General features: G+C 42.6%; 2 protein-coding genes across 2 annotated transcripts in view; both read right to left on the reverse strand.

The window, feature by feature from the left end:
- Positions 1-1,646: 1,646 nt before the first annotated feature.
- LOC111973418 (solute carrier family 35 member F1) lies at positions 1,647-120,142 on the reverse strand. Its single transcript, XM_024000783.1, has 8 exons — positions 119,704-120,142; positions 68,864-69,039; positions 38,697-38,824; positions 34,668-34,827; positions 27,580-27,736; positions 24,640-24,692; positions 21,008-21,162; positions 1,647-3,703 (listed from the first exon to the last, which is right to left on the reverse strand). Exons 1-8 carry the CDS (start codon positions 119,826-119,828, stop codon positions 3,479-3,481), a joined length of 1,179 nt encoding a protein of 392 aa, XP_023856551.1. The 5' UTR covers positions 119,829-120,142; the 3' UTR covers positions 1,647-3,478.
- Positions 120,143-132,013: 11,871 nt separating this feature from the next.
- Positions 132,014-144,179, reverse strand: part of nus1 (NUS1 dehydrodolichyl diphosphate synthase subunit) — an 18,696-nt gene continuing 6,530 nt past the window's right edge. Inside the window, exons 3-5 of the mRNA XM_024000651.2 lie at positions 140,852-141,004; positions 138,407-138,506; positions 132,014-137,398 (exon numbers count right to left, since the gene is read on the reverse strand). Of these exons, the coding sequence (XP_023856419.1) occupies positions 137,308-137,398; positions 138,407-138,506; positions 140,852-141,004 (344 nt within the window). The 3' untranslated portion in view covers positions 132,014-137,307. The remainder of the gene's footprint in view (positions 137,399-138,406; positions 138,507-140,851; positions 141,005-144,179) is intronic.

Consider the following 144,179-nt stretch of genomic DNA (forward strand, 5'->3'; position numbering starts at 1 on the left):
GTGAATTCTGGCCAGAAACATGGCTGTTCCCAATGGATAAAGAAAATAAGTTGAGTTATTTTTCAGTAGTTTGACACCACACCTGTAAGCAATGAGTTGATTTAATCCTCAAAGCAGAGACCTCATCTGACTCATCATACCCAATCTTTAGAATGCTGTACTGGGAAGCTCGACATTGGCATTTTACTCTGGAGAACCTTTTGAGCTGTATCCCCTTGCAGGATTTTGGTTTATTACAGGCAGTCTGTCTATGATTGAAGCCGTAGAGGAAAAAAAGGTTATCCAATTTTTTGCACTGCTGAGTCGCTTCAAAGTGTTTTTATCAGCTGGTGATATGGGGAGCGGAAACTAGTCACAAATGGTTTCAGTCTCCGAGCTGTCTCCCTCCGGATTATTATGTTATACTGTACCCTCCGAACTGGAGGACTAGTCCTACCCTTCATACACCATCTGAAATCAACTGCATTGGCTATATGTGTGGCAGCAGGGGCGTAGGCCTCTGGAGAGGCAAGCCCAGACAATCGGATTGGTCTTTACTTGTCAGTGTTCCAAACAGGACATTAGACTTTTTACCTAAACATGCAAACACCATCAGATATAATTCATAGCAAACAGTGCACTGTTTTAATCAGATTAGATTAAATATAACAGAACAGATTAAAGGGAATGTCGTTCACTCTCACGGGATGGGTTGCCAAAAATATCTAACTGAAAGCCACATATGTCACTGTCCTTCAATGGCTATATGCACCATGCCACTGCTTATTTCATTTGTTCATTTAGCAAGCAAGATAGCTCATAAACCAGTGCATTTTATCACAGTCAACACACCTGTATTTTAGCTTTAAAAATGTCTAATTTTCTCTTAGCCCATGGCAAAATGTGTAGAATAGTGTGAGATAAGATATAAAACTACAGATTTTCCTCTGCCCCATGACAAAATGTTTAGTATTGCAGGAAATAAGCTATAAAACTGCAAATTGTTCTCTTTGCCCATGACAAAATATTATGGGTAACAATGGGTCACAATGGGTAAATTAAAGTTGGGTTTTGATTTGAGGATGTACATTTTGCCCACCAACATGGGTGAACAGATACTTAACTAGTCTAAAGAAGGCCAGTTGTATTGCTTCTTTAATCAGGACAACAGTTTTCAGCTGTGCTAACACAATTGCAAAAGGGTTTTCTAATGATCAATTAGCCTTTTAAAAGTATAAATTTGGATGAGCTAACACAATGTGCCATTGGATCACAGGAGTGATGGTTGCTGATAATGGGCCTCTGTACGCCTATGTAGATATTCCATAGAAAATCTGCCGTTTCCAGCTACAATAGTCATTTACAACATTAACAATGTCTACACTGTATTTCTGATCAATTTGATGTTATTTTAATGGACAAAAAAATGCCTTTCTTTCAAAAACAAGGACATTTCTAAGTGACCCCAAACTTTTGAACGGTAGTGTATAGTGTACCAAAAGATGAATAGGCTATTCTAAAAATGCTAACTGAACCGAGCCGATCTAAATCAAGAGCAGCTGTTCGGGTTGTACCATTTCGCTACATTAGTTAAAACAATCTTCAACAAATTGCGTGGTGATCATCATCAGGATGACGTTTGTATAAATCACACAATTCTCTCAATCTCTGTTTGACAAAGTATTTTATTTGAAAACAATTTACAGTTAATAGACATTACCACAGCCAATCCACCTAGAACATGCAAATATCAAAATGGTAAATTACTGCAGATTCTTCTCTGTTTACATCATATGCCACTGCTATATGAGGTCTTAAGTTTCAGTTGAAGGTTTAGGCTTACCCATTGGGTACAATATGTAATCAGTATGCTACTATTTTAATTAATCTAGGTGATTTAAGCAAATTACAGCCTAAGTACCAACACATCTAAAGAATATTGATAGCACATTTAGGCCTTACACAAGACAGCAACCTTTCCTTTAAACTTTTGGCAATGTTAAGGTTGTGACTTGTATTTGAAGTGCAATGCGGTATGCAAAGTAAGAGATCCATGTTTTCCCTCTGATATTCCATATAAATTGATTTTGGCATAACATCCTGCTGCATACTGTATGTGCAGACCCACTTTACCATATCATATAAAGTTTAGGAAAAACCCTATGATATAAGATATTGCAATCTGGTCCCTATGACCAAATTACATTTGCTGAGTCTGGCAAAATGAACGTTACACATGTTCCAGAATATAATGAAAATGAACAAGTAACTGTTTCAACATGACCTGCTCTTTCAGTGTTGTAGGTGTGGACCTGCACTCAGTAATGAATTGTGGATGTGGTTCTGACCCAGTGATAGCATATGAATCTGCACAACCACTCTACCAATCTTCAGTGGTAAATATTGTTTCTGTGTGTTTATTTGCTACAAATCTTCACCATGTTTTGAGTGGTGTGATATTTCCGTTTCTCTGCGTTTCAGACCAAGATACTTTATTTTAAGCAACACTTCTGACAGCAAGGGCTCCAATACACCAACATCAAATAGAATACAAAAAACAGAGGATAATATTACTTTGAAAGAAATATGTTCCAAATCATTCCATTAATGTGCTTTGGATAAAATCCAGCAGGGAATAAAAAGCAACACAATTAAAATACAATCCAACAGCTGGACAATCAGTTAAACAGAACATCACAATTCTGGAATGACATGTGCATTGTAATCATCACATTTTTTTTCTATCCACGCGAGTTCAGTGTACGTATGAACAATGAAACAAATGTACAATAATCACTTTGCTTCATTAGGAATCCTGATATATTTGTCTTTATACCCATTGGCCTCAGGAGATAATGTCTCCAACATGGAAAGTTGGATATATGTGTGGTTTAGTAAGTAGTTGTAAGGGCAGACTAAATGTAATGCAGAGAAGCAATCCACAGTGCTCTAAATAGAGTTTATTAATATAAATTGAGGGGCCACATCAGTATCCAATGTCTTCAGACAATTCTGGGCTCACAAGGAAGGGGCCATTTATAATGTGCAGCTCTAACACACAACAGTAATACATTGTAAGGCACTGACTCATGGTAAGTCTGTGTATTACTTTATCTTATCTCTGAGGGAACAATACAACACTGGAATAAAGTATATGGGAGAGCTAGACCCACAGCTCAAATTCAAATCTTAAAATCCAATAAAGTTCTGTGCTGATGTYAAAAAGAAACAGTCACCATTTACACAAGCCTTTAACACAAAACCTTTTTAAACATGTCAAATGTACAGTAAGAGGGAATGTGATGGGGGAACAGTATATTTCTATACATGAAACAAATCCTCAATCTGAAATAGTCACTGCTATCTATTCACAGTTTGTGATCACAGTGTACTTTTGCTTGTTTGCTACATGATTATATCTTTATCATTCAGTGATCATTATCATTCTCTCTGTACAGAATCTGGGAGGCGGTGCAGTGGATGATTAGGCTCCACCCCCTCAGGCCACCCTGATGCGAGGTTCCTCCTCTATCTCCTGCCTCAGGCTGGTATAGGTCACCGAGGGTTCCAGGGGCCCCAGAGTGGGCGTGTCCGTAATGGGGTGGCCGGCGTTGCGGAACTGCTTGTAGATGCGCGGGTCCTGAGCCACGTAGGTAGAGGAAGAGGTGTAGAGGACCAGACCCAGCACGATGATGACGAAGGACAGGAGGTAGAGCCCTGAGAACTGGAGCAGACACATACACTCAGTCAACTGAGAAATTGCTTATATTGGTCCTATTTCAGAACTGTGTACTAATACACACATCTAAATTGGAAATGTATTTTTTTGCATATCCAACTCCCCCTGAGAGTGGGGTCGTGGCCAGGGTCGACCATGATTAACAGCAACTCTTGAGCAATTAGGGTTAAGTGCCTTGCTCAAGGGAACATTGTGTAGGCTCAGGGATTCGAACTAGATACATTTCAGTTACTGACCCAACGCTCTAACCGCTAGGCTACCTGCTGCCTCCAACAAACAAACCTAAATAATCTCTGTCTGATAAGATGAAACACATTGAGGGCATTGTAATAGCAGTGTTCTGAGTTCCCAACAGGCTGCCTTGAGGGCTGCTCATGATCTACTGACAGATCTCATGGTACAAAAGCAAAAGCACATATTCCCCCAAGATGTACACTGAACAAAAATATAAACATGTAAAGTGTTGGTCCCATGTTTCATGAGCTGAAATAAAAGATCCCAGAAATGTTCCATATGCACAAAAAGCTTATTTCTCTCAAATTGTGTGCACAAATTTGTTTACTTCCCTGATAATCTATCCACCTGACAGGTATGGCATATCAAGAAGCTGATTAAACAGCATGATCATTACACAGGTGCACCTTGTGCTGGGGACAATAAAAGGCCCCTCTAAAATGTGCAGTTTTGTCATACAACGCAATACCACAGATGTCTCATGTTTTGAGGGAGCGTGCAATTGGCATGTTGACTGCAGGAATGTCCACCAGAGCTGTTGCCAGATAATTTTATGTTCATTTCTCTACCATAAGCCGCCTCCAACGTCGTTTTAGAGAATTTGGGAGTACGTCAAACCGGCCTCACAACCGCAGACCTCGTGTATGGTGTTGTGTGGGCGAGCGGTTTGCTGATGTCAACGTTGTGAACAGAGTGCTCCATAGTGGGGTTATGGTATGGGCAGGCATAAGCTACGGACATCACACACAATTGCATTTTATCGATGCCAATTTGAATGCACAGAGATGATGAGATCTTGAGGCCCATTTTCGTAAAATGCATCTGCTGTCATCACTTCATGTTTTAGCATGATAATGCACAGCCCCATGTCGCAAGGATCTGTACACAATTTCTGGAAGCTGAAAATGTCCCAGTTCTTCCATGGCCTGCATACTCACCAGATATGTCACCCATTGAGCATGTTAGGGATACTCTGGATAGACGTGTACGACAGGGTTCCAATTCCCGCCAATATCCAGCAATTTCGCACACTAATTGAAGAGTGGGACAAAATTCCACAGCCCACAATCAACAGCCTGATCAACTCTATACAAAGGAGATGTGTCACGCTGCATGATGCAAATGGTGGTCACACCAGATACTGACTGGTTTTCTGACCCACACCCCTCCTTTTTTTTAAAAAGGTATCTGTGACCAACAGATGCATATCTGTATTCCCAGTCATGTGAAATCCATAGATTAGGGCCTAATGAATTTATTTCAATTGACTGATTTCCTTATATGACCTGTAACTCAGTCAAATCTTAGAAATTGTTGCATTTATATTTTTGTTAAGTATAAATGGAGCATTGAGTGATACAGTGATAACTACATTATGTCTAGAAACTCAAGTTAAGAATGAGGAAAATAATTAAATGCATTTTGCAGAGGATGAGGTAATGAGCATTTGAAAGCAGAAAGTCTACTGTCTATTTCTATTCTTGGTGAACATCTATTAAGAGTCACATCCTAGAAACAGCGGTAACCTGCCATGTGACAATCAAAAAATATCATCTTAAAAGACAGGGTGGTAATACCATTTTGTGATTGAGTTGACTGAACGAGGTCAAACAACCATATTTCAACCAGCCATGTTTTCTACATTTGAGAGATACACAGCAAAAACTTATTACTAGACCAGTTGTGGGATAAAACAAACATGCAGAACTGTTTTTCTGTACTACGTATGTGACATAAACAGACATTCTGGGATAATCTCTGTTTTGATACATACAAAACCAACCAAGGGGCTGCAGACATGGATTTACAGACATGGATTTACAGACATGCATGGCTACTGACCCTAATTAGAAGTTGTGAGAGACAGAAAGTGACACTGAAGTACAAACCAGTCAGTTGTGTTTACACAGCAGTACACAGTGAATACTAAAATAGGCCAAATGCACACGGTGCATCGAAAAATGTAAAGGCCAGAAGCTCCAATGAGAATGTTACATTACACAGTCTGCATGTCAATGGAGTTTTATGCAATTTATACATCATTCATATTACAACACACATACACTGAGCATACCAAACATTACAAACACCTTCCTTATATTGAGTTGCCCCCAACAAGTGACATCAATAAGGGATCATAGCTTTCACCTGGATTCACCTGGTCAGTCTATGTCAAGGAAATAGCAGGTGTTCTTAATGTTTTGTATATTCAGTGTATGTCAACATGACACATACAGTGAGCTCCAAAAGTATTGGGGCAGTGACAACTTTTGTTGTTTTGGCTCTGTACTCCAGTACTTTGGATTTGAAATGATGAGGTTAAAGTGCAGACTGTCAGCTTTAATTTGAGGGTATCAAGCTTGTGACTCAAAACATTTGTTGGAATCATTTTCTGTTTCTTATGGTTGTGTTACAGATTATGTTGTGCCCAATATAAATGAATGGTAAATAACGTATTGTGTCATTTTGGAGGCACATTAATTGTAAATAACAATAAAATATGTTTCTGAACACTTCTACATTCATGTGGATGCTACCATGATTACAGATAATCCTGAATGAATCGTGTCTAATGACGAGTGAAAAAGTTATAGACACACAAATATCATACCCCCAAGACATGTTAACCCCTCACCATTACAATAACAGGGGAAGTTAGCATTTTTGGGGGGGTATGATATTTGTGCGTCATTATTCGCGATTCATTCAGGATTATCCATAACATTCTATTCTTCTTTACAATAAAAGGGGCTCCAAAACGGCACAATACGTTATTTACCATTCATTTCTATCGGGCACAAATAATCTGAAACACAACCAAAACAAACACCAAATGCATCCAACAAGTTTGTAGAGTCACAAGCTTGATGTAATCATTGTGTTCTAGGAATATGGGACCAAATACTCAATTTGTATTAATTTAATACATAAGTGAATTTGTCCCAATACTTTTGGTCCCCTATAATGGGGGGACTATGTATGTAACTGTCCCAAAACTTTCGGAGCTCTCTGTAGGTCATAGTCTATAGTATAGTGTTCCAACAAGGGTTTGATAGAGTCAAATAAGGCCACTGACTGTTTGATTTGATTGCTATATTGAAGGGGGCTATTGATGCAATCATCAAACAACTCTACTGAAACTGTAAATGGGAAGTGTTCTGTAATAATGAGACATTGGGTGTTTCTGGTCTAGTCGTCTCCTTGATTACATGCCACTTACTCTGTGGACTGATAGGTCTATCGCAATGGTTCCCAAATCGGAGCCTTGTCTGTACAGCAGTACTGCTGGTTTTCTTTTCTCCCTGGTAGGTAATGGATTGATTTAGCGGTAATGTCGCTGATTGACCAGACATTCCACTGATCTGTTGTCCCAGGTCGGACTCTGAATCAGTCTCTGATTAGAGATAACCTAGAGTTACAGCTAAGACTGCTGCAGTGCAATAATGAACATTAGCAGGAGGCAACATTATACATTAAAACTTCCCCACTGTAAACATTCTTTGAAAATCCTAAGAGGAACCTGCTAACATCAAAATGTAAGACACTAGTTTACAATGCAATGCCTCTGGGATAATTTATGAGTGTGTTTTGATGCAATTTTGGCTCCGTTTTATGTTCGGCTCCAGGGGGTGAATATGGGGCCTTCTTAAACATGCTAAGAGGCTGGGCGTCATGGGAGTAGCAGAAATAACATCTCAAGTCCCTCTGGTCATAACAGCCTTGTTATCACGATCAGTCTTCTGATCTCAAAACAAACACAGATATTATGTATTAATAAACGTCTGTTTAAGATTTACATTCAGACCGCTCAATAGATACAGAGCAGAGATACGGTAGATTCCTTTCCTCTCAGGGCAGCCCCTCAGGATGCCGAAGCACCATGTCAGTCGCCAGAGTATGGGCATTCATAATGTTGGTCCCCCTCTCTGGGCAGCCTGCAGTGGGCAGCAGCCCCTTCCCTGGGTGAACACGATTACACACCATACAGTGCATTCAGAATGTATTCAGACCCCTTGACTTCTTCCACACTTTGTACGTTACAGCAATATTCTAAAATGTATTTTTTTTTTTATCCCATCAATCAACACACAATACCCCATAATGACAAAGTGAAAACAGGTTAAAAAATGTTTGCGAATGTATTAAAAGTAGAAATACCTTATTTACATAAGTACTCAGACCCTTTGCTATGAGACTCAAAACTGAGCTCAGCTGCATCCTGTTGCAATTGATCATCCTTGAGATGTTTCTACAACTTGATTGGAGTCCACCTGTGGTAAATTTAATTGATTGGACATTATTTGGAAAGGCACACACATGTCTATATAAGGACCCAAAGTTGACAGTGCATGTAAGAGCAAAAAGCAAGCCATGAGCTCGAAGGAATTGTCCGTGGAGCTCCGAGACAGGATTGTGTCAAGGCACAGATCTGGGGAAGGGTACCAAAACATTTATGCAGCATTGAAGGTCCCCAAGAACACAGTGGTATCCACCAAGACTCTTCCTAGAGCTGGCCCGCCCGGTCAATCTGAGCAGCCGGGGGAGAAGGGCCTTGGTCAGGGAGTTGACCAAGAACCCGATGATCACTCTGACAGAGCTCCAGAGTTCCTCTGTGTAGATGGGAGAACATTCCAGAAGGACAACCATCTCTGCAGAAGTACAACCACCAATCAGGCCTTTATTGTAGTGTGGCCAGACGGAAGCCACTCCTCAGTAAAAGGCACATAAAAGCCCGCTTGGAGTTTGCCAAAAGGCACCTAAAGGACTACTCTCAGACCATGAGAAACACGATTCTCTGGTGTGATGAAACCAAGATTGAACTCTTTGGAAACCTGGCACCATCCCTACGGTGAAGCATGGTGGTGGCAGCATCAGGCTGTGGGGATGTTTTTCAGCGGCAGGGACTGGAAGACTAGTCAGGATCGAGGGAAAGATGAACGGAGCAAAGTACAGAGAGATCCTTCATGAAAACCTGGATCACCTTCTAGCAGGACAACAACCCTAACCACACAGCCAAGACAATGTAGGAGTGGCTTCAGGATAAGTCTCTGAATGTCCTTGAGTAGCCTAGCCAGAGCCCGGACTTGAACCCGATCGGACATCTCTGGAGAGTCTTGAAAATAGATGTGTAGCGACGCTCCCCATCCAACCGAACAGAGCTTGAGAGGATCTGCAGAGAAGAATGGGAGAAACTCCCCAAGTACAAGTGTGCCAAGCTTGTAGCGTCATACCCAAGAAGACTCAAGGCTGTAATCGCTGCCAAAGGTGCTTCAACAAAGTACTTAGTAAAGGGTCTGAATACTTATGTAAAAATGTATTTAAAAAAATATTTGCTTTGTCATTATGGGGTATTGTGTTTCGATTGAGGGGGGGGGGGACAATTTATTCCATTTTAGAATAAGGCTGTAACCTAACAAAATGTGGAAAAAGTCAAGGGGTCTGAATACTTTCTGAACGCACTGTACACAATTATACGACCCCTGGGTGTTGGAGCTGGCAGTGAGAGAGAGGTAGAGTGAGAGAAGCATAGAGTGTGGAAGAGAGAAGCACACACACACACCACCATTACCATGTGTTCTAAGCTTTTGAGAAATAGGGATTAATTAGTAAAGTCCAGGCTTTTATTTAGCCCCTCGATTGCCTTTGGCCTGAGATAGTGTCTAGATGTGCCTTATGCTGCAGCAATATGGAGCAATCCTCTAGAAACCAAACAAACTAGACAAGACAAACAACCAAGGAACAAAACAGATGAATAACATACAATGAATAGAATACTGTCTCGGAACAATAACAGCCATACACAGAACAGAGCAGATATAAAAACATTTTGGCCATACATTCACAGAAACAACACCAAATACATGACGCATGAACGTCACTGTCACAGAAGCAGGCAGAGGGAGTCATCACAAATACCGACATAATTAATCCTTCCCATTTCGTGCCACTGAAATATGAATCATTACCCTGACAACCAGGAATTATCTCTCTCTGGAGGCACTAACCCCCCCCCAATTGCTGCGCAGCAATACCCCCTCTGCAGGGTTTCAATTTAGCATTTGCTAAAGTAAACGGTCCTGAGAACAATATCAATGTAGACCACGGGAAACAAATCATGCAAATGGCTCTGTCAAGACTATGGCAGTGACGAAATGTCGTCAGCCGGTGATTGTCAAGCAAACAACTGTCGGTCTCACGGTAATTGATCGATCATTAATTAACATAAACACATTTAGCATCTCCTGGCTTCCACACAATAAATCCATGTAATATAGCCTATACTTTCACAATAAATCCATTTATTTTAGGCAGGTCTAAAGAAGCATGATATGAATAGTCCCCCCCAAAAAATTGTAGTCTATTTCAGAAGAACAGAAGAGCATACTGAGTTGTCCTGATGTGGCTATGCCAAATGGCTGTGGGCTACACTAGTTCATTTAGCAGACAATATTTGCTTATAATTCCGGATAATTATTTTATATTATTTTATAGTATGAGGAATACAACTTGAACAAAGCTGAATAAAGTAGAAATTTAGAATTATGTAAATCCAGTTCTACAAACGTTGGGCTACATGTTTTGGCTTTTAACACATTGTAAGGCCGCATGATGAGATTCTAATGATGATTTGGAAAAAGTCGCTTGAAAGGCATGAGCTCTGCTTGTTTTTTTTTGCACAGGCTGTGCACACTCCAATAGTCTCTCATTCACAAATTGACAAGCACTTGATAATGCCTCGAAATTCACGCCGGCATTCCCTTTGTGGCCTTACTGCACCCTAAATGTTTTTGGGCATTTTGCGGCCCGGAGTGCTGCGTTGTGCCCTTCTCCCTGAGCGTGCTGCGCTATCGGAAGCCCTCTCACTCACATGGCTCTCCGTCACGTGATCAGGTCTTTCTCAGGCTACAAATGAAGACAGACACATCCGGGACGCAACTGCGCACGTCCTTATCCAATTCCGAGGTGCATATTGGAAGAACTGTCCACATTTACATTTCGTCAGCCAACAAGATGAGTAGGCCTAACGAACAGCAAAAGCACTAGCCTATGTCAATCTACTATCCCCCATAGTACAAAAGTTGACCTAATTCTATTCTGTGCGAGAAATAAATATTCCAAACATAGTCTTGGACAGTTGTTGGATGCAATAGATCACAAATGAATACAACCACTAGCATCAAAACACCTTCATATGCAATGTGGCTGACGCAACAGGTCAGAACATTTACCTTAAAATGTTGATAAACTATTAGGCTATTTCTTCACATTATACTTGCAGCAATGCACACAATGTAGAAGGCTATACGCGTGAATGTGCCATTAGCGGAAACCACCATTATCAAAAGTGACCGCAAATGAAATTGTGCATGTAATGTTTTTATTATTATTTATTTATTATTATAAAGGTAAATTTTTATGGTGAAAATGTTCTTGCCCAAACGTGAAACTCACGAGCTGCTTATGTATGACAGTTAGGCGCTACACCCCTTAATTAATGTGCTTCATTTAAAAAAAGTTATTTGGCCACTTTAGTTGTGATATTAACCTTATTAAAACATATAGGCCTATGGGCTAGGCTACATGAGGTGATTCTAAAAATTCACAAAAATAAGGCTTTGTTTCTTTGTTTCTCATCATTCACAAGTGATAACATACAATTGACAAGTGATAGGCTAATATTGTCACTAGGGTTGCACATTTTGGGGAATATTCAGAGATGGAAACTTTCCGTGGAAATTAACGGGAATATATGGGAATTAGAGGGAATACGCAAATTTATAGTAATACCATTAAATGTAGATGTTTTTTGCATTGGATATATTTACCATATCATATGGATACAGAAACATAAACCTTTTACCTTTTTATAAGTAGACATAATTGCAAATTATTAAATCCTTCCAATAGAAAATGTAAAAAACAATTTAGTTACGAATTGAACTTTAATTAAATGAGTTGACTCTTCACATGGGATGATTTCACTGAACAACAAAAGGGAATATTGAATGATCCCCAATGATCCATCACATCTCCCAAAAACACGTACAATGATAGTCTAAAAACTAAAGCTTTGGTTGTCTTTCTCTCAGGCTTCCATGTCTTCTCCCTGGACCTCCTCAATGTCCACCTCTTGAACATCAGACTCTGAGGCCTCATCTTCACTGTCACTTTCCAACCTTGTTGAGGATGGCTCGTTGTCAGGCTCAAAAAGCCTCAAATTTGCCCAGATGGCCACCAGTTTTTCAACCCTTGTATTGGTCAGCCTGTTGTGTGTTTTGGTGTGTATGTTCCCAAACAAGGACCAATTGCACTCTGAGGCGGCTGATGTTGGTAGGATTTGGAGGATGATGGAGGCAACAGAGGAAAGAGCCTCAGATCCACAAAGTCCCTTCCACCAGGTGGCGGATGAGATATTTTGGCACGACTGACATTTGGATCTCCATCCCAAAGCCCTTGCTTGGAAGTGTACTTCGCCAGACTGCCAATAACCTTGCCCTCATCCAGGCCAAGGTGGCAAGACACGGTAGTAATGACACCATAGGCCTTGTTGATCTCTGCACCAGACAGGATGCTCTTGCCAGCATACTTGAGGTCCAACATGTACGCTGCGGCTTGTATGGGCTTCAGGCAGAAGTCTTTACGTTTTTTGATGTATTTCAGAACTGCAGTTTCCTCTGCTTGGAGTAACAGTGAAGTGGGCAGGGCAGTACAGATTTCTTCTCTTAAATCTGCAAGCAGAGTCTGAACATCAGACAGGATAGCATTGTCTCCCTCAATCTGTGCAATGGCTACTGCTATAGATTTCATGAGTTTCAGGCTGCTTATCACTCTCTCCCAAAATACATAATCCAGGAGGATCCTCTTGATGGGGCTGTCCATATCGGCAGACTGTGATATGGCCATTTCTTGGAGAGACTCCTTCCCCTCCAGGAGACTGTCAAACATGATGACAACACCACCCCAACGGGTGTTGCTGAGCAGCTTCAATGTGGAGCTCTTATTCTTCTCACTTTGCTTGGTGAAGTAGATTGCTGCTATAACTTGATGACCCTTCATATACCTAACCATTTTCCTTGGCTCTCTTCTAGAGTGTATCCATTGTTTTCAGTGCCATGATGTCCTTGAGGAGAATATTCAATGCATGAGAAGCACAGCCAATGGGTGTGATGTTAATTTTTTATTTTTTTCACCTTTATTTAACCAGGTAGGCTAGTTGAGAACAAGTTCTCATTTGCAACTGCGACCTGGCCAAGATAAAGCATAGCAGTGTGAACAGACAACAACACAGAGTTACACATGGAGTAAACAATAAACAAGTCAATAACATGGTAGAAAAAAGAGAATCTATATACAATGTGTGCAAAAGGCATGAGGAGGTAGGCAATAAATCGAATAATTACAATTTAGCAGATTAACACTGGAGTGATAAATCATCAGATGATCATGTGCAAGTAGAGATACTGGTGTGCCATAGAGCAAAAAAGTAAATAAATAAAAGCAGTATGGGCTGTCTCTTATACACATCTAGATGTGTATAAAATCTCTTCCGATACACATTGCCTGTGTGCATCAGAGGTGAACCAGTTGTATACACAGCTCGAGCAAGACATTCATCAGCATTTCTCTGACTACGTTCCTCCATTGAGTCAAATAAACATCAGATTCCAGGAGGACCATGAGCTGTTGCTATCAATAAGGTGTCTGATTCATCATTTTCACCTTGAATAGAAGTAGAAGGACTTTTGTCAGAGGTTGCTTGTTGTGAGCGCTGAGGGAACTTTATGCACTTGGCCAGATGATTCTGCATCTTTGTTGCATTCTTCACATATGATTTGGCACATTATTTGCAAATGTAGACAGCTTTTCCTTCTACATAAGCTGCAGTGAAATGTCTCCACACATCAGATAGTGCCCATGGCATTTTCCTGTAAAGATTAGGGGGGAAATGAGTAAAAAAAAAAAAATACAATTCTATATACAGATAAATAGTTAAGCAGTTAGATTAAACAACTCCTTTGTAAGATAACTGTTTTAAAATGAAACATGTATGGAAACAGGTGAATTAACACTCCTCAGTTAGCAGGCTCAAGCAAGCTAAAACCCACATAGTAGCAAAAACGAACTAGTAGAAATTGTTAACAAGTTAGAAATGATTTAAACACACTTTGCTGTAGGCTACTATTTACTAGTTAACAAAAAATAATGCATGTCATATAAAATATTCACCCCACCCAGTATTGTAATCAAAACTTACCAGAAAGCATGTAGTCCTTGGCTCAGACAGTGTAGTAGTGTGGGCTCAATAGCATCTCATTAGTGTGCAAGATCTTGAGAATCAGCTGTACATATGATGGCAGAATGCACTGTGCATGCAGAGGGTTGCAATGCCATTGAATTGGGGATAGTTTAACCAAAATATGCCACAAGGCCTTATGTGTATTCCACAAAAAAAGGTTCACTGTTATAAGCTAACTTTTTTGATGAATTTAAGCAAACTTCCCAAAATTCCCGGTAACTTCCCATGGAAAGTTTCCCGGAAAGTTTCCGACCCTTTGCAACCCTAATTGTCACCCACCAGACTTTTCTTGATTTCATCTTGTCTTTACATATACTAAATAATATATGTGTGACATTTGTTTCGATTTAGAATGTACCATTATCATGCACCTGAATCAAAACAGAGGCAGCGGGAAAAAATACATGTAATCTATGCACTTAAATAGCGAATGGAGGACGCTTTTCCTGTGGTTCATTTTCATGTCAGCCAGGTAGGCTGTACTCCTGTCGTAAAGAGAAGCAATGTGCTTAATATTAGGAAAGTTGAGAAATAAATATAGTAGCTATAGCCTATAGAAAGCTGATGGGATCCTCATGTTTTTATTAGCGGCCATCACTCTGTTTTCTCACGCAATTGCATAGCCTATAGAAATGTTGTGCAACATGAGCTCATGGGCTCTCATGAAGTGTTTGATCAGATTTTCAAACACATTTGCATTGATATCAGAGTAATTACAGGGACAATGGAATGCTGAGTACCAGGCAGTTAGCAAGTTTGATAGGCTACTAATGACCAGCAGCAGCATCAGAGCATAGAGAAGCCTAATTACAGTGACTAAACGGTCATGTAGAATTTGACTGCCTTTATGACTCTTGACCGCCGGTGTGGCGGTAATACGGTCACCGCAACAGCCCTAGTCAAGACTTTTATTAACATGTGGAGTAACAGGCACGGAGACAGTGCTTTTGCAGGGAAGGAGAATATATGAGAGGAGAAAGCCATAACTGGAAACTGAGAGGAATACATTCTACTTAGCATGGTGACATCTCCACATACTCTAATTGACATGAACCTACTGGAGACACGGCTACAGCCCTGCATACCGTGATAGAAACTCAGAAGCGAGTGGAAAAGGAGAAAGACTTTCACCACCACTGTTCATCATCTAATGTAGTAAAATCTTCGGGGAGAATTCAAATATAGCTGTTTTCATTTAAGCAGATGGTGTGTTATTGTTGGTTGCCCTTTGCCTGTACCTTTCCCTTGTTGCTCTGTTCTGGGATTATGATTTGTGATTTGCATGAGAGTTTAGAGATTAGATTCCCATCAGGCCATGGTCTCCTCCTACCGTGGTCACAGCAGGTAGAGATAGCATTACATTACATCAGCCACAGCTCATTTGAATGCATCCCAGCTTCGTTATACTGTGAGGACATGAGACATTTAGAGAATATGAATCAAATATGACTGTCTGAGGATAGAGGTAGAGGATCTTGCTTTTCTGCTCCTGCTGCTCACAGCACAGTTCAACCAAACCATTAGCACTGCATGCTAAGTATTAGGACATCTTCATGATTGACGATTTCCACCCAAGGACAAACATGTATTTTTGAAAGGTAATTCCGGATACCACCATCATTTCAACATTGGACAGCATGCTCTCCTGAGAATTGTACTGTACCATAAAGCACATATTGTGAACCGCTGACACAAGCATTCCATCACGCCGATGTGTTCATTCCTCATAGTCTGGTTAGAGGCAAAGATTACAGTTGTGGTCAAAGTGGTCAGTGGGCTGAGACAGAGTCCAAAGCCAAATCAATAAATGCTGCCTCAACAACTTCCCTATTCCCTCATCTTTCCCTGCAGRCGATTTACAGTACAGCACTAATAAACCAACCATTACATACAATATTGTTGTTGCTAATTTCTGGAGAGAAGGATAGGGCATATTTATTCAAACTGGCTAAGCTAAATGCTGGAAATGTCTTAGCCAAAATACCAGTGTCTATCTATCACAGCCAAGGCATTGTGTCAGATCTTAATTCAGAATATTCCATCAATACTGAAACAAATTAGAGACCTTTGCATTCTCCACTACCCTCCCGATGCTCTACAGTATAATGCTATTAATATTAATTCATCCTCCACTGTCAATAATAGCACACAATTCCCTGCATCTCCCCTTAGGAGTTCAAAAGCAATTAGTTCTGGCGAGGAACATGGATGCTTGTGTTGTTCCTAGGCAATTTGATTTGAACAAGATTTAATGTTTACTTTACGTTGACTGTAGGTGCAATAAGGGCATCAGACGACTAACAAAATGAGAAAATAAAGAAATAAAGAAACTGAATCATTCAAAGATGAATCATAGCAATCAGACACAGTAGCATGGTCCTATAGTAGAAACTCCAAAGGACAGATATGTCTCAGGTGTTGAATGGAATGCTTTCTTCTCTGCCAAGACTGGCAATTTGAATGACTTTGGTACCTTAAGATATGTACTCTTTCAGTGCTTAAAAGACAGACATATTATCCAAAGTACAACTCAATCACTTTCTGGTTCTTTGTGGATTGCTCCTCTCTGAGTCTGGTCAGTAATAGCTCTTGCCTTCAAAGCAGCACAGACGCTGTAGAAATGCATCCAGAAGCCATGACAATATTGAGTTCACTTCTCTTTTACTTCCCACACTGACTGCCTGCAATGGCCTCCAATGGATTACAGGTGTAGAATAAGTCATTCATATTCCACACAGTGGGTAGGGGAACATGCATTATAGAGAGGGATCAGCAGAGGACTGATTGGGGTGGTCTGCAGTAGACGTGGCTATTTGTCAATGCAAGACCACCTTGAGGAAGCTTACAGGGACAGAGAGAGAGAGATAGAGAGAAGAAGGAGCGAGAGAGAGAAACAAAAGAGGGAGAGATTTTGTAAAAATATTGTTTATCTGTTCTCTTGCTCTGCATGGATCCACAAAGGTAAAGAACAAGTGGCCTGTGTACTGCGTGTACTTATCCCCTCTCCATGTACTGCGTGTACTTATCCCCTCTCCATTGCACTGGCTGCTGCTGGCCCAACATAACAAATGAGACAAGGTAGAGAAGGTCTAATATTATTAGGAAATGTTAATTTCATGGAGAGACCGCAATGGATACTTCCTGAATTCTGCTACCGCTCGTAGCATTTGTAATAATCTCTCTAGCCTTTCTGAGCACGGAACAATGAAGTTGTTTTCCCCCAAACAAGGACAAGAATATAATGAATTATTCTCATGGTCGGTAATACCCCAGAGAATCTGGCATGTGGGCGAGCTAATACAAATGAACTGACAACAGAATAGACTAGAGGTTTATGCTCCAGTTGTACAATTAAAATGATTGGAGTGAATGATTTAGTGATGTATACCACAGAACGTTCCATTGAATGTTCTAATGTTATCCTCTTGGATTTGTGACCTACACTAGACCGTACAACAATACCGGAAAATACCAGTTTTATTACAATTTCCCAATAAATTGCTAAAACAAAAAAGCCTCTCTCTGCCCTGTGATTTTATTGTGCTTGTATTACAATACTGCAAGGTCGACTCACTCTTGTTTTACCACCTCCAGACTGCTGATGCAAGGATCAGTTATTATCAGAAGCTACCCTGCTCGTACTCAAGTGAGTGGGCCACCTTATCAACAGACAGCATCTCTGGACTGTGAATGGGGCGAAGTGATTGTGGTGAGGAAACGATGCCCCTTAGTGACAGCTCCAGGGCCTGATTACAACAGTCAGAGAGATGGAAGGAACAGCCTTGAGCTGATGGGAGTGTGGTAGCTACTAGCTAGACCCTTCGCTCCACTTCACGCTCTCCAATCACAGGGCAGGTTGGAGACAGTGACACAGACCTCAGGACTTAATGGCATTTCTGGGCTGAAGGAGGCTGTCGCACACTTTGTACTGTATTTATTAAGGGGCCTGCCAACCCAAGAAGCACGGTTAAAACAAGTGGTGGGTCTTCATTGATAAAGAGAAAGCACTCTATTCAGAGTGGTATCTGACTCACTTCCAGGTTACATACAGTACTTACATGTACAGTACCAGTCAAAAGTTTGGACACCTACTCATTCAAGGGTTTATTTTTTACTATGTTCTAGTATTTTTACTATTCGCTGGCAGAGAGAAACATTGTATAAACTCTCTGAGAAGACCTGACAAATATTGTACAGACATTCAACCTTTTTCTGACCCAACAACCGAAAACATTCTTACAGAGCTTTGTTTCTCAAGGCAAGTAAAGGTTCTATCACCAAGGTATATAATCACAAACAAGAAACAATAAAGACATACAGTACCAGTCAAAAGTTTGGACACACCCACTCATTCAAAGGTTTTTCTTTATTTTTACTGTTTTCTACATTGTAGAATAATAGTGAAAACACCAAAAGCATGAAATAACACATGGAATCATGTAGTAAATAAAAAAGTGTTTTAACAAATCAAGATGTATTTTATATTCTTCAAAGTAGCCACCCTTTGTCTTGATGACAGCTTTGCACACTCTTGGCATTCTCTCAACCAGCTTCACCTGGAATGCTTTCCCAACAGTTTTGAAAGAGTTCCCACATATACTGAGCACTTGTTGGCTGCTTTTCCTTCACTCTGCGGTCCAACTCATCCCAAACCATCTCAATTGGGTTGAGGTCAGGTGATTGTGGAGGCCAGGTCATCTGATGCAGCACTCCTTCATTCTCATCTTGGTCAAATAGCCCTTACACAGCCTGGAGGTGTGTTGGGTCATTGTCCTGTTGAAAAACAAATGATAGTCCCACTAAGCGCAAACCAGATGGGATGGTGTATCGCTGCAGAATGCTGTGGTAGCCATGCTGGTTAAGTGTGCCTTGAATTCTAAATAACTCACAGACAGTGTCAGCAGTAAAGCACCCCCACACCATCACACCTCCTCCATGCTCACGGTGGGAACCACACATGCGGAGATCATCCGTTCACCTACTCTGCGTCTCACAAAGAAATGGCGGATGGAACCAAAAATCTCAAATTTGGACTCATCAGACCAAAGGATAGATTTCCACCAGTCTGTCTATTGCTCATGTTTCTTGACTCGAGCAAGTCTCTTCTTCTTATTGGTGTCCTTTAGTAGTGGTTTCTTTGCAGCAATTCGACCAGGAAGGCCTGATTCACACAGTCTCCTCTGAACAGTTGATGTTGTCTGTTATTTTAACTCTGTGAATCATTTATTTGGGATGCAATTTCTGAGGCTGGTAACGCTAATGAACTTATCCTCTGCAGCAGAGGTAAATCTGGGTCTTCCTTTCCTGTGGCGGTCCTCATGAGAGCCAGTTTCATTATAGCGCTTCATGGTTTTTGCAACTGCACTTGAAGAAACTTACAAAGTTCTTGAAATTTTCCTCATTGACTGACCTTCATGTCTTAAAGTAAAGACTTACTGTCATTTCTATTTGCTTATTTGAGCTGTTCTTGACTTCATATGGACTTGTTCTTTCACCAAATAGGGCTATCTTCTGTATACCACCCCTATCTTGTCACAACACCACTGATTAAGAAAGAATTCCACAAATGTACTTTTAACAAGGCACACCTGTTAATTGAAATGCATTCCAGGTGACTACCTCATGAAGCTGGTTGAGAGAATGCCAACAGTGTGCAAAGCTGTCATCAAGGCAAAGGGTGGCTACTTTGAAGAATCTCAAATATAAAACATATTTTGATTTGCTTAAGACTTTTTTGGTTACTACATGGTTTTGATGTCTTCACTATTATTCTACAATGTAGAAAATAGTGAAAAATAAAGCAAAACCCTAGAATGAGTAGGTGTGTCCAAACTTTTGACTGGTACTGTATATACGTACAGTAGTATACACAATAAAGTGCAATCTGCCAGACATTGTTGACTGCAATCTGCCAGACATTGTTGATGCTTTTATTGGCCATGATTGACTTTGAAAAAGCTGCATTTTAAAGGTAACATAAAGAGACGGATAACTAAGAAATACAAGTAAAATATTAGCCATGTCCCTAGCCACTTTTAGAGTTAACACAGCAAAGGATTGCTGGGGTGGAAGAGAGAGTGCAGAGACAGGTTTACACGGCATAAAGCCACCCATTTTAATCTCGCTTTCTTTCTCTCTCACTTTTGCAGTGGGCGGTAATCTGCACTACATGAGTCAGAGCTGGGAAAGCGATTAMAGGGCTTTATTTATTTGTAAGGCGTGACTAATGGGCAGTGTTTGGTGGTCTAGCTGCTTTAACAGTAATGATGGCCATCAGCCCACCCGGGACGGAGGAAGATGAAGGCCCACATTGTAGCCCAACCACCCTGGCATGCTGCCCTCACTGACTCTCATCGCCCTCCTTTTCATCTTCCCAAACGACAAGGCTTCGATGCCCTGCAGAAATACACGCTGGTCCTCTCTGATTTACTGAATAGCAAAGGCAAACCAAAAATGTTCCCAAACAATTGGTGTAAAACCGAAGAAAATATGTGGAATAGGATTGTTTCAGATGATAGCGGTACACACAGCAGTACACAATCCCTCAAAATCGGAATAATTATGATAGATGAAAGACTTGAAAGACCACACAATTAAAAGAGAGAAGGCTTACTTAACATTCTCTCACACTAAACTGCGCTTGATCTAAATTTCATTTTATCAGAGCTGCAGCAGTAAGAGAAGAAAATCTGTACAGGAGAATGGATGCTGGAGGCTTGTGGAAAGTGTGTGTGTGTGTGTGTGTGTGTAGCACTCACCTTGTACTGGAACAGTAAGAGACCACAGAACAGGCTGTAGAGGTCAGCGGTCAGCAGAGAGAGATTGACCGACGTGGCGCTGGTTCTTCTAATGACCACGGGCATGAAGCTGTACAGGCCAAACATGCAGGCACTGAAGCCGATGTAGAGCAACCCTGGGGAAGGACACACACACACACAGACACACAGAACATGATGAGTGACAGATCCGCAGGGACAGAGACTGGACTATAATAATTAACTGCACAGTGCTCTCTAGAATACCAACTAGCCAGCTAGATATCATTCACCTGTCTGTCTATCAAGGGTTTGCATAGATGGGTTTTCTCCTTGTGGTCATGCAAGAACAGAAAGGCCTTCATGACAGAGTAGAGAGGGGCTCATCTTCCCCATTCGTCAACACATTTCCATATTACACGTGCAGTGATTTGTCCAATTATCTAACATTTTGTTGGATCCTGTGACATTCTTCCTGCATACCAAACAGATGAATCTCTCGTGGGCAGATTCAGCTTGTAGACCGAAGAATCTGTTGTGATTGAATGGGATGCACGAGATAACGAGCAGGATTAGTTCAGTTTTGGGGGTTTTCGTCGCTGGTTATTTGAACGTATCAGGATTGGGCGAAGGCGGTGCTTAAACTGCTTCGCCTCGAGTTCTTTGTGCGTGTGCCAACAAAGGTCAGATGGGGGGGGGCTTTGGCACGAGGGTGGAGACTTTGTTTTTGCCGGAACTCCCCGTTCCTAACACGTATAGACCCAGATGTTAATCACACAATATTTTACTGCTGTTTTAACCAAGATTACCAACTGATATAAATGGGAAAGTAATCATGTCAGCATTTCCTAATTTACCAATCTTTCACCAAAAAACATTTAATTTTTTTTGGGGGGGAAGGAGAATACCGTTAAATATATATATGTCAGGTCACTGTGAAGGTCAATAACAGTGAAAAGACAGACATTGAGGAAGAAGTGGGAATCTGAGACAGAAGATGTTGACACAATGACCGAGATATCAGAGAGAAGGTGGTCATATAGCGACGAGAGACATTCTGATAATCTTTTGTCCTGCAGAAACACGGTAATGGATTTAGTGTTGAAATAAAATGACATGCTCATCTAGTTTCAGGTTTGACTTTTTGAAATGCATTTATGAAAGACAACTTTTACTGGCTCAGATGAAAAGACAACACAGACAGGCAACGGTAATTTGTGTCAAAACTAAACGTAAATAGCATTTATCTGTCAGATTCTGCTCTCAGGCCTTTMCAGCTGTTATGAATGCTGCAAAGGCCATTTCCGACAAGCTCATTCCACTAAAAGAAATCAGGATTCCATTCAATCGCTTTTCATTTTTATAGTCATTACATATCAGGAGTTTTGTCCTCAGCAGAGACAACAAAAATATCCACTTGTTTATCTGTAGAGAGAAGGTACTGAAGGACAGCTGTCTACTGATCAGGTGGGAATAGGATACATTTAAACACTGAAGAGTTCTAGTCCTAATCTGCATGCTCTGGTTTAGTGCATGAATTCATGACATGCCCAAGCTACTGCATGTAACAGGATGAGACTGTTTTGACCAAAACAAAGGTCTCCATTGAAGACCAGGAAGTCTCACTGTATTCAGCATTATTTGTATTCCGATCCACTCAAGATGTATGCCATTTTCTGTAAGGCCAAGCACAGAGACTTCCTAACCCTTTTTCTCCAGGCGCTGTTGGTAGTTGGTGGAATAGCTGAACAGAAGGCCTCATGAGTTATTCAAATGCCTTGTTTACTTTGTCTGGCAGCATACCAGAGAGCAATATGGCCAACACCTGCTTTTCTTAACTAAGTTGAAGTGTATCTCTGGGCTAAGTTTTAATGGTGTAGTAGTATGAGACTCTGCTTTTAGAAGCACATCTAAATCCCATGAATATTCAAATCCCTGTTATTAGGAAAGATGAGCTACTGTATTTGTATGAGAATTCATGACTACCACCCGAAGAGAATCTAAAATAAACAATTCTATTTCACGGCAGTGTATGGGCCTTTGTTTTCATCTTTCTTATGATCAATATCTGGTTATTAAGAGTAGGGAAAAAACACACAACTGTGGTAAGCTTGAGGAGGGAAGAAACAACAATTGATCTCACCAAGTATTTGGAAGACGCTCACAATCCTACATTTTACATGACCGAGTCCTCATTATTTTTCTAGGGCAAAGCAATCTTGGCTGAGGAGATCTTTCCTTCTGGTGCCCGCTATGTTGTCCGCCATGGCAGTGACAGATAATAGCGTGCCCCTCAAGCCACCGCTGACTGGCTAATGCCTGTGACAAGCCAGCATCTCCTGGGACGCTACCCAAACGCTGCTATTGGCACCACACATCCTCGCTCGCTCAATCAAAAGAAAGTGGGTAAATCCAAGTGGATTAAGGACCTAGTCACTTGCTTTGGCTTTGGAGAGCGGCGAATTGCACGTCACACATTGAGCTCCTGTATCAGTGTAAATTAAAATCGGGCATCTTCATGGGCTACTATATAACATGCTGTCTTGATAATTTTTTGTATTTTAAATATTCAGTGGCCAGTTAATTGAAACTCAGTCAACATTAATGGGATACTATATACTGTACTGTAGCACCCTGTTTGGCTTGTTTGTTTAAAATGAAATATTAAGTGAACAGTCACTGTTATAAGCAAATAAAGTGCATCCATATATCAGTTAGTGGTGATGGGTTCTGACTTCTAAACTTGAAATATGAAATATCCTTGTTCATGGTACTGAGGGAGAGAGGGGAATGCAGAACATTTACGTTCTGTCTGACCATGTTGTTGTTAGACATCAGGCATCCTATGGAAAGGAGAAGGGCCACAGTCTGGTTTCTACACCAGAAGCTAATGGTTATCTGTAGGAGGAATGTATAGGGTGGGGTCAATTAAGGTTGGATATAAGCCAGGGGCTTGGAATGTTACTCAGTAAGGAAAAGGCAATCATATGGTTGTGGTCACTGATAAGGGTGGAGAGCTGTGGATTAGTGACGAACGGGGCCCAAGGTCAGGTCACATTAAGGGAGAAGGAACAGTTTTCTACCGACATAAAGATGTAACGTTCAGAGAAGAGGAGGAGACTTCACCTAAAGTGGGGTATCTATACTTGTGCTGGTGGGAACATGTCTTTGTCTGTTCAGCTGTCTGACCCATTGGGTGAATAAACTTGGTTTGAGCTTTTCATAGTTGTCCGTTAGGTTCTAAATAACAGAGTAAAAACTAACAGTGGACACCATCTCCTACCAGTAACTCATGCGGCACAACAAAATGTCCGTAAAGGTTGACACCATCCCACCATACATTTTGACTATACAGCGGCGGCCCATCCATCTTAGCTCAGGGCCCCCCCCCCCCTTCCCCCTACTTAATTTGCAGAGTGATCTTCCAGTGACACCCCTTACAGCCTAACTGATTGCGTGAGCTGGATCTGACACAAGCGGGGGGGGGGGGGGGGGCGCATCCCCTCTAGACAGGGCAATCAATTCCCACTCTGCAAATGTTTAATCATCCCTGTATCCCCCCCACCCCCCACAACGGGCTGCTAACCAACGCTGCAAGAGAGAGCAGCATCTAAATCCCAGTAACAGTAACTTACCTATCTGCCAGTCCCAGGGCACCCTTAACAGCTCCTTATGCTCCATGATGGCCCTGGAACAGAAAGAAAAACTATTCCCGTCAGCCAGAGGTAAGCTTTGTGAGATAAGGAATACAACAGAGTTACTGATGGAGGGAGGAAAGTAAGACAGGAGGATCATAAACAAGTCTCTTGACAGAAAAGTTTTGACAGCTGAGCACCTGTGGTTCTGATGAGTCAGTGACAAATCAATCCTATCAGAGCGAGGCGGGGTTCAACTATCTGACCCTACAGAATAGATCCTGGGAATTCTATTGGCGGAATCCTCTGACTCCAGAGGGGCACTAACAATAGAAACAACATGGTAGACCATTTTCCCTCCCTCACCCCCCCTCTGTTCCAGACAAGAGGAATGGAAAACAATCCACCCAGGTCTCGCTCTGTGACATCTCTGTGAAAAAGCGTAATTGACGAGGCGGTGCTGACGTGTTACCAAGGTTACGGTCTCGTCTGGTGCTCCCGTGTCTAAAATTAACATCAGCGAGAGACAGAAACAGAGACAGGTCCCCATGCTCCCACTGTCTTCCCCAATAGGAATCATTTCATACATAACAAGTGGATAAATAAGTGGAGGGAAGACAGGCAATGTCTCATAACTAGTTTTTTTTTTTTTTATCATTCCTCTTTAAGCCTAAGAATGAGCTCATTAAAAAGTAGTAAAACTGAACAAAAATATAAACGCAATCGGCAACAATTTCTAATATTATTATTGAGTTACAGTTTATATTAGGAAATCAGTCAATTTAAATACATTCATTAGCCCTAATCTATGAATTTCACATAACTCGGAATACAGATATGCATCTGTTGGGAACAAATACCTTAAAAATGTAAGGGTATGGATCAGAAAACAGGTCAGTATCTGGTGTGAACACCATTGCACCATCTCCTTCGCATGGGGTTGATCAGGCTTGTGGCCTGTGGAACGTTGTCCCACTCCCCTTCAATGGCTGTGCAAAATTGCTGGATATTGGCGGGAACTGGAATACACTGTGCTACATGTCAATCCAGAGCATCCCAAACATGCTCAATGGGTGACATGTCTGGTGAGTATGCAGGCCATGAAAGAACTGGGACATTTTCAGCTCCCAGGAATTGGGTACTGATCCTTGTGACACGGGGCTGTGAATTGTCATGCTGAAACATTAGGTGATGCGGCAGATAAATGGCACGACAATGGGCTTCTTGATCCCGTCACAGTTTCTCTGTGCATTCAAATTGCCATCGATAAAATGCAATTGTGTTTGTTTGTGCTTATGCCTGCCAATACCATAACCCCACCTCCACCATGGTGCACTCTGTTGTCACAACGTTGACATCAACAAACCCCCCTGCCCACATGACACCTTACATGCTGTCTGCCATCTGCCTGGTACAGTTGAAACCGAGATTCATCCGTGAAGAGCACACTTCTCCAGTGTGCCTGTTGCCATCGAAGCTGAGCATTTGCCCACTAAAGTTGGTTAGGAAGCCGAACTGTATAGTATTTATTAGGTCCCTACTCTTCCTGCGGTCCTAACATGAATAAAGTAATTACATAACAACAAAACAACAGCCTACATCAGAAATAGCATTATACATCATACAAGACATTATTGCATTATTACTCTAGTATTACAAATGTACAATATAACATTTACAATACTACAATGTGTGTGTGTAGAGTGTTTGTATTAGAGTGTGTGTGTGCGTATACGTGTGTGTTTTATCTGATTGTTTTTATATCTGATTGTACTGCTCGCTTGAGTTACTTGATGTGGAAGAGAGTTCTGTGTAATCATGGCTCTATGTAGTACTGTTTGTTTCCCAGGGCCGGTTTTGGACTTAGGGGCTGTGAAGAGACCCCTGGTGGCATGTCTTGTGGGGTATGTATGGGTGTCTGAGCTGAGTGTTCGCTGTTTGAACAGACAGTTCAAGTGCTTTCAACACGTCAATACCTCCCACAAAGACAAGTAGTGATGCAGTCAATCTCTCCTCTAGTTTGAGCCAGGAGAGACTGATATGCATGTTACTGATATCAGCCCTCCGTGTACCTTTAAGGGCCTGGCTGCTCTGTTCTGGGCCAACTGTATTGCAGCACTAATTGCCTATGTCCTTCTTAGTGGCACTAGAAGCATCGTAGAAAGAAAAGGAGATTATATGACAGCATGGGGCTGCTAGCGAAGCCATCATCTGATCTGGAGAGAGAGAAAGACTGAATACTATAGAGCCGGTGTAAATAGTCCGGGTGGCCATTTGATTACTTGTTCAGCAGTCTTATGGCMTGAGGGTAGAAGCTGTTAAGGAGTCTTTTGGACCTAGACTAAGTGCTCCGGTGGTACCGTGCGGTAGCAGAGAGAACAGTATGACTTGGGTGACTGGAGTCTTTGAATTTTTTTGGGGCCTTCCTCTGACAACGCCCAGTATATAGGACCTGGGTGGCAGGAAGCTCGGCCCCAGTGATGTACTGGGCTGTACGCACTACGGTCGGATGCCGAGCAGTTGCCATACCTACCAGTGATGCAACCAGTCAGGATGCTCTTGATGGTGCAGCTGTAGAACTTTTTGAGGATCTGGGGACCCATGCCAAATCTTTTCAGTCTCCTGAGGGGGAAAAGGCATTGTCGTGCCCTCTTTGCAACTTTCTTGGTGTGTTTAGACCATGATAGTTTGTTGGTGATGAGGACACTAAGGAACTTGAAACTCACGACCCGCTCCACTACAGTCCCGTCYATGTGAATGGGGGCGTGTTCAGCTCTCTTTTTCCTGTATTTGCTTTAGCCTGCCTGGAGTGCCTGATTGGCTAGGTATGACATTATGGGACTATTATATTGGTTTGATTTTACCAGACAAGCTCAATGAAGCACAGTTGAAGTATTTGAAATCATTTCCAATAGGTCTGACACACACACAAACACTCACAGCTGAATGCCGCTGAAGAAAGAGCCGAACAGTCCCATCATGCCCAGGAACTCCACCCTGCTCAGGTTCTTAACGATGAACTCCTCACACACGTTAGAGATTCCATAGAGCATGGCCCCTCCCAGAACCAGCAGGTCCCCCAGGAGCTTATGGTCCCCTAGAGAGAGAGAGAGAGAGAGAGAGAGAGAGAGAGAGAGAGAGAGAGAGAGAGAGACTGTCAAACTGTATGAAAGAGCCATTAGTTATTCATGACAAATAGGTTATCCTATGAAACCCTCACCAGTAATATCTGACTAAGTGTCTATCCTATGAGAAAAAAAATTATGACAATGAGGCAGTGAAAGACATTGGGTGTTTAAAAGGTACAGAAAGCAACTGTGCTTGAGTTCATACATTGAGTAAATGTAGGATTTTAACAGAAGAAGGAGTTTCATTGGTTAATTAATCTTCTTACCGTTCACTTTACTGTGTTTAAAATATCTATTTTCACTATTTTAAGCAACATTACTGTGTAGCTGGTAAAACAAATAGGCATTATTGATTGGAAGCTGACACCAAACAATTGCATTGTTCCTTTATTCCTACATGCTTAGTGCATACGGTATGCTGCAATGGGTTTCAGTAAGGTATGGATAAACTGTACCCAATCAAACAAAGATCTTACAGATGCTTAGCACATGCTAGAAGATTTTTAAATAATCCCACTATAACGTAACGATTCTGTCAATCACGAGACAGAAATGAAACTACAGCCGTGTGTTTTCAATGAAACTCTAAACTCTTCGGATCCAGAACACGTAATATGATTTGGATCGTAACATGTATTATTCATATCGAACCAAAATGCAATCTATCTATCTGAATCTTGTTGAGCTGGGGAAATCAAGGAGTACTTAATGCAATAGTGAGAGGGGGAGGCTCTCCATGGGTGTGAAAGGCAAACCACACCAGAGACTAACACTGGGGATCTGACTCAGTTATTGCTGAAGGTACTGTGAGGTTTGAACACAATGAGACAGCGATGGTGAACTGCACAGTGAGAACACTGTCTGTGTGTTGGAGGAGATGAGGGTGTTTGTGTGAAGGACACAGCAGATTCCACAATAGCAATCAAAGTATGTTTAAAGCTCTTTGCTACATATACATACATTTTACAGATCCATTTTACATACAGTTGGAGTCAGAAGTTTACATACACATAGGTTGGAGTCATTAAAACTCATTTTTCAACGACTCCACAAATTTCATGACACAAGTAATTTTTCCAACAACTGTTTACAGACAGATTATTTCACTTATAATTCACTGTATCACAATTCCAGTGGGTCAGAAGTTTACATACACTAAGTTGACTGTGCCTTTAAACAGCTTGGAAAATTCCATAAAATGAGGTCATGGCTTTAGAAGCTTCTGATTGACACCATTTGCGTCAATTGGAGGTGTACCTMTGGATGTATTTCAAGGCCTACCTTCAAACGCAGTGCCTCTTTGCCTGACATCATGGGAAAATCAAAAGAAATCAGACAAGAAATCAGACCTCCACAAGTTTGGCTCATCCTTTTGAGCATTTTCCAAATGCCTGAAGGTACCACGCTCATCTGTACAAACAATAGTACGTAAGTATAAACAACATGGGACCACGCAGCCGTCTCTGCTCAGGAAGGAGATGCGTTGTACCATGCTACCAAATACTAATTGAGTGTATGTAAACTTCTGACCCACTGGGAATGTGATGAAAGAAATAAAAGCTGAAATTAATAATTCTCTCTACTATTATTCTGACATTTCACATTCTTAAAATAAAGTGGTGATCCTAACTGACCTAAGACAGGGAATRTTTTACTAGGATTAAATGTCAGGAATTGTGAAAAACTGAGATTAAATGTATTTGGCAAAGGTGTATGTAAACTTACGACTTCAACTGTACACATTTTGGATACATACTTTTACTGTTATATAAAGCAGTCACATAACAATAATACTTTACAAAACATAAACTCTTTAATCCCAACCCTCAGCCACTCTCAGCCCATCCCACCTATCACCATAGACCGCCCTTGTTTGGTTTCCATGTGTCATATATTTTTCAATTGTGCTGTGATGTTTTACATAATTTTTCTAATCGTACATTATCCACAGATTGTGAGCTAAAGATGAAAACCTTTCCTACAAGTATTATTATATTATTGACTGACTATGGCTTTCCAAATCGCCCAACACAGCTATTTGTAAGGTTCATTTTAAGTGCATGTTGTGATTTTTGAACCATTCCTGAACCTGTGACCAGAAACAAGCTACATAGAGGCAATACCAGAATAAATTATCTATTGATTCTGTCTATTCCCAACAAAATCTACAGAGCTGAGATTGTTGTATGCCCCATATATATAGCATTCTGTTGGTGGCAAGAATTGTATATAATAATTTAAATGGAAAAACTCTAAGTGTTGAATCAAGTGTAGTTTTTTGTACCAGTTCATAAACCATGTGCCATGGAATTCGTACATCAGATCTCCTCCCATTTATTTTGCAACTTGTATGGCGAAGCTGTCAACATTTTTGTCCTCAGATGAAACGGGTCTATTTTTCTATTTATGCCAGTTCCTTACAGCCAATTTGTATCTTTAATATATGGCAGGCAAACAAGTTCCCTACCTTCTCCCTTTCCTCCTCCATTTTTGTGGTAGTGCTGCAATCAGTTGGTTGTAAATTTGGATTGAGCAGATACTCCCGTATATTTTCCATAACTGCATATGTGACATAACTCCTCCGTTTCTATTCATAATTTCATTCATAAATCTAAAACATTTTTTTTTTTTAAATGTTCCATAAAGAAATATTTTCTGGGGAACAAAACAGAAATTGTAACCAGCTATATACGGCTTGTTTAAGAAAGGGCAATTAAAAAAACAAAAACATTTTCAATTCGTCGGAAATGAGAAGTTGTATAAAGGCAATTTTTGAAAAAAGGATGAGCTTTTCTTAATATTCTACTGGAGAACCAATTTGGGTTTAAGTATAACTTATGTATGAGTGTGTCACAGTTTCTGTTTCTTTTGGAGTGCGTTTCCTTAGGTTACTGCTGGAGGGCACCCTTACCTCGCTTCTAGTTCCCAGGTTACCCTGATTGTTTCTTATTGGTTTCACCTGTGTTTGATTGCCCTCTCTGTTCACCTGGTTGCCTGGCTATTTAGGTTCCTCTGTTGGTCTGGAACCTTGCTTAGGTCTTATGTTTTGTTTAGTGCACTCTTGTGCTGTTGCCTTGTTTCTGTGAAGACTTTAAGTAAAGTTCTGGATTTAAACTTACCCACTGTTTGCTGTGTTTCTCTGCGACTGGGTTCGAGTTCATTCAAGCATCATTGTAACAAAGTGAAGCTTTTAGTGAGATGTTTTAATATTGAATAATTTTTGCCGKCCAAACTCATATTCATTATATAAATAGGCACGTTTAATTTTGTCTGGCTTAGCATTCCAAATAAAATGTTTGTTTTTTTTGCTCATATGATTAAAAAAAATTGTCATCTGGAGTAGGCAGTGCCATTAGTAAGTAAATAAACTGTGAAAGGAGCAAAGAGTTAATCAATGTCTATTTATGGAAGAATCACAAGTATTTACCTCTCCATGGTTGCAGAATCGTATCTATTTTTTCTGACTTTCTATAGAAATTAATTGTGATAAGTAAATTTATTGATCATTAGAAAACCCTTTTGCAATTATGTTAGCACAGCTGAAAATGGTTGTTCTGATTAAAGAAGCAATAAAACTGTCCTTCTTTAGACTAGTTGAGTATCTGGAGCATCAGCATTTGTGGGTTCAATTACAGGCTCAAAATGGACCAAAACAAAGTACTTTCTTCTGAAACTCATCAGTCTATTCTTCTGACAAATGAAGGCTATTCCATGCGAGAAATTGCCAAGAAACTGAAGATCTCGTACAATGCTGTGTACTACTCCCTTCACAGAACAGAGCAAACTGGCTTTAACCAGAATAGAAAGAGGAGTGGGATGCCCCGGTTTTCTAATGATCAATTAGCCTCTTAAAATGATAAATTTGGATTAGCTAACACAATGTGCCATTGGAACACAGGAGTGATGGTTGCTGATAACGGGCCTCTGTACACCTATGTAGATATTCCATTAAATATCAGCCTTTTCCAGCTACAATAGTCATTTACAAAATTATGTCAAATCAAAGTTTATTTGTCACGTGCGCCGAATACAACAGGTGTAGACCTCACAGTAAAATGCTTACTTACAGGCTCTAACCAATAGTGCAAAAAAAGTATTAGGTGAACTGTACAGTCTACACTGTATTTCTGATCAATTTGATGTTATTTTAATGGACAAAAATGTTGCTTTTCTTTCAAAAACAAGGACATTTCTAAATGATCCCAAACGGTAGTGTACCTGCGCTGTTACTTCCTTTATTAGTGTGATCTCTTTTTACCTACTGTAAACTGCTTTAGTTTTAATGATGAGTATTGAATGGCCTCTAAAAGTACATTTAAAAGTGCCCCATACAATAAGGGGATCTGCTGTACCTATGTTGTGCAAAAAAGTCAATTACGAATTATTTTGTTTTAGTTAAGAACAAATTGTCATCCAATAAGCTTTGATTCAATTTCCAATATCCCTGTCCACGTGGAAATTCTGTAATAGTTATATGGAGGCCAATTAGATGGTGGTCCGATCGCAATCGGTCTCCTATTAATACTTAAAAAAAAACTTTTGATGCCAATAAGAACGAGACTAGGAAGTAATCAAGACGGATAGCTCCTCCATGTATATCTTACTCGATCAGGGTCGTTCAAATCAAATTTTATTGGTCACATACACATGGTTAGCAGATGTTATTGCGAGTGTAGTGAAATGCTTCTAGACCCGACAGTGCACCAGTATCTAACAAGTAATATCTAAAAATTCCACAACAAAACCTAATATCTAACAAATTCCACGATAAAACCTAATACACACAATCTAGTAAAGCAATGGGATGAGAATATATAAGTATAAAATATATGGATGAGCAGTGACAGAGTGGCCAAGATGCAATAGATAGTAAAGAATAGATAGTGAAGGATACAGTATATACATACGAGATGAGTAATGCGAGATATGTAAACATTCTTAAAGTGGCATTATTAAAGTGACTACTGTTCCATTTATTAAAGTGGCCAATGATATCAAGTCTGTAGGTAGGCAGCCGCCTCTCTGTGCTAGTGGTGGCTGTTTAACAATCTGATGGCCTTGAAATAGAAGCTGTTTTTCAATCTCTCGGTCCCAGCTTTGATGCACCTGTACTGACCTCGCCTTCTGGATGGAAGCGGGGTGAACAGGTAGTGGCTCGGGTGGTTATTGTCCTTGATGATCTTTTTTGGCTTCCTGTGACATCGGGTGCTGTAGGTGTCCTGGAGGGCAGGTAGTTTGCCCCCGGTGATGCATAGTGCAGACCGCACCACCCTCTAGAGAGTCTTGCGGTTGTGGGCGGTCCAGTTGCCGTACCAGGCGGTGATATAGCTCGACAGGATGATCTCAATTGTGCACCTGTAAAAGTTAGTGAGGGTTTTCGGTGACAAGCCACATTTTTTCAGCCTCCTGAGGTTGAAGAGGTGCTGTTGTGCCTTCACCACACTGTCTGTGTGCGTGGATCATTTCAGTTTGTCGGTGATATGAACACAGAGGAACTTCAAACTTTCCACCTTCTCCACTGCTGTCCCTTCGATGTGGATAGGGGGCTGCTCCCTCTGGTGTTTCCTGAACTCCACGATCATCTCCTTTGTTTTGTTGACGTTGAGTGAGAGGTTGTTTTCCTGACACCACACTCCGAGGGCCCTCACCTCCTCCCTGTAGGCTGTCTCGTCGTTGTGGGTAATCAAGTCTACCACTGTTGTGTCGTCCATATATCCACTAGTTCTAATGTATTCATGATCTTCGTGATCTCCTTCAGTTCTTGAGGGTGATAGTTTGTAGAGTGATTTTCTTTACGATCCATTGAGGTACTTAAAACCATATTATAATTTCCCACCATAATAATATATTATTTTGTTGCTTGCAAGCTCCATAGATTATTATATATATTTTCGAAGAAGTGTGGATCATCATTATTTGGCCCATATAGATTAATTAGCCAGATCTGTTTTTGGTCCAATAGCATATTTAAAAGAATCCATCTTCCTTGCGGATCTGTTTGCACAGTTTGCACAATCAGATCATAATTTAACGAGCCCACACACACTAGAGACAACAACCCTGTTGACAATACCTAATCAATTTGCCAGTGTGTATCGGGAACAATAATCATCCTTTACATATTTTATATATAGATGTATTTTTTAAATGTAAAAGTGTAATAACCAATTATTTTAGGATCGTATAGGCCTATTCCAATCGAGAAGCTAGGCAGGTTTTTAATTATATAATCCTTTATCCTAGCCCTATAATAAATAATTTCATATTTATTACGTTTTATCTTTGTCACCCCCTGACCTTAGAGATCCTTTTTATGTCTCTATTTTGGTTTGGTCAGGGCGTGAGTTGGGGTGGGCTTTCTATGTTTTGTGTTCTATGTTTTGTATTTCTTTGTTGTTTGGCCGGGTGTGGTTCTCAATCAGAGGCAGCTGTCTATCGTTGTCTCTGATTGAGAACCATACTTAGGTAGCTCTTGCCCACATGGGTTTTGTGGGTAGTTATTTTCTGTTTTGTGTGTCTGCACCAGACAGAACTGTTTCGTTTGTTCCGCTTTGTTATTTTTTGTTCTAGTGTTCAGCTTTATTAAAAATCATGAACACGTACCACGCTGCACTTTGGTCCTCTTCTTCAAACAGCCGTTACAATCTTAAAAGCTATTCGTTCCGATTCACAGCTTTTAAGTCATAATATACCCGACCTCTACAATTAGGTTATATCATATCAAACTAAAAAAACAACCTTTGTACATTAGAAATATCATCTTCAAATTAAATAAATAAACAATCATAAAGAAAAAAGGGCTACGCTTACCCATCCTCGCCTTCCCCTAAATCAAAACCTGATATTACGCCCATATAGTCCAAAGTTGTGTGTGTTTGTGTGTGAGCATGTGTGTGTTACCTAGGCCCTGTTGTCTTCCCACCAGGACGTCTGTCCCCACCATTAAGCCGATGCCCAGCAGACACACCCCGACGCCCACAAAGTGCACGGCTTTGTACCTCACCAGCAGGAAGAACCAGGACAGCAGCAGCACCACGGGGATGGTGAAACAGTCTAAGAGCTAACAGACAGAGCGGAGAGATACAGGGTTAGAATGGACACACTGAACTCTAGTTCATAGACACACACAGAGAAAATGGTTTCAATGGAGTTCCAAGATACTGTACACCACATAGACAAAATACACACCTAAACACCAGAGATGGTATCACAGCAGAGCTAAAACCACCCACCACAAAGTCCAGGGGTGACACATAGGACAGCGGGGACACACAGTACTATAGAGGACAAGGTCAGAGGACAGTCCAACACTAATGGTGATGAGAGAAAATAAGGATGGCGAATTAGGGGTGATGGAGGATGGCGTGTCAGGGAGGAGAAGGGGCCATGCAGGAGGGAGGAGAGGAAGGTTTATGATCGCCTAGGGGTCCATCAGGCCTCCATTCTGGGAAGCCTCTCTGGCACTTAGTGGTAGCACTATGGGCTCACCCTCTGGGAAAGGTAGTGCACAGGAGAACGAGGGGTTAACCGCAGGACAGCAAAATGGCCCCCCCCATTACTGCTCATCACAGGTTGAGTACACAGAGGAGAAGAGGTGGTGCGGTGGCTCTCCTGGCAGCTCACAACATCGATGTGTGCAATGAATGTTCTGACACCTAAGACAACCCTGGCATAATAACGTGTGGTTTATCGATGTGTAAACGACAGCCCAGTATGTCTCACTCTCTCATCAGGCCAGTGTGTTTCTGCCTAATGGAAGGCTTTTTCACTGCTTGGTTATATAAACCTGTCTGTTACTGTAGTGAAGCGTGCCCTTGAGCGAGAGAGAGTGGAGAGAGAAAGTGGAGGGAGGAAATGAGAGGGACAATCACAGAGAGCAGGAGAGAGAAAAAGAATGACAGAAGGATGACAGAAGGATGAGGATGACAGAAGGATGACAGAAGGATGAGAGGAAAAGGAGCAAGAGAGAGAGAGAGAGCGAGCAAGAGAGAGAGAAAAAGGGAAGTGGAGCAAGATAAATAAACAGTGTAGGGATAACGATAAACATGAGAGAACCCTGAAAGTGAGTGAGTGAGTGATTGAGGTTGAGTTCTGTGTTTACTCTCACCTGTTCTCTCAGGGCTATCTGGGGAACAGCTCTGGCATTAACCCGACAACTTTTACAGTGAATTACTAGCAAAATAATAGACCTGACATTGTCAATGACATTCTCTGCTCCTTTTTACGAATACCAGCAAACTAATGAAACCGATACAATTATCACAGGTCCTATGAGACTTAGCCAAGTGAGGAGAGAGAATGATGCGATTTAGTCAGTCCTAAGACTTTCCGCTTAACTCTGCCTAAATAAATCTTAAACTAATTCCTCTGTTTTACAGTGATTTGTCACCAGGACCACGGCTGGCTACCTGCATATCTTGAAGTGGAGGCCTGAGAAGCATTCAGATGTAGGATCTTAATTTGATCACTCTTTTGCCTAGCAGGAAATGCAAACTGGTAGTGTATTTGAGGTTTAAAAAGGCTTCTAAAGTTGTTGATTTCCCTAACGAGGAATGCATCAACCCCTACAAAAAATTGTCCACATAATAATTCACATTTCCTGTTGCTGCAGGATTATTTTCCTGCTGCAGCAAACTGGCTCAAATAAAGATCCTACATCTGTGGCTGCCTGTTTTAACGAGTTGATGAAGAGGAGCTTTCCCCAGATGTGTCCACTGATCTCCTCATACTGGAGCCTAGCCAGACACCATGACCATTCATAACAACTAATAATTTCCCCTTAATGGGAAAGTATTTTATAGCACCGTCTTATGCCCAGTTCTCTTCATGCCTGCATATTAATATTGATGAGGCATTGTCTAACCTTGTTATAGTTTACATAAGACTGTTGAGAATTGTTATGGCTATTTCTCTCCTCCACCCTCCCAAAGGAATCAGTTAGTGAAAGCCAATCAAACTAAATAGCAAATGACCCTGCACAGAGTAACAAGAGGAGAGTATAACTTGGCCTTATAGTGAGAGAGTCCATTGATAAAGTCTCCAACTAACAACCAAACTTACTTCATTTGACTTCACTTGACCTGAGCTGTTCTCTAAATATCAAACAAACTTGCACAGCAGACCTCGAAAAACAAAAATACTGAGGAGTCCCAGATTGAGTTSTAGCTGTTTACGGAGTCAATATTTACAGTGATTCCATGAGCACCCCTTCCTCTGAATGTTTAATCACCTTCGCCATATGCTCAGGCTGGGTTTACTTTGGAGAGAGAGAGCTGCTGCTGTGCAATGCTACTCTCAAATATCTCTGTCTCTACACTGTGGAAGAGAGTCACCCTATCACTCTCGTCACCGCCCGACCTAATCATTCAGTGACAGTCAGATCCATCGCTGTGTAAACAGTAGCTGCAGGCCATTCGTGTGCTTGTCACATCAGTGCGTTGTGCTGACTTTGGGTCAGCAGGGCATGGAGGTACTGATCAACTCGTCACTGCGTCATCCCGTCTGTCTGTCTGTCTGTCTGTCTGTCTGTCTGTCTGTATGTCTGTCTGTCTGTCTGTCTGTCTGTCACAGGGCCAGATCACAGGGGAATGAGGTCTGTCTGTCTGTCTGTCTGTCTGTCACAGGGCCAGACCCAAGGGGAATGAGGGGATTCTGGTATCTTTTACACTTCCCCTACTTTACTTCAACAGAACAGTCAGCCCTCCACACCACTGGCCCTGCCACTCCCACTCCCGCTGCTCCAGCCCAGAGCAGGACTCAGGCCCAGGCCACGGATTATCTCTCTCTGTCGTGAGACAGCGGTGCCGTGCCGGTCATCGATTCCACTTCCCGAAATAACGGCGAGGCGGAGCGGTCTCGAGTGGCGGTCGGGGGACAATGTGAGCTGAGCGTTATCTGACGGATATAGACCCTGACACTCCATCTGTTTTCTGTCTGGCTGAGTAGAGGCAGAGGCAGAGACCCACAAGCTGACAGAAGACACATTTACAGATGTTATTCTGCCAACTTGTTTCCACATGGTTCCCTCCCACTTCTTGCAAATGGAAAATTACACATCTCCACTATGATCTGAAGAGGGAATTGATCTATTTCTTCCGATTGTTGCTGATACCTCACATTTTCAGGCTACCATAGACTTGACGAATGAAAATGACACTAGACTACAGTGAAACTACTCAACTAATATGGTTTCAGTACAGCATGTACACCACAAGAGCTATCAATACCCATTATCACAACTTTGCAGTTGGCACGGATCTCATTTCTCCTCTCTCATTCTCTCTGAGTGTGAGAGGCCTGTATGCTGGAGGAACTAGAAGAGTCCTGGTTAGCCGGTGGAGTGTTAATGGTATCGTCTGTTCCCGTTCAGCCCTAACTGACTACACTGAGAGGAGAGAGTTTAGAGGCCTGATTCATTACTAGAGAGGGGATACCGACACACTCCTCACTATCTGTTTCCCCAAATCTCTGCAGCCACCGGGCCACTGGAATTGATCCTGAGTCCTACCTGGGCTCTGGAGGAGTGGAGGAAAATGTCAGATTCAGGTGAGATTAGAGGAAAGAAATCTATTGTGCTCTCACCAAGACTCTCCTATAATCATTTAAACCTCCCTCCTTCCATCCCTCCAGCCCTGCGCCAAGGAACTGAGGCCTCTCGGATGGATCTGAGTAAGGCTCCTCTGGCACTAACTGCAATTTACTGAAGATGAACTGACACACGGGGTGAGAGTCAGCCAGCGTACCTTTAATTAGTCATCTTATTATGTAGACTCAACAAAGGTCACTGCCGTATTACTGTCTTATGTCTGTCCAGTGGCCAGTCAAGGGAACGTCTAGGGACAGGCTTGTACCTACACATGCACCCACGCACCCCTGCGCACATACACGCACACCTATGGGTTCACATGTGATAGATGAAAACAGACTCACCTGTACGCTGGTTAGTGTGGTGTATTGGTAGGCTTTGATAACCAGGTAGTTAGCCTCGATGTCTATCAATCCCAAAATCATGTACTTCCACCATCGCCTCTTCAGTATTGCCAGTAAATTCTCCTCACCTGTGAAGAGGATAAGAGAGACATGTTCTAAAAACGTCTGTTCCCACAGGGAATATAACTGTGCTCATGAGATGTTGTGGGTGGATATAATTGACATTGTCTAGGGATAAGTGCGTAAGCTCCTTATAAGCCTTAACATGCTGAAACTACTGTATATAAGATGTCCCTTTCAGCTTCAGTGTGTGGCTAACATTTCAAATTAATTAGAAGACGGATACAAAGACGGAAACAATTACCATGACAAAACAAACAGATAAACAAAACCACACATGAGAGAAGTCAGCCTTTCCCCGAGGATCATGGGAGGAAAAAAGCATTCCTGCAATCTCAAGAGATCAATGCAGTCACCGGCTAGCTAGTTATTTATTTTCAATTCATCTCAGTTACTATACAGCTAGCAAAGTGCAGTAATCTCTTAACACAACAAGCCCAACATGAGAGTGTTTTAAAATGGCCGCCTTTCTTTATGACCATAATTGGTGAAAGAAAGCTCTCTGGGATCAGAGTGTGGGTAGAGAGAGAAATAGAGTAAGGCAGGAGTGGAGGAATAATTGGAGACAACAAAGAAGTGCGTGCAGACTTTCAGCCCAACAATATTTCCAGGGGAGCGAGTGGGAGGCGTTCAAAAGCAAATTATTTTCAGCCTCAAAAACATCAAACTGTCAGACACAGGTTGGTGGGGTTAATACTATGGCAGCTACAGTGTTGTACACTGACACCTGTACTGGTACTTTATTGAAATCTAAGCTAACTCTGTAACAGATGCACTGAAGGAAATTGTCTAATTACCCTGCATTTACATATTGACAGTCTTTCTATGCACACAAAAATATGCCGCCAGTTGTATAGCTGCATAGAGTGAACTCAAGTGTAGAACGAACAGAAACCTTTGTTGGGAAATCGTTCAAAATGACTTCCATTCCTTGACTGGAGGGAGTTGAGTATTAAGTATTTTATTAGGATGCCCATTAGCTGTTGCTGAAGCAGCAGCTACTCTTCCTAGGGTCCACAGGAGTGCAGTGCATTGATGGGGAACCGTTTCTTTCCCAAACTCTGATGGTTCTGTGCTCTACTAGCTAACAACCATATTCACTGATTTCCACTGGGACGTGTTCTAGCTTTTAAAAAGACAGGGTATGGGTCACACAGCACAGCAAACATTACCGAGCCTGTCAGCCAGGCAGCCACTGTTCACAGAGAAAGGTAAATATTTCCTAAAGATAGAGGTGTATTTACTGAGCTTTATGTCCATGTCTAAGCGTCCATCTCCAAGAGCAGGTTATCTCTTCATTTAAACAGGGATGTTATGTATGCTCTTTCTATATCAATCTCCTTATACCTAGACAGTATGAAGTCAGTGAGGAATAGTCTGATCTGTTACCATTCCTCTCTACGACAAATCTATAAATATAGACACTCTACATATATTCTATAGCATTACTGCTACTGTACCTCGCCTATCTACAGTAAGGATCCACGTTCACATGCTGAGCTCAGAATCACTCAAGCAGCAGCGTCATGAAAGAGCTTGTCCTCCCCGCAGCCGGCCGAAAACATAATCAACAGGAGGAGAAATACATTAAAAAAGCAATCAAACACCTCTTATTAGAGCCAAGTGTCTCTGAGCACGCTATTATCACAGCCTGCCTGGCACTCACACACTTTATGTGCTCGATGGGTCAGTATTCCACTGCCATTTCAGACACCGAAAAGCAATTTAAATGTACCTGAGGAAATCAGAAAACATCTCCAGACCTGGTTAGAAGTGCAGAGGAGACGTGATGAGTATGGGATCAGGATGTGTAGCAGGCAGCAGCTTTTAATAAGGCCAGAATAAGAGAACATTAACCTGTCTGGGTAGTGACAGTGAAAATGAAGCTAGCTAGCTAGCACAGGTCCCCTGGAGCTTCTCTGGGTACACACACACACTGATTGGCCATGTAAAAACAATTAAACGATGCTACTGGGATAGATCCTGCAGGGCTCTGCATTTCAATTACTCTACCAATTAAAGCACTACTAGTCCTAGAACCTGATCAAGAATAACAAGACCATTGGATGGTAATGTTTCCTTAGCAACCTCATAGTCCAAACAATTCTAAACACCGAGGTTTTTATACTGAAATCATTGCACATTTCGAAAACTGCACAATGAAATATGAAATATGTTCCTAAAATAAATGCACCTAAAAATGATCCAAAACATTCACTTACTCTACAACCAAAATGTCATTTTTAGAATCCTTGACATCTCTCCTTTTCATTGCTGGTTACAGTCCCCAATTATCTCTTTTGGCCTGCTGGACCTGTACATGTTAATGCGTGTGTCATTATAGTGACATTTACTAGATGACCAGGGGCCTGGAGCGGAGCAGAGGTGTCACTACGGAGCTTGTTAAGAGAACTGATAAGGGCCAACAAACTAATCACACTAGGCTGCAGCACAGACAACCACCATTCAACATAGGGTTGTCTCCTCTGGCAAAGGATACATTCCTGTCACATACAACAGATCCCAGACCTGCTCAATACATTACATGCATATGAGCAGCATATGAAAACGATTTTGCATACAGTACAATGCTGATTTTGCATACACTTGGCCAGCTATTTCTGGAACAGAAAGCCCAGCAGCACATGGTAGAAGACAGAGCCGTGCCAGGGAACAGCAACAGCAGTAGACAAAGGAGACAGACGCTGTGTCCATTCCAGCCCACCTCATCAAGCTCTGTGGCCAACGGGGGTGTCGAGGGACTCAGTGTGCAGGCTAATGACGGAGCCTAGGTGCTTCATCAGTGCTCCTCTACCAGACAGGCCCATCTCTCTCCCTCAGGCACTAATTGGGATGCTTCTAAATCTGCTCCAATTTGAACTCAGGACTTTTGTCTCTTCCCCCTGCGCCTCTACCAAGGGTACTTAGAGGGAACTTCTAGTACCTAGCTAAACTGTTAAAGAAAAAGGTTAATCATTGTTGAAAATCAATGTTAAACTCACGCCTTGCTTACTCGTCAACTTCAACATCAGCCAAGGTTAGAGAGGCGTCTTTCTGCTTAGTGTTATAGTGTGAGTCATCGTCGCGAAGAAGGTTGCCCCGGTGAACCGGTGACTATCTCAAACAGAGGAGGGAGATTGAAACGACGGCGTGGGAGGCCCAAACACTGGAAGTCCCTTTTAATCAACGCACCGCTATTCGCCGAGGTGTGCAAATACACTCTATCATTGTTTACACACAAGGGAGGGAGAGAGCCCATCACTAAGTCACACAGATCATTGGAGACCAATCACCTGACCTTCTGTTTGAATTGTGTCTGATGTGATGCTTGTTGTCTCTAGTCTAGTCTAACAGACAGAGATCAGAAGCTCAGTGGAGGATGAAGGGGCAAGAGGCTGTGAGAGGGAGGGAGATGGGGTGAAGGCTCTCTCTCATACACACACCAGGGTTGGTCTCAATGCAGAATTTTGGAATTCACACCCATTCAACTCATGAGTTGAAATTCTAATTAAATTGGCCACACCCCACAGGATGTAGAATTTGAATTTGAGTTTGAATCAGTGCAAATCAAAGAAATTCCACTCAGTCATAGAACATGAGAGTTTCATTAAATCAGAAAGGTCACACTTCCAGATACTAAAGAATATATCACTTTTCTCTGGAAACAATGTTCATATACTCTTTTAACCTTAGTGCTTTGAATAGCCAATTATATTTCCTCCTAGGCCAAAGGGTTAACTTGAAGGTAAAACTAATGCATTCCGGGAAATGTGGGAAATGTATTTTCCCCCTATATTTAACAAAAGGTAAGTGATTAATGATATATAAGAATTTGCCCTGAAATATTGTTTCAATAATATTTTCTATGCATGTATATAATGACATGTTTGATATTTTATATACAAGATGTACGCTGAACAAAAATATAAACGCCACATGTAAAGTGTTGGTCCCATGTTTCATGAGCTGAAATAAAAGATCCATGAAATGTTCCATTCACACAAAAAGCTTATTTCTCTCATTTTTTGTGCATACATTTGTTTACATCGCAGTTAGTGAGCAATCCTGTTTTGCCAAGATAATCCATCCACCTGACAGGTGTGGCATATCAAGAAGCTGATTAAACAGCATGATCATTACACAGGTGCACCTTGTGCGGGGGTCAATAAAAGGCCACTCTAAAAAGTGCAGTTTTGTCACACAAGACAATGCCACAGATTTTTTTGAGGGAGCGTGCAATTGGTATGTTGACTGCAGGAATGTCCAAAAGAGCTGTTGCCAGAGAATTTGATGTTCATTTCTCTACCATAAGCCATCTCTAACGTTGTTTTAGAGAATTTGGCAGTATGTCCAACCAGCCTCACAACCACAGACCACGTGTAACCACACCAGCCCAGAACCTCCACATCCAGCTTTTTCACCTGCGGGACCATCTGAGACCAGCCACCCGGACAGCTGATGAAACTGTGTGTCTGCACAACCAAAGAATTTCTGCACAAACTGTCAGAAATCGTCTCAGGGAAGCTCATCTGCGTGCTCGTCATCCTCACCACCCTTGACCTGACTGCAGTTCGGCGTCATAACCGACTTCAGTGGGCAAATGCTCACCTTTGATGGCCACTGGCACGCTGGAGAAGTGTGCTCTTCATGGTTGAATCTTGGTTTCAACTGTACCGGGTAGATGGGAGGCCATGTGTATGGCGTTGTGTGGTTGAGTGTTATGCTGATGTCAACAATGTGAACAGAGTGCCCCATGGTGGCAGTGGGGTTATGGTATGGGCAGACATAAGCTACGGACAACGAAGGCAATTTCATTTTAGCGATGGCAATTTGAATGCACAGAGATACCGTGACGAGATCCTGAGGCCCATTGTCGTGCCATTCATCCACCACCATCACCTCATGTTTCAGCATGATAATGCATGGACCCATGTCGCAAGGATCTGTACACAATTCCTGGAAGCTGAACATGTCCCAGTTCTTCCATGGCCTGCATACTCTCCAGACATGTCACCCATCGAGCATGTTTGGGATGCTCTATATGGATGTGTATTACAGCGTTGTCCAGTTCCAGCCAAGATCCAGCAACTTCGCACACCCATTGAAGAGGAGTGGGACAACATTCCACAGGACACAATCAACAGCCTGATTAATGCATATCTGTATTCCCAGTCATGTGAAATTCATAGATTAGGGCTTAATTTATTGATTTCAATTGACTGATTTCTTTATATGAACTGTAACTCAGTAAAATCTTTGAAATTGTTGTATGTTGTGTTTATATTTTTTGTTCTGTTCTGTTCTATTTTTATATACGCTACACCTAATATAGAAGAGGCATTTGAATTTCATTCACTTATATTTCATTTCATTCAAATTTGAATTGCAATTCTGTATCCTGTTTCCTACTTCAATTCAAATTCAAGAATTTATGAGGCATTCTCAATGCAATTCTGAATTGAGACCAACCCTGACCCACTCCACACACACACAACACACCACACACACACACACACACACACACACACACACACACACACACACACACACACACACACACACACACACACACAACACACACACACACACACACACACACACACACACACACACACACACACACCAACACACACACACACCACACAACACGACACACACAGTGCCCTTGAGAAGGCCCACTTCACCTGGACTACCTCAGTTACAACACAGTGTGAGACACTCGGTAAGCTAACAAATAATGACAAGATTATGACACCCCACCTGTCGAGTGGTGGCACACACACACTGTGGGACTCCGAGACCATACAGAGGAGTACTCAGAAAGATGGAGAGAGACTGAGAGAGGTACAAAACACACATCCCTCTAGAAGTCATTATAGCCGTTGTATTCGACATAATCATTTTTCATGAACATGCTCTACGTATGCTGATGTTTTATACCACCTACTACCAGACAATACCATCACACCGTTCATTCAATACCAATCCATCCAGACTCAATGGAATCACTGATTGTGGATATCTCACAATGGAGCAGTGGCGATTTTAGCATGTAAATCTTGGTGGGGCATGCCAGCAAAGCCATTACACAACACAACACTAAACAATACATGAATTGCACTATAACGGTGACAAACTGTTAGGGCCTACATAAAGCTGTCCCAACAGCAGAGCTTTCTTTTCTTTTCACTCTATCAATCCTTACCACTGCTACACCTGGCTATCAGCGGAGGCTCGTCTGGCAGTGAAACAGTTCATTCAGCCTCATTTACTGCCTTTAAAAAAAATGTGGTTTCTACTGACAATTGAGATGTACAAACTATGGCATAAGGGAATGATGAGCGGATAAGAGGCTAAGATTAAGACATTAATGCGCGAGCTAAGACGGACGTAGTCAATATAAATATTTGTTCAGCACTTTTGAAATGTACAGCGACAGAATTCAGAACATGGGCCGTTCTTACAGTATTCTCCCTGTACACCAAGTGAGAACCGTAGGACAAATAAAGGGGCTGTAGGAGAAATAAAGGGTGCATATAATCAGACAATGAAAGCTCTTACAATATTTGATGATTACATTTCTCTAAAACAAGCTAAAGGCTACATGTGTACCACCAAGTCAGAACAGTAAGTGACATTAGGAGGGGGAAAGGGACCAAATTATTAGGGTGAGGCACATGGGCTACTAACATCTTACTACACAACATACACTTAGTATTACTTTCTTAGCTACAGTATACATATCTCCCTGGCATATTACATCATTTATGCAGCAGCATACAATACATTTTTGGACTCACGTTTGTGCTGTGCTTACTTGAACAAGAAGGTGGCGCAGCAGTCCTTCTTGTGGGCAAATTTTTTCATCAAACTTTGTCATCAAAGTCTGTCATTCTCTGGATTTATGGCGCTTTCAAGACATCAGGGAACTCGGAAAACAAGGTCAAATCATGACGTCAATGATCTTCAGGTCGGCGCTCAAGAAAGCGGCCTCAGTTCCCGACTTAGAATTCTGAGTTGGATGACTGTTCAAAATGTATTTTCCCAGTCGGAGCAAATTATTTTCACAGTTGTCTTGAACTCACTGAGATTTTCCAGTTCCGAGTTTCCAGTTGCTTTGCGCAGCAGAAGTCATGCTGGATTGACAGCATGGCCAATTTATTCAACCATTTCTGGCACATGGTGTTGCGCGTGAATGTTTTTCTTTTTAATCTTGGAAAAGAGACCTTTAAACCCAGACTTGGATCACACACCCTCTCCACCGAATAGCCGGGAAAGCAAAATAGTGATTGCTTAGCCACTGATTCCTTCCAAACCACTCATTGTTGAATTTGCGATTTCAAACTTTTTGTGTAATGTTTATGTCCAATAGCCGATGAGCACCGATACGTTTTGTTCATAATTTCTCTTCATATGACAAGGAATGAATAGGATTTACCAGTAGATTGTCAACGTGATTCATGATGATGACTGCTTGTCTAGCTCGCTAGCTAAGATTTTGAAAGTATGATGTTGACATGAACAGTCCAATCAAAGCTACGGTAGATATAATGTGATTTGACATAATTTTATCTGGGGCCAATGACCTTGAGCCTTCTTGGAAGGGCACTACTAATGTAAATCTATGCCAGCATCCAAGGGGGCTTGAACTTTCTAGTCCCCATGAGTGACAGAACACTGAGCCAGTCACGGCACAACTAGAGAAGATTACCAACCCCTATGCTCTGTATTTTCCACTGACTGCCCCTCCACCACAGAAAGCACTGAGCTAGGCTGAAACACCTGAATTTTGGAGCTGCCTTACTGAAGAATGCAAAAAAGAAACCATGTTTGTATGCAGCTTTAAAAACTCAATAAACATTGTTTTACATTGTTTGTAAACTGATATGTGACATGCATTATTGCCAAAATAATATGCAAAACAGGCAACAACAACCAAAAGAAAAACATTGTTTATTTTTTTGCTAAACAGCTGGGGCTCAAAACACATGATTAAAGGCTTGATTAAGAATGAGGTTAAAGACTTGATTAAGAATGAAGCCTATATAGAAAAGTCCATTCATATTCCATTGCAGTGGCGACCCATCATTCAGAGCCCCACCTGCCTTGAATGACGGGTCGCCACTGCAATGGAATATGGATGGACCTTTCTACATTGGCCTCATTCTTAATCAAGTCTTTTTAAACTCTATCATAAAACTCCTACAACACTCTTAATATGGCAAAGTGTGCGGTTAGATAAGCAAACATAGGCTACTTAGTACCTCCTCTCTCCTCCTTCTACCCCCAACCCTGATATAGACATAATGTCACGTCCGTTGTTGGAATGAGACCATGGTGCAGCGTGGTAAGCATACATCTTTCTTTATTTGATGAACACCAAAAAAACACCAAAATATAAACGAACGTAATGTTCTGCAGGCTACACAGTAACTATACAAAATCAAGATCCCACAATCTAAGGTGGGAAAAAGGGCTGCCTAAGTATGATCCCCAATCAGAGACAACGATACACAGCTGCCTCTGATTGGGAACCATACTAGGCCAACAAAGAAATAGAAACCTAGATTTGCACACCCAAGTCACACCCTGACCTAACCAAATAGAGAATAAAAAGGCTCTCTAAGGTCAGGGCGGGACACGTACACGCCCCCCCCCCCCAAAGGTGCGGACTCCGGCCGCAAACCTGAACTATAGGGGAGGGTCGGGTGGGCATCTCATCTCGGTGGAGCTCCGTGGCGGGACGGCAGAGCCTGCTCCGCTTGAGGCTCCCCCACTTCGGTGGCGCCTTTGGTGCGGGCTGTCGCCGGGGACTCCGGACCGTAGATCGTCATCGCGGACTCCGACCATAGATCGTCGTCGCGGACTCCGGACCGTAGATCACCGTGGAGAAACCGAACTCGCTGGAGGCTCGGACCGTCGCTGGAGGCTCCTGACTGGGAACGTCGCTGGCAGGCTCCGGACTGGAGACCGTCGCTGGAGGCTCTGGACTGCAGACCGTTGCAGGAGGCTCCGGACTGCAGACCATCGCAGGAGAAACCTCGGACAGCTTGATCATCGCTGGAGGCTCCGGGCATGGATATCGCTGGAGGCTCCTGATCCATGGATCATCACTGGAGGCTCCGGGCCATGGATCATCACTGGAGGCTTCGGGCCATGGATCATCCACTGGAGGCTTCGGGCCATGGATCATCACTGGAGGCTTCGTGCCATGGATCATCACTGCAGGCTTCGTGCCATGGACCATCACTGCAGGCTCCGGGCCATGGATCATCACTGGAGGCTTCGTGCGTGGAGCAGGCACAGGACGTAATAGGCTGGAGACACGCACTGGAGGCCGGGTGCATGGAGCTGGCACAGGATATACTGGACCGTGGAGGCGCACTGGAGGTCTGGAGCGTAGAGCTGGCACAACCCGTCCTGGCTGGATGCTCACTTTAGCCCGGCAAGTGTGGAGCGCTGACACAGGATGCACTGGGCTGTGTAGGCGCACTGGAGATACCCTGCGTAGAGCTGGCGCAGGATATCCTGGACCGAGGAGGCGTACTGGAGACCAGGAGCGCTGAGCTGGCACAACCCGTCCTGGCTGGATGCTCACTTTAGCCCGACAAGTGCGGAAAGCAGGCACAGAACGCACCGGGCTAAGGGTGCGCACTGGAGGCACGGTGCGCAGAACCGGAAAACATGATATCTGAACCGTGACCAACTCCTCATCGTAATTAGAGGGAGTTGGTTCTTGTTCCCACCTTTGCTCCGCTCGCCACCCCGTGTGCCCCCAAAAATTTTAGGGGGAGGCTGCCTCTCGGGCTTCCTTCATTTCCTTGATTCCTGGTTTCGTCGCCGTTGTTCCTCCCTCGCTGCCTCCGTCTTCTCCCATGGAAGGCGATCCCTTCCGGCCTGGATCTCCTCCCACGTCCAGGATCCCTTACCATCCAGGATATCCTCCCATGTCCAGGATGTCTGCTCCTCCTGGCCACGCTGCTTGGTCTGTTTGTGGTGGGATCTTCTGTCACGATCGTTGATGGAATGAGGAGAAGGTGCAGCGTGGTTAGCGTACATCTTTCTTTATTTGATGAACACCCAAAAAATATATATATATAAACGAATGTAACGTTCTGCAGGCTACACAGTAACTATACAAAATCAAGATCCCACAATCTAAGGTGGGACAAAGGTCTGCCTAAGTATGATCCCCAATCAGAGACAACGATACACAGCGGCCTCTGATTGGGAACCATACTAGGCCAACAAAGAAATAGAAACCTAGATTTGCCCACCCAAGTTACACCCTGACCTAACCAAATAGAGAATAAAAAAGGCTCTCTAAGGTCAGGGCGTGACACATAAGTTATTACATTATTGATTATGTGCTTATGGGAACAGAAGCACAATCAGCCGTATACTGTATATTCTGCTGAGATTGTCCCTGCAGCAAGACCCCGTTGCTTATTGAGTCTCCTCTGCTGTCAATAGGCTGGGAAGGGCAGAGCCTCCCTCCTAAAGAGCAATATAAGAGCGAGCTCACAGAGGCAATCACCTGCTGGGAGGATGCAGGCATTGACCTGACCAAGTACCTGCAGGCTCCTGAAGGAAGATACCACGGGAGGTAAAGAACAATACTGACTCAAGATAACTCCACCAAACTCTCCCCAAAATAAACAGAGTCAGAGGCACACCTCAGACACATACACACTGACTAGGGTATACACATTGACTGACTAAGAGACACACACACACAATATCTTATGGACACACACTCGCACACCACACTGAAGAGATAACTAGAGCAATCACCCACACATTTATATTCAGTCCAATTCAACACAACTAAAAGCACTGAAGTATAAAATGCCTGACAAAAACCTGAGTCGACAGTCAAGGACAGTCCAGGGAGATAAGGCGATGATTGATTGAATATCCCATAGAGAAGTTAAAATATTGATGGGGAAAAAAGGAGGTAGGCTGTGGGTATTGCTACATTGTAACATACTGTAAGTGCATTAAGTCATTGCAGGTGCATTGCATCATTCAGCCTGCGATGTCAGGGCTGTTTTCCTTGTGGGCTAACATTTATTACAGAATGCTGCTGTGTTATGGCTATGCTGCTGTGTTAAGGCTATTTCTGAAGAGAGCTAACCTCTCTACCCTAGTAGCCATGTTATTACAGTCCCTCTGTCTGTGAAAATGTGACAACTGGATAGGTGTTAGAGTATAGGCCTACACCACAGATAACTATTGTGTACTATCACCTTGTCAGTCACCATATACAGTATACTGTGGTATATTATGGTCACATGATGTGAATCCATTACGACCTTGACATGTATTCTCTGTCTGTATTTCTATAGTAGAGACCAATAGTGGAGGCTTCCCAGCTTTTTAGGCTTCATGGCAAACACATCTCTTTACTTAAAAATCAATACATTGAATTTCACTTAGAAGTGATTAATTAGGTAACAAATGTCAATTTGAATGGGAACAAAATATATACAGTTGAAGTCGGAATTTTACATACACATAGTTTGGAGTATTTAAAACTCGTTTTTCAACCACTCCACAAATGTCTTGTTAACAAACTATAGTTTTGGCAAGTCGGTTAGGACATCTACTGTGTGCATGACACAAGTAATTTTTCCAACAATTGTTTACAGACATATTATTTATCTGTATCACAATTCCAGTGGGTCAGAAGTTTACATACACTAAGTTGACTGTGCCTTTAAACAGTTTGGAAAATTCCAGAAAATGATGTCATGGCTTTAGAAGCTTCTGATAGGCTAATTGACATCATTTGAGTCAATTGTGGGTCTACCTGTGAATGTATTTCAAGGCCTGCCTTCAAACTCAGTGCCTCTTCGCTTGACATCATGGGAAAATCAAAAGAAATCAGCCAAGACCTCAGAAAAAAAATTGTAGACCTCCACAAGCCTGGTTCATCCTTGGGAGCAATTTCCAAACGCCTGAAGGTACCACGTTCATCTGTACAAACAATAGTACGCAAGTATAAACACCATAGGACCACGCAGGAAGGAGGACCGCTCAGGAAGGAGACGCGTTCTGTCTCCTAGAGATGAATGTACTTTGGTGCGAAAAGTGCTAATCAATCCCAGAACAACAGCAAAGGACCTTGTGAAGATGCTGGAGGAAACAGGTACAAAAGTATCTATATCCACAGTAAAACGAGTTCTATATCGACATGACCTGAAAGGCCGCTCAGCAAGGAAGAAGCCACTGCTCCAAAACCGCCATATAAAAGCCAGACTACAGTTTGCAACTGCACATAGGGACAAAGATCGTACTTTTTGGAGAAATGCCGTCTGGTCTGATGAAACAAAAATAAAACTGTTTGGCCATAATGACCATCATTATGTTTGGAGGAAAAAGGGGGAGGCTTGCAAGAGGCATCATGAGGAAGGAAAATTGTGTGGATATATTGAAGCAACATCTCAAGACATCAGTCAGGAAGTTAAAGCTTGGTCACAAATGGTTCTTCCAAATGGACAATGACCCCAAGCATACTTTCAAAGTTGTGGCAAAATGGCTTAAGGACAACAAAGTCAAGGTATTGGAGTGGCCATCACAAAACCCTGACCTCAATCCTATAGAACATTTGTGGGCAGAACTGAAAAAGCGTGTGCGAGCAAGGATCCTACAAACCTGACTCAGTTACACCAGCTCTGTCAGGAGAAATGGGCCAAAATTCACCCAACTTATTGTGGGAAGCTTGTGGAAGGCTACCTGAAACATTTGACCCAAGTTAAACTATTTAAAGGCAATGCTACCAAATACTCATTGAGTGTATGTAAACTTCTAACCCACTGGGAATGTGATGAAAGAAATAAAAGCTGAAATAATTCTCTCTACTATTATTCTGACATTTCACATTCTTAAAATAAAGTGGTGATCCTAACTGACATAAGACAGGGAATTTTTACTAGGATTGAATGTCAGGAATTGTGAAACTGAGTTTAAATGTATTTGGCAAAGGTGTATGTAAACTTCTGACTTCAACTGTATATTCTTGGTTATATAACCTGCAATTATTAATTGAGAGGATCCTTATGGTTTCCTGGCATTTTTTTTCTGAGCACCAGTTAAGCGCAGATGGACGTGACAGTTAGTGCAACAAAACTAGAAAGTGTTTCAGCACAACCCCCCTCCCATCCTAAACCCACCCACAGGTTCTCCGCCCTGCAACTGTTGAGCTTTTCAGTGATTTTAACCGTTATTTATTGCTGTTCAGTCATTTCTCTTGGACGGGGCTCCACCTGGCAAAAGCCAGTCCCCCCCCCCCCCACTCTGACAGATTGGTAAAGAAGAATGCTGGCAGACATTCCTATTAATCTGTTAATCCTGAAAAACAATGGCTGAGCCTGCTGGACCATAAGCTTGGGCGCCAGTATTGTGTCAGAGAAGAGAGGGCCTGCCAGGCATGTTGGTCCCTGTGATGGCAAATGAGAGATTCTGATACAAGGTGGCATTTGCTGTTTCGGGTGTCTGTATGCTGTATGAGTCACATTAGCACCCATGGAGGCAGTGGAAGGATGGGTCCCTCAGATATTAGATCATTCTGTCACCGACTGTGCCACACCAAGACCTGTTCTGTTTTCATTGACAGTGAGCACAAAACATATCTCTACAACAATAGAATATCTCATTTCAAAATCAATTTGACATTGGATGACATTTCAAAAACTTCTCATCTAGATCGTCGTCAGCTCCTTGAGTTAATAAAAATGCTAAACGTATTCTTTGGCACATTAAAACTAGCTCTGTCTCTGTGTATTTAATATCAGTGCTGAGTAATTGCTGTAATATGAATGTGCTTTAATAGGGAAAGGCAGCCACCACTGATGGTGCAGCCTGAGAAAAGCCTTGTTATCAGCCATCAGCATGAACCCAATGTAATTAATAATCGTCTAAGCGTATTAATGTGAATAATCACCTCGCCTCACTTCCTGTGATAAGTCATGCACTTCTGAGAGAGAGAGGAAAGAGAGAGAGTGGGGGGAGGAGAGAGATAGGAGGGGATAAAGAGAGAGAGGGAGGAAGAGAGAGAGAGAGAGAGAGAGAGAGAGAGAGAGAGAGAGAGAGAGAGAGAGAGGAGAGAGAGAGAGGAGAGAGAGAGAGAGAGAGAGAGAGGAAAAAAAAGGAGGAGAGAGAGATGAAAAGAGAGAGAGAGAGAGATGAACAGAGAGAGAGAGAGAGAGAGAGAGAGAGAGAGAGAGAGAGAGAGAGAGAGAGAGAGAGAGAGAGAGAGAGAGAAAGACACCTTGGGGGAGTGCCAGCTCAGCCCTCTCCTGTTCTCCTTCTCCTGTGACCCCAATTCTGGGCTACAGTTTAAATCGAATTTGAGTGAGGACGAGCGGGTCAGGAAGCCCTATGGGGAGCAGAGAGGAAGGAGAAGGAGGGAGAGGAACTGAGCCCCAATTCATTTCAGTCTGGAATAACAGAGTAGAGGTGCTGCTGCTTACACTTACAGTAAGTGGTGGTCAGAGCCAAAGGCTAGGAGGAAATCTGTGGACTTGTGGATAGTAAATTCAAACCAGTGGGACAGTGTGGTTAAAGCACTTTAAGGTCAAAGTAAATATGTGGTTGCACTTTAAAGGCCCAGTGCAGTCAAAATGTCCTGTGTTTTATATATATTTTCATACTATGAGGTTGGAATAATACTGTGAAATAGTGAAAATTATGATAATGTCCTTTTAGTATAACAGTTGTTTGAAAAGACGGCCTGAAATTTCTACCTGTTTTGTTGGGATGAAGTTTTGGCCCGCCTGGTGACATCAGTTTCCCCCTACCCACTCAGACCACAGTCCTAGCAAAAGTCTTGCTTGAGAAATTGCTAAGTTATTTTTGTTTGTTTTTGACAATTTTAATCGAAAACATTCAAAGGTACTTAATTTGAATGCTCCCGAGTGGCGCAGCGGTCTAAGGCACTGCATCTCAGTGCAAGAAGTGTCACTACAGTCCCTGGTTTGAATCCAGGCTGTATCACATTTGGCCATGATTGGGAGTCCCATAGGGCGGTGCACAATTGGCCCAGCGTCGTCCGGGTTTAGCCGGAGTAGGCCGTCATTGTAAATAAAAATGTGTTCTTAACTGACTTGCCTAGTTATTATAAAGGTTAAATAAATAAAATAAATACAAAATAATTGTTACCGATAAATTATTTGATATTGAGATAAAAACAGCTTCATTGGACCTTTAAGCACTGTTGGGTAGGCTATATGTTTGTTGTCAATGTTTTCGTTTTCAGTTTAGCTCAGAATAAACTGGTGGTTTGATCAAAAAATATACTTAGTGTACAAAACATTATGAACGTTTTCCATTACATACAGTGCCTTCGGAAAGTATTCAGACCCCTTGAATTATTCCACATTTTGTTACGTTACAGCCTTATTCAAGAATGGACCTACAGCAATCTACACACAATACCCCATAACGACAAAGCGAAAACAGGTTTTTAGAAATTTCTGCAAATGTATTAAAAACAAAAAACAGAAATATCTTATTAGGCTGGCTCATAGCCTGTGACAAAAATGAGGGGACACGAACAACAGGTATAGGCCAATTAAAAATGTTCTTTATTATAAACCAAACTATTAACTTTAAACTAAGAAAAAGGAATGAGGTGTGGAAGTATCATAATYTAAGGTGTATGTAAAGTGCATGGATGCGTGAATCTGTGTGTGTGAATATGACTGAGTGAAAACTATGCAAAACTACAAAGGAACAAACAAAACAGGATCATACCTGGAGGAGCAGAGAGAGAGAGAGAGATTAGTGAAGCAGCAGTTTAAATACCCTGAGCCCAGGTGACTCCAATCACTAACGACCCTCCTCTGCCTGCAGGAGGAACCGCCCCCTGCACTGCAGAGGAGGGGTCGTGACACATAAGTATTCAGACCCTTTTGCTATGAGACTCGAAATTGAGCTCAGGTGCATCCTGTTTCCATTGATCATCCTTGAGATGTTTCTACAACTTGATTGGTGTCCACTTGTGGTAAATTCAATTGATTGGACATGATTTGAAAGGCACTCACCTGTCTATATAAGGTCCCACAGTTGACAGTGCATGCCAGGAAAAAAACCAAGCCATGAGGTCGAAGGAATTGTCCGTAGAGCTCTGAGACAGAATTGATTCGAGGCACAGATCTGGGGAAGGGTAGCAAAACATTTCTGCAGCATTGAAGGTCCCCACGAACACAGTGACCTCAATCATTCTTGAATGGAAGAAGTTTGTAATCAATCGGGAGAGAAGGTCCTTGGTCAGGGAGGTGATCAAGAACCCGATGGTCACTCTGACAGAGCTCTGGAGCTCCTCTGTGGAGATGGGAAAACCTTCCAGAAGGACAACTATCTCTGCAGTACTCCACCAATTAGGCCTTTATGGTAGAGTGGCCAGACGGAAGCCACTCATCAGTAAAAGGCACATGACAGCCCGCTTGGAGTTTGCCAAAAGGCACCTAAAGGACTACTCTCAGACCATGAGAAACAAGATTATCTGGTCTGATGAAACCAAGATTGGACTGAATGCCAAGCATCACGTCTGGAGGAAACCTGGCACATTCCCTACGGTCAAGCATGGTGGTGGCAGCATTACTGTAGGGATGTTTTTCAGCGCCAGGGACAGGGAAACTAGTCAGGATCGAGGCAAAGATGAACAGAGCAAAGTACAGAGAGATCCTTGATGAAACCCGCTACAGAGCGCTCAGGACCTCAGACTGGGGCGAAGGTTCACCTCCAACAGGACAACGACCCTAAACACACAGCCAAAACAACGCAGGAGTGGCTTTGAGACAAGTCTCTGAATGTTGTTGAGTGGCCCAGCCAAAGCCCGGACATGAACCCAATCGAACATCTCTGGAGAGACCTGAAAATAGCTGTGCAGTGATGCTCCCCATCCAACCTGACAGAGCTTGAGAGGATCTGCAGAGAAGAATGGGAGAAACTCCCCAAAATACAGGTGTGCCAAGCTTGTAGCGTCACACCCAAGAAGACTCAAGGCTGTAATCGCTACCAAAGGTGCTTCAACAAAGTACTGAGTAAAGGGTCTGAATACTTATGTAAATGTCATATTTCATTTTTTTTTATCACAAATTTGCAAAAATGTCTTGTTAAATCCACTTTTTTGTATTTTTTTGTTAAGCCTTGATACAATTGAGACATGGAGAGACAATTGAGACATGGATTGTGTATGTGTACCATTCAGAGGTTGAATGGACAAGACAAAAGATGTAAGTGCCTTTGAACGGGGTATGGTAGTAGATGCTAGGCGCACCGGCTTGTGTTAAGAACTACAACGCAGCTGGGTTTTCACGCTCAACAGTTTCCTGTGTGTATCAAGAATGGTCCACCACCCAAAGGACATTCAGCCAACTTGGACACAACTCAATATTAGGAAGGTGTTCTTTTTCGATCTTGTCTCATCGCTGCAACTCCCCAACGGGCTCGGGAGAGGCGAAGGTCGAGTCATGTGTCCTTAACCCCCGCCCGCTTAACACAGAAGCCAGCTGTACCAATGTGTCGGGGGAAACACCGTTCAACTGACGACCGAAGCCAGCCTGCAGGCACCCGGGCCGCAATGTAGTACCTTAGGCCCCAAGGAAGGTGTTCTTAATGTTTTGTACACTCAGCGTATAGTTGGTTATGAATTTATTCATAGCTGTTTATCTGTTACTGTTTCAACTTTAGCTACAAGTGAATGGGACAACAGATCAGTTGGGCTGTTGGCTGCAGAGCCGGGGCAGGCAGCTGCTCCTGTTGTAGTTCCTTCCAGTAAGGCACTCAATTATCACTATTCATTCTGTGCATGGTCATGCTTACCGCAGCTCCCAACTACAGCTAGGCCCTGCCTTACACGACACAGAATTGGACCAATTTGGCCAGGAGCCTGTTGGACAAGTAGCCACACTGTCTAACAAAGAACAGCTTGCTTGGAAATAATGAGATTGCTTGTCTGTTAACAGCCTACATTCTAATTTGAGAGGATGACAGTTTTGTCTAATCAAAAACATGGGTCATGCTCTACTCTAACCCCTCAACATAGCCAATCCTGACTCAGGTATACTTGGGATCAAGTATTAATATACTATACGGACCAAAAATATAAACGCAACATGCAACAATTTCAACATGCAACAATTACTGAGTTTCTGAGTTTCAGTTCATATAAGGAAATCAGTCAATTGAAAGAAATTAATTGGGCCCTAATCTATTGATTTCCCATGACTGGGCAGGGGCGCAGCCAAAGGTGGGCCTGGGAGGGCATAGGAGCCATGCCCAGCCAATCAGAATTAGTTTTTCCTCACAAAAGGGCTTTATTACAGACAGAAATAATCTTCATTTTCATCAATTGTCTGGGTGGCTGGTCCCAGACAATCCCGCAGGTGAAGAAGCCTGATGTGGAGGTCCTGGGCTGGCATGGTTACATGTGGTCTGCGGTTGTGAGGCCGGTTGGACGTACTGCCGAATTCTATAAAACGGCGTTGGAGGCGGCTTATGGTAGAGAAATAAACATCTCTGGCAACAGCTCTGGTAGACATTCCTGTAGTCAGCATGCCAATTGCACGCTCCCTCAAAACTTTAGACATCTGTGGCATTGTGTTGTGTGACAAAACAGTACATTTTAGAGTGGCCTTTTATTGTCCCCGGCACAAGGTACACCTGTGTAATGATCATGCTGTTTAATCAGCTCATGAAACATGGGACCAACACTTTACATATTGCGTTCATATTTTTGTTTAGTATATAATACATGTACATGTATACTGGTCACGCAAAGAGAAAACTTAGCCTCTGTCTATTTTCTTGATATCAACTTACATTGATAGAAGCCACAATCTATCGGCAATATTAAAGCTGATCTACGACCTAAAAAAATATAATAATAATAATTCACATTTGGTTGAACAACAGCTACCATTCCTATACATTTTTTATGACACCTGTATTGTTCCAGTGCATTGCATCTGCTTTTTTCAAGACCAAATCACCAGAGACAGAGCAGATCCTTCAAAGGGCCAAGCTAGCATACCACAGAATATTCAGCCTTCAGTGATTCTGGCTGTAACAGACCTGCATGAACAGAATAGGAGTGATTGAAGCCAACACAGAGAGAAGGCTGTGTTACATGTAGAGAATCAGAGAGGAATATATAAACTCAGCAAAAAAAGCAACTGTCCCTTTTTCAGGACCCTGTCTTTCAAAGATAATTTGTAAAAATCCAAATAACTTCACAGATCTTCATTGTAAAGGATTTAAACACTGTTTCCCATGCTTGTTCAATGAACAATGAACAATTAATGAACATGCACCTGTGGAACGGTCGTTAAGACATTAACAGCTTACAGACGGTAGGCAATTAAGGTCACAGTTATGAAAACTTAGGACACTAAAGAGGCCTTTCTACTGACTCTGAAAAACACCAAAAGAAAGATGCCCAGGGTCCCGGCTCATCTGTTTGAACGTGCCTTAGGCATGCTCCAAGGAGGCATGAGGACTGCAGATGTGGCCAGGGCAATAAATTGCAATGTCCTACTGTGAGATGCCTAAGACAGCGCAACAGGAGACAGGACGGACAGCTGATCGTCCACGCAGTGGCAGACCACGTGTAACAACACCTGCACAGGATCGGTACATCTGAACATCACACCTGCGGGACAGGTACAGGATGGCAACAACAACTGCCGAGTTACACCAGGAACGCACAATCCCTCCATCAGTGCTCAACTGTCTGCAATAGGCTGAGAGAGGCTGGACTGAGGGCTTGTAGACCTGTTGTAAGGCAGGTCCTCACCAGACATCACCGGCAACAACGTCGCCTATGGCCAAACCCACCGTCGCTGGACCAGACAGGACTAGCAAAAAGTACTCTTCACTGGTGATGGTTGGATTCGCGTTCATCGTCGAAGGAATGAGCGTTACACCGAGGCCTGTACTCTGGAGTGGGATCGATTTGGAGGTGGAGGGTCCGTCATGGTCTGGGGCGGTGTGTCACAGCATCATCGGACTGAGCTTGTTGTCATTGCAGGCAATCTCAACGCTGTGCGTTACAGAGAAGACATCCTCCTCCCTCATGCGGTCCCTTCCTGCAGACTCATCCTGACATGACCCTCCAGCATGACAATGCCACCAGCCATACTGCTCGTTCTGTGCGTGATTTCCTGCAAGACAGGAATGTCAGTGTTCTGCCATGGCCAGCGAAGAGCCCGGATCTCAATCCCATTGAGCACGTCTGGGACCTGTTGGATCGGAGGGTGAGGACTAGGGCCATTCCGCCCAGAAATGTCTGGGAACTTGCAGAAGCCTTGGTGGATGAGTGGGGTAACATCTCACAGCAAGAACTGGCAAATCAGGTACAGTCCATGAGGAGGAGATGCACTGCAGTACTTAATGCTGCTGGTGGCCACACCAGATAGTGACTGTTACTTTTGATTTTGACCCCCCCTTTGTTCAGGGACACATTATTCCATTTCTTTTAGTCACATGTCTGTGGAACTTGTTCAGTTTATGTCTCAGTTGTTGAATCTTGTTATGCTCATTCAAATATTTACACGTTAAGTTTGCTGAAAATAAACGCAGTTGACAGTGAGAGGATGTTTATTTTTCTGCTGAGTTTATGTGATGCTACTGCTATTCAGCTCTACTATTAGAAAGCATAACTAAATTTGTCTCTCTCTGAGACGCTTACATGTTTGTTCTATTCTAGGATGTGTGAGTTGAATATCCAAACAAGGAAGCCTGGGAGAGAAGGTGTATAGAAAGATAGTGTGTGAGTGAGCTGAGGTGAGGCCTGGCAAAGGTTTCACTATCTGCTTGTGGCAGGTTTTCCCATGCAGCATCGATACTCATATCTCACCCTCCATGCACCTCTACCTCAACATCCATGTCACTCTGAATCAAAAACATCAACAGAAAACTGAGGCTAATGATGACAACTTTAACACGAAAGCTTCCTACACAGCATGAAACTGCAATGAGGACAAAAAGAGCAGCGGGTCGGTCCCGACAGAGATCACTGTGGCGCGGTCTGAATTTTTCATGCTGCGGTTCGGAGCTGAACTTTGGGATTATAATATTTTGGTTCTCCCGCAAATTATTTGGAAATGGTCGTCTTTATGCTTGTATGCGTCAGCCTACCTATTGTATTAAAAGCTTTGTCATATTATTCACACTTAGAATTTTCTGCTTAAAGTTAAGTAGCCTACCTCTCCTCTCCTAGTTGGGCATGCAAGATCATAGCAAGATAGCAAGATAGAACCAACAGACATGGTCGCCCTGTTCATGGCTCCTAAGCAACTTTGCAGTATTTCATTTTTTTTGTGCTATTTCTCGTAGGTCAGAAAGTCCTTTGCATCCTTTGTCCTTTGCATTACTACTTTTAGATATTAGAGCGGTGGTAACTCACCAGCATTTCGATGAGAAAAACAACTTTCCTGAACTGGATCCTTTGTTCGTACCCCCTCTAGTCACCCCCAAAACCAATTCTTCCTTTGGACGCCTCTCCTTCCAGTTCTCTGCTGCCAATGACTGGAACGAACTACAAAAATCTCTGAAACTGGAAACACCTATCTCCCTCACTAGCTTTAAGCACCAGCTGTCAGAGCAGCTCATAGATTACTGCACCTGTACATAACCCATCTACAATTTAGCCCAAACAACTACCTCTTTACCTACTGTATTTATTAATTTATTTATTTTGCTCCTTTGCACCCATTATTTCTGTCTCTACTTTGCACTTTCTTTCACTGCAAACCAACCATTCCATTGTTTTTTTTAGTTTTTATTTTACTTGCTGTGTTGTTACACTTCGCCTCCATGGCCTTTTTATTTTTATTTATTTATACATATATTTGTTTGCCTTCACCTCCCTTATCTCACCTCACTTGCTCACATTGTATATAGACTTATTATTTTTTTTTCACTGTATTATTGACTATATGTTTGTTTTACTCCATGTGTAACTATGTGTTGTTGTATGTGTCGAACTGCTTTGCTTTATCTTGGCCAGGTCGCAATTGTAAATGAGAACGTGTTCTCAATTTGCCTACCTGGTTAAATAAAGGTTAAATAAAAAAAATAAAAAWWAAAAWTTTACATTTATCCCAGAGACTGCTCCAAGATGCCGCCAGCGGAGAAGAGGTATTGAGGGTGGACTTTTAGTCCAACTCAGGAGGCGTGCATACCACCCACCATTTCCGAGTAAATTACTCGCTAATGTTCAATCCCTGGACAATAAAATAGACAAGCTCAGGGCGAGGACCTAACATACTCTGTTTCACAGAATCATGGCTCTCTCCGGATATACTGTCCCAGTCCATACAGCTAGCTGGCTTCTCAGTACATCCCGCAGACAGGAATAAAGCATTCTCTGGGAAAAAGAAAGGTATATGTTTTATGATTAACTACTCATGATGTGATTGTGGTAATGTACAGGAACTCATGTCCTTTTGTTCACCCGACCTAGAATACCTCACAATCAAATGCAGACTGCATTTCCTCCCGAGAGAATTCTCTTCGGTCATCGTCACACCTGTGTATATTCCKCCTCAAGTCGATACCACACACTTCTCTCAAGGAACTACACTGGACTTTGTGCAAACTTGAAACCACATATCCTGAGGCCGCATTTTGTGTAGCTGGGGACTTTAATAAAGCAAATCTGAGGAAAACGCTACCAAAGTTTTATCAACACGTTGCACTCTCAATCAACACTCTCGACTACTGCTACTGTCCCTTCTGGGACAGCTACAATGCCCTCCCCCGCACTCCCTTCTGCAAATCAGATCACACCTCCATCCGAAAGTCAAACAGGAAGTACCGTTGTAAGGACTGTTCAACGCTGGTCTGACCAATCGGAATCCATGAATCAAGATTGTTTTGATCAACCGGACTGAGATATATTCCAGGCTGCCACTGAGAATAACATTGACGTATACACCAACATGGTGACTGAGTTCATCAGGAAGTGTATACACTGACACGGTGACTGAGTTCAAGTGTATAGGGGATGTTGTTCCCACTGTGACCATTAAAACCTATCCAAACCGAAAACCGTGAATAGATGTCAGCATTCGTGCAAAACTGAACCACCTCATTTAACCATGCCAAGGTGACTGGGAATATGGTTGAGTACAAACAGTCCAGTTATGCCCTCCGTAAGGCAATCAAACAGGCAAAACATCAGTACAGAGACAAAGTGGAGTAGCAATTCAACGGCTCAGACACAAGACATATGTGTCAGGGACTCCAGACGATCACGGATTATAAAGGTAAAACCAGCCACGGACAACTTGCCCCGGGCAAGCTAAACACCTTCTTCACCCACTTCAAGGGAAACAGTGCCGCTGACGCCGGCCACCACCGTTCCCATGGACTGTGAGCTCTCGTTCTCCGTGGCTGACGTTAGTAAGAAATTATATGTGTTAACCAGACGCCATCCCTAGCTGCGTCCTCAGAGCATCTGCAAAACAGCTTCAATTTCTCCATATCCCAGTCTGTTGTCCCCACTTGCTTCAAGATGTCCACCATTTTTCCTGTACACAAGAAAGCGAAGGTAACTGAACAAAATGACTATCGCCCCATAGCATTCACTTCTTTCATCATGAAGTGTTTTGAGAGGCTAGTTTAGGTTAATACCAACTCCACCTTACCCAAGACGCCTAGACCCACTGCAATTTGCTTACCGACCCAATTAATCCACACATGACGCATTCGCCATCACACTGCACACTGTCCTATCCCATCTGTTTCAGAGGAATACCTATGTAAGAATGCTGTTTATTGACTACAACTCAGCCTTCAACATCATAGTACCCTCCAAGCTCGTCATTAAACTCGGGGCCCTGGGTCTAAACCCRGCCCTGTGCAATTGGGTCCTGAACTTCCTGACGGGCCGCCCCCAGGTGGTGAAGGTAGGCAACAACACCTCCACTTCACTGATCCTTGACACAAGGGCCCCACAAGGGTGCGTACTCATCCCCCTCCTGTACTTCCTGTTCACCCATGACTGCGTGCCCACACACGTCTCCAACTCAATCATGTTTGGATTTTCAACTACACTGTCACTAGCCGGCTACCACCCGGTTACTCATCCCTGCACCTTAGAAGCTGCTGCCCTACGTACAGTTGAAGTCGGAAGTTTACATACCCCTTAGCCAAATACATTTAAACTCAGTTTTTCACAATTCCTGACATTTAATCCTAGTAAAAATACCCTGTCTTAGGTCAGTTAGGATCACCACTTTATTTTAAGAATGTGAAATGTCAGAATAATAGTTGAGAGAATGATTTATTTAAGCTTTTATTTATTTCATCACATTCCCAGTGGGTCAGAAGTTTACATACACTCAATCAGATATTTGGTTAGCATTTGCTTTTAAATAGTTTAAGTTGGGTCAAACATTTCGGGTAGCCTCCACAAGCTTCCACAATAAGTTGGGGAATTTGGCCCATTCCCCACAGAGCTGCGTGTAACAGTCAGTTTGTAGGCCTCCTTGCTCGCACACGCTTTTTCAGTTCTGTCTACAAATGTTCTTTTGCCCTGATTGAGATCAGGGCTTTGAGGCCACTCCAATACCTTGCACTTTGTTTTCCTTAAGCCATTTGCCACAACTTGGAAGTATGCTTGGGTCGATGTCCATTTAGAAGACCCATTTGCGTCCAAGCTTTAACTTCCTGACTGATGTCTTGAGATCTGTGCATTCAATATATCCACATAATTTCTCTTCCTCATGATGCATCTATTTGTGAAGTGCACCAGTACCCTCCTGCAGCAAAGCGCCCCCACAACATGGATGCTGCCACCCCCGGCTTCACGGTTGGATGATGTTCTTCAACTTGCACAGCCTCCCCTTTTCCTCCAAACACAACGATGGTCATTATGGCCAAACAGTTTTATTTTTTGTTCATCAGACCAACGACATTTCTCCAAAAAGTACGATCTTTGTCCCCATTGCAGTTGCAAACCGTAGTCTGCTTTATATGGCGGTTTTGGACAGTGGCTTCTTTCTTGCTGAGCGCCGCTTCAGCTTTATGTCGATATAAGACTCGTATTTACTGTGGATATAGATACTTTTGTACCTGTTTTCTCCCAGCATCTTCACAAGGTCCTTGCTGTGTTCTGGGTTTGATTGCACTTTCGCACCAAAGTACGTTCATCTCTTAGAGACAGAACGCGTCTCCTTCCTGAGCGGTATATGGCTGCGTGTCCCATGATGTTTATACTTGCGTACTATGTTTGTACAGATGAACGTGGTACCTTCAGACGTTTGTAATTGCTCCGAAGAGATGAACCAGACTTGTGAGGCTACAATTGTTTTCTGAGGTCTTGGCTATTTCTTTTGATTTTCCCATGATGTCAAGCAAAGAGGCACTGAGTTTGAAGGTAGGCCTTGAAATACATCCACAGGTACACCTCCAATTGACTCAAATGATGTCAATTAGCCTATCAGAATCTTCTAAAGCCATGACATCGTTTTATGGAATTTTCCAAGCTGTTTAAAGGCCCAGTCAACTTAGTGTATGTAAACTTCTAACCCACTGGAATTGTGATACAGTGAATTATAAGTGAAATAATATGTCTGTAAATGTCAGCGTTGTACGTAGCGTTGTATGCGTACATTCTATTTATTAAAGAATGAACACTGAACAAACGAACAAACAAAACGAACCGTGAAGCTATATGAATAGTACAGACAGGCAACTAAACATAGAACAAGAACCCTCGAACACAAAAGGGAAAATGGCTATATATGATCCCCAATCAGAGACAACGATAAACATCTGCTTCTGATTGGGAACCATATCAGGCCACCATAGACATACAAATACCTAGACCTACAAAACCCCTAGACATACAAAAACCCTAGACAATACAAAAACTAGCATACCCACCCTCGTCACACCCTGACCTAACCAAAATATAAAGAAAACAGAGATATCTAAGGTCAGAGCGTGACAGTAAACAATTGTTGGAAGAATTACTTGTGTCATGCACAAAGTAGATGTCCTAACCGACTTGCCAAAACTATAGTTTGTTAACAAGAAATTTGTGGAGTGATTGAAAAACGAGTTTTAATGACTCCAACCTAAGTGTATGTAAACTTCCGACTTCAACTGTACATAGTCATGGAACACTGGTCACTTTAATAATGGAGCACTGGTCACATCAAATAATGTTTACATTCTGTTTACCCACTTCATATGTATATCAAATCAAAATGTATTGGTCACATACACATGGTTAGCAGATGTTAATGCGAGTGTAGCAAATTGCTTGTGCTTCTAGTTCCAACCGTGCAGTAATATCTAACAAGTAATCTAACAATTTCACAACAACTACCTTATGCACACAAGTGTAAAGGAATGAATAAGAATATGTACATATAAATATATGGATGAGCGATGGCCGAACGGCATAGGCAAGATGCAGTAGGTGGTATAGAGTACAGTATATACATATGAGATGAGTAATGTAGGGTATGTAAACATTATATAAAGTGGCATTGTTTAAAGTGACTAGTGATACATTTATTACATTTTTATTATTAAATTGGCTAGTCAGTATGTTGGCAGCAGCCACTCATTGTTAGTGATGGCTGTTTAACAGTCTGATGGCCTTGAGATAGAAGCTGTTTTTCAGTCTCTCGGTCCCAGCTTTGATGCACCTGTACTGACCTCGCCTTTTGGATGATAGCGGGATGAACAGGCAGTGGCTTGGGTGGTTGTTGTCCTTGATGGTCTTTTTGGCCTTCCTGTGACATCGGGTGGTGTAGGTGTCCTGGAGGGCAGGTAGTTTGCAACCGGTGATGCGTTGTGCAGACCTCACTACCCTCTCGAAAGCCTTACGGTTGTGGGCGGAGCAGTTGCCGTACCAGGCAGTGATACAGCCCGACAGGATGCTCTCGATTGTGCATCTGTAAAAGTTTGTGAGTGTTTTTGGTGACAATCCAAATTTCTTCTGCCTCCTGATATTGAAGAGGCGCTGTTGCACCTTCTTCACCACGCTGTCTGTGTGGATGGACCATTTCAGTTTTTCCGTGATGTGTACGCCGAGGAACTTAAAACTTTACACCTTCTCCACTACTGTCCCGTCGATGTGGATAGGGGGTGCTCCCTCTGCTGTTTCCTGAAGTCCACAATATGTATTCTAGTCAAGGCCTATCCTATTTAACTATTACCGTTCATATTCTTCAGATATACTACATTTTCTATCCATATACTGTCCATATTGTCTACACATCCAATCACATATATACCGTTTATATATATATACAGTACCAGTCAAAAGTATGGACACACCTACTCATTCAAGGGTTTTTCTTTATTTTTACTATTTTCTACATTGTATAATAATAGTGAAGACATCAAAATGATGAAATAACACAAATGGAATCATGTAGTAACCAAAAAAGTGTTTAACAAATCAAAATATATTTTATATTTCAGATTCTTCAAGGTAGACACCCTTTGCCTTGACAGCACCTAGAATGCTTTTCAAATAACAGGTATGCCTTGTTAAACAATCATTTGTGGAATTTCTTTGCTACTTAATATGTTTGAACCAATCAGTTGTGTTGTGACAAGGTAGGGGTAGTATCCATAAGATAGCCCTATTTGGTAAAAGACCAAGTCCATATTATAGCAAGAACAGCTCAAATAAGCAAAGAGAAACGAAACTCCATCCTTACTGTAAGACATGAAGGTCAGTCAATCCGTAAAATTTCAACAACTTTCAAAGTTTCTTCAAGTGCAGTCGCAAAAACCATCAAGCGCTATGATGAAACTGGCTCTCATGAGGACCACCACAGGAAAGGAAGACCCAGAGTTACCTCTGCTGCAGAGGATAAGTTCATTAGAGTTAACTACACCTCAGATAGCAGCCCAAATAAATGCTTCACTGAGTTTAAGTAACAGTCACATCTCAACATCAACTGTTCAGGGGAGACTGCGTGAATCAGGCCTTAATGGTCGAAATCCTGCAAAGAACCCACTACTAAAGGACACCAATAAGAAGAAGAGTTACATGGGCCAAGAAACACGAGCAACGGACATTAGACTGGTGGATATCTGTCCATTGGTCTGAGTCCAAATTTGAGATTTTCGGTTCAAACCACCTAGGTGAACGGATGATCTCCGCACGTGTGGTTCCCACGTGAAGCATGGAGAAGGAGGTGTGATGGTGCTTTTCTGGTGATACTGTCAGTGATTTATTTAGAATTCAATGCACACTTAACCAGCATGGCAACCACAGCATTCTACAGCGATACGCCATCCAAACTGGTTTGAGCTTAGTGGGACTATCATTTGTTTTTCAACAGGACAATGACCCAACACACATCCAGACTGTGTAAGGGCTATTTGATCAAGAAGGAGAGTGATGGAGTGCTGCATTAGATGACCTGGCATCCATAATCACCCGACCTCAACCCAATTGAGATGGTTTGGGATGAGTTGGACCGCAGAGTTAAGGAAAAGTAGTTAACAAGTACTCAGCATATGTGGGAACTCCTGTAAGACTGTTGTAAAAGCTGGTTGAAGCTGGTTGAGAGAATGCCAAGAGTGTGCAAAGCTGTCATAAAGGCAAAGGGAGCTATTTTGAAAAATATAAAATATATTATTTAACACGTTTTTGGTTACCACATGACTCCATATGTGTTATTTCATAATTTTGATGTCTTCATTATTATTCTACAATGTAGAAAATAGTAAAAAATAAAGAGAAACCCTTGAATGAGTAGGTTTGTCCAATTTTTTACTGGTACTGCATATACAGTTGAAGTCTGAAGTTTACATACACTTAGGTTGGAGTCATTAAAACTTGTTTTTCAACCACTCAACCACAGGACATCTACTTTGTGCATGACACAAGTCATTTTTCCAACAATTGTTTACAGACAGATTATTTCATTTATAATTCACTGTATCACAATTCCAGTGGGTCAGAAGTTTACATACACTAAGTTGACTGTGCCTTTAAACAGCTTGGAAGATTTCAGAAGATGATGTCATGGCTTTAGAAGCTTCTGATAGGCTAATTGACATAATTTGAGTCAATTGGCGGTGTACCTGTGGATGTATTTCAAGGCCTACCTTCAAACTCAGTGCCTTTTTGCTTGACATCATAGGAAAAACAAAAGAATTGTAGACCTCCACAAGTCTGGTTCATCCTTGGGAGAAATTTACAAATGCCTGAAGGTACCACGTTCATCTGCCTAAAATAGCATTTGGGGGTTGGGTTTGGGACCAGTTCTTGCGGCAGCTAGTGGGAGTCGGACAGAAAGCCAGCAGGTGTGGGTGGGTGCGGTATGCGGTATGAAAAACTGCGGGAGAGGGATGAATAAATCAGTTAATTCATCTCGAGTATGTTTAACTTCTCCATGCAATCTGTTGTATAAAACCAAATCAGCTCACCGTTCTTCACCTGGAATCTACCATCTACAGTTGTTAGGATAAATATTGTGACAATGGCCACTCAGGGACAACATGCGATGCTGAGAGTAAGTTAGCGAGTAAGTTAGCACTGACACCCCCAGCAGGTGTTCCACTCAGACGGCCTTTCAGTGTGCTCCACACACACACCATACACTCTTACACAACACACACAGTGATAGTTTTTCACAAAGAAACCTGCTGCTTGTTTGAAATGTTCCCTGTGAGCACTCCAAGAGGTCACCTAGAAGGTCAGTAGAGAACAAGAGCTCCTCTCTTCAAACATATCATTCAGAACAAAGATGTTTGTACACAATCCGAGCTGTAAACTGTCTTTAGTTTATACAAGTCCTGTCCTGTCCCATTCATCTCCAGCTCCAATGCCATAAAGCATAGCAAATGTATTACATTATGCAGTAGCTATTGAGGACAGGGGCTTTTACCTTTCCCTTATTGTTGAGAAAGTGATGAGTACACAATATAATATTCATCTAGTAGGATTCAAACTAATCCTGTTATAGTCTCTATTTGCACTCAGGTGTGACCTGAGCAACTGATGCCTGTTGTGTCCAGTTGCATGTGAGTGCGTGCATGTGTGTCCATTGTCATACCTTGCCTAACGGCGAGCGTGGTGGTGTAGACCAGGAACAGTAGGATGTAGTTGAGAAAGCTCTGGAACACTGGCGTGTTGGCGTGGTAGTCATCAGCCAGGTACTTGCTGGTCAGCCCAATGCCACAGATGAGCAGAGACAGGACCTGGCCCAGAGCCAGTGTTACTAGAAGTTCCCTGGAGAGGAGAGACAGGGAAGAAGACATTGTTACTACACACTGGTATTACAGCACAGATACTAAACCACTGACCGGAAAGGGCATTGGAATACAACTAGTGTAGTACAGTACATTCACAGCACTGCATGGCCAGAGAACAGAAGCTCACATGGTCATGTAAAACTCCTGTCCCTAGCTACAACAGCAGATCAACAGGTGTCCCCATCACCCACAGACCCATCTCTGCATCCCACTGACTCCCACAGAGTTGTCACCTTCTAAACTCATTATACTCCAGTCTCTCTAGCAGTGTGAGGCACATCAAGGGCTTCCAGTCTGATTTATATTAGGACAGGATTTACAAACACGCTCCATCAGCCATTGTGACACATGGCCTTGGCTCCTCTCATTCATCAACAGCTGGTTAAGGACACGAAGCTTCCTCACTGAGCTTACTGTACAGTGTTGTACAGAGGATGTGTCTCAAATGACACCCCATTCTCCATAACGTCTCCTCTTCTGGCCAATGACATCCTCCTTTATTCCCATATGCTGCTCTACTTTTTGAAATAAACGCCCTATTCCCTATGGAGCACTTTTTTGGGCCCAGGCCTGAACACACCCAACCTCTCAGGCCACTTGTGGAATCTTTCTATTTGATTGTATTTGTTGTAAAATACAATCGTGGGAGCTGTCAGTCCTGCCTCAGCTGGAAGAAAGAGCTGTCAATCAAGTCTAAACACCCCCCCCCCCCCCCCCCAGAGAAAGCACATACCAAATCAGCCCCATTCGCTGCTGCCACTACACCTACACACTGGCACCGTGACAGGGGAGAACACGCATGTGCACACATACGCTGGAAGAGCCAAATGCAGAGCCACTCCAGCGCAATATCTTTAAATATCTGCATATTCAGTACAGAGCTGTAGTAAAGGACCAACAAACAGGCATACACTCAAGCAAGTCAAGAGATTATTATTTGTTCCATTTACGCTCAGTTCATCTCAAATCTAATTAGTAATGCCTGGGAAATAATAGCAAGTGTGTGTGTGTCCTTATAGAGGAAAAGGTCAAAGGCCAGTGTTTGAAACGAGGTACACAATAATATGACACAAGCACAAACATGAAGAGGTAAACCAGACAGATGCATGGCGAGCTCGGGGAAACCAATTAGATCCAATATTAGCCCTGGAGCCTGGTCTGATCTTTCAGTTGGAGGGAATTAGTATGCAAAGCTTTCAGTGGCACAGACAAGTTATTAACAAACTGAGACTAAACAGTATAAAGGATAAGATAGCCACAACAGTGACCTGACCTGAGTGTTTCCTTTTAGTGAATATTCCAAGGTACTGCTTACGAGACACACTACAGGTGGTTGACAGTATCAAAAGACTATACTTGCTTGTTGTGATATTATTTTCCTTAAAAATCAGCTTAAACTATCTGCAGCATAAAAAAGGACAAACTACAGTTGGTAATTCACTCCTTTCAGACTGGGAAAACCCCTGGCCTTGATGGCATTCCAATATAAATATATCAAACATTTGATTACTTATTGAAATATCCACTACTAGCATGTTTTAATTATTCATATATACATGGTAAACTGTCTGACACACAAAAAGAAGGGCTGATTTCCCTCATTCTGAAGATTCAATTTTGCGATCCAAAGATATTTCCAAAATGTATTGCTCATAGAATTAAAAAGATCTTACCGGATATTATTCATCATGATCAGAAAGGATTCTTAAAAGGAAGATATATTGAAGATAACATTAGACAATTACTATAAATAATTGAAAACTATGAGAATGCAGGGAAACCAGGCATAATCTTTATATGAGATCTTGAGAAAGCCTAAGATAAAGTATGGCTAAAATGTATTTATAAGTACCTGGATTATTTCAACCTTGGAGAATCTTTTATGAGATGGATAAAAGTAATGTATAACACTCCTATATGTAAATTATGAATAATGGTTATTTCTCTGAGAATTTTGAATTGTCAAGAGGTGTAAAACAAGGTTGCCCTCTATCACCATATTTGTTTGTTATGGCCATTGAATTGTTAGCTATAGAAATCAAATCCAATAATACAATTAAGGGGTTAGAAATTAATGGGTTAGAAATAAAGATATCAATGTAAACCGACGATTCAAGTTCTCAAGTCCACAATCTTCAACCATGAACGCTCTTATTGAAGACCGGGATAATTTATCCAGTTTATCTGGATTAAAACCCAACTGTACTGAACAAAAATACAAACCAGAAATGTTCCATACACACAAAAAGCTTATTTCTCTAAAATGTTTCTCAGAAATTAGTTTACATCCCTATTAGTGAGCATTTCTCCTTTGCCAAGAAAAGCCATCCACCTGACAGGTGTGGCATATCAAGAAGCTGATTAAACAGCATGATCATTTCACAGATGCACCTTGTGCTGGGGGCAACAAAAGGCCACTCTAAAATGTGCAGCTTTGTCACACAACACAATGCCACAAATGTCTCAAGTTTTGAGGTAGTGTGCAATTGCCATATCTATTCATGGCTCTACCAACTCCCGGAGAAGTTATGTGAGCAAAAAACATTTTGGGGGGAATTTTAGCAGATGCTCTTATCCAGGCTAACTTACAGTAGTGAGTACATACATTTTCATATTTTTTTCATACTGGTCACCACTGGGGAATCAAACCCACCTGGCGGTGCAACATCCATGCTCTACCAACTGAGCTACACAGGACTAGAGGTCGACCGATTAATCGGAATGGCCGATTAATCATCGGGGCCGATTTCAAGTTTTCATAACAATCGGAAATCGGTATTTTGGGAGCCGATTTGCAGATTTTTTTATATATATAATTTCTTTACACCTTAATTTAATCTTTATTTAACTAGGCAAGTCAGTTAAGAACACATTGTTATTTTCAATGACGGCCTAGGAACGTTCTGCCTCGTTCAGGGGCAGAACGACAGATTTTTAACCTTGTCAGCTCGGGGGATGCAATCTTGCAACCTTACAGTTAACTAGTCCAATGCTCTAACACCTGATTACATTGCACTCCACGAGGAGCCTGCCTGTTACGCAAATGCAGTAAGCTAAGGTAAATTGCTAGCTAGCATTAAACTTATCTTATAAAAAACAATCAATCAATGACTGTCATTGCTCCAATGTGTACTTAACCATAAACATCAATGCCTTTCTTAAAATCAATACACAAGTATATATTTTTAAACCTGCATATTTAGCTATGTGCAATAGTTTGGGCCGCCTGGCTCTTTGCGAACTAATTTGCCAGAATTTTACATAATTATCCTGCAAAATGACCTCCAGCAGGCCACAAATGTGCATGTGTCTGCCTCAACCAGCGGTCAGAAACAGACTCCATGAGGGTGGTATGAGGGCCCGACGTCACAGGTGGGGGTTGTGCTTACAGCCCAACACCGTGCAGGACGTTTGGCATTTGCCAGAGAACACCAAGATTGGCAAATTCGCCACTGGCGCCCTGTGCTCTTCACAGATGAAAGCAGGTTCACACTGAGCACATGAGCACATGTGACAGACGTGACAGAGTCTGGAGACGCGTGGAGAACGTTCTGCTGCCTGCAACATCCTCCAGCATGACCGGTTTGGCGGTGGGTCAGTCATGGTGTGGGGTGGCATTTCTTTGGGGGCCGCACAGCCCTCCATGTGCTCGCCAGAGGTAGCCTGACTGCCATTAGGTACCGAGATGAGATCCTCAGACCCCTTGTGAGACCATATGCTGGTGCGGTTGGCCCTGGGTTCCTCCTAATGCAAGACAATGCTAGACCTCATGTGGCTGGAGTGTGTCAGCAGTTCCTGCAGGAGGAAGGCATTGATGCTATGGACTGGCCTGCCCGTTCCCAGACCTGAATCCAATTGAGCACATCTGGGACATCATGTCTCGCTCCATCCACCAACGCCACGTTGCACCACAGACTGTCCAGGAGTTGGCAGATGCTTTAGTCCAGGTCTGGGAGGAGATCCCTCAGGAGACCATCCGCCACCTCATCAGGAGCATGCCCAGGCGTTGTAGGGAGGTCATACAGGCACGTGGAGGCACACACACTACTGAGCCTCATTTCGACTTGTTTTAAGGACATTACATCAAAGTTGGATCAGCCTGTAGTGTTGTTTTCCACCCACTTTAATTTTGAGTGTGACTCCAAATCCAGACCTCCATGGGTTGATAAATTTGATTTCCATTGATCATTTTTGTGTGATTTTGTTGTCAGCACATTCAACTATGTAAAGAAAAAAGTATTTAATAAGAATATTTCATTCATTCAGATCTAGGATGTGTTATTTTAGTGTTCCCTTTATTTTTTTGAGTAGTGTATATATATATATATCAAATATATTTTTTAAATCGGCCGATTAATCGGTATCGYCTTTTTTTGTCCTCCAATAATCGGTATCGGTATCGGCGTTGAAAAATCATAATCGGTCGACCTCTACACAGGACCACTGGAATGGAAAACCAGATAAAGTTATATTTATAAAATTAATAAAAAAGCATTAAACCTCTCTCTTAAAGCTTCTATTATACTGAAACTGTATCTAAATCCAAACTGGTTTTCCAGTAGGCTACTAAGAGAGGCACATCCGATGTTTAAAAGGGGGCTCTATGATGTCATACAGATGAAAACTATCCATTTCCAGTGGATTGACAATGGAACCCTGTTTAAAGTATCTTGATTTTTAAATGAAGAAACACATAGTCGGCTACAATTCAAATGTTATCCTCCAGAAGAGGCAGAACATACACTACATGACCAAAAGTATGTGAACACCTGCTCATTGAACATCTCATTCCAAAATCATGGGCATTAATATGGATTTGGTCCTCCCTTTGTTGCTATAACAGCCTCCACTCTTTTGGGAAGGCTTTCCACTAGATGTTGGAACATTATTGCGGGGACTTGCTTCAATTCAGCCACAAGACCATTAGTGAGGTCGGTGTCACTGATGTTGGGCGATTAAGCCTGGCTCGAAGTCTACGTTCCAATTCATCCCAAAGGTGTTCGATGGGGTTGAGGTCAGGGTTCTTTACAGGCTAGTCAAGTTCTTCCACACCGATATCAACAAACCACTTCTGTATGGAGGACCTCACTTTGGACATTGTCATGCTGGAAAAGGAAAAAGCCTACTCCAAACTGTTGCCACTAAGTTGGAAGCACAAAATCGTCTAGATTGTCATTGTATGCTGTAGCATTAAGATTTCCCTTCACTGGAACTAAGCGGCCTAGCCCGAGGCATGAAAAACAGTCCCAGATCATTATTCCTCCTCCACCAAATGTTACAGTTGGCACTATGCATTGGGGCAGGTAGCATTCTCCTGGCATCGGCCAAACCCAGATTTAACGTCGATCTGCCAGATTGGGAAACGGTATATGGAGATCGCAGCTACCTATTGTTGTTTAATTTAAAAAAATAAAAAAGACTATACTACTCTGCTAATGACACAACATATATATTAAATATGTTCTATAGGCCTAAGAAACAATGCATATATTGACCAAAAACCCTAAACATCAATTACTTCATGCTCATATCTCTGTGATGAAATACAAAGCATCACAACACTCAGTCTCACCACTCCCTTATCTTGTTTACTATCACTTGATGTTTAATTAGTTTTTCAACTCTTCACGGTTTCCGCGAAGGCGGCATTGATGGGTAATTCTGCGATAACAACATTATCTGATGGAGCAGAGATATCTAACTGCCCTAAGCTTCTCTCTCCCCCTCCCTCTCTGCAGCTAGCCCATTGCAGAGAGTTTATTTTCCCATTTTCTCCCAGACACGTTTAATTACAGCCGTAGACTGTGAGCATCTCTGTGTGGAGCCCAGAGTAATGAGTAGAATCACACCACCCATATTACATTATACACCAATAAATTGCAACAAACAAATCACCTCCTCCGGCATACACATCCCCTCTCTTACACACTCTAATTTGAATCTTCTCCTGCACAATTACTACAGTGCACGGAGTAGTTACAGTCAATCTAAAGTAAACATTGATGCCCCAAACTCTTCTTCGAGATCTAGATTCTACTAGGAGGAGCAGACATATTGATGAATCTGGGACGGTGATGTCATGTTTGTTAGCTTGCATTTTTTAGCTGAGTCATAAAGGGTACATAAACTGCTGTGTTAATCATACTGCACCGCTAGGCCATTAGCAGCTGCTGATGAGGGGATTTCAAGTCATTAAACGAATATTTGCTTAAACCTGTAAATACACAGGTAGGCCTACACGGGACTGAGAGTTACACTCTGAACAAATAGAGCAGTACATACTGTAGAGTATGACGGTACACACACAGTTACTGGCAGAAGTCAAACATAATTCATATCTAAAGCTTAGCTATGATATGGCCAGAAAACGGCGTATTCCATACGTGCATATTTATGCATGGTTTCATTGCGCCAAATACACAGAGGTAGACATTTGCATTTAGATGGAAACCAATTGACTTTCCTCTAAGGCAATCAGAGTCAGGATTGAATATGGATGTATTTTTATTTTTGTCCAATTACTTATTGCTCAAGTAGTATTACCTTAGTCGAGACCTAAATGAATTAGGTTTAAATCACTCAGTTTTCTCCCTCATAGAAAAGAGGCACCAATGTGTTGCTGTGCGTTTTGTTGCTGTGCGTTTTGCTGTGCGTTTTGCTGCCAACTTTACTTTGCTAGCTGACAACTTTACGTTTTTTTGTTTTGTTTTTGTTTTTAATTACCGTTTATATTTTTWGTTTTTTTCCATCGCAACTTTTTTCCCTCATTCAACTTTTTCACTCCGGACGCTTTATCTGGACATGGTTCGTCAACACCTTCAACAGCCGAAGCTAAGTAGTAACATWAACATGATGTCTTCTAATTGCAGTCGCTGTACTCATAATATACAGGAGAACGATCGCCTTACGGCGAGAATAGCTGTGCTACAAGCCCAGCTTCAGACGCAATCGTTAGGCAAGGGTACATTTCCCAGCTGTAGGAAAGGAAGAAACAGCGTCTGTGCCACCAGTAAGTACAGATAGTAACGTTAGTATAAATCCCCCCGCACAGTCCCCGCAGCCGGACAACTTTCTCATGGCTTCTGGAGGGAAATGCTGTTGGAATGCTCAACCGGTGTCGCTCATTCAGCCGACAGAAACTTTCAACCGGTTCTCCCCATATGTAGCGAGTCGGAGTCTGAGTCTGAGTCTCTCTTGTCTCTACTCCTCCCGTTACGGGGTCTGAGACGCCGAAGGCTCCCACCATTAGCTCTGACAAATTGAAAACCCTAGTCATGGCGACTCCATTACCCGCAGTATTAGACTTAAAGCGAATCACCCAGCGATCATACACGTGTTTACCAGGGGGCAGGGCTACCGACGTTAAGGCTAATCTAAAGATGGTGCTGGCTAAAGCTAAATCTGGCGGAGTGTAGAGAGTATAGAGAATTGTTATCCACGTCGGCACCAACGATGTTAGGATGAAACAGTCAGAGTCACCAAGTGCAACATAGCTTCAGCGTGAATCAGCTAGAAAGATGTGTCGGCATCGAGTAATTGTCTCTGGCCCCTCCCAGTTAGGGGGAGTGACGAGCTCTACAGCAGAGTCTCAGCACTCAATCGCTGGTTGAAAACTGTTTTCTGCCCCTCCCAAAAGATAGAATTTGTAGATAATTTGCCCTCTTTCTGGGACTCACCCACAAACAGGACCAAGCCTGACCTGCTGAGGAGTGACGGACTCCATCCTAGCTGGAGGTGCTCTCATCTTATCTACCAACATAGACAGGGCTCTAACTCCTTAGCCCCACAATGAAATAGGGTGCAGGCCAGGCAGCAGGCTGTTGCCAACCTGCCAGCTTAGTGGAGTCTGCCAATAGCACAGTCAGTGTAGTCAGCTCAGCCATACCCATTGAGACTGTGTCTGTGCCTCGACCTAGGTTGGGCAAAACTAAACATGGCGGTGTTCGCCTTAGCAATCTTATTAGGATAAAGACCTCCTCCATTCCTGCCATCATTGAAAGAGATCGTGATACCTCACATCTCAAAATAGGGTTACTTAATGTTAGATCCCTCACTTCAAAGGCAGTCATAGTCAATGAACTAATCACTGATCATAATCTTGATGTGATTGGCCTGACTGAAACATGGCTTAAGCCTGATGAATTTACTGTGTTAAATGAGGCCTCACCTCCTGGTTACACTAGTGACCAATATCCCCGTGCATCCCGCAAAGGCGGAGGTGTTGCTAACATTTACGATAGCAAATTTCAATTTACAAAAAAAAAAATGGCGTTTCGTCTTTTGAGCTTCTAGTCATGAAATCTATTGCAGCCTACTCAACACTCTTTTATAGCTACTGTTACAGGCCTCCTGGGCCATATACAGCGTTCCTCTCTGAGTTTCCTGAATTCCTATCAGACCTTGTAGTCATAGCAGATCAATTCTAATTTTTGGTGATTTTAATATTCACATGGAAAGTCCACAGACCCACTCCAAAAGTCTTTCGGAGCCATTATCGACTCAGTGGTTTTGTCCAACATGTCTCTGGACCTACTCACTGCCACAGTCATACTCTGGACCTAGTTTTGTCCCATGGAATAAATGTTGTAGATCTTAATGTTTTTCCACATAATCCTGGACTATCGGACCACCATTTTATTACGTTTGCAATCGCAACAAATAATCTGCTCAGAACCCCAACCAAGGAGCATCAAAAGTCGTGCTATAAATTCTCAGACAACACAAAAATTCCTTGATGCCCTTCCAGACTCCTTCTGCCTACCCAAGGACGTCAGAGGACAAAAATCAGTTAACCACCTAACTGAGGAACTCAATTTAACCTTGCGCAATACCCTAGATGCAGTTGCACCCCAAAAACGAAAAACATTGTTCATAAGAAACTAGCTCCCTGGTATACAGAAAATACCCGAGCTTTGAAGCAGCTTCCAGGAAATTGGAACGGAAATGGCGCCACACCCAAACTGGAAGTCTTCCGACTAGCTTGGAAAGACAGTACCGTGCAGTACCGAAGAGCCCTCACTGCTGCTCGCTCATCCTACTTTTCCAACTTAATCGAGGAAAATAAGAACAATCCAAAATGTCTTTTTGATACTGTTGCGAAACTAACTAAAAAGCAGCATTCCCCAAGAGAGGATGGCTTCACTTCAGCAGTAATAAATTCATGAACTTCTTTGAGGAAAAGATCATGACCATTAAGAAGCAAATTACGGACTCCTCTTTGAATCTGCGTATTCCTCCAGGGCTTAGCTGTCCTGGATCTGCACAGCTCTGCGAGGGCCTGGGATCGGGAGAGACACTTAAGTGTTTTAGTACTATATCTCTTGACACATGATGAAAATAATCATGCCTCTAAACCTTCAAGCTGCATACTGGATCCTATTCCTACTAAACTGCTGAAGGAGCTGCTTCCTGTGCTTGGCCCTCCTATGTTGAACATAATAAACAGCTCTCTATCCACCGGATGTGTACCAAACTCACTAAAATGGCAGTGATAAAGCCTCTCTTGAAAAAGCCAAACCTTGACCCGGAAATATAAAAAACTATCGGCCTATATCGAATCTTCCATTCCTCTCAAAGATTTTAGAAAAAGCTGTTGCGCAGCAACTCACTGCCTTTCTGAAGACAAATAATGTATACGAAATGCTTTCAGTCTGGTTTTAGACCCCATCATAGCACTGAGACTGCACTTGTGAAGGTGTAAATGACCTTTAATGGCGGTCAGACCGAGGCTCTGCATCTGTCCTCGTGCTACTAGACCTTAGTGCTGCCTTTGACACCATCGATCACCACATTCTTTGGAGAGACTGGAAACCCAAATTGGTCTACACGGACAAGTTCTGGCCTGGTTTAGATCTTACCTGTCGGAAAGATACAGTTTGTCTCTGGAATGGTCTGTCTCTGACAAATCAACTGTACATTTCGGTGTTCCTCAAGGTTCCGTTTTAGGACCACTATTTTTTCAATATATATTTACCTCTTGGGGATGTATTCGAAAACATAATGTTAACTTTCACTGCTATGCGGATGACACACAGCTGTACATTTCAATGAAACATGGTGAAGCCCCAAAATTGCCCCGCTAGAAGCCTGTGTTTCAGACATAAGGAAGTGGATGGCTGAAAACTTTCTACTTTTAAACTCGGACAAAACAGAGATGCTTGTTCTAGGTCCAAGAAACAAAGAGATCTTCTGTTAAATTGACAATTCATCTTGATGTTGGAAAGTCGTCTCAAATAAAACTTTAAGGACCTCGGCGTTACTCTTGACCCTGATCTCTCTTTTGACGAACATATCAAGACTGTTTCAAGGACAGCTTTTTTCCATCTACGTAACATTGCAAAAATCAGAAATTTTCTGTCCAAAAATGATGCAGAAAAATTAATCCATGCATTGTTTACTTCTAGGTTAGACTACTGCAATGCTCTACTTTCCGGCTACCCGGATAAAGCACTAAATAAACTTCAGTTAGTGCTAAATACGGCTGCTAGAATCCTGACTAGAACCAAGAAATTTGATCATATTACTCCAGTGCTAGCTTCCCTACACTGGCTTCCTGTTAAGGCAAGGGCTGATTTCAAGGTTTTACTGTTAACCTATAAAGCGTTACATGGGCTTGCTCCTACCTATCTTTCCGAGTTGGTCCTGCCGTACATACCAATACGTACGCTATGGTCACAAGACGCAGGCCTCCTAATGTCCCTAGAATTTCTAAGCAAACAGCGGGAGGCAGGGCTTTCTCCTATAGATCTCCATTTTTATGGAACAGTCTGCCTACCCATGTGAGAGACGCAGACTCGGTCTCAACCTTTAAGTCTTTACTGAAGACTTATCTCTTCAGTAGGTCATATGATTGAGTGTAGCCTGGCCCAGGAGTGTGAAGGTGAACGGAAAGGCTCTGGAGCAACGAACCGCCCTTGCTGTCTCTGCCAGGCCGGTTCCCCTCTCTCCACTGGGATTCTCTGCCTCTAACCCTGTTACAGGGGCTGAGTCACTGGCTTGCTGGTGCTCTTTCATGCCGTCCCTAGGAGGGGTGCGTCACTTGAGTGGTTGAGTTACTGACGTGATCTTCCTGTCTGGGTTGGCGCCCCCCTTGGTTTGTGCTGTGGTGGAGACCTTTGTGGGCTATACTCGGCCTTGTCTCAGGATTGTAAGTTGGTGGTTGAGGATTTCCCTCTAGTGGTGCGGGGGCGTGCTTTGGCAAAGTGGGTGGGGTTATATCCTTCCTATTTGGCCCGTTCCGGGGGTTTCTTCGGATGGGGCCACAGTGTCTCCTGACCCTCCTGTCTCAGCCTCCAGTATTTATGCGCAGAGTTTGTGCGGGGGGCTAGGGTCAGTTGGTTACCTGGAGTACTTCTCCTGTCTATCCAGTGTCCTGTGTGAATTTAAGTATGCTCTTCTAATTCTCTCGTTCTCTCTTTCTCTCTGAGAACCTGAGCCCTAGGACCATACGTCAGGACTACCGGGCATGATGACACCTTGCTGTCCCCAGTCCGCCTGGCCTTGCTGCTATTCCAGTTTCAACTGTTCTGCCTGTGGTTACGGAACCCCTACCTGTCCCAGACCTGCTGTTTCAACTCTTAATGATCGGCTATGAAAAGCCAACTGAGATTTATTCCTGATTATTATTGACCATGCTTGTCATTTATGAACATTTTGAAAATCTTGGCTCTCTCTATTTTCTCCTTCTCTCTTTCTTTCTCTCGGAGGACCTGAGCCCTAGGACCATACGTCGGGACTACCGGCCGTGGTGACTCCTTGCTGTCCCAGTCCGCCTGGCCTTGCTGCTATTCCAGTTTCAACGTTCTGCCTGCGGTTATGGAACCCCTACCTGTCCCAGACCTGCTGTTTTCAACTCTTAATGATCGGCTATGAAAAGCCAACTGAGATTTATTCCTGATATTATTTGACCATGCTTGTCATTTATGGAAATTTTGAAAATCTTGGCTCTCTCTAATTTTCTCCTTCTCTCTCTTCTTCTCTCGGAGGACCTGGGCCCTAGGACCATGCGTCGGGACTGCCGCCCGTGGTGACTCCTTGCTGTCCCCAGTCCGCCTGGCCTTGCTGCTATTCCAGTTTCAGCTGTTCTGCCTGCGGTTATGGAACCGCCACCTGTCCCAGACCTGTTGTTTTTCAACTCTTGATGATCGGCTATGAAAAGCCAACTGAAAATTATTCATGATTATTATTTGACCATGCTTGTCACTTATGAACATTTTTGAACATCTTGGCATAGTTCTGTTAGAATCTCCACCCGGCACAGCCAGAAGAGGACTGGCCACCCCTCATAGCCTGGTTCCTCTCTAGGTTTCTTCCTAGGTTTTGGCCTTTCTAGGGAGTTTTTCCTAGCCACCGTGCTTCTACACCTGCATTACTAGCTGTTTGGGGTTTTAGGCTGGGTGTCTGTACAGCACTTCGAGATATTAGCTGATGTACGAAGGGCTATATAAAATAAAATTGATTGATTGATTGAATGTACCAAGTCCATATCCCTCTCAACATATTCTCTAGGAGCCCCGTGTTCCCCTTTACATTCCTCTCTACAAACATAGTCCCTACTCCCGACAGAAGCAAAATCATCCTTGAGAAACAACCACGAGCATCGCAAGTCCTTGAATAGCGAAACAAACATTGATTTCAACTCTACGCACAAAGATTACTTTTAACAATTTACACTGAACATTTTGCAAAAACACATTTATTGGAAGAACGGTGGAGATGCAAAGTTTGGTAACAGAATTTTGGTAAAATCCCCCAAAATTATGTGACCACGTTTTCCCCAAACTCTTAAATATCTATTCCGAATTAGGATTCAAAGATCTCTGCAGAAGAATGGGGTGTCAGCTATGACACCTTGAGTTTGAAATAAATATATTTTGGTTATTGAACTACGGTAAGTGAAGTGGATTTACACCCGTTAACAGAACTGCGGTAACGGAATTTCATCATAGAAATGCATAATTATGGATATCAATGTCATTCTCTTCATGGTGATGTATCCTAAATAGGTACACAAATGTACCATTTCTAATCTACATTATAAACTGGGTGTTTTGAGCCCTGAATGCTGATTGGCTGACAGCCGTGGTATATCACGAGTGTGACAAAACATTTATTTTTTACTACTCTAATTACATTGGTAAACAGTTTGTAATAACAATAAGGCACCTTCTTATGCACCCGCGTTGCATCGTGCATAATAACAGCCCTTAGCCGTGGTATATTGGCTATATACCACACCCCCTTGGGCCTTATTGCTTAAGTATAGACCAGGACTGTACTATACTATATTGAACTACACTCTACTTTTCTTTACTGTAGAGGTCTTCACGGGTCCAAAAAGTCAGACCATTCCGAAATGGATCCGTGGCTTTCCCACCCGACCAGATAACCCGTTCCGAAAAGAGCCACGGAAAAAGAGAAAGAAATTTCAGACCGGGTGCTGCCAGTGCCATCAATAAACAAGCGATATTGGCCAAACAATCTAGTTACGTGTCCTTACAAACTACCTATAACAAATTACGATGTGTAGCATATACAAAACTTTATAACCTACTGTTTTATTGGTTTTTACTTTCCTAAAACAATAATTGTCCACATCACGGTTCAACTGTCGGAGATTTGAGCACTAAATGCATCAGTGCACTGCAAGCTAATTGCCTAAAGTCTAAGTGTCCACTGTATGATATGACTATTTCAAATATAAAAGGAAGAGAAGCTTATGCCAACCCCAGAGTGACCGAGAGAAAGATAGAGATATGCCAGCGCCATGTTACCAACACCGACATGCATTTCTTTATACTTGTCAGGCTACTACTGCTATACAGATACAGTGCATTCGGAAAGTATTCAGACCCCTTCACCTTTTCCACATTTTGTTATGTTACAGCCTTATTCTAAAATGTTTTAAAAACAGAAATATCACATTTACATAAGTATTCAGACCCTTTACTCAGTACTTTGTTGAAGCACCTTTGGCAGCGATTACAGCCACTGAAAAACATTCCCATGATATCCTTCCCCAGGTCTGTTCCTTGACACAATCCTGTCTCGGCGCTCTATGGACAATTCCTTCGACCTCATGACTTGGTTTTTGCTCTGATTTGCACTGTCAACTGTGGGACCTTATATAGACAGGTGTGTGCCTTTCCAAATCATGTCCAATCAATTGAATTTACCACAGGTGGACTCAGTAAAGGCAGTAAAGCAGTCCCAAACCATGACGCTCCCTCCACCATACTTTAAGGTTCGGATGAGGTTTTGATGTTTGTGTGCTGTGCCTTTTTTTCTCCACACATAGTGTTGTGTGTTCCTTCCAAACAACTCAACTTTAGTTTTATCTGTCCACAGAATATTTTGCCAGTAGCGCTGTGGAACATCCAGGTGCTCTTTTGTGAACTTCAGACGTGCAGCAATGTGTTTTTTGGACAGCAATGGGTTCTTCCGTGGTGTCCTCCCATGAACACCATTCTTGTTTAGTGTTTTACGTATCGTAGACTCGTCAACAGAGATGTTAGCATGTTACAGAGATTTCTGTAAGTCTTTAGCCGACACTCTAGGACTCCTCTTAAACTCATTGAGCATTCTGCGCTGTGCTCTTGCAGTTATCTTTGCAGGACGGCCACTCCTAGGGACAGTAGCAACAGTGCTGAACTTTCTCCATTTACAGACAATTTGTCTTACTGTGGACTGATGAACATCAAAGCTTTTAGAGATACTTTTGTAACCCTTTCCAGCTTTATGCAAGGCAACAATACTTAATCTTAGGTCTTCTGAGATCTCTTTTGTTCGAGGCATGGTTCACATCAGGCAATGCTTCTTGTGAATAGCAAACTCAAATTTTGTAAATGTTTTTTTTATAGGGAGGGCATCTCTAACCAACATATCCAATCTCGTCTCATTGATTGGACTCTAGGTTAGCTGACTCCTGACTCCAATTAGCTTTTGAAGAAGTCATTAGCCTAGGGGTTCACATACTTTTTCCAACCTACACTGTGAATGTTTAAATGATGTATTCAATATAGACAAGAAAACTACAATAATTTGTGTGTTATTAGTTTAAGCACACTGTGTTTGTCCATGACAAATTTATGCAGAATTCCAGGTAATTCCAAAGGGTTCACATACTTTTTCTTGCCACTGTATGTAAAGAACTGGTGTAGATGCTTAAATAGGCCTACAATAATAATAATATACAATAATAATAATGATAAAACAAATTATAATAAATATGATACAAATATAAATATGCACCAACATTCTTCTCATCGTTGTCCTCTAAAACTTGTCCCTGAGGACATTCCCCTTGTAGGCTTCTTTTCACTTACTCTTTCTCCTCTAACTTTCATTTTACTTCAATGAAAAAGGCCTCCATCTTCGCAATCAACAGAAGCCTTGTTCGGTTGAGGCTCCTTTCACTCGCTCTTTCTCGCCTCAACAGCAGGCACACGTGACGTGAGCAGCCGGAACCAGTTTCAGCTGGACATAAGCTATACGTTTTATTGAATTGAAATTGGCTGACACATATCACAAGCTCACGCAGTTCTCATAGTCTTTCACACATTAAATGAATAGAGGACGGGTCCAAATCGGGTCCAGTCAATAAATTAATTTTAATAGCACATACCCGAGACTCGTGGTAATTATATCAGGACTCGTAGGTCGGATCTTGTATTTTTGGGTCTGTTGGACCCGTGAAGACCACTACTGTACTGTACTCTACTGTACTGTCTAAAATTGTGGAACATAGATGTCTATGATTGGTTCAGATTTGGACCGATCCGGACTGGCCCAAATCTGAACCAATCACAGTGGACGTAACAGGACCAAAAAACTACTTCTGTGGACGTTGAAATGAAGGCCAGGGCACACTGACCAAATTTCAAATACTTTTCAACGTCCATGGCTGTCCGGTGTTGGTCGGTACTCAGTGAGTGAGGATGCTGGTTACACTAAATGGAAAGAGAGGGGGCTCATGGGTAGGTGTCAGTAAGAGCCGGGAGAGGTGGCATTAACTGGAGAATGAAGCGAGAGAGAGAGGGAGGGGTTGTCCAGACTTTTCCCACTATTTCTTTGACCACCAGACAACAGTAAGAGAACCAAAACAGTAATTAGCTGAACATAACAATATGCCAGTGGAAGGGAGGACAGTAGCAGGTGACCAAACTGTGGTTTGTGACTACTATGATTTAAATTGTAGCCAAATCATTTGCAGAAATTCCATTACCGATTTTCGGGAAGATTCTGTTACCGATTTGGTTACCGGTTTTAATAATTTAATAATTCATATCAGTAAACACACTATAACTAATTAATAGGTCTACCTTTACTTGTTACTTCTGTGAACGTTCATTATCCTCCCTCCTCATGGGGGGGAGAAATTAGAAAAAATCTTCAAGACGTGGGTTTTTGGTAATGGAATTTCAAGGCACAAGGCAGTGTTTCTTAAACTTACAGAAGGCAGACATTTTTTTCCTGAACTAAATATAAGTGTTGGTATTAGTTGGCAGGGGTCTTTACTTCAACATTATTGTGTTTTGAAGTATTTCTAATACATTTTAAGACTATTTGATGTAGATATTTTCAACGAGCCCTTTTCCATCTGCTTGACAACAAATCAAAGCCCTTGTTTATTAAACATTTTAGGATGGAAAATGGTTGAACAATTTCTATACTGTACGTCTTAATTCCTAAAAAAAATATAGACTTATCTTTCTTTTCACACCCAATAAGACATGGAAATGACCAACTATGATCACACAGACGAGTGAGGTAGAAAAATGTGGCCAACATAGATAAAGTGTTATACAGTCTATGCTGGGCAATGCCAAATATATAATATATAATCCAGATATAATTGTAATGCTGTAAAAACATAGTGGCAGCTAGAAAGATCAGGAAGTCCATTTCACAAAATATGTGAGCAACTTCCATTTCCAACCATTTTCTGGTTATAGCATGACTACCTGTATCCGCAGTGCTAGGAGCGAGCCATGGCGAGTGGTGGTAGTGGGAGCATGCTGCTCTTCTCAAGGACAGGGCAGAGAGCTCTAGTCCAACTGACCATCTTTTGAGAAGGGGATGAAAATAACAAAGGACAATAAGGAAGCCTAGAGGACACACTTAATCAGCTAAGTTAGCCAGATATGAGAGGGAGGCATGGGATCACAATATACGAAAGGGAAAACTCAGGAAGCTACGGCTGCTTCTACACCCAAAAGCAGTGTTAGAGAGTTTTAAAGAGCGACTGCCTTTAAAAAGCAACAAATCCCTTGTAAAACGACCGATGTGGCATCGATATGAGTCCGAAAAATTCTAGTGTCAAATTTGACCACAAAGTTAAATAGGATAATTTTGGTCATAAAGTCAGTCTCGTCAAAGACTGAGTTTGGAACATCCGTGCGTACCAACAGGTAAATGAAGGTTGGATTTTGATTTTAGGATGTCCCTTTGCCCACTAACATGGGGTGAACAACTGCAGTGATCGCTCTGTATCCAATAGCATAGACAGTGATACAGACCTCCGACTGTTTACATAAGGCAACATGTCACACCTTTTTTTACTTGAGAAATACCGCACCAGACACCTTAGTTAGATGTCAAATTGCAAAACTAAAACATCCAATGAGTAGCAGAAAAATCAAATAATTTCAATGTTTTGTGTTCTGACAATGACCCTGTCTGCGTTACAAAGATGAGTCCAAGAGCATATGAAAGAAATAAAAAGTAGTCATTTCAGATGGATTTGATGGAACGGTATGAGACTACAAAGGAAGGAGGTCAGGGCCATTTGAAAATGATTGCTATTGAATGAAATCCCATCTAATATTCAGCAAAACATTATGTTTCTGTGAAATGTTATTACGAGAGGGTGCATGTCATTAAGAAAATAGCTACAACTTCAAAAACAACACCAAAAGTTGTAGATTTGGTTGCCTCTTAAAAACAGCAATTACACTCAAAGATTAAATCACGGGTAATTATGGAGAGAATGGGCATTTCAAGTGATTCACCCTGGCTTTTAATTTTCCATGAATCAAATTTAGAGGTAACAAAAGTTCATTACTGTGCACCTCCAGCCCCAGAGAAGCCCCCAACCCTAACTCCATCCCAGAGAAGCCTCCAGCACCAGCCCTATCCCAGAGAAGCCTCCAGCACCAGCCCTATCCCAGAGAAGCCTCCAGCACCAGCCCTATCCCAGAGAAGCCTCCAGCACCAGCCCAATCCCAGAGAAAGCCTCCAGCACCAGCCCTATCCCAGAGGAAGCCTCCAGCACCAGCCCTATCCAGAGAAGCCTCCAGCAACCAAGCCCTATCCCAGAGAAGCCTCCACACCAGCCATCCCAAAGAATCCTCCAGCACCAGCCCTATCCCAGAGAATCCTCCAGCACCAGCCCTATCCAGAGGAATCCTCCAGCACCAGCCCTATCCCAGAGAATCCTCCAGCACCAGCCCTATCCAGAGAAGCGCCCCAGGACAAGCCCTATCCCAGAGAAGCCCAGCACCAGCCCTATCCCAGAGAATCCTCCAGCACCACCCTATCCAAGAGAATCTTCCAGCACCAGCCCTATCCCAGAGAATCCTCCAGCACCAGCCCTACCCAGAGAATTCTCCAGCACCAGCCCTATCCAGAGAAGCCCCCAGGACAAGCCCTATCCCAGAGAAGCCTCCAGCACCAGCCCTATCCAGAGAACCCTCCAGCACCAGCCCTATCCCAGAGAATTTCCAGCACCAGCCCTATCCCAGAGAATCCTCCAGCACCAGCCCTATCCCAGAGAACCCCAGGACAAGCCCATCCCAGAGAACCTCCAGCACCAGCCCTATCCAGAGAAGCCTCCAGCACCAGCCCTATCCCAGAGAATCCTCCACACCAGCCCTATCCCAGAGAATCCTCCAGCACCAGCCCTATCCCAGAGAATCCTCCAGCACCAGCCCTATCCCAGAGAAGCCCCCAGGACAAGCCTATCCAGAGAAGCCTCCAGCACCAGCCATATCCCAGAGAAGCCTCCAGCCCCAGCCCTATCCCAGAGAAGCCTCCAGCACCAGCCCTATCCCAGAGAAGCCTCCAGCACCAGCCATATCCCAGAGAAGCCTCCATCACCAGCCATATCCCAGAGAAGCCTCCAGCACCAGCCATATCCCAGAGAAGCCTCCATCCCCAGACCAGCTGCAACCCTAGCCCACCCCAACCCCAGGCCTGAGGGACACGGGTGTTCGGGGGCTGACACTGAGAGGAGAGGAGAGGATTTCCGGAGACACCTGAAACCCCACCTCTTTAAGGAATACCTAGGATAGGATAAAGTAATCCTTCTAACCCCCCCCCCCCCCCCCCCCCCTTAAAAGAGTTAGATGCACTATGTGCTAAAGTGGTTGTTCCACTGGATATCATAAGGTGAATGCACCAATTTGTAAGTCGCTCTGGATAAGAGCGTCTGCTAAATGACTTAAATGTAAATGTAAATGTGAGAGACGCTGTGTTTACAACCATTGATTTTCCTCTCACCATCCCTCCCTCACTCCCTCTCCTCCAAATCCAGGCCTCTCACCATCAGGGATGTGTGTGTCCGCCACCCTCCACTTTCCCTATCTTCCACTCTCCATTCTCAAAGCCGAATCAAACACCATTTCCCCCCAAATTACTCCAGTCTGCTTCGATCGGGATCAGCGTGATGACCTACAACGGCTCCATCTTCTTCCAGGAGTAAATATACATTGAGGCCTAATTTAATTCACTCCCGTTTGAGACGGGCAGAGAGAGTGGCTCCTTCTCAGTAGACACTCTGCCTCACTCTGCAGAATACTGAGACACCTCCACCTCCACAGCAGGAGACGGAGAGAGAGAGAGATGGATGGGAAAGGAAAGAGATAGAGAGAGATTGGGAAAGGGTTGGAGAGATGAAAAGAGAGAAAGGGATGAAATTAAAAGGAAATAAAAAGGTATGCAGCGATAAAGAGAAACACAGGAGAAGAGTGATTGTACTTTGTACAGATTTCAATCACTGTTTGCAGTGGCATGATAGCAAGTAGCATCCCAGTAAATGCCATAGATTTTTTTACTCTGCAGTGTTCCCAGTTATGTTCCGTCTCATTTCTACAGCTCACAATCAATAAAAGGAAGTTAGTGCCCGGGCACCAGCAGATACTGCAGGAAAGGTAGAGAGGAGCAATAAAATGACTGAGTGAGAGAGAGAGAGCCATCCTCCTGGGGATGAAAGGAGGGAGTGTGCTACACCTCCACAATTTAGCCCCCCTGCTCCAGCTCTGGTACCCAGGAAGGTGTCCTCAGAGCGGGGTATCTCACATCCACCACAGCGGCTACAGCATGGGTGTCACCGCAGACACGTCTAAAACTGAATTATACAGGGGGGGGGGACGTGAACAATGGTTTAATCAGAACTAGGTCACCTCCCACTGGAGACTGCCAGCTTACTCCATTCTCATTTGCACAGATAAATGTTTCTGGGAACAAAACTGCATTCAATGGACTTGCATAATGGATGGGTAAATACCATATGAAGCAGATGATAGTTCTGTGCTAGCTGTGCTACAGTAGCAGCAGCTCCCTTATGGCTGCTTGCCATTTCCCTGCCTGGCTGTCCAGGGTGGGGCTGGGGAGCAGAGCAGACAGGGAAAGGGAAAGGGGAATACCTAGTCAGTTGTACAACTGAATGCCTTCAACTGAAATGTGTCGGCTGGGGTGGGGTGGGGTAAGGGTGGCAGTAGAGGGTACCATCTGGCCAGCAGCAGAAAGACCCCTAGGGAGAGGCCTGGTCCACACCCTTACAACTTGCCCCCTACACACACACACACACACACACACACACACACACACACACACACACACACACACACACACATACACACACACAGTGTAGGTCAGCGAGTGGTGATTATCTAAGGAGATAATGACTGTGCTAAACACACACTGATGGTGCTGTGACCTGTCCTGTCTGCACTGCTGTCTGGGCTCCCTGTGATGAAGAGACTCCTTGAGTCCTTGGTCCAGCTCCTTACACTGGTGACTCACTCTCTGTCCCTCTCCACCTCTCTCACTCTCTCTCTAATTACATCGCTAACCCTTCTAAAAAACCTTTCTCGGCATCATGGCGTTGTGTTTCATGTCTGCTCATCATCAAGCTGGAGGCCCTGGGTCTCAACCCCGCCCTGTGCAACTGGGTCCTGGACTTTCTGATGGGCCGCCCCCAGGTGGTGAAGGTAGGAAATAACATCTCCACTTCGCTGACCCTCAACACTGGGGCCCCACAAGAGTGTGTGCCCAGCCCTCTCCTGTACTCCCTGTTCACCCATGACTGCGTGGCCATGAACGTCTCCAACTCAATCATCAAGTTTGCAAACAACACAACAGTAGTGGGCTTGATTACCAACAACGACGAGACAGCCTACAGGGAGGAGGTGAGGGCACTCAGAGTGTGGTTTCAGGAAAACAACCTCTCACTCAATGTCAACAAAACAAAGGAGATGATCGTGGACTTCAGGAAACAGCAGAGGGAGCAGCCCCCTATCCACATCGAAAGGACAGCAGTGGAGAAGGTGGAAAGTTTTAAGTTCCTGGGCGTACACATCACAGACAAACTGAAATGGTCCACCCACATAGGAGGCTGAAGAAATTTGGCTTGTCACCCAAAACCCTGACAAACTTTTACAGATGCACAATTGAGAGCATCCTGTCGGGCTGTATCACAGCCTGGTACGGCAACTGCACCGCCCTCAACCGCAAGACTCTCCAGAGGGTGGTGCGGTCTGCACAACGCATCACCGGGGGCAAACTACCTGTCCTCCAGGACAACTACACCACCCGATGTCACAGGAAGGCCAAAAAGATCATCAAGGCAATAACCACCCGAGCCACTGCCTGTTCACCCCGCTTCCATCCAGAAGGCGAGGTCAGTACAGGTGCATCAAAGCGGGGACCGAGAGACTGAAAAACAGCTTCTATCTCAAGGCCATCAGACTGCTAAACAGCAATCACTAATTCAGAGAGCCTGCTGCCTACATTGAGACCCAATCACCGGACACTAATAAATGGATCACTAGTCACTTTAAACAAAGCCACTTTAAATAATGCCACTTTAATAATATTTACATATCTTACATTACTCATATCACATGTATATACTGTATTTTATACCATCTACTGCACCTTGCCTATACCACTCGGCCATCGCTCATCCATATACTTATACGTACATATTCTCATTCACCCCTTTAGATGTGTGTGTATTAGGTAGTTGTTGGGGAATTGTTAGATATTACTGCACCATCGGAACTAGAAGCACAAGCATTTCGCTACACTCGCATTAACATTTGCTAACCATGTGTACGTGACCAATGACATTTGATTTGACTTAAATACCGCTTACTCAATAGATTTAATTCAACCCTTCAATGCATGGTGAGAATAATGTGTGGTTAAAAAATGGAATGTGAGCCTGTGGCTGATGTCTTTGATAAGAGAGACCTATGTTCCTCTCTCCTGTTCCTAGGAGTGCATGGGCCTCTCTACCTCAGTAGGGTATCAGTCATGCTTACAGTAGCTATGTGTCAGAGGACTGTATGCCTTATTTAACTAATTCACTGTGTGGGGGATTAAGAAACTGAAAAGTGAATTTGACCAGAAAAGAGACAGAGGTTGAGTCACAGTGTGGCCATTTTAATGATCACAATTCCCTTAAGATTAAACAGGGTAATACTGTAGCATGTACTCCGAGAGTAAAAGTCAGCCAACTTTAACTCACAATGACTTTTAAGAGGAAATAGACTTGTTGATTGTGACAAGATTTGGTTATTTATGTCCAATAACATATAACCACCTCTGACTATGTAACGATGAATTGCATCTAGCTGAATCCTGTTCTGCTCATCAAACAGTAAACTGAACTCACACTAACTTTTTCACAGCTCATCACATTAAAATATTCCTTGAAGCATAGTAATTCTTTAAACAACAACAACAATTCTGGACATTAATAACATCATAATTGCTTGATTAAATTCATGCTCTGAAATTATCTTTCTGTACAGTTTAATAATACCATAATATTCCTACAGGCCTATGTGTCCGACAGTGTACTGCCTCCCTAACAGAGGACAATGATCCAGACACCATTTCCGTTCAGTGAAGTCCACCGGCACATTCCCTCACAGAGCCAGACAACGCTGCCTGTGTTCAATATGCGTGCCGGGGACCAGTGGTCCATTGTGAAGGACTGCCTACCGCGCCACCCCTGAATAACTCAACAGTCACTTCACTGGAACAGTGCAGCAGTCATGGAGATGAAATACACTGTTGTCCATTAAATGTGATATGGATATGCTTAGCTCGGCTATATCCTCTCAATAATATAAAGAAAAACAGGACTAGAAGAACAGCACCGCACATAAAATACCATGTGTGTCGTCAACGGCTCGTCATGTCTTCTTCTTGTTTTGACATAGCTAACACATAGGTAGGTACTGCTCATCGGTTGTCAATCAATCTTTGCAGAGATAAATGTGTTATCGGCTGTTATCTTTAATTGGTAGCTGTTTCAGTTAATTGATTTAATAAACCGCTTGAGGGAACATGAAGAGTTCATTTGTAAGGACCTTGTCAACATGACGGGTGAAGAGCATCAGTCGGAGAGGCAAACAGACAGATAGAGGCGGGCTGGGTTGAAGAGATGGAGAGAGAGAGAGAGAGACAGGGCATCCATCGACAGACGTGTTCTCCCAGTAGCACACTGATACATAACGACAGCAAACGGCACCATGCATGGCCGTCAAAAAGACATGGTTCTTATTAAAAGACGTTGAAGAGCATATCTGAAAACAGAAAAGAACAGAATGGGGACAAAAAGAAAGAGGGAGGGGGGGTGATCTCTAAGGTAACACAAGCAAGGTAAATTATTCCTATTAAATGAGCATGTACCCTTTAATGGAACGTTTGTCGATGAACTCAGCCCACTCCCCGAGGAGGATGTCACAAAGCACATAACATTTGACCAGAAAATCCTCATTGTTCTGTGTAGCCATAATCACACGGTCTGTATAGAAAATGAAAGAGTGAACGCTGAAAAGAGTGGTAGCAATGTTGTACCACATAGCAATGACTGGAGTAACAAGGCAGCTATTATGAAGTAGCTGAATTACGACTCGAACCGCAGGACAACAGGGTGAGAAGGGGTCAATGTGTGCCATGACTTGCAGATGAATGAATAAATCTCTCAGCTACAGTACGGTATTCAGTCTCAGGCTAAAAAGCAGTTTGATTAAAGCATACAGTGTTATATAGACCAACATGACTGCGAACAGCATGCCACTAGAAACCCCGTTCAGATCAAAAGCGTCAACCTCTCCAGCCGTCAATGCGAACAAAGGGCTGCTGCCTTTTGGGGTGTTTTCCTTCTCTTGAACATGTCTCTTCTCTCAAAAACGAGTAATTKCCAAATACAGTACAAGTCAAAAGTTTTAGAACACCTACTCATTCCAGTTTTTTTTTTTTTTTTTACTATTTTCTACATTGTAGAATAATAGTGAAGACATCACAACTCTGAAATAACACATATGGAATCATGTAGTAACCAAAAGTGTTAAACAAATCAAAATATATTRATATTTGAGATTCTTCAAAGTAGCCACCKTTTGTCTTGATGTCAGCTTTGCGCACTCTTGGCATTCTCTCAACCAGCTTCACCTGGAATGCTTTTCCTTCCCTCTGCGGTACAACTCATCCCAAATCTCAATTAGGTTGAGGTCYGGTGATTGTGGAAGCCAGGTCATCTAATACAGCACTCCATCACTCTCCTTCTTGGTCAAATAGCCCTTACACAGCCTGGAGGTGTGTTTTGGGTCATTGTCCTGTTGAAAAACAAATGATAGTCCCACTAAGCGCAAACCAGATGGGATTGTGCATCGCTGCAGAATGCTGTGGTAGCCATGCTGGTTAAGTATGCCTTGAATTCTAAATAAATTACTGACAGTGTCATCAGCAAAGCACCCCCACACCATCACACCTCATACTCCATGCTTCACGGTGGGAACCACACATGCAGAGATCATCCATTCACCTACTCTGCGTCTCACAAAGACACGGCGGTTGGAACAAAAAATCTCAAATTTGGACTCATCAGACCAAAGGACYGATTTCCACCAGTCTAATGCCCATTGCTCGTGTTTCTTGGCCCAAGCAAGTCTCTTCTTCTTATTGGTGTCCTTTAGTAGTGGTTTCTTAGCAGCAATTCTACCATGAAGGTCTGATTCACGCAGTCTCCTCTGAACAGTTGATGTTGAGATGTGTCTGTTACTTGAACTCTGTGAAGCATTTATTTGGGCTGCAATTTCTGAAGCTGGTAACTCTAATGAACTTATCCTCTGCAGCAGAGATAACTCTGGGTCTTCCTTTCCTGTGGCGGTCCTCATGAGAGCCAGTTTCATCACAGCGCTTGATGGTTTTTGCAACTACACTTGAAGAAGTTTTCAAAGTTCTTGACATTTTCCGAATTGACTGACATTCATGTCTTAAAGTAATGATAGACTGTCATTTCTCTATTCTTATTTGAGCTGTTCTTGCCATAATATGGACTTGGTATTTTACCAAATTGGGCTATCTACCTTGTCACAACACAACTGATTGGCTCAAACGTATTAAGAAGGAAAGAAATTACACAAATTAACTTTTAACAAGGCACACCTGTTAAATGAAAATGCATTCCAGGTGACTACTTCATGAAACTGGTTGAGAGAATGCCAAGAGTGTGCAAAGCTGTCATCAAGGTAAAGGGTGGATACTTTGAAGAATCTCAAATATAAAATGTATTTTGATTTGTTTAACACTTTCTTGGTTAGTACATAATTCCATGCGTTATTTCATAGTTTTGATGTCTTCACTATTATTCTACAATGTAGAAAATAGTCAACATTAAGAAAAACCCTGGAATGAGCAGGTGCGTCCAAACTTTTGACTGGTAACTGCAGAACCCCAGGATCAGACCAGAGCCACATTTCACTGAATTGATTCCCCAAACAGGGAGTGAGAACATGGCCCTGGATGGAGCTGTGAGAGAAGAGAGTCTGGCTGTCAGGGGAGGATCAAGTTTATCTGGCCTGAGATGACCTCATACTATCCTGATCTTTGTTCAGGTCCAGAGCACCAAGGACAGGGGAGACGGGGGAGCCTGTTTCACCCCTCTCCAGGAARTTGTGTTTCTCATAATCGCCCTGTGGTTCAATTTTTTTGAGGTTTTCTACCAGACACGGTATATCAGAAACTTCACTCCAGTGGTTCATGGATACAATGTGAAACTCTCCGGGCCATGCATAATTAATGTGCTCCTACAGTGTAATAAAAGGGTACTCAGGCGAACTCCATGAATATTTCAAACCGATAATACCATARCTATCTGAGAGAAAAGCCAGATTGCTACATTTTGAAGTCCTCTGGGTTCTGGCAATTGAGTTTAAGGTATGATTACTCTGACAATGAGAGTAGAGCATGACAAGCACATCTGGGGTTTGATGTGAGAATGTAAAGTTGTAAAAGGAAAGTTAAGTGTCAAGAGTTTTTATGGGGAGAAATTAGCCCTGCATCAAGAATGGACTACTGTTCGCTGGGATGTCAAGAGCCAGGTCCATTTCGGTCACTCAGTCTCTGCCTCTCTCCCTCACATTACTTATTGTTTAGTCCATTGCCTCTGTTTTCCTCAGACAAACATCCGCTTTCCCTGCGAGGGCAGAGGGAGTGGGCTGGAGTGCCTTGGCTGTCTCTCACACTCTCACACCCGCTCCCCTCGGCTGCGGCTGACTGCCTGTCTGCTTGTCTCACTCCTCACACACACTGACACATTCCCTCTTGACTGGCCTGGGAAGTGGTAGCACCACTAGGTTCCTTTCATTTCTGTTTAGWTATAGGGAACCAATGGAATTGTGGTACTGTGGAAGGTGTTTACAACTGCATTGTTGTGCTTTCATTGAATCCGGTGCACTGGTCAGCAGGTCTGAGCTTCACAAGTGGTGTCTACTGATGGGACGTCCTTGTAAGGACAGGGTAGTATAGGGGTGTCGGTCTCCATGGTGTGCTGCTGTAGATGGGGAGACTGATAGGCTGGGGGGTTGGAGGCTAGAGGCTTGGGGCTTGGGGCTGGGAGGGGGGAGCTGGAAGATTGGGGCTGGAAGCTTGGGGCTGGAGGTTTGTGGCTAGAGGCTGGAAGATGGGGGCTGGAGGCTGGAGGCTGGAGGCTTGGAGCTAGAAGCTAGAAGCTGGAGTCTTGGGGCTGAAGGCATTGTGCTGGCAGCTGGTGGCCTGAATTAAGGTCAGAGGATAAACAGGAAGTCTTAGGGGAGGCATGAGCAACAGAGGGGCTGTAAACATCTGCCAAAACACAGCATCTCCTGACACCAGGCAAAGGAGGATGAATCTCAGAGAGCTCAGTCTCCCCCATTGCTTCTGCTCTAGTGCTGTATGCAGGCACCTAGAAGATGTTGTAGGATAGATGCAGTTAACATGCAGTTCCCTGGTGCTTTCTGAGCCCTATCCAGAAGAACCTGAACTGTCCTGCTGTGGACCGGGAGGCAAGAACACCAGTTTCCATTTCAATTGACTCTCTCTCTCTCCTTTTCCCTCTCTAATGTTAACCCAGTGAGTAAACTGCCTAAGGACATAAAACGAACGATGACTGCCAAACCTGCATTATTTATCCCAAAAATACATAAACTACAAACAAAAACCCACAGCCTTGGTGTTTGAGGTGCAGCCAAGATAGTTCAAATGGAAATTATTTTGGCTCCAAGTCATCTAACACTGTAGTACCGATAATCATTACTCACTATCGCTGTGAAGAGCAAGCACGTAGAAGCAAAAGGCACTGGAGAGCTGTGCTTGGGCGGGAGACGTGTGCTGATTATTTGCTCGTTTGACAGACATTTTCTTCTTCTTTCAAAGATGTAATGTGTCTTGCGCTGACAAATGCACAGACACCTGAAGCAAAAAAATGTTCTGCTTTAAACGTGTCAAAAGGAATAGCAAATGCACTTAGGATAAGACTGACAAAAGCACCAGACACTGGCTGTAGGAAACCATACAAATTGCTTTTTTTCTTCTCATCAAAGAAGTTACCAAGTTTTTGTTGTGTTCTTTCGATATTTAACTCCTCTCCTCCACTTGTGGTGACAGGGGAACTGTCTAGATAAAAAAAGCCGATAGCCATTATAAAAAAAGAAGACAATAAACAAGTGTTTCATCCGTCTGCAAGTTCAAACAAGCTACTGCTGAGACAAGCTGTTCTTAAAAGCACAAAGCCATTTGCGGTGGCGAAAACACGACTAGAACTTGTGAATACAAATGGCTGTACACAACATATGCATGTATGTATGTATGTATGTATGTATGTATGTATGTATGTACAGTGCATTCGGAAAGTTTTCAGACCCCATGAATTTTTCCACATTTTGTTACGTTACAGCCTTACTCTAAAATGGATTTAAAAAACAAAGATTAGGATTTATCTACACACAATAACCCATAATGACAAAGTGAAAACAAGTTTAAAGATATTTTTGCAAATGTATTGAATATAAAAACAGAAACACCTTATTTACATAAGTATTCAGACCCTTTGCTATGAGACTCGAAATTGAGCTCAGGTGCATCCTGTTTCCACGGATAATCCTTGAGATGTTTCTACAACTTGATTGGAGTGCACCTCGGGTAAATCCAATTGATTGGACATGATTTGGAATGGCAGACACCTGTCTATATAAGGTCCCACAGTTGACAGTGCATGTCAGAGCAAAAACCAAGCCATGAGGTCAAAGGAATTGTCCATAGAGCTCCAAGACAGGATTGTGTCGTGGCACATATCTGGGGAACGGTACCAAAACATTTGGCAGCATTGAAGGTCTTCAAGAACACAGTGGCCTCCATCATTTTTAAATGGAGGAAGTTTGGAACCACCCAGACTCGTCCAAGAGCTGGGTGCCTGGCCAAACTGAGCAATCAGGGGAGAAGGGCCTTGGTCAGGGAGGTGACCAAGAATCCGATGGTCACTCTGACAGAGCTCCAGAGTTCCTCTGTGGAGATGGGAGACCATTCCAGAAGGACAACCATCTCTGCAGAAGTACAACCACCAATCAGGCCTTTATGGTAGTGTGGCCAGACGGAAGCCACTCCTCAGTAAAAGGCACATGACAGCCCACTTGGAGTTTGCCAAAAGGCACCTGAAGGACTCTCAGATCATGAGAAACAAGATTCCTTGGTCTGATTAAACCAAGATTAAACTCTTTGGCCTAAATGTCTCTCAACCAGCTTCATGAGGTAGTCACCTGTAATGCATTTCAATTAACAGGTGTGCCTTGATGAAAGTTAATTTACGGAATTACTTTCCTTATTAATACGTTTGAGCCAATCAGTTGTGTTGTGACAAGGTAGAGGTGGTATACAGAAMATAGCCCTATTTGGTAAAAGTCCAAGTCRATATTATGGCAAGAACAGCTCAAATAACCGAAGAGAAATGACAGTCCATCATTACTTTAAGGCATGAAGGTCAGTCAATCCGGAAAAATTCAAGGACTTTGAAAGTTTCTTCAAGTGCAGTCGCAAAAACCATCAAGCGCTGTGATGAAACTGGCTCTCATGGATAAGTTCATTAGAGTTACCAGCCTCAGAAATMTCAGCCCAAATAAAGTCTTTACAGAGTTCAAGTAACAGACACATCTCAACATCAACTGTTCAGAGGAGACTGTGTGAATCGGGCCTTCATGGTCAAAACTGCTACTAAAGGTCACCAATAATAAGAAGAGACTTGTTTGGGCCAAGAAACACAAGCAATTGACATTAGGCAGTTGGGATTCTGTCCTTTGGTCAAATTTGAGAATTTTAGTTCCAACCTCCGCTGTGTCTTTGTGAGACACAGAGTAGGTGAACGGATGATCTTCGCATGTGTGGTTCCCACCGTGAAGCATGGAGGAGGAGGTGTGATGGTGCTTTGCTTGTGACACTGTCTGTGATTTAATTAGAATTCAAGGCACACTTAACCAGCATGACTACCACAGCATTCTGCAGCGATAAGCCTTCCCATCTGGTTTGCACTACTGGGACTATCATTTGTTTTTCAACAGGACAATGACCCAACACACCTCCAGGCTGTGTAAGGGCTATTTGACCAAGAAGGAGAGTGATGGAGTGCTGCATCAGATGACCTGGCCTCCACAATCACCCGATCTCAACCAATTGAGATGGTTTGGGATGAGTTGGACCACAGAGTGAAGGAAAAGCAGCCAATAAGTGCTCAGCATATGTGGAACTCCTTCAAGACTGTTGGAAAAGCATTCCAGGTGAAGCTGGTTGAGAGGAATGCCAAGAGTGTGCAAAGCTGTCATCAAGGCAAAGGGTGGCTACTTTGAAGAATAGTAAAAATAAAGAAAAACCCTTGAATCAGTAGGTGTGTCAGAACTTTTGACTGGTACTGTATGTATGCAGCTCTCCCCTCCGAGGTTTTCACAGACAGGCCTTGGGGCCTCAGAGTTGTAGGTGTAACAATTTTACTCCTCTTCAGACGAGGAGTATGAAGATCGGACCAATACGCAGCGTGGTAAGTGTCCATTTTAATTTATTAAAACTGAACACTAAAAAAATACAGAAATAACAAAGTGAATGATACAAACGAAAGTCGTAACAGTCCCGAAAGGTGCAAACACAAAACAGGAAACAATCACCCACAAAACACAATATGACAAACAGGCTACCTAAATATGGCTCCCAATCAGAGACAACGACTGACACCTGCCTCTGATTGAGAACCATACTAGGCCAAACACATAGAAAATTACCTACAGAACAAAACATAGAAAAACAACATAGAATGCCCACCCCAACTCACGCCCTGACCAAACTAAAATAAAGACAAAAAAGGAACTAAGGTCAGAACGTGACAGTAGGATTATGTTAGTTTTTCTTCAGTCGGACTGAGTCAAACAGAAAGTCAGCAGCACTCAGCACTCCTCCACTGTCCCAGCAGTCAGTCGTCCTCGTGGCCTCCTGTCAGACATGGGCAGGCGAGTGGCGCCAGTGTTGCACAGAGACCTTCATCTTTCATCTTTCTACCTACTTTAGGAGATGCGTATTTAATCCACGCACTGTCAGCTCCTTGAGTCCTGCGATACATCACTGTTCCAASAGCAGACACAGCAGCCAGCCACAGCAGGTGGGCAGGTTTATAATGGTGCATATTTCTAGCATATTCAACTGCCAGTCATGTGTCACAGATGGTCACACTGCTGATTATTTTGCGATGCAGCTACATCTTGGCTACTAGGCTCCTGTGAGTACATGGTATTCATGATACACGGTAAAGGTCATGAAAACCTAGTGAAACTATTGATACAGTACTTCAGTGTGATGGGATAGGTGCTCCTACAAAAATGAAAACAATACAAGCAAAATAGCATGTCTTGTAGACTTTTCCAGAGCAAGACACTTAATGTTTTAGCTAATGGCTGCTTACAGTAGAAGAGTATGGAAGACAACACCAACAGCTTGGGTGAGAGCAGAGCACATTCCACATTCCCTTCTTCTCTAGACCCATATGGTGATCAAAATTCATCTCCCGTACGTTGATATCCAAAAGCAACACACCAACAGTAACATCCCCGGCTGTAGAGTGGGTGAAAAGCCTTTGAAGTCACCCTCAGAGAACATTGGTTTGCCACCCTGGGATAACTTCACGTCACCTCAAAAATCCTTCACACTCAAAAGGGAATGAATAAAGAGGCCGAGGCAATCGTTTCGCAGGTAATCAATAGACTCTGCCGCACAAACAACACTACCAGTTCCAAGGAAATGACACGCCACAAATGTACTGTGCGTCCTTCCTAATACAATGCATTGTCAACAACAGTGATTGCTATCGAGTTGTGAATCGGTGAGATACCAGCACACAAAGGTCAGGAATGAACCAGCATGTGGAAGTTCCCTCCTAATGCAATGCCTTGTCATCAACCGGGCTGGAATCGCTATCAAACTTTGTGTTGCAGTGTATAGGCATGCGACGGTCTGAAATAAGCAAGGCAATGTTCCCTTCCAAACATTCGTTACCCTAAAATAGCCAGAATAATGGCTCCCATAGGATGTCATTATAAGAAATAAATTCACATAACACAGCAGGGCTTTCCACATCTCAGTGGTACGTGAGAGAGGGTCTGAAAAAAGATAGCATGATAATGGTAAAAATAACCCAGAGTCATGATTTAGTCATCACTTACAGTTCGTCTTTAAGACAATGCTATGTGTCAAAGATTGAATTTAAAAGCTAGGCAGAGTATGACAAATTACCCCAGTTACTGGGTTTGAATCCACAATGTTTCAAACACACAAAACTGCCACTGGAAGAGATACGTTTATTTTTAATATCACACTGAATATAAGGTGAAACACTAGTGGCCTGCGATATTCAAGAACATTGCGCAGTGATTTATTTGAAGACGGATTTCTTATCAGTGGAGAGAAGCCTTCCATTTCTCGTATCTCCTCATTGCCATTTGCCAATTCTAGATACCTTCTCTTCTGCCTGACTAACAGACAAACAGACAGACAAAGTTTAATAGACCAACCGACAGACAGAAGCAGGCTACACAGCCCCCTGTACTGCTGCAGGCTATATTCTAGGCCTGAGGCCCTGTGACTCAGTCGCCTCACAGTGCCCTAAGAATAACCGTCAGGGACAGAGCTGGTGTGTCCTGTGTGTGATCTCATCATTGCGGCCCACAGAATCCCTCTTTGTTCCGCATTCATGACCCCTGGAAGAGTGCACCAGTATTTGGGGGGGGGATCACTTTCTCACACACTTGACCATTCATCTCCTATGTGTGAGGAAAATTGTATGGAACAAGTCCTTATTGAGACGCGGAAGAAAGATAATGCCATGTTCTCTCTCCATTTCTTCTCAAAAGTCGACATCTTTTTCTCTCTCTGCCCGTTTGTCCCTCCATCTTTTCCTCCCCCTCTCAACATCCCTCTTCTTCTAGCAATCTTTCCTCTCTCTCAGTTTCCTTCTTGGTCAGGCCTCTGTCCATCTCTTCCCCTCTTCCTCCCCTTGTCTCTCCCTGTCTGTTCCGATGAGGGCTATTCCGCCAGTGTCTTGGGGAATGGACTGACTGGGTCCATGGTGGCTGGCTGACTGGCTGCTCCGCAGACCTGACCTACAGTACTTCACTAAGCCCAGCCTCATCAGTTGGGGAGCGCTGTGGTGTGGTGTAATGAAACACCACACTCAGGAGCGTCCCAGACCCAACTAGCTAACACACAGCCAATCAGCAGAGCTTATTCATCCAGTTCAAGGCTAGCGCCACTAGCTAATTAGCTACATCCAGACAGTCAGGGATTCTACCCAGCACTCTCAGCGTTCTCGCCCACAGATTCCTATTCATCAGTGGGGCAGTGTGCTCGGCTGAGCCTGCTAAACTCCCTGGGTCCTGGGGGACTGTGGGAGGCCTGGTTTGGCTGTCTGAGAGAGTGGTCACTCTGCTTTTCAAAAACACTTCAGCCTGGTAGGATGGGAATATCAAACATGGAAGTGAAGTAATTAACAGGCTTCCTCAGCAGTTAGTCGAAAGTTCTTCTCCACCACTAGATAACAGTGTGTCATGTGAGGTCTGGCACTTAAGGTTTAATAGTGCATATGACATGATGAATCTGTGCAGTCTGAGGTTTCACTCTGACAAATGTCCATCTCCGGGTTTCTCTATATGCTGGCTGGTATGGATTTACAGTCTGTGGTGCAGCTGCACTGGCACATTGCATGTTGTTGCCAATTCCATATGGCACGTGCTCAAAGTGAGCAATCACAGGCGCTTAGATCAATACTAACCTATCATCAATAAAATATGACAGTCAACATTAAATCCGTGCATTAAATAGATGTCTCTGAGCATATCATTTTGTTTACTTACAAATCTCTGTCAATGAGGTTCGATAGTATGAAACTACATGTACTATCTTCTAGAAATGAATGACTGCTCTCCGTTGTTGGTGCAGCAGAATGTAAAGATGGAGGAGACCTAGTTATTGTGTCCCACCTCAACACTTTCCCCACTATTCCTCAGGAGTCACAGTAACATTTTTTCATTTTTCAAAATAATGGCCCTACTCAATCCTCAGGCAGCCACATTTCCTATAGCATTTTCCTCAAAACATTCAACGTTCCTGATCGAGATTGAATTTGCTGCAGGAGTTCCTTAATGCTACAAGCCTAGGCACTGACACAGAAGTGCCCTCATACTTCCTTCAGTGACAGAGATATGAAACCTCATTTCCAGGAACAGTGTTCCAACATACTGTACTGTGCCAACACACATCAATACAACACAGGAACTGACAGAACACCTCCATGATGGCGAGATGTCTTTACCACCCCTTCGTCATACTCTCTCTGTGTTGATTCCCATGTTCAGCCTTATGCATTGACTGATGGCACTGAAATTATTTTAAATGACTGCTTTGCAATTCTTAGTAATGTCAATTCTGCATTTCTTCAGTTTTATCTGTGTGCAAGAATAAATCAACTCAAATCTCCCTGGTGTACACTCTAAGCTACGCCACATCATCCCAGACTGAGTGGAAGCAGGAAATGAAAAATCACTGCCATTTCCCTTCCTGTCTTTGCCTGTGATGGACAGTGGAGAGCGTATGCTACAGTAGTAGGGTCCTGAGAGTCAATCCCCCAGAATCCACAGCAAGACGGGCACGGATGATCCAGCCCTTTTAATTAACTCTCTCTCTCTCTCTCTCTCTCTCTCTCTCTCTCTCTCTCTCTCTCTCTCTCTCTCTCTCTCTCTCTCTCTCTCTCTCTCTCTCTCTCTCTTCTCTCTCTCTCTCTCTCTCTCTCTCTCTCTCTCTCTCTCTCTCTCTCTCTCTCTCTCTCTCTCTCTCTCTCTCTCTCTCTCTCTCTCTCTCTCTCTCTCTCTCCTCTCTCTCTCTCTCTCTCTCTCTCTCTCTCTCTCTCTCTCTCTCTCTCTCTCTCTCTCTCTCTCTCTCTCTCTCTCTCTCTCTCTCTCTCTCTCTCCTCTCTTTCTCTTCTCTCTCTTCTCTCTCTCTCTCTCTCTCTCTCTCTCTCTCTCTCTCTCACACAGAGTGGCTGCCAGCATGAATACACGGGGAGAACTTCTTATCTCAAATTCAGATGACAGCAGACGAGAAAAAATGCCCATGTCATTTCTCTTAGTCTCTCTTATCTCCCTCACTTTCAAACATGATGAGAAAATGCTGTGTGTTGGTAAGATCCTCAAGCAGGTACCGTACTGGTATACTTCCAAGACAAGCATGAACCTTCAGTTAGAAAATCTGTTTGCCATCGCCTGCTATAGTTTTTGGAGCATGAGAAATAAAGCAATAATATTCTTAAAAAGAGTTGCCTGTAGGAATGCTTTTTAAATGTGCAGGCGCTGAATTTCCACATTGAGAGATGTTCTGATTCCATTGGTGCGAAACAGACCAAAGCACAATTACCACACTGGGGAAAAAGCATCAGTTCACTGAGCCATAGCCCCAAGCTATCTGCGAGGCATCAGATCCAGCAGTGTTGAAATGCACTGCAACGTCTGATTAGCAGAATATTACCACTCTAAAACAACCTTGGATAAATGTTCCACTTGCATTGTAAAATAGCTGCATTAGCGGCCTACCATCAAGCTTCTTGGTGAGCTTTGGAATACACTAACATGGTAAATGTAGGCTACTAGCCTGTTGGACCAACCTGTTGGTTTAGGTCAGTAACCTAAGAATGGCACCAGGCTATAGGGTAAATCCATTTGATTTCAATCACTTTTTGACAGCACCTTTTTTGATTTGAACAAAACCTTCCATACATATTTGCCCAAGTGCTAAGAAATTAACTTTTTGGACCTGAATGCCAAAACATTCAAGAGATAAAGGTGTCCAAAGTTGACTTATTTTACATACCCCACCATACCATGAGACATCCATGTCTTCATCACTGGAAAATATAAAGATTGATATCATTAAAAGGTTACAAACAAGGTTGTAGCTTAGACCCTATTTTACATCATCTGAGGTTTTTGTGTTGTTCCGGCCAGCGGTTGAGACACAACATTCTCTTGAATACAGGTTAGGTGTCATGTTTTGGCTGATAAATGTACTAAAATGTACTTGAAATTTCAATTTCAAATGGTACCACAAAGATGGTTGGAGGTCATAGAAATATAGATATAGAATAGACATTCAATGGTGGATGGACCGATATTTCTAGAAGTAAAAATTTCAATTTGATTTCAATTTCAATGGTGTACAAGCTAAATTGCAATGGTCTGAAGGGATAGGTCCATTCTATGAATTCAATTTCTATGATTGAAATGACACCCACCCTGTATTCAAGAGCATTTTGTCCATCCACAATTGAATGTATATTCTATGTCTATATTTCTATCATTTCAATAGGTTTCCTATAAAGGTTTGACAGGATAATTGAAAATAATAGATATTTCCATTCAAGTCAACATTCTCTGATGTGTGGACCTCTAACCATTTTTGTGGTACCATTTGAAAGTTGAAATTTCAATTTGATTCCCTTTTAAGTACAGCCAAAACATGACACCCACCCCGTATTCAATATTCAAGAGCAGGTTGTGTCTAAACTGATGACGGGCACAACACAAAAACCTCAGATGATGTGAAATACAGTCTAAGTTATAACATATGCGAATATGAAAAAAGTGTATGCGTTTTTAGATAATTGATGTTAAAAAGGTAAAAACGAATCTTAATTTTTATTAAGAAATATTTAAAGAAATTATACAATAGTTTTACAACCCTGTTTGTAAGTGTTTAAGTGATATCAAACTCAACCATTTATATTTTCCAATGATGGAGACATGGATGTCTCATGGTATGGTGGGGTATGCAAAATGGGTKAACTTTGAACACTTTATCTCCTGAATGTTTTTCCATTCAGGTCCAAAAAGTCACTTTCTGACCTCTTCTTCCATTGGCAAACATGTCCGAAAAGTTTTGTTTAAATCAAAAAGGAATGCTGTCAATAAGTGACTGAATTCAAATGGATTTAACCTATATACAGGCGTCATGGTTGTGACAATGGTTGGGACCAACTATGTCCTCTTCCATAACCTTTAACAATGCTATGCTACTATAGTTTGAGTTAGTCAGATACTGAGTGATACAAATGTTGAAATACACAGTGTGGGATATATTGAAGAGATATACTGTCAATTAACMGTTGTGCTTCTACACCTGCATTGTTTGCTGTTTGGGGTTCTGGGCTGGGTTTCTGCACAGCAATTTGTGACATCAGCTGATGTAAGAAGGGCTTTATAAATACATTTGATTGATTGAATTTGATTGTATAGTGGCATGGCTGACAAAACATGGGCCATGTCTGAATACCTAGACTTGTGTTCTAAATAGTAGGCTTTTGTGGTATACGAAATAGAACGTTTTATAGTATGTARAGTTTAGAAAATATGGTATGCTTTAAATATCAGGATGTCATACTCATTTAATTTATGGATAAAGTTTTTGTTGATATTTGTTGCTTACTGCATATGTTTTAACTTAACAGTATGCTCTAAATAGTATGTAGTACTATTAGTAAGCAATATGTTGTTTTAGTAGGCAAGACAGTTTTGGGACACGACCATGGTTAATTTCAGAGACAGATGCAGATGGAAAAGACAGCATCATTCATTTATTACCAACCTGGCAGTGATGAGACCATGGACCTCATAGATGTGACAGTCTTTTCCTTTAGTCATATTTTCTTTGAAAGAGTGTATTAGCCTGTGAATAATGACATTTAACTGCAAAATGAGCAGTGAAGTGGGTAGACTACACAGTGATGTAATGCGGCATTTGCCAGTATCAAACACAAACAGGACATTGTCCATCTATGAAACTTGCCAGGAGTTAGCCCTGCTGGGACTGCGTGCCCTATTTTCAGCTGAAACTTTTTCTCAGCGAACAGTTTGTCTGACTCTATAGGATTTAATATGACAACACAGTGCTTCTCCAGAGTGCGAACTTTCGTTTCTGATGAGCCATGTAAGGCTCTGTGGCTTGACTCACATTTGAATTACATTCTGAAATTAAACTCCAAAACTGCAAGTGGCATTCAACCATGGCTCAGCAAAGAGCTTTAGTATTGTTTTCAGAGACAGTGAGTAGAATTGGTTTGTTACACCAAGCTCTGTATGACTGTCTATGGATATCATGTTGAGTTGAGTATTTCAAATATTTCACAAAATGTTGTCAAACTATTTCAAATCGATGTATCTTAATTCATTTCAAATTAACAGTACCAACTGAATTCCCATTTTGTCTTTAAAAGTCACTGATTAAACCAAGCACCAGTCTTCGCTTTCCATCTTAAGTGGGCAGATAGATTCTAGGGTTCCCTTCAGCTGTTCATTGCCTAGTCATGCTGCCGTAGGAAAGGGGAACAAAGTTGCGCCACAGACAGAAGGGGTAAACCAGAAACATCACACGGGCTATAAAGCTGAAGCATCAGTTTAGAATGTTTTCTCACCACCAAATATGGTAGCGAGAGGAAGTCCAGTCGCGGGTAGTGGTAGAGGATGGAACTAGGTGAAACTGGGCCGAAATTCTGCAAATTTTCTCATCAATTAAACAACTGATCCCCCAAATAATCGGTGTCCCCAAAACTAGAATCTGTTACGAACACAGTGCACTAAGTTTTATAGACTTGACGCTTTGTCAAAGTTTTTAAATTTGCGTTGTTTAGAAGGAGTGCAAGGTCAAATTCAGTTTACAGAGACTCACTTCACAGAAATAAGCAAATACATACTACAACAACCAATAGGATATCACTAGCTTGTGCTTGGCTTTGCCCACCTCCTTGCTTGTTCTGCCCACTATGCTTAATTTGCTCCCACTGTAAACGACACAGATTAACTATCTTGGGTTAGTTATAAATACCTTTGGTTGTGCTGTGTGACCCACTGGACATGAATGTCTTGGATGCCCAGAACAATGCTCTCCGCCTGCCGTTTCCTCAGACAGCCGCCCAAATTCCATGTATTATACCCCAGGTTGCCTGGCACTGAACCCCTCCTATTGGAAACCAAATCACACTTCACACCCTGCCAAAAGGCATTGGTTTAAAAGATATGAAAATAACCTGTCTACTACATTTTAAAAGCCACCATTAATTTCTATCAAATAGCCGTTTCTTTTGCAATGCTGGAACCAAGAAAGTCCAATTGTATTGTATTTATTTTAGCAGCAGATGAGCTCTTTTCAGGAGTTGAAAAGATGAATCTCCCTTTCCAAGTAAACATGCTCTACGTGCTTGACTTGCACAAGGTCGAACGAAAACAACTAATGAGAGAAAGAGACCCTCAGCCTGGCAGAATCTGTGCTTACTATTTATATCCTCTTTACTTCTTTAAGGATAGCTTCCCAATGAAAACATAACACGTTGATTAGATCTCCATAATATCATTTGTTTTTATCAAAGTACAAAACATCTCCTGCCCCTATTAATCGTGGAAGCTTGTGGTACACCTTAGTAGACATTATCTAAGGGTACAATGAAATTTGGAGGGAAGTTCTTGTATTAATCTGTATTATAACCGAGAATGAGACCGCTCTGTCAATCCTGCGTTTTATCGATCACAGCCTAAAGTATTTTAATAACAGATATATACATTGCCCTGTTGCACCACCGCAAAACAGTCAAAGTAATACATCTCATTATGAGGTGAGAGAACCCAACCGGGTTGGTAATTGAAATAAAAGAGCTCAGTGAACAGGACAGAGCCTCCATTTTCTATAGTGAAACATAATTGCGCTGCTAAAATCACTCTGGTTTATGGCCTGAAGCCAGGCTGGGATGGATGAAAATAACCCTAAAGCTAATGGATTCAGAGGACATGTCCCTTTTCATCCATCTTTCAACACACCATGGAATGAATGTTATTACAGTTGTTGTAATATTTAATGGAAAATAGAAACAGTGTGACAGGCAGCAAGGAAAAGCTCAAAAGCTGTGTGAAGACGGATGGATAATTCCCGTAAACACATTGCTCTGGGTAAATACCACCGAGCCAAAGATTTGCTTCGTCAGCATAAAGTGGAGAAAGAAATCAATGGCAAAGTTTGGTGATACTCTACGGTTCTCTGTTGTTGTGTTGAGTTCCCTCAAGTTGGTCTGTAGCAAGCTGCAAAGCAATAAAATAGCACAGTCCATAAAGGGCAAAGCAGTTCATGAACTGGAATCGTTTGTAATTGTCCACCATTTCCCGTTAGGATAGAGTATGCATTTACATAATGTATATACTGCAGTTTACGAAGCTATTCAAATGTTGATTCGCAGTAACCTTTTAGCCTTACGAAAACAAATAGGTCCTGATGCTGCRATTAGCCTATAGCTAAAACGTTAGAGAGATGATTATGCAAAACCCCTAACATGTCTCTTCATCAGTGAGTCTATCAAGTAGAGAAGCAGAGCCCCTTTAAGTGATAATGCCTTCGAAGACAGTGTTTGGAGGATATTTTGGCACAGGTGTTGTTAGGCCCAAGACGAAGTCGAGGGCCGGCAAACCGTGCCAATATATCCTCCAAACACCGTCTCCGAGGGCATTATCCCTTTTATACAACGGGTTACCAACATGATTCAAATAATGATTGACATATTTTAATTAAAAACATTATTTTGATTAATTAATTCATKCTATTTCATCCTTCCACACGATATAGTTCCGACACAAATCTAGGGTCATACCCAAGCCGGCTGGCCGTTCGTTCTATCGGTTCGGTTGCCAGAGACGTGACCCAGTCGTTATGTTTTTTTGTTCTGTATCTATGGGTGCGACCCAGTCGTTTGTTCTAAATCTTCTATTACCATACTGGCTGGCAACGTTCTTATCCCTTGCTTGCTAGCTAGCCAACTATGGCCTTCTCACAGTCACGTCAAACAGTGCAGTCAGAATTACAACAAAGTAGTTGCATTTGCATTTGTTTAAGCTGTTTTCTAGGGACATTTATTTGGATACATCCATAACAATGTGCTAATGATGCGTGATTTCACCTGGCATAGAAAATGTGCTCTCTCTTCASGACAGAGGAGCTAGCCAACAACACAGCTAACACAATCACTCCAAACTGAAGCTGGAATGACTGAACTTTGTTTCGTTTTACCTGTCTTCTATTGACATTTCTTTGTACAGTTGAAGTTGTAGTTTCTACATTACATTACATTTACATTTAAGTCATTGTAGCAGACGCTCTTATCCAGAGCGACTTACAAATTGTGCATTCACTTATGATATCCAGTGGGAACAACCACTTTACAATAGTGCATCTAACTCTTTAAGGGGGGGGTTAGAAGGATTACTTTATCCTATCCTAGGTATTTCCTTAAAGAGGTGGGGTTTCAGGTGTCTCCGGAAGGTGTGATGATCCGCTGACCTGGCGTCGTGAGGGAGTTTGTTCACCATTGGGGTGCCAGAGCAGCGAACAGTTTGACTGGGCTGGCAAGGGAACTGTGTATTCCTCAGAGGTTGGAGGCGAGCAGGCCAGAGGTAGGATGAACGCAGTGCCCTTGTTTGGTGTAGGGCCTGATCAGAGCCTGAAGGTACGGAGTGCCGTTCCCCTCACAGCTCCGTAGGCAAGCACCATGGTCTTGTAGCGGATGCGAGCTTCAACTGGAAGCCAGTGAGAGAGCGGAGGAGCGGGTGACGTGAGAGAACTTGGGAAAGTTGAACACCAGACGGGCTGCGGCGTTCTGGATGAGTTGTAGGGGTTTAATGGCACAGGCAGGGAGCCCAGCCAACAGCGTTTACAACAGTTTACATACATTTAGGTTGGGAGCATTAAAACTTGTTTTCAACCACTCCACAAATTTCTTGATAACAAACTATAGTTTTGGAAAGTTGGTTAGGACATCTACTTTGTGCATGACACAAGTCATTTTTCCAACAATTGTTACAGACAGATTATTTCACTTAAATTCACTGTATCACAATTCCAGTAAGTAGAAGTTTACATACACTAAGTTGACTGTGCCTTTAAACAGCTTGGAACGTTCCATAAAATGATGTCATGGCTTTAGAAGCTTCTGATAGGCTAATTGACATAATTTGAGTCAATTGGAGGTGTACCTGTGGAGTATTTCAAGGCCTACCTTCAAACTCAGTGCCTCTTTGCTTGACATCATGGGAAAATCAAAAGAAATCAGCCAAGAACTCAGAAAGAAAATTGCAGACCTCCACAAGTCTGGTTCATCCTTATGAGCAATTTCAAAACGACTGAAYGTACCACGTTCATCTGTACAAACAATAGTACGCAAGTATAAACACCATGGGACCACGSAGCCGTCATACCGCTCAGGAAGGACACGCGTTCTGTCTCCTAGAGATGAACGTACATTGGTGCGAAAAGTGCAAATCAATCTCAGAACAACAGCAAAAGACCTTGTGAAGATGCTGGAAGAAACAGGTACAAAAGTATCTATATCCACAGTAAAACGAGTCCTAAATCGACATAAACTGAAAGGCCGCTCAGCAAGGAAAAAGCCACTGCTCCAAAACCGCCATAAAAAAGCCAGACTACGGTTTGCAACTGCACATGGGGACAAAGATTGTACTTTTTGGAGAAATGTCCTCTGGTCTGATGAAACAAAAATAGACCTGTTTGGCCATAATGACCATTGTTATGTTGGGAGGAAAAAAGGGGAGGCTTGCAAGCCGAAGAACAGCATCCCAACCGTGAAGCACGGGGGTGACAGCATCATGGTGTGGGGGTGCTTTGCTGCAGGTAGTACTGGTGCACTTCAAAAAATAGATGGAATCATGAGGTAGGAAATTATGTGGATATATTGATGCAACATCTCAGGACATCAGTCAGGAAGTTAAAGATTGGTCACGAATGGGTCTTCCAAATGGACAATGACCCCAAGCATACTTCCAAAGTTGTGGCAAAATGGCTTAAGGACAACAAAGTCAAGGTATTGGAGTGGCCATCACAAAGCCCTGACCTCAAACCTATAGAAAATGTGTGGGCAGAACTGAAAAAGCGTTCTGCCCACAAGCGTGTGGGAGCAAGGAGGCCTACAAACATGACTCASTTACACCAGCTCTGTCAGGAGGAATGGGCCAAAATTCACCCATCTTATGGCTTGTGGAAGGATAGCAGGGGAACAGTCCAAAACTATAGTTTGTTAACACGAAATTTGTGGGGTGGTTGAAAAACGAGTTTTAATGATCCCAGCCTAAATGTATGTAAACTTCCAACTTCAACTGTACATATAAAGATATACAGTGCCTTTGGAAAGTTTTCAGACGACTTTACTTTTTCCACATTTTGTTACGTTATAGCCATATTCTAAAATTGATTAAATTGTTTTTTCCCCTCATCAATCTACACACAATACCCCATAATGACTAAGCAAAAACTTGCTAATTAAAAAAAATAAAGAAAATGAAACATCACATTTACATAAGTATTCAGACCCTTTACTCAGTACTTTGTTGAAGCACCTTCGGCAGCGATTACAGCCTCGAGTCTTCTTGGGTATGACGCTACAAGCTTGGCACACTTTATTTGGAGAGTTTCTCCCGATCCTCTCAAGCTCTGTCAGGTTGGATGGGGAGCGTTGCTGCACAGCTATTTTCAGGTGTCTCCAGAGATGTTCGATCAGGTTCAAGTCCAGGCTCTGGCTGGGCCACTCAAGGACATTCAGAGACTTGTCCCAAAGCCACTCCTGCGTTGTTTTGGCTGTGTGCTTAGGGTCGTTGTCCTGTTGGAAGGTGAACTTTCGTTCTAGTCTGAGGTCCTGAGCGCTCTGGAGCAGGTTTTCATCAAGGATCTCTCTGTACTTTGCTCCATTCATCTTTGCCTCGATCCTCACTAGTCTCCCAGTCCCTCTCGCTGAAAAATATCCCCATAGCATGATGCTGCCACCACCATGCTTCACCGTAGGGAATGTGCCAGGTTTCCTCCAGACGTGACGCTTGGCCTTCAGGCCAAAGAGTTCATGGTCGGAGAGTCTTTAGGTGCCTTTTGGTAAACTCCAAGCGGGCTGTCATGTGCCTTTTACTGAGGAGTGGCTTCCGTCTGACACTCTACCATAAAGGCCTAATTGGTGGAGTGCTGTATAGATGGTTATCTTTCTGGAAGGATCTCCCATCTCCACAGAGAAACTCTAGAGCTCTGTCAGAGTGACCATCGGGTTCTTGGTCACCTCCCTGACCAAGGACCTTCTCCCCCGATTGCTCATTTTGGCCAGGCGGCCAGCTCTAGGAAGAGTCTTGGTGGTTCCAAACTTCTTCCATTTAAGAATGATGGAGGACACTGTGTTCTTGGGGCCCTTCAGCATGCTGCAGAAATGTTTTGGTAGCCTTCCCTTCAACTGTGGGACCTTATATAGACAGGTGTGTGCCTTTCCAAATCATGTCCAATCAATTGAATTTACCACAGGTGGACTCCAATCAAGTTACAGAAACATCTCAAGGATGATCAATGGAAACAGGATGCACCTGAGCTCAATTTCGAGTCTCATAGCAAAGGGTCTGAATACTTATGTAAATAAGGTATTTTTGTTTTTAATAAATGTGCAAAAATTTCACATCCGGAGATCTTCCGTTCACCTACTCTGCGTCTCACAAAGATACGGCGGTAGGAACCAAAAATCTCAAATTTGGACCAAAGGACAGATTTCCACCCATCTAATGTCCAATGCTCGTGTTTCTTGGCCCAAGCAAGTCTCTTCTTCTTATTGGTGTCCTTTAGTAGTGGTTTCTTTGCAGCAATTCGACCATGAAGGCCTGATTCACGCAGTCTCCTCTGAACAGTTGATGTTGAGATGTGTCTGTTACTTGAACTCTGTGAAGCATTTATTTGGTCTGCAATCTGAGGTGCAGCTAATGCTAATGACCTTATCCTCTGCAGCAGAGGTAACTCTGGGTCTTCCTTCCTTGTGGCGGTCCTCATGATAGCCAGTTTCATCATAGCACTTGATCGTTTTTGCTACTGAACTTGAAGAAACTTTCAAAATTCTTGAAATTTTCCGGATTGACTGACCTTCATGTCTTAAAGTAATGATGGACTGTCGTTTCTCTTTGCTTATTTGAGCTGTCCTTGCCATAATATGGACTAGAGCTGTGTTCGAATACTCATACTAACCTCACTAACCGTACTATTTGTGACGTGAATTGAGTATATAGATGCTTATTGGTCATTGTATGGATATAGTTAGTATGCCAAAAGTTCCCGGATGTCATTCTAAATTCGCCAAATTATGAAGTATACACATAGAGGACACTATTTCCATACTTTAGGGCCCATAATGCAATTCTTCAGGAAATGGGCGTGGCTTCAAATCAAAATCAAATCAAACGTTATATGTCACATGCGCTGAATACAACAGGTGTAGACTTTACAGTGAAATGCTTCCTTACAAGCCCTTCACCAACAATGCAGTTTTAAGAAAATACAAAAAATAAAAGTAAGGAGATAAGATTAACAAATTATTAAAGAGCAGCAGTAAATAATGCAAATAGTCTGGGTAGCCATTTGATTAGCTGTTCAGGAGTCTTATGGCTTGGGGGTAGAAGCTATTTAGGAGCCTCTTCGACCTAGACTTGGCACTCCGGTAATGCTTGCCGTGTGGTAGCAGGGGAACAGTCTATGACTAGGGTGGCTGGAGTCTTTGACGATTTTTAGTGCCTTCCTCTGACACCGCCTAGTATAGAGGTCCTGGATGGCAAGAAGCTTGGCCCCAGTGATGCACTGGGCCGTACGCACTACCCTCTGTAGTGCCTTGTGGTCGGAGGCCGAGCAGTTGCCATACCAGGCAGGGATGCAACCCATCAGGATGCTCTCGATGGTGCAGCTGACAAACCTTTTGAGGATCTGAGGGAGCATGCCAAAACTTTTCAGTCTCCTTTCGGGGAATAGGTTTTGTTGTGCCCTCTTCACGGTAATCCGTCTGGCCCTGCGACCTTGTGAATGTTGACCTGTTTAAAGGTCTTACTTACATCGGCTACAGAGAGCGTAATCACACAGTCGTACGGAACAGCTGATGCTCTCATGCATGTTTCAGTGTTACTTGACTCGAATCGAGCATAGAAATTATTTAGCTCGTCTGGTAGGCTCGTGTCACTGGGCACCTCTCGGCTGTGCTTCCTTTTGTAGTCTGTAATAGTTTACAGGCCCTGTCACATCCGACGAGCGTCGGAGCCAGTGTAGTACGATTCGATCTTAGTCCTCTACAGTCGTGGCCAAAAGTTTTGAGAATGACACAAATATTAATTTTCACAAAGTCTGCTGGCTCAGTTTGTATGATGGCAATTTGCGTATACTCCAGAATGTTATGAAGAGTGATCAGATGAATTGCAATGACTTGCAAAGTCCCTCTTTGCCATGCAAATGAACTGAATCCCCKAAAACATTTCCACTGCATTTCAGCCCTGCCACAAAAGGACCAGCTGACATCATGTCAGTGATTCTCTCCTGGACACAGGTGTGAATGTTGACAAGGACAAGGCTGGAAATCACTCTGTCATGCTGATTGAGTTCGAATAACAGACTGGAAGCTTCAAAAGGAGGGTGGTGCTTGGAAACATTGTTCTTCCTCAGTCAACCATGGTTACCTGCACGGAAACACGTGCCGTCATCATTGCTTTGCACAAAAAGGGCTTCACCGGCAAGGATATTGCTGCCAGTAAGATTGCACCTAAATCAACCATTTATCAGATCATCAAGAACTTCAAGGAGAGTGGTTCAATTGTTGTGAAGAAGGCTTCAGGGCGCCCAAGAAAGTCCAGCAAGCGCCAGGACCGTCTCTTAAAGTTGATTCAGCTGCGGGATCGGGGCACTACCAGTAAAAGCTTGCTCAGGAATGGCAGCAGGCAGGTGTGAGTGCATCTGCACGCACAGTGAGGCGAAGACTTTTGGAGGATGGCCTGGTGTCAAGAAGGGCAGCAAAGAAGCCACTTCTCTCCAGGAAAAACATCAGGTACAAACTAATATTCTGCAAAAGGTACAGGGATTGGACTGCTGAGGACTGGGGTAAGGTCCTTTTCTCTGATGAATCCCCTTTCCGATTGTTTGGGACGTCCGGAAAAAAGCTTGTCCGGAGAAGACAAGGTGAGCGCTACCATCAGTCCTGTGTCATGCCAACAGTAAAGCATCTGGGCTCTGGGAACAAAACTTCGATATTTTGGGTCCATGGCCAGGAAACTCCCCAGACCTTAATCCCATTGTGAACTTGTGGTCAATCATCAAGAGGCGGGTGGACAAACAAAAACCCACAAATTCTGACAAACTCCAAGCATTGATTATGCAAGAATGGMCTGCCATCAGTCAGGATGTGGCCCAGAAGTTAATTGACAGCATACCAGGGCTGATTGCAGAGGTCTTGAAAAAGAAGGGTCAACACTGCAAATATTGACTCTTTGCATCAACTTCATGTAATTATCAATAAAAACCTTTGACATTTATGAAATGCTTGTAATTATACTTCAGTATTCCATAGTAACATCTGACAAAAATATCTAAAGACACTGAAGTAGCAAACTTTGTGAAAATTAATATTTGTGTCATTCTCAAAACTTTTGGCCACCACTGTTTTGACGCTTTGCCTGTTTAATGGTTCGTCGGAGGCGTCATTGGAGGCTTRACATCGTTTCCAGATTTGAAGAAAATGGCAGAAAATATGCAGTCAAAGTGCAACGAGAGTGGACACAAATTCATTGCTTTAACTAATTATGACAAATGTTAAGAAAATGTTGAGCAATGTAATAAAGTAATGACTTTTCAAATAAGTTACCACACACGCTATATTGGCTGCCAAATTGTTACCTACGCTGTCCTTACGAACCACATAGCGTATCATTACAGCAGTATGTCCCGGTATGTTGTTAGCTAGCTACCTAATATTAGTTGGCTACTTATACATCAAACTTGCCAGAATATTAACTATATGCTATCTAACTAACTACACAACGTTTATTGACTTAATTATTCCTGTCATTCTTAGCCTAGCTAAATGGTATAGTCAATGGACATTCGGGTGCTTTTATAAATTGGCTCTGGCTATCTACTCCGATTTCAGAGCACTCTTGTCTAAGTGTACCAGAGCYCAGAATAATTAATTTACAAGTGCTCAACACCCATTGAATATGGCCGGTGTCAGTAAACGTTGGCAAAAAAGCATAATTAAATTGTTGCCAGCAGCACAGTTACAGTCACCAACGCTCTGGATAACATGAAAACTGCCTAACCAGCTCTGCTAGGGCAATTAAAATGGTCAGTGGTCTCATTTGTGTCTGGAAGTAGCTAGCAAGCTAGCCAACGTTAGCTTGGGTTCTTGACTGCCGTACGCTCAAATCAACCCTAATCCTCAGCCCGAGCATCCAGTGTGCGCTCCGAGAGCAAAACGCTCTGAATTTACAAACAAACAATCTGACAACACTCTGAATTTACGAGCACACTCTGGCACTCCAGATTAAATTTAAGAACCCACCCGAGGTTGTAAAATGTATAACTAGTCAATTGTTATGCTAACTAGCTAGCAAGAGGTTGCATTATTACTTATATTATATATACTTACTATATATAATTGTTACTTATTTTCCACCATAATTTGCAAATAAATTCATTAAAAATCCTACAATGTGATTTTCTGGATTTCTTTTCTCATTTTGTCTGTCATAGTTGAAGTGTACCTATGATGAAAATTACAGGCCTCTCTCATCTTTTTAAGTGGGAGAACTTGCACAATTGGTGGCTGACTAAATACTTTTTTGCCCCACTGTATATACACACACACACAGTTTACTATTATTATTATTATAATATATTTTTMTATATATTTTTTATCCTGCTACCAGTCACTTTCTCCTAATCCCTGCCTATATGTACATTTCTACCTCAAATACTCTAGTATCCCTGCACATTGTAAAATTAGTACTGATCCTGTATATAGCTTCCTCTCTTTCTTATTTAAATTTTTTCCCTTTTTTCTCATATCAATMATACTTTTTTGATATTAAATACTGCACTGTTGGGTATGGCTTGCGAGTTAAGCATTTCACTGTACTTGTTGTGCATATGACAAATAAAACTTAAACTTGAACTATATGTCAGGGATGGATTTTTTCATATCTCTAAGCATAGAGCTATTGTACTCTTGGACAGCTCAGTACAGTAACTTCCAGCTGGTAAGAGAAGCCTTAAAGCTTGATTCTTTGTGCAGCCCTTGGCAACAGCCCCGGTAAGAGATACAACAGCGAGTCACTTTCACCGGGAGAGTGGAATTCTCTCCTTCCAGGACAACAATAGCCCCAGAGCAGCACAGTGAGCAACCCGATCTGGGCCTGCACAGATTACACCTCGCGGGACATTGTTCTCTGGCTAAATGGGAGTCCAAGGGATGAAAGGGCCAGCAGATGGCAAGGAGAGAAGAGAGCAGGCTGACCAAGACAAGACCACCAGCTGTCATCCTTCACTGTGCCCTCTCACTGTCACAGCTGGACCTCCATTACCCCTGTCTGAGGCTCAGAGGTACACACAACAAGCAGATACACAAGCACACGCCACACACATTCCGCGAGAGAGGAAACTTACACTTGCTCGAGTCTAGAGTGTACACCCACACACACTTCTTAAGGTGATATGGCACTGGCAAACACACACACACACACAGCGTTGACCCAAACCAACGTTTWGGAGAGTGGAATAAAAGCAAGCAACAGAAAGTATTCATTTAGTCACATAAGASACTCTGGTCCTGGGTTGTGGTAATGAATGTCTAGTCGAATTCTGTCTAGGGGTGTGGATGACTCAAGTAAACCATTATTTTCAGCCTATGAGTCTCCAACAGGTTTATTACTAGAACACTTGAATAGGCTTTGCTGAAAGACCCCCACGGGCACAAGAATAAGAACTCATCGTGGATGGGGGGATACACACAACAGAACAAAGACCATCCACTGGGCATTACTCTGATGATCACTCTTAATAAAGAATTTGCAGAGACTAGTAGCTTAATCACTATTATTGTCTGACCCGTGAATAGCCTACAATTGTTCATTGGAACCCCCAAGAGTCTGGAATGTTGGTTTTGGCCTTTTGGACATCATTTGAGAGAAAAGGTAACACCCTTTAAACGCATTAAACAAGCAGGATGGAAAAAAAAACATTCCATAGYCTATAACAAGCACATTATCCATCATTATGAGGACAGACAATAATAAATGAGCTAGGTAATTGTGATTTATGCAGGTGGCTGATGATGCTGAATTTTCAGGCACCAACGCTATTGTTTCCGTACAAATATAAAAAAACACATAGCCAAAAACAATATTTCAATATAGATTGAAAAATTATATTGTATTATAAAACTGTATTTATTCACACACTATGCTGAAATGTGTTTTCTTTCTCTGACCAATGCTCTGCTGTTTCAGAAGATGATGACGTTTTGATTGACGTGCACTGAATTTTAAACCTTGGCAAGTGGTGCTTTACAAAAGAACCGAATGAATCAACAATCATAGGCTATGTCAAGTGATTCTGATGTCGAATTAAAAACTTGAATAGTATGCATTTTTTAAAATCAAATGTGGTCCAGTAAAATCTGCAGTAGCATAACATTTCTCATCCTTACCTGCTAAACACTTTTCTTATCCTTTGAACCATGGTCGGCGATGACGTGATAGTTTCTGGAGGCATAGTCTCAATAGTGGTGACAACATGATTCTGCTGTGAGGAAATCATCTCTGAACTAAACATTTAACAATCAGAAACCAGGGCGCATTCTGCTCCGTGCAAGGAGATGACGTAGGCTCGGGCTACTCCACGAGGGTCGAGATCCAATTCTCCGGACGCGCGATGGATAACCTCAGCATTCCATAATTCACACAGGTGAAGGTGATGCTGACGATATTGATGTATTTCCACAGTGAGGAATGTGTTTTGGCCCCACAGCCTTTGGCGCGCGGGGGGCTCGTGCAAGATGCACCTGTTCCTTAGTGAAAATGTTTGCAGAGGTACCCCTGTTCGTCAGCGTGCATTTTCTTAATGCCTTCTCCGGACTGTGCGGTGATTCTGAGAGGCGACTCGTTTTGGATMAAACGTACTTTTATTAGCCAACAGGGGGAGTGCTTTCACCACAGGTAGTGGGGTTGAACCAGTGTGTCGAACCTGAGGAATAAATCCACGGATTTAGACCTAACTGGAATGTAACAGCAATGTAAATAGCCTACAGAAGGCAGATAATTGTGCACTGTGTAAATAGTCCCTACTAATAGTCTGGTGTGTGGTTATAACAGATAAGCAATGCATGTGTAAATGGGCAAAAATAATAGCGTATGGAAATGACAATGTCACATTTCAGTAATACTATTAAAAGGTTTTTACTTTTTCAGTTTCAAAAGGGTCTGGACTATAAATATTCTGCAGGGCCTAGTGATTATTTTAATGTCAAATAAGAAGGAACTATTTGTATATTAATTTAAATAATTGTCATCACCCATATCAGTTGAATTATAGCAATGTTTCTAGTGCCTATGAATATGTCTACTAGATTCACTAGACCTCGCTATATCTCGCTACCTTGAAGTCAAGTTAGCTATCACATAGTCTCGTGTGGCCAATCTTTGAAATCCTGTCTCGAAGCCTGAAGCCAGAGGTCCAAGGCTAGCTGTCGCAAGATCAGATGTCAAGGAAAGCTGTCAGAGAGTTTGTAACTAAACCACAGTCAAAAACAGAGAGCTGAGCTCTGCTTCCTATAGTCAGAAAGAACCTCAACATAAACATAGTCCTTTTTTCTCTCTCTGCTTGTCTCTTCCCACACAGGGAAATATTCTCAGGTGGTCAAGACAGGCTTTATTTGGAGCTGTCAGRCTTCTTGTTGAAAGCCCATGAGTCGGAGTCACTCGTGAACTGTACTCAACAATCACACTATTTGCAGGGAGATAAACAGCATCTTTAACAGGAAGTGTGTTATCAAAGGCTTCCAAGATTAAACTCCATGTTCCATGAATTATGAAATGCAGTCTGAWCAGCAATGGGATGAAAGGGTCTCTTCTCTCAGATATAGAGAGGTGCCATGTAATTCTGCAGCAGCACAGTGTATGAGAATCTAGGGAGACTGTGTTGAATCATCGGAGACATTAGTCATTATTGTAATTCAAATGGCCATGCTACACCTTGTCAGAGGAACTACAGCCTCTTATTTTAAAAAATATATATAATTCAACTTAATTTCCATAATCTCCAGCACCACCCCAACATCTACATATGTGAAAATGGCACGTTTCTATCTTTTGTGGYAAAAAAGACAAAGGAAGATACGTTTTTTTAATGACATCATCGGAGTGCATCATGTGATTTGAACCAATTATGAGTAGGAATTGCCTACTAATTGGTTGATGTCACTGGAAACAAATCTTCCTCCATCTTGTTTTTATAGAAATGTGCCATTTTCACATACAGTGCCTTCAGAAAGTATTCACACSCCTTTACTTTTTCCACATTTTGTTGTGTTACAGCCTGAATTTAAAACAGAATAAATTAAGATTTTGTGTCACTGGCCTACACACAATACCTCATAATGTCAACGTGGAATTATGTTTTTTGAAATTTTACAAATGAATGACAAAATAAAAGGTGAAATGTCGTGAGTCAATAAGTACTCAACCCATTTGATATGGTGAGCCTAAATAAGTTCAGGAGTAAAAATGTACTTAACAAGTCACATAATTATCACGTTTCAGGTAAGACCCAGATGCAGACAACGTCAAAGTAACAACAGTTTATTTATCGAACAGGGGCAGGCAAAAGGCAGGTCAAGGGCAGGTAGAGACKAGTAATCCAGATAGGTGGGGCAAAGCTACAGGACGGCAGGCAGGCTCAGGGTCAGGGCAGGCAGAATGGTCAACACCGGGAAAACTAGGAAACAGGAACGATCGAGAGACAGGAGCAGAGGGAAAAACGCTGGTAGGCTTGACTAAACAAAACGAACTGGCAACAGACAAACAGAGAACACAGGTATAAATACACAGGGGATAATGGGGAAGATGGGCGACACCTGGAGGGGGTGGAGACAATCACAAAGACAGGTGAAACAGATCAGAGTGTGGCAATAATAGGTGGATGCACTCACTCTGTGTGCAATAATAGTGGTTAACATGATTTTTTAATTACTACCTTGTCTCTGTCCCCCCCACACACAATTATCTATAAGGTCCCTCAGTCGAGCAGTGAATCTCAAAAACAGATTGAACCACAAAGACCAGAGAGGTTTTCAAATGCCTTTCAAAGTAGGGTACCTATTGGTAGAGAAAAATTAAAAGCATGGTCAAGTTATTAATTACACTTTGGATGGTGTATCAATACACCCAGTCACTACAAAGTTACAGGCATCCTTCCTAACTCAGTTGCCAGAAAGGAAGGAAATTGCTCAGGGATTCACATTGAGGCCAATGGTAACTTTAAAACCGTTACAGAGTTTAATAGCTGTGATAGGAGAAAACCGAGGATGGATAAACAATGTTGTAGTTACTCCACAATACTAACCTAATTGACAGAGTGAAAAGAGGAAAGCCTGTACAGAATACAAATATTCCAAAACATGCATCCTGTTTGCAATAAGGCACTAAAGTAAAACTGCATAAAAAATGTAACAATGAAATGAACTTCATGTCCTGAATACAAAATGTTATGTTTGGGGCAAATCCAACCCAAGACATCACTGAGTACCACAATTCATATTTTCAAGCATGGTGGTGGCTGCATCATGTTATGGGTATGATTGTCACCGGCAAGGACTAGGGTGTTTTTTTATGATAAAAAGAAACAAAATAGAGCTAAGCACAGGCAAAATCCTAGAGGAAAACCTGGTTCAGTCTGCTTTCCAACAGACGCTGGGAGACAAATTCACCTTTCAGCAGGACAATAACCTAAAACACAAGGCCAAATATACACCGGAGTTGCTTACCAAGACGACATTGAATGTACCTGAGTGGCCTAGCTACAGTTTTGACTTAAATCTGCTTGAAAATGAGGGAGACACAATATTATATTTGAGAGAGCTAGGTTTAATGTGCGCAAACAGGAGCAGGGTGAAACCACCGACAGTTTTATCACAGCTGTTTACAAGCTAGCAGAACACTGTCAGTTTGGCGTACTCACGGAAGAGCTGATCCGAGATCGGATTGTAGTGGGAATAAGAAATATCTCACATTCTGAAAAGTTACAGTTTGATTCCCAGCTTATCTGGTCCAGAGTTGTAAATCAGGTTAAGCAGAGTGAGACAGTAGAAAGACAGCAGACGATGCTGCGCCGCAGCAGCTCCTTGCAGAGCGAAGAGAGTGAGGAAATAAATGAGGAAATAAAAAAACAGAGGGGAACGCAGAACAGAGCCAGACGTGGAGAAAACAATCACAGACAGTGATAGCTAGTTTAAGTGTTTGTCGCAAATGTGGGAAATCACCTTTCCACAGCTGGAAAGATTGCCCAGCAAAGGATGCGGAATGCAGGAAATGTCACAGGAGAGGACACTTTTCAGCTGCCTGTCGATCAAAGCAAATGCATGAGGTCTCAGAGGAGGAACAGCAGCTACAGCAGGACAGCATCTTTCTGGGAGAAGTAAGGGAAAACAATGCTGGCTGGCACTCAGATATAAAACTCAATGGGGAGGTTTAGTCATTTAAACTAGACACAGGGGCAGCAGTGACAGCAATCCGACACTAGGCTATAGTAGAGATGGCCCTTTTCTCCTCTACAAACAAAAAACTGTACCGGCCCATTAATAAGYTATTACCAGTGGTAGGGCAGTTGGTGAGTAAACTGGAGAGTAAAGACAAAAGTGCCATCCAGCTTGTCTTCTTCATTGATTCGCTTACCAGACCGTTGCTGGGGCTGCCAGCAATTGAAGCATTGCAACTCATTGAGAGAGTGAGCAAACTGGAGGACCCAGCGGAGGTTTTCAAAAAGACATTCCCAAAAGTGTTTTCTGGCCTAGGAAGGCTTAAAGGTGACTACAAAATCTGCCTGAAAGAGGATGCGGTGCCTATGCCCTTACCACCCCTCGCCGTGTGCCTATCCCTTTATTGGCCAAAATAAAGGAAAAGTTGGGGAGGATGGAAGAAATCTGGCCTGTGTCTAAAACAGAGAGTCCCACTGACTGGTGTGCAGGGATGGTGGTGGTCCCAAAAGCCAATGGGGACATAAGTAAGGATCTGTGCAGACATGACTAACTTGAATGAGGAATTCTGCAGAGAGAGACACATCTTACCATCAGTGGAGCAGTCGCTGGCTCAGTTGGAAGTCTTCACAAAGCTGGATGCCCGCTCAGGTTTCTGGCAGATACCCCTGTCACCAGAGAGTAGGTCGCTCACAACGTTTATAACACAGTTTAACGTTTTGCCATTTGGAATCGCTTCCGGTCCTGAGCATTTCCAAACACGCATGTCTCAGCTGTTGGATGGGCTAAGTGGCGTCATAGTCCACGCGGACGACGTGCTCATGTGCGGACGGGACAGAGCAAAACATGATGTAAGGCTCACAGCAGTTCTGACCAGACTGCAGGAGACTGGCATGACACTCAATGAAAAATGCACCTTTGCACAGTCAGAGGTCTTGTTCTTGGGACACAAAATCAGTGCAGCTGGAATAGAGCCGGACCCGGAGAAGATCATCGCCATCACAGAAGATGGTTGAAGTCAGGATCTTCTTAGGCATGGCCACATATGTGGGTAAGTTCCTCCCACAGTTTTCAYATACAACCAAACCCCTGAGAGACTTACTAGCCAAAGACAATGACTGGTCATGGGGTCACATGCAACAGGTGGCATTGGACAAAATCAAAGGAGACCTGGCCTCACAGAGAGTGCTGGCCCAGTACCGCCCCAACGCTAAGACAAAGGTATCAGCAGATGCATCATCACCTCTATGGGCGGTCCTCACACAGATGCAGGACAATATGGAGTGGCGTCCAATAGCATACATCTCACAAAGCTTATCCAACACAGAGCAAAGGTATGCACAAGTGGAGAAGGAGGCGTTGGCTATCACATGGGCATGTGAAAGGCTCAGCCAATACCTAATTGGCCTTCAGCTTACAGCAGAGACTGACCACAAACCACTGTTGGCTCTGTTAGGGACAAAAGCACTGGACGACTTGCCTCCCAGAGTTCTGCGCTTCAGCCTCAGATTACTGAGGTTCACCTACAAGATGGTGTATGTGCCAGGGAAGGCACTGATCACAGCAGACGCACTCTCCAGGGCCCCAATTAAACGTCCATTAACAGAAGAGGAGCAATGTCTAGAGGGGGAGGTACAGGTGTCCATCAATGCAGTAAGAGACAGCCTACCTGCATCTCAGACCAAACTGCAGCAGATTGCAGAGGAGCAACAGCGAGACCCCATCTGCAGACAGATAGTACAGCAGTGCAAAAAGGGATGGCCCAGGCAGCAGGAACTGCCTCAGCTGCTGAAGCCCCTATTGGGTGCACCAAAGTGACTTCCACTGTAATGGACACCTACTCATGAAAGGACAAGGGATAGTTATCATAGAGACTACAACCAGAAATGCTAGACAGAGTGCATGAGGGACACATGGGGATAACCAAATGAATACTGAGGGTTCAACATTCGGTGTGGTGGCTTGGTCTGAGTACTCAGATTGCCAAGCTGGTGGCCCAGTGTGAGGTGTGTGCAAAATGTCAACCTTGTCATCCTGAATTAATGATGGCAACTGAGCTGCCAAAAAGTCCATGGCAAAAGGTAGAGGCAGATATGTTCTTTTGGAAAAATTACACTTGTCTGCTAGTGGTAGACTACAATTCAAGATACATTGAAATAGCAAAGACACCCATAACCACATCAGCTGGTGACATCAATGGATTAACGTCCATTTTTTCCAAGCAAGGGGTTGCTGAGGTCCTGGTTACAGATTACGCTCCCCAGTTCTCTGCAAGCTCCTTTTCTGCTTTTGCTGCAGAATATGACTTCACACATGTGACCAGTAGCCCCTACCATGCACAGAGTAATGGTGAGGCAGAGAGAGCTGTAAAAACAGTCAGGGGACTAGCAGTAGTGCTGAGGAAAGCGGATGCCCCACGCTCCTATGTGGTGGACACAGGCTCAAAACACAGAGCTCTTCCAGATCTAACAGCCACACAGGCTGAGGAGACCACAGACAACGCACAAAAAGAGGGGGGAGGAGAGAGAATGCTCACAGAGCCACAAGCTCGCCCAAAAAGGGATGTGAAGCCACCAAAGTGGCTGAAAGATTATGTTATGTGAATATAATACATACTGTTGGGGACCATACCCAGCAAAAAGAGACTGTACCTAAGTTAATGCATAGGAGTTCAGACTGTGTAATTTAATGCTTTCATACAGCTTCAGGATGTGAAGTAGCATGTTAAAGTGAATAATACTGGTTTTTCAAATTGCATTTCAGTTATGCTTCAGTGGTTATGAATGTTGAATTTTTGTTCATTGGTGAGGGGAAGATGTAGTCGGATGGCCCTTGTGGGTATCAGTAACCTAAAAATGACTTACGCAGACTAGGCTAGTAAACGTGCTGAAGCTAGAACCTCGTTGTCTTGCCTCCCTATTTTGAGACAGTGAAGGGGGCTTTACTATTCTTAGGTAGCGGAATGACTTTTGCTTCCCACCAGGCCTGGGGGCACACACTTTCTAGTGGGCTTAAATTGAAAATATGGCAAATAGTAGTGGCAATATCGTCTGCTATTAATTATCCTCTGTAATTTTCCATCCAAGTTGTCAGACCCCGGAGGCTTGTCATTGTTGATAGATAACAATCATTTTTTCACCTCTTCCACATTCACTTTACGGAATTCAAAATTCCAATGCTTGTATTTCTTAATTTGGTCAGATATACTTGGATGTGTAATGTCAGGGTGTGTTGCTGGCATGTCATGGCTAAATTTGCTAGTCTTGTCAATTAAAAAATAATTAAAGTTGTTGACAATATCAGTCGGTTTTATGATGAATGAACCATCTGATTCACTGAATGATGGAGCTGAGTTTTTTCACAAAGCTTTTTACTATAATTCTTTATAATTRATCTTTGTTTCATAGTATAGTTTCTTCTTTTMAATTCAGTTTATTCAGATGATTTCTCAATTTTCAATACGTTTGCCCATCGGTTGTGCAGCCAGACTTATTTGCTATTCTTTTTGCCTCATCCCTCTCAACCATGCAATTTTTRAATTCCTCATCAATCCACTGGGATTTAACAGTTTTTACAGTCATTTTCTTAATGGGTACATGCTTATTAGTAACTGGAATAAGCAATTACATAAATGTGTTAAGGGCAGCATCTGTTGGCTCCTCATTACACACCACGGACCAACAAATATCCTTTACATCAACATAGGAATCACTACAAAACGTATTGTATGACCTCTTATACACTATATTAGGCCAAGCCTTTGGAACTTTGGTTTTCCTAGATATGGCCACTATATTGTGATCACTACATCCAATGGATAKGGATACTGCTTTAATGCAAATTTCTGCAGCATTAGTAAAGATGTGATCAATAGATGTTGATGATTTCATTCCTGTGCTGTTTGTAACTACCCTGGTAGGTTGGCTGATAGCCTGAACCAGGTTGCAGGCAGTGGTTACAGATTGAAGCTTTTTCTTGAGTGGGCAGCTTGATGAAAGCCAGTCAATATTTAAATCACCCATAAAATATACCTCTCTGTTGATATCACAAACATTATCAAGCATTTCACACATGTTATCCAGATACTGACTGTTAGCACTTGGTGGTCTATAGCAGCTTCCCATAATAATGGGCTTTAGGTGAGGCAGATGAACCTGTTGCCATATTACTTCAACAGTATTTAACACGAGAWCCTCTCTAAGCTTTACAGGAATGTGGTTCTGAATATAAACAGCAACACCTACACCATTGGCATTTCTGTATTTTCTGTAAATGTTATAACCTTGTATTGCTACATCTGTGTCATCAAAGGTATTATCTAAGTGAGTTTCAGAGATAGTCAGAATATGAATGTCATCTGTTACTAGCAAATTATTTATTTCATGAACCTTGTTTCTTAAGCTACATATGTGTGCTATTTTTAGCCCTTTTCTTCTGGGATGCTTACTTGTTTTCATTGCTTTACTGGGAAGCTTTGCGGAAGTAGATATTCTCATTTTATTTATGTTAGTGCAGGGTGAGCTGCACACAGTGGACTTCCTACTAGGGCATACCACAGTGCTAACAGTATAAATCTGGTTCATAGGCACATGATTACTGTATATAATAGCTGTAGGATCAACAGAGGCATTCAGGACAGATAGAGGGACATTAATTTGGTTACTTACATTGTGTCTACCAACGCGCCTGGTATAATGTACATTTGCTGAAGCATCATGACAACTCAGCGTCACAATGAATAAAAGAGAAATACCAAAAATGTCTCCCAGCCAAACTTTCAGCAATCCCAATAAGCTCTTTGTATGAATTATTACTTTCCTCAGACTTCCAGAAGAGATATGGTCAATAGTGACTGTTGGAGACCTCGGGTCACAGAATTAAAAACTTGATTGAATTAGCTGAGGACAACTGGAGCAGAGACTAAGCTCAGGCTAGCTGTTAGCAGCTATGGATTTAGCCCGTCCTAGACCGCTGATACTCGTGAGAGGCTGGGTGGTGTGAGACCTTACAGAGACAATGGAACAGCTTTGGACTTGCATTCTTAATATGGGGAGTACTCGCTGGGCCATGTGTATACAGACGGGCTTACATTACTTTATGTCTGTCTATATTTAACTATGCCGGGTGTTCTCCTTCCTCTAGTTTGGTGTCAGCATGAAATGCTGAAAACAGTCATTTCTCAGAATGTAAGCAAATGAAGTTGAATTCTATTTCATGGTGTGACTAAGAGAAAGTAGTCATCTTATTGTTATTAATCATAGTCTTGTTTAGGSTTGACCTGATGACTCACACTTCCATTGTCGTTCTCAAACCCGAACACCCGTTAGCAGATTGTTATTACAACAAGAGAAAGATGCAGTCAAGGATGTACCTTGTCAATGTATTGCCCCGTGTTGCTCCCAACAATATACCTGTGGATCTAATGAATCCATCAAACTGTTTGGACCGAGGCCAGTTACAATACTCCAACTATTATCTGATAATACACACTTTAATTAGGCTACATATTACATTATTATCTAGTCATTCAGATGTGGTTTATGTACATTTGTTGGTACATGTTGGGAACGGCTGCTTCCTACAATTATGCAGCCATGGTTTTGGAATGTAATATATTTTATCATCAGAAATATGTCATGTGTATGTGACTTTTATATGGCATTGTCCTTGCGATTTTATGTTGGGACTATTATTCGGAAAATATCCTTCCCAGACTCACCTGCGTGTAAGGAGGAATCACAGGAGAGATGTGTGACAGAGAAGTGAAATGATGGAGATGTAACCTTTTGTGCCGRTAAAGTTCGTGCTGCTGCTACTTGAAAGGATTAAACTGTAGAAAAGAACTTGATTGTAACCCGACTCGTTATCATCAAACCCACGGGTCCTTCGGAGGTGATAGATAATAATTAGGGTTACAATTACATGTTTCCAGACACTGCTCTAATCATCCATCGGCTGGAAGTTGAAAAGGTGCTGGGAAACATTTTCATGCACCCAACATTCAGGCTCTCACCTTTCGGAGTTGTCATGGAAACATTTGATGATCAGGGGGAGCTGTAGTACTTCTGCCACACACACACAACACAGCCAGATGCACAGGCAACCTCTCTCTCTCTCTCTGGTCTCTGTGTGGCTGCTCTACTCAAGGATCACTTTCAATTCAGGAGGGAATCCTCAGAGATGGCTGGTACCTGCCCACACTCTTGGTTCTCTTGTGGCATGTACTCTACACACATGCAGCCTTGTCCATGTTCAAGGACTGATCATTGCTTTCAACATGTTGTTGTAGTACTATGCTGCTGTCTGTTCATATTAAGTAGCCTAAAACCTTTTGAGCACCTGTCTTTAGCATCCCTCGAGGTACTCATAGATTAATCATGATAACTAGGCATTAATAAAACAAATCTGCCAAGGACAAATCAGCCAGCTAGCATGATCTGTTTTGTTGTCGTTGATTTTGTAAGCTGAGATGTATCCTAACCTTTGGGACAGAGAGAGAGAGAGATGTCGTTATTAGAGGAATAAGCACGCACATGTATCAGTCACTGTCAGATAATTGTGGCTCTGTCTGAAAGGGTATCAGTAGCCAAACCCTATTTCCAATTTCAAACCCGGTGTGGTGTAATGATCCATCAGGGGGACATTCATCTTAGCTGGAGTGTGTTAGTGTAGCATGGCTTCCCCAGCTACAGACAAACACCCTGAAAGGAATGTACACATTTAAAGGAACACTTTAAATGTGTACATGACACTGCAACAAAATTTCCCCACGGGGACAATAAAGTAAGTAAGTAAGTWAAAAAAAAGTTAAAAAAAGGAAAGAAATAGCAACTCAAGTGTCTGCACTAAATATAGCAGGCTACAGCACTCAAATCAATAAAAGAGGCAACTAGCGGGTCAATAAAAGAGGCAACTAGCGGGTCTTAAGAAAACAAAGTCTGTGGATGTATATATGTCTTCCCTAACGTGTCCTGACTAGGCTCGTGTGCTCATAAAGGGATCCGAAATGATGATTTAGCCTTGGGCTTTAGGATCTTATTCTGAATCAATGTGCTGGGACTAATTCATGTAGATTTACTGACACCGAGGTTGGGCTTTGCTCTATTAAATCGATTGATCTGTTACTATTCATAATGCCAACATCCTGTGATATGTCAAATTAACCCCAATGGGTATTTACTGCAGTTTACTGTCAATACTGAATCAAGTCACATTGGGGGACTGCCACAGGTCCTAAAAAAGGAATACTGTGTACTGTAGTAGACCAAGGTATGTTCATTTTTTATTTAACAAGGCACGTCAGTGAAGAACAGAACGCTTCATACTCGTCGCCAAACCCACTGGCTCCAGGTCATCTACAAGACCCTGCTAGGTAAAGTCCCCCCTTATCTCAGCTCGCTCGTCACCATAGCAGCACCCACCTGTAGCACGCGCTCCAGCAGGTATATCTCTCTGGTCACCCCCAAAACCAACTCTTCCTTTGGCCGCCTCTCCTTCCAGTTCTCTGCTGCCAATGACTGGAACGAACTACAAAAATCTCTGAAACTGGAAACACTTATCTCCCCCACTAGCTTTAAGCACCAGCTGTCAGAGCAGCTCATAMATTACTGCACCTGTACATAGCCCATCTATAATTTAGCCCAAACAACTCCCTCTTTCCCTACTGTATTTATTTATTTTGCTCCTTTGCACCCCATTATTTCTATCTCTACTTTGCACATCCTTCCACTGCAAATCTACCATTCCAGTGTTTTACTTGCTATATTGTATTTACTTCGCCACCATGGCCTTTATTTTTGCCTTCACCTCCCTTATCTCACCTCACTTGCTCACATTGTATATAGATGTATTATTCTACTGTATTATTGACTGTATGTTTGTTTTACTCCATGTGTAACTCTGTGTTGTTGTATGTGTCGAACTGCTTTTCTTTATCTTGGCCAGGTCGCAATTGTAAATGAGAACGTGTTCTCAACTTGCCTACCTGGTTAAATAAAGGTGAAATATATATATTTTTTTAAAGAACAAATTCTAATTTACAATGACGGCCTAGGAACAGTGGGTTAACTGGCAGAATGACAGATTATTACCTTGTCAGCTCGGGGATTCGATCCAGCAACCTTTTGGTTACTGGCCCACCGCTCTATGTTGTTGCCATTGATCTTATGAGGATGAAACTATAGAAGTGAACATATAAGAACAGCAGTTCAGTTTATAATCAGTTTTCCTTTTAATGTTCCATCTTCATTTAAAATAGGTACACAGGTAATTTGTTTCAAGATCATTTTTATGGATCAATAAAAACTGTTTTACATATTATTTACAATCATACACAGATTAACAATGTGGTTGCCATGGTTATTTCAGCACTACACAGGAGACATTATAAAAAAATGTGAAAACCCCTACCAGCCCTTACCCCAGCTCATAGTGGCTTTGGCACTGTTTACAAATAGAAAGTGTCTGTCTGTCTGTCTGTGTGTGTTATTTCCCCCTGCACCAGACTTAAAATGAAAGTAAACATTCACAAATGAAGTACAAGCCTCCTACAAGGTCACATCTTCATTAGTGTTTTCATTTCACGGCTCTATTTACAGTTAGCTGCTAGGCCAGAATACGGGGAACCACCAATACTTTCTGCCATCCCCTTGTTGATCAATCAGCAGGGAGAACCAGAAATAAGTTATTGGGAAGGAAAGAGTAATGAAAATATGCTTTTGTCGTTCTGCCTATACATCATAACTGTACAAACTATGTTAACATCTCATATAAGACTCTTTCTGTTCAGTGGCCCCACAATGGTATTGCGTAACAAAATCAAACAAATGTGAATCTAGCACTCACGACTACTGCAGTCATTGATATTCCAGAAAGTTGGTTCTAGAATGGGTAGGAGAATATAGTCAGCTTTGCTTCCCAAGCTGCGTCATCAGAGCTTGTGCAGACCAGCAGACTGGAGTGTTTAAAGACAAATTCAATCTCTCCATATCCCAGTCTGTTGTCCCCACTTGCTTCAAGATGTCCACCATTGTTCATGTACCCAAGAAAGCGAAGGTAACTGAACTAAATGACTATCTCACCGTAGCACTCACTTCTGTCATCCCGAAGTGCTTTGGGAGGATAGTTAAAACCCCCTAAGGGCACCGGCTGCGTCAATGTAAGTTACAACAAAAAAGTCCATCAAAATCCGTCAATTTAAGCTAGAGATATGTTTTTTTCCGCATCTGCGGTGAAAGGTGGCAGAGCTAGAGCGGTATTTGTCAGACCATGAGTCATCTCGAAAATTGGTATTCTCACAAATGTCTGAAGCCGGTTACGACGTTGAACTGCAGTCAGGTCAAGACCCTGGTGAGGACGTCGAGCACACAGATGGGCTTATGGTAGAGAAATTAACGTTCAATTTGCTGGCAACAGCTCTGGTGGACATTCCTGCAGTCAGCAAGCCAATTGCACGCTCCCTCAACACTTGAGACATCTGTGGCATTGTGTTGTGTGACAAAACTGCACATTTTAGAGTGTCCTTTAATTTAATGGTCCCCAGCACCTGTGTAATGATCATGCTGTTTAATCAACTTCCTGATATGCCACACCTGTCAGGTGGATGGATTATCTTGGCAAAGGAGAAAATACTCACTAACAGGGATGTAAACAAATGTCTGCACAATATTTGAGAGAAATAAGCTTTTGTGCATATGGACAATTTTGTGATCTTTTATTTCAGCTCATGAAAAATGGGACCAACATTTTACATGTGGCGTTTATATTTTTGTTCAGTAAAATCTGAGCGTCCCGGATTTACATTTACTATGTTATGTCTAGTCTATGAGACCAGGCTGCACCGCCACCTTACGCAACAACCTAGACCGGCTACAATTCGCATAACGCACCAACAGATCCATGGACGACGCAATCGTCATTACAATGTACAATCCCACCTGGACTGAGAAATACCTATGTAAGAATGCGGTTAATAAACTACAGCTCAGCCTTTAACACCATTGTGCCCTCTAAGCTCAGTGCCCTGGGTCTGAACCCCTCCCTGTGCACCTGTGTCCTGGACTTCCTGACGGGCTGATCCCAAGCGGTGAAGGTAGGCAACATCTCCGCCATGCTGATCCTCAACATGGGGGCACCACAGGGGTGTGTGCTCAGCACCCTTGTGTACTCCCTGTTCACCCATAACTGCGTGGCCACGCATGTCTCCAACTCAATCATCAAGTTCGCCGAGGACACAACCTCAGAAGGCTGAAGAAATCACAAACTTCTACAGATGCACAATGGAGAGCATCCTGTCCGGCTGTATCACCGCCTGGTACGGCAAATGCACCGTCAGCAACTGCAGGGCTCTCCAGAGGGTGGTGTGGTCAGCCCAAGGCATCATCGGTGGCACAGGAAGGCCAAGAAGATCATCAAAAACCTCAGCCACCCAAGCCACGGCCTGTTCACCCCGCTACCAACTTGGAGACAGTACAGGTGCATCAAAGCAGTGACCAAGAGWCTGAGAAACAGCTTCTATCTCCAGGCCATCAGACTGTTAAACAGTCACCACTAGCCAGCCTCCAACCAGTACCCTGAACTTTAATTATTGTTTACTAGCCAGCTACCACCCGGTACTCTACCTTGCACCTTAGAAAACATTCCACAGGGATGCTGGCCCATGTTGACACCAATGCTTCCCARAGTTGTTTGAAGTTGTCTGGATGTCCTTTGGGTGGTGGACCATTCATACACATGGAAAACCTTTTAAGCATAAAAACCCCAGCAGTGTTGCAGCTCGACACAAACCGGTGCGCCTGGCACCTACTACCGTACCCCGTTCAAAGGCACTTGCAATTTCCATCTTGACCATTCAACATCTGAATGGCACACATACACAATCCATGCCTCAATTGTCTCAAGGCTTAAAAATCCTTCTTTAAAAACAGTCTCCTCCCATACATCTACACCGATTGAAGTGGATTTAACAAGGGGCATCAATAAGGAATCATAGCTTTGACAAGATGTCATGGCAATAACAAGTGTTCTTAAAGCTGCAATATGCAACCTTTTTGGGCGACCAACAAAATGTACATAGAAATGTGAGTTATAGATCTGTCACTCATTGAAAGCAAGTTTCAGAAGCGGTACAAAACATTAGGAAACCTGCTCTTTCCATGACAGACTGACCAGGTGAAAGCCATGATCCCTTACTGATGTCACCAGTTAAATCCACTTTAATCAGTGTAGATGAAGGGGAGGAGACAGGCTAAATAAGGATTTTAAGCCTCGAGACAATTGAGACATGGATTGTGTATGTGTGCCATTCAGAGGGTGAATGTGCAAGACAAAATATTTTAGTGCCTTTGAATGAGGTATGCCAGGCGCACTGGTTTGAGTGTGTCAAGAACTGCAATGCTGCTGGGTTTGTCACATTTTCCCATGTGTATCAAGAATGGTCCACCATCCAAAGGACAACCAACCAACTTGACACTCTGGAAAGAATTGGAGTCAACATGGGCCAGCATCCCTGTGGAACACTCCATGCCCCAACAACTTGAGGCTGTTCTGAGGGGAAAAAGTGGGTGCAACTCAATATTAGGAAGGTATTCACAATGTCTTGTACACTCAGTATATATGTATTCTGGACTCTGACATTGCTCATTCTGATATTTAATAACATTTTGAATTGTGTACATTGTTTGTATTACTAGGTATTATTAATGCACTGCTGTAGCAAAAAATACAAGAATTTTGCTGCACCTGCAAGTATGTGACAGAGTACAGCTATGCAGATGACAGTAGGTAACAGGGACCTTCCCTTGTCCTTTTGCAGTACGGTTGAATACATTTTGCAATGCATAGAAAATATKATGTCGAAACAGCTGACATCGCAAACCCTCTAAAACAAAACCATCTTCAATTCGAAGGGGATGTTTAGATGTGTAGTGCTGCATCTGAAAGGGAGTGGAGTAGTGGTTGGAGCTGCTCTCAGCTGCGTAGGCCAGTGTGTTTGATCTAAAAACACAGCATCCAGGGAGATGCAGCTCTCCTGCACACCTCAGACAGTTATGAAGCGTTTCAAGTTGCTTTCCCTTTGAATGATGGTGTAGTCTTTCATGCATTTGGATGATTGCTYCATATCAATTGAGAAGGACTATAAACCTGCATCGGAGTCCCTCCCAAGTCACACAGCTTTCAGCTAACAAATCCAAGGTGACTATAGRTTGACTCTCAATTGTTCAATAGTTGATCATTTGAGGTTTAAAAGCCACCAGGCGCTTGACACCTCTTGGTGCATACAGTACTAGGGATACAACACTTGTTCACCACACAGTACATGTAGAAAATTAGGTCATACAACACAACTATAAAATCAACCATTTACATCCGTTCCATTTATCTCAAAGGAAGATTATTCACAAGACATTGTCAGTCTGTCTTTAAACAAATCCAATCCAAACAAAGCAGGTACTGTATATATGGGGTTTTCAGTAACATTTATTGATCATTTAAACCGACAAGTTCCATGTGGAGCAACCCACCACACCTTCCAATGACAACCCAACCACTGGCACATTAGCTAGTGAAGGATTGGGAGTTTTAGTCCCATTGGTATTAAAAGTTAGCATGATGGTGAAAATACTACTGTATGCCATCTAACCAAAGAGAAAGAAAATACTGAATCTGGGTTTTAAAAGAGTTAATGAGATAAGGAAATAACAGAACAACACTTTAATACAATAGTTGGATGAACAACCGAAGGCAGCACTGAGGATTCTTACGGGGCCGTTCAATATGCAATCATCTTCACGTTATGGACGGAGCAATAGAAAGAGTAGTGATGGTCATGGGGGACATTGTATACAGACAACTGCTTTCTCTTTCTTCCCACTGGATTGCAAAGATTGGACTTAGTGTAGGTTAAGTGTGACTTGCTGGCTGAGCTTCACACACGTACACAAGCAGACACAGTCCACCAATAGTAACTTGGAATAAAGACTTAAAAGTACAACCATGTAGTCAGTCATCCTTCACACCATGTGCAGAGTATAGTCACGGATTACAGAGCTCTCGTTCCAAAACCTCTCGTACCACATTGATCAAGCGCTACACTTGAAGCACTTACATAAAGTTCATTTCCATTCAAACCCCCAAGGAGGGCATACCTCAGGGGCACAGCAGGTGCAAGATCTAGAACGAACAGAGAGAGAGAGAGAGAGAGAAGAGCGAAGCGAAGCTAAACTGGATTTATACCATACTGCTAACCATGTCCTTCAGGTGATGTTGGTTCCTCGTTAATCCGACTGATGCGGGGGTAGATGTTCAGTGCGTGACGCTACCTTGGCAGGGCCCGTACTACCCAGCATGCCTCACAGAGGTGGCCTGGCGAGCCTTGCGCGTTCCAGATGAGCAGAAAAACAGTGAGTGAGTGGTGGTGGAGATGCGATTTGATGTGGCGGTACGCTGTCTGCTTGTTCTCTAGCGCCTGCACTGTAAACAGAGACCCGGGAGGAGGAGGGGCTAGGGCAGCTCCTACCCCACCCATGTCGTTCCCCTTCCTCTGAAGGGGGCCTGGCCAATCCCTCACTTCCCCAGCCGCTGCTCACAGGAGGCATAGTGCTGAAGGGCACTGAATAAGTCCTCATAGGAGACATCCACATGGGAGGGTAAGGAGCTGCAGGAGAGAGGGAGGATGTCAGAGATATATACTAGAGAGACACCTCTAGCCTACTTCAGATGGCAGCAGTTTATCTCAAATCAAATCAAAGTTTATTTGTCATGTGCGCCGAATACATCACACCTTACAGTGAAATGCTTACTTACAGGCTCTAACCAATAGTGCAAAAAATGTGTTAGGTGAAGCACAAGGCACCAGTAAAACTGCTGCCAATTCTTCCGGCGCCATTTTAACAAAAAATAATGCTAAATAATGTTGTTAAAATAGATACCAAGCAATAAGGGATCAACAGAAATGTCATGTTACATTAGCAAAGGCTCACAGTAAATACAATTATGTACTTTACGACGGCAGTCATAAAAAAAAATCTGTGATTAGCAAAAGCTGCTGCTTGAGCTACCGTCAAAGCAGTTACAGTACTATACCGCCATCTAGTGTTTAGTGAAGGTAAAAGTCCTTACAAATACAGTATCTGTCAAATAAAATGTTGCTTTGTAAACACTGATAACGTTCAATGATGTGGGCCATTCTGACAACTTCATGACTCCCAAACAATGACACGTCTGAAAAATAGCATTGTTAGTGATGCATCATCATCTGGTAAAGTCTAATTACACATCTTATGTAGGCTGAACTGCAACATTAACTCTCAGTATTTCCATGATCCTTAAAATAGCCCTACTACTTATACAAAGTTGCAGAGGCATTTTTAAAAAGTCTTGCCAATCGTTCAAGCCGGGAGGTAAGTGAGGCAGCAGAGACCGGTTTACCAGTTATTCTGCACAGATGAACACAACAGGCCCATATCCATTCTACTCAGGATGTAAAGCATAAGCACACACTTCCTCTGTCTCCCACACACACAGCGAGTGGTTATAATGGGACAGGAAGAAGATGAACCTCTGTCATTCCTGTCCAGCTCTACAGAGCAGCGGCTATCCCAGAATGTCTTCTGCACATGAGTAAGGCAGCCTCATTTAACACACACACACACGCAATACTCACATGAACTCTGTCAGTCTGATGTGCCAGGGCAGGAACCCCAGGGTGCTTTCTATTGGGCCGAACTTCAGAACCAGGTCAGGATCTGGTGTAGTCTTCGACTCTGCACAAACCGAGATAGCATGGACAGAGGTCAATGAAAAACACAATCAATGGAAATCTCATAAAAGTGTCCTCTGCGGAGCATTTAACCCTCGAGTCATTTTTTGTGGTCCCACGGAAATCAAATGAGCATAATAAACAAAATCCATCAAAATCTGCCTGTTGAAGCTAGACATACGATTTCTCTACATGGCGGACRTCCGCATCTGCGGTGGAAGGTGGCCGAGCTACAGCGGTGTTTGTCTTCTCCCGAAAACGTCTGTACCGTCCGAGCGGTTTGGCCTACAAGCTAATATGACCACTCTATGGAAAGATGACTCACGAACATGTCAGTTGTTTTGCTCCAAGACCCCCACAAGCCGCACGGGACTCATCTGAAGTCGGTACCACCGATCTGCCAACTTCTGTCTGAAGCGTCCTAACGGTTTGGCCTCTCAAGAGCATGTCGATTCTTTTGCTCTAGGACGCCCCCAAGCCTCACAAGACTTGATGAATGGAAGTATAGTGCCTTCAGAAAGTATTCACACCACTTGACTTTTTCCACATTTTGTTGTGTTACAGCCTGAATAAAAAATAAAAAAATCATAGAGATTTTTTGGTCACTGGCCTAAACACATAATATCATAGTGGAATTATGTTTTCAGAATTTGTACAAACGAATTAAATATGAAAAGCTGAAATGTCTTGAGTCAATAAGTATTCAACCCCTTTATGTCAAGCCTTAAAAAGTTCAGGAGTAAAACAATTTCCACCAGACACTGGGAAATGAATTCGCCTTTCAGCATAACAAAAATGGCCGACTTACAGTTTTGACTTGGAAATGGTTGTCTAGCAATGATCAACGACCAATTTGACAGAGCTTGAAGAATTTAGAAAACAATAAAATGGGCAAATATTATACAATCCAGGTGTGGAAAGTTCTTGAGCACATACCCAGAAAGACTCACAGCTGTAATTGCTGCCAAAGATACTTCTACAAAGTATTGACTCAGGGGTGTGAATACCTATATAAATGAGACCATATTTCTGTATAAAAAAATAAACATACATTTGCAAACGTGTTTTCACTTTGCCATTATGGGGTAATGTGTGTAGATGGGTAAAAAAAAAAGTATGATAGACACCTTTAAAAATATAGAAAACATTAGATCAAACCATGAATTGGGCCTTACTGATATTAGTCCATAGTAATGCATTGAAAAACAGATTCATYCATGGAAAAACATATTTTGTTTTGAAGTGTTTGTCCTTTATCTGAGAGATATAAGAAAAATATCAGGAAATTATTATTTTTTGACATATTTAGGAGGTTGCTAAAGCATAAGGACTGTTGAAAAGATTGAGAGAACCTAGAGATCTGAAATGACAGTTCAATTTCTTCTTGAATGTTAGGCTGCATGTACACAGGCATCACAATTCTGATCTTTTTGCTACTAATTGGTATTTTGATCAATCAGATCTTCTGCCAATAGTTTGGCAAAATAATCAGAACTGGGCTGCCTGTGTAAACACAGCCTTAGAGAACAGCAGCAGCAGCTTGCCAAGCCCCTTAGATAGTGAGATGATTAGAGAGTCCCTTTCGCTGTGCCCCCCTGGATCCTGACAGCGAGCGGGTCTCTGACTTCTGATTGTACTGACGAGCAGCTGCACTTACTGGGCCTGAGGTAAACACACCATAACTTTACGGTACACTACGCTGGACTGAAGTGAACTCTGCTATCCTCTGTAGTTTATATTCTGTCTGGAGACCATCTTTCTCATCAGTTTGTTCATATTCCTGCCTTGGGTCTCATCCATCACCTTCTACTGAGCGAGTACACACGGATGTGTTCCACTGAAGTACTCGTGACGTGATTTACAGCGGGTGAGGGTGATCAGTCTTAGCCAGGGACTAACGACGGGCAGAGCTGGGGTGGGCAGAGGGCTCAGGGAAAATAACCCACTGAGAGAAGAGCTCTCTCTGGCACAGACTCCCAGTGCTTCATGTTTCCTTCATCTTTTGATCAAACACTGTGGAAGGCTCGTCTAACAGGGGGCTCCTTGACCTTTACTCATTCCCTTTACACCATCCTTGCTGAGCTTCAAATAGAGTGAAATTGCTACTCTCAACATCATGCCAAAGGAGAGCTGGTGAGCTAAGCTTCACTCCAGCTTGTAATAGTATGGCACAGATTTACTATCAGATTTACAGTCTATGATCAATAGAATGTCTGTGGGGTTTAACCTGATAAGATAAAACAATGAAATAAAAGGTATTGTCCACTGCCCATAAATAACAGCACTAAGGACAATAGTGAGAACCAATGTCCTGTCCTCCTCCTGGTCATGGGGGAGGGACCTCCTCACCTCTGAGTAGAGAGTCAAGCACAGTCACGTTGATGTCTTTGGATGTCTTCTCCATCTGTTCCACAGCGCTACACAGCTGCTGTGCTGCCTGGACGATCCTCAGCTTCCCATCGTCTGGAGACAGCACCTTCACCACTGCCTGACACGACAGCACTGTGGACACAGACAGGAATACGGTCATAATAAGCCCCACAAAACACAAATACCGGTACTCAGGCACAAACACACCCACACACAGTAATAATACCAATCAATGGTAAACGTATCTGACTAAAGGTCAGTGGGTGGTAACTCGGAAATCCTGCTTCACAATCCTGCTGTTACGCTTGAATATTGCATTCATAAACAGGTGATTGTTGGATTACAAAACAATGAAGAACAGGAATCACAATTAAGAACAGGATCATATAATTCATAAGTTATTTAAGTGAATTATAGGGTATTTGAACAAGATTTTTTTTTTACATTTTAGCATACACTCTTATCCATAGGGTTAAGTGTCTTGCTCAAGGGCACATCGACAGATTTTTCAGCTAGTTGGCTGAGAACCTTTCGGTTTGCTAGGCTACCTGCCGCCCCATTTCCTTTGGTGAAGAGAGTTCCTGCACAACTCCATATGGTCTAATTCTGACTGTATGCCATAACAGATTGACTTGCTCAGGGGATAAAGGTGTTGTGCCAAAAGCAGATGGAGAGTAAAACCGCACAATGCATCTTAAATTAGCCCATACAGGCTGGCTGCAGTCCACATGCACTTTAATAAACAAACGCCACAGAAAATATAAACAAAGGCCTGGTGGAACTGGAATCCATCTAAATAAAATTATAAACTATAATATTTATAATCAGTTTCAAACTTCATTCAATAAGTGATGAATTGTGAAAATTGCACTCCCAATGATGCCTTGCAATCTAAACTCGACCCAAAGTGTTGTATCCAATATAATTGAATTGTTTATTTATTCATAATGGTTATTTACAACCAAATAGCCTACACATGGCAGAGTTCTGAATGCTTCTCTGTTGTAGCCCTTCCAGTTTTTCCAGGCTATGGTGTTAAATAGGCTTGATGAAGTGATGTCCTTCATTTATTACTCATCATTAATGCAGTCTTTYTGTGCTTATCAATGCACAAGAGCCTTTTCTTCACCACTCCTGTCGATAAAATAACTTTATCCAAAATAAAGTCATACACAAGTTTTGGTGTGCGTGACGTTTCAAATGCATTTTGTCATTACTAAATGTGTAATGTGATAGGCATTTTAAAATGACTATTTAAACTAGGGATGCACGATAAAAATAAAAAAAATCGGTGAACATATCGGAATCGGACGACATTAGCTAAAAATACCAACATCGGTATCAACCCGATGTCTAGTTTAACGGCGATGTGAAAAACTGATGTCAAAGTTGACGTGCATACCTATATAACATAGGTACATGACGTAATGACGCCACGTAAAACGTTGCGCTACACCTGCAACTCAGCATTCCTAACCTAGCCCACAATGTCTACTGTGTGGATCGAACAGTCCACAAGTCGAGCAGTCATTTGAAAGAGTAAGAACATTTCAGCAAGACAACTCAAAGGAGAAATCCATTAAAGCCAAGATAATGGAACTAATGTCCCTTGACAATCAACCGTTCTCTGTCATGGGTGATGTTGGCTTTCGCGACTGGTCGAGCACCAGTACACACTAACGTTACGAAGTGCGCTATTGTTCAGATGTTGCCCTACCGGAGTTACACAGTAGTAGCGTCACTGCTATTAGCGTCACGACATACATACTATGGAACGCCGTTTGGGTTTTTGCGTGTCAAAAAAAGATATGTCAAATAACACTATTTGACAATAATACTATTTGACGCGTTAAATAAGCTTTAACTTGACACGTCATATAACACAGTTTTAATTATAGAATGTTGTGGGTTCTGAATTTGCACGTGCAAGCCAAGCGCCACCACTACTATCAGCACTGTCAAAGCTGTACAAAAAAGACTGCAAACAAGCAAACACCAGCCACGAACGATGTGCTTACAATAATAAATAATTATTTTAGCTTTAGCTTGGTAGCTAGCTAGCACCAATACAACCAGCCTGAAAACAAATGACCAGTAGAAACTGCAGTCATTTTCACTATTCTTAGCAATGATTTAGGAATCCTTGTAAGTATTAGCTAGGTAGCCACTTGTTGTTCAACTATTGAAATTCAGRTCATAAAAATAAATAGCTAGCCAGCTACTTAACCCTGTTGCCCAAAGCTAACATTATAAGCAGCCAGCTAGCTTCATCTGGCTAGTGAGGCTCGACCTGACCGAGTTGTGTTGTGAAGCTAGGCACAATAGTGGAATTTGCGGATTGCCTTCAAAATAAAAGTACCTCTTTGAAAGTGATGCAGAAGGTTACAATTGGTGGAATAATGCCATATTTAGACCAGATACTGTCAAACAAGGTTGGAATGTGAAGCAATGAAATGGGGTARCAGTCTACTCGGTGACACCCACAGAACACAACTGTGAAGTGTTTACGCAAATATTAGCATTATAGCTCTTATCGCGGGACTGTGACTGTGTGAAATCACCTCCCCAGTCAGCCTAWTGTGTGTATTGACATTCATATTGCACTGTACAGCTTTACCTAATGATTGGTATCAATGAAATGGGGTAACAGTCTACTCAATACCCAAGATATTTTTTCCCAACGTCCTCCTCAGCATTATCAGACTCAAACATCCACACAGTATTGTTTTTCCTCAGGTATAGTGTTCAATACATATAGGTTGACAATAAATGTGGCTCAATTCACAGTTGTTTCAGAGTCCCGCAATAAGAGCWACGATGATAATGTTCTGCGGGTGTCACTGYGTAGACTGATACCCCATGTCATTGATCCACAATCCATAGGTAAGGATGTGCAGTGAAATAAGTATGCCCCCAATGCAATTCTAAAGTAAAATTTCWGATTTTTCTCAAATTAACAAATTACTGTATTTTGTTGATTTTATAGAACATTCCAACCTCGATTCCAACCTCGATTAGCATGTTCCACTAAATTCCACTATTGTGCCTAATCCGTATTGTGGCTAGCTTCACATAGATGGGTCCGACCACCATTTATCAAATAAGAACTGTATTATGAATTAGGGTTATTTTGATATAGATGACACCTAGCTATATAAACTCAGCAAAAAAAAGAAGCGTCCCTTTTTCAGGACCCTGTCTTTCAAAAATAATTTGTAAAAATACGAATAACTTCACAGCTCTTCATTGTAAAGGGTTTAAACACTGTTTTCCATGCTTGTTCAATGAACCATAAATAATTAAATGA

This window comes from Salvelinus sp. IW2-2015, linkage group LG14 (assembly GCF_002910315.2).
Source record: "Salvelinus sp. IW2-2015 linkage group LG14, ASM291031v2, whole genome shotgun sequence".
Lineage (NCBI taxonomy): Eukaryota > Metazoa > Chordata > Actinopteri > Salmoniformes > Salmonidae > Salvelinus > Salvelinus sp. IW2-2015.

What these genes read in the sequence shown, in the direction of transcription:
- LOC111973418 (XM_024000783.1), bottom strand. Translation starts at nt 119,828, where the DNA reads ATGTTTAGTTCAGAGATGATTTCCTCACAGCAGAATCATGTTGTCACC. An exon ending in ATAAGAAAAGTGTTTAGCAG is followed by an intron (nt 69,040 to 119,703) that starts GTAAGGATGAGA and finishes TCTCCTCTCCAG; the next exon opens with GGAACTTCTAGTAACACTGG. An exon ending in GGGAAGACAACAGGGCCTAG is followed by an intron (nt 27,737 to 34,667) that starts GTAACACACACA and finishes CTCTCTCTCTAG; the next exon opens with GGGACCATAAGCTCCTGGGG.